The 121,913-nt window shown below is 38.8% G+C and overlaps 5 protein-coding genes and 2 long non-coding RNA genes across 8 annotated transcripts; 5 read left to right on the top strand and 2 right to left on the bottom strand.

The window, feature by feature from the left end:
• Window positions 1-2,825: 2,825 nt before the first annotated feature.
• LOC134810977 (pre-mRNA-processing-splicing factor 8) lies at window positions 2,826-30,218 on the bottom strand. The gene is made up of 28 exons (XM_063817673.1): window positions 30,107-30,218; window positions 29,054-29,928; window positions 28,676-28,900; window positions 28,422-28,543; window positions 28,074-28,269; window positions 27,485-27,718; window positions 26,272-26,406; window positions 25,960-26,169; window positions 25,581-25,738; window positions 25,223-25,440; window positions 24,831-25,069; window positions 24,531-24,687; window positions 24,108-24,331; window positions 23,729-23,967; window positions 22,743-23,552; window positions 22,245-22,473; window positions 10,823-10,957; window positions 10,429-10,603; window positions 10,113-10,249; window positions 9,770-9,984; window positions 9,367-9,633; window positions 8,669-9,205; window positions 8,304-8,517; window positions 7,856-8,016; window positions 7,479-7,668; window positions 7,053-7,333; window positions 3,487-3,689; window positions 2,826-3,260 (listed from the first exon to the last, which is right to left on the bottom strand). The coding sequence occupies exons 1-28, from the start codon at window positions 30,162-30,164 to the stop codon at window positions 3,115-3,117; spliced, it is 6,990 nt and encodes a 2,329-aa protein (XP_063673743.1). The 5' UTR covers window positions 30,165-30,218; the 3' UTR covers window positions 2,826-3,114.
• On the top strand, window positions 19,669-21,738 carry LOC134811372 (synaptic vesicle 2-related protein-like). The gene is made up of 2 exons (XM_063818165.1): window positions 19,669-20,340; window positions 20,482-21,738. Exons 1-2 carry the CDS (start codon window positions 20,300-20,302, stop codon window positions 21,497-21,499), a joined length of 1,059 nt encoding a protein of 352 aa, XP_063674235.1. The 5' UTR covers window positions 19,669-20,299; the 3' UTR covers window positions 21,500-21,738.
• Window positions 30,219-44,737: 14,519 nt separating the features above from the next.
• Window positions 44,738-47,747, top strand: LOC134811305 (uncharacterized). The gene is made up of 3 exons (XR_010159786.1): window positions 44,738-44,819; window positions 45,151-45,340; window positions 47,480-47,747. It is a non-coding gene; the product is annotated as an uncharacterized LOC134811305 (long non-coding RNA).
• An 8,044-nt stretch (window positions 47,748-55,791) lies between these two features.
• On the top strand, window positions 55,792-84,612 carry LOC134826410 (semaphorin-5B-like). 2 transcript variants are annotated; one of them, XM_063838770.1, is made up of 16 exons: window positions 55,792-55,933; window positions 56,091-56,269; window positions 60,430-60,580; window positions 60,948-61,130; window positions 61,731-61,888; window positions 63,118-63,290; window positions 63,473-63,587; window positions 79,046-79,146; window positions 80,594-80,726; window positions 80,916-80,960; window positions 81,697-81,851; window positions 81,991-82,244; window positions 82,398-82,642; window positions 82,776-82,982; window positions 83,129-83,268; window positions 83,571-84,612. In XM_063838770.1, the coding sequence occupies exons 1-16, from the start codon at window positions 55,801-55,803 to the stop codon at window positions 83,593-83,595; spliced, it is 2,397 nt and encodes a 798-aa protein (XP_063694840.1). In that variant the 5' UTR covers window positions 55,792-55,800; the 3' UTR covers window positions 83,596-84,612. The 2 variants fall into 2 exon arrangements, with proteins under 2 accessions (XP_063694840.1, XP_063694841.1); XM_063838771.1 differs by lacking the exon at window positions 83,129-83,268 and having other exon boundaries at window positions 55,793-55,933.
• Window positions 84,613-89,394: 4,782 nt separating this feature from the next.
• LOC134826866 (SCO-spondin-like) lies at window positions 89,395-102,398 on the top strand. The gene is made up of 14 exons (XM_063839369.1): window positions 89,395-89,806; window positions 90,285-90,455; window positions 90,743-90,913; window positions 95,294-95,464; window positions 95,935-96,105; window positions 98,613-98,918; window positions 99,094-99,261; window positions 99,427-99,732; window positions 99,908-100,075; window positions 100,241-100,546; window positions 100,722-100,889; window positions 101,060-101,365; window positions 101,541-101,708; window positions 102,070-102,398. The coding sequence occupies exons 1-14, from the start codon at window positions 89,407-89,409 to the stop codon at window positions 102,396-102,398; spliced, it is 3,309 nt and encodes a 1,102-aa protein (XP_063695439.1). The 5' UTR covers window positions 89,395-89,406.
• A 511-nt stretch (window positions 102,399-102,909) lies between these two features.
• On the bottom strand, window positions 102,910-109,003 carry LOC134826864 (SCO-spondin-like). Its single transcript, XM_063839368.1, has 9 exons — window positions 108,823-109,003; window positions 108,182-108,352; window positions 105,375-105,680; window positions 105,032-105,199; window positions 104,561-104,866; window positions 104,218-104,385; window positions 103,747-104,052; window positions 103,404-103,571; window positions 102,910-103,238 (listed from the first exon to the last, which is right to left on the bottom strand). Exons 1-9 carry the CDS (start codon window positions 109,001-109,003, stop codon window positions 102,910-102,912), a joined length of 2,103 nt encoding a protein of 700 aa, XP_063695438.1.
• An 8,529-nt stretch (window positions 109,004-117,532) lies between these two features.
• Window positions 117,533-118,482, top strand: LOC134826477 (uncharacterized). The gene is made up of 3 exons (XR_010161703.1): window positions 117,533-117,576; window positions 117,738-117,796; window positions 118,454-118,482. It is a non-coding gene; the product is annotated as an uncharacterized LOC134826477 (long non-coding RNA).
• Window positions 118,483-121,913: the final 3,431 nt, after the last annotated feature.

The raw sequence follows: 121,913 nt of genomic DNA, 5'->3' as shown, positions 1-121,913 counted from the left end.
ATATGGGCGATTTTGTTCTTTTTTGCGATTAATTGATACCCCTGATTCCCTGATATTCCTGTGTCATTGCCTCACTTTTATCAGTATTACTGCCAGGGCATTTCTCGACTAAGACGGTGCTACCTCGACAGTTTGTCTATTGTTTCATCAATTTTACCCAAGTCAGAATTTATGCTTCATCAGTACCTCAAAAAGTCCACTGTCAAAATCATTTTTCTACAGGACCCATTTACTTTGGAATGGACTCATTTTACAGGTGAGACATTGATGGTGTCAAGTAGTCTTTTTAAATCAGAAGTCATAATGCACCTACCCGCTTCGGTGGGTAGTTGATACACTTTTCACAAACAAGAGCCACTTTGGTCTACTAGGCTGTGAGGGACAGTGGCGTAACGTTGCCTGTTGGCGCCCCCCCCCCCCCCCCCCCCCCCCCCCTGCCGAAAAGGCGCCCCCTGTTGGCGCCCCTCCCCTTTTGGTGCCCCTCCCTTAAGTTGAACAAATTAGATGATTTTAGAGGATACACCGGTAAAATATATAAAAAAGTGTGTATCTAGAGCAAAACGCACAGTTTTGCTAGTACTTTAGTTACGTTTTCGAAATTGTCCCACATTCAAACGACTATTTGGCGCCCCCTTAAGACGGCGCCCCCCCCCTGCACAGCGGGGCCCTTTGTTACGCCACTGGTGAGGAGTCTCAGCTACATGGGTTGGGGGTACCCCCTTTTTTTCACCTATGGAAAAGTTTACTGCATAGTGAACAGAATAATTTAGCTTAATCTCTATGCTCTACATTTCTTCTATTCACTATTTCCTTTTAATTTATAACATTATCTCATCACACGTCCCACACAAACAAACTCACCTTCTTATGGCATTTTCATTAAACTTGTATAACTTTTGTCAAACATATCATATTGTTGACCATTATTAATGATCTGGCCCGGCGCGCGCTACTTCGTAGCACTTGCCATTCGAGAAGAAAGCGGCGCGCGCTACTTCGAAGAAATTTAGACGAGTAACATCCGTCAATCATATTGCAAACCTGTATTTAATCTTACTATATATATAAAGCGAGACGATCTATATAATATATATGTAGGTGATTATGTGATTTTAGAGGATACGCCGCTAAAATCTCTAAAAAAGTGTGCTTCTAGAGCAAAACTAGCAGTTTTGCACAGCTCAGCGGGGTCAGCGTTACTGGGCCGCGCTTTCACATAGCCATGTGTCTACGCGTACTGCGTGACGCGCTTGTTTCACAAGTAGATAGCGGTCGCGCGCTACTGCAAACGAGAGGGCTCTGGTTAGAGCAAGGCCGCGCTAAACCAATCATTCGCCTAATCTCTATTCGTTGTTGTTTCATGTTTATGAACATGATAGCCTGAGGCCCCCAGGTAAGGTCAGCGGGGCCCTACGTTACGCCACTTCACTAGTTCAAATGCTTTAAATGGCCTTTAAATCAGCATTTTAACAAAATAGGCACAGGAACGAGAATTTTAGTGCCCCAAAAGTGGTGTCAAAAACGCGACTTAAATTGGGCCACGCCGCGCATTTAATAAATTTTCTCGCAACTGATCTTTTTCGACAAATCGGCAAAATGCACCACTGGGCCTCACCGAGCTCATGCGAAGGATTACCTGAGGACCCCAGCACCCAGGCTTTAATGTTGTTAAACAACAGAATAGAGATTAGGCGGAATGACAGGCTGAGCGCGGCCCATACGTAAGCGAAGGATTGACATCCAACATCGTAAATCAAATGGTGGCTTTTTGTTTCAGTTAAGTTTTAAGTATACAATTTTGCTTGCAGAAAATGTCATCCCTGGCCCTTCTAGATCGTTGCTCTGCTAAGCAAAACATTACGATCTTGTTAGATCTTCGATACGAAGCAAAAATGCAATTGATAGTTCGCGCGGCGCGTCAAAGTCCTGTAACATGAACATGTGCAATTTCAATTTCATCTGTTTGGTTCACATATATGTGGCTATATAGCCATGTGCCTACGCGTACTGCGTGACGCGCTTGTTTCACGGCGGTCGCGCGCTACTGCAAGCGAAAGGGCTCTGGTTAGAGCAATCTGTTTGGGGAACGTGTTAAATTTTAATTTGCAGCTCGGTGTAAAATGATTTCGTATGATTATAGCTGCATCGCTGCTGCAACTTTGTGCATGCAGTGCACATCAATGACATATACACAATACACGGCACTTACTGGACACACGCTGCAACCCCTTTTGATCGCGCGCACGAGAGGTATGCAACGTGTAGCAAGCACCTACCTTGCCTGGCACGCCAATCTGCAATCCAAATGCTATAATTTCACTTTTCGAATTGGTGAGAGCAATAGCAAATAGACTAGGAAATATTATTAGGAAGCTAGGTAACATTGAACATTTACCAAGCGCGCCTATCCTTATGCGCGGCGCTCTTTTCTAGCTTATTGCATATCATCATCCGTGGGAGGAGCGAGCAGTTGACATACGCTGTGTGGACCAGTGTGCAGTAGTCCACGCAGCACGCTAGATTTCTCCTTTCTGCCTTTTATTTGTCCTCCCCCCGATACAATCACAGCTGTACACGAAATTTCCGACATGAGGCTGTTTAAACCTACAACTTTATGGTGATTGCAATTGTTTTTTGAAATTCTGAATGTCCCTTGCTAATCCCGTATGGCTCGTGAGTGAGGAGAATGACAGATCGTTGGCTAAAAGATCAGACAGTCCCAGCGTCCTGTCAATCACTTCAGCCGGATGGTAAAATAACAATTACTTCAGCGAATATTGCTCACCTGTTACAGTGTACGGTTCCAAGTCAAATAGAAACAAAGCTTAACTAATTGTTAGATAAAATAAAGAATAAAGATACAAGTAGTATTAAAACATAAAATGCTCGTGGTTCTGAGAGAGGCAAAAGTGCCGGTCATTTCGGGTCATTTTCATATATTGTATCGCTAGAGAAGCACAGTTTCTTTTTTGAATCAAGATGCGCAGCACCGTTTAAAAATAATCAACATTTAGCGACGCATTCATCCCCTCAAATGCAATGATCTGACAATCAATTTCTGATCGCAAGTGCAAAAGTCAATACCTTAATTAACCGAATGCATGTTATAATAAATTAAGCGAATTTGTCCTCAAAGTCTGCGTCAACAGTTTCCATGCTGGAGAAGTTGAGGAAGTGAGCGGGCCTGTGCAGTTCGTGGTAGAACTCTTTGGGTGTTGCTAATTCCAGGTCGTACTTCATAGAACTAGCGTGTCTAACACCTGTCGAGACAAAAAGTTAGATTTTGTCTTCTTGATTAGCCAAATTTTATGGAAATCCAATTTTATATTTTTAAGCAAGAATCAAATATGGCTTTAAAAATAGCGTCGAATATCATCACAATTCTCCCCATAATTTCAAATTATAGGCAAATGAGTTATTTGAAGATAAAATAAAGTGAATTAAATAATCTACTTTAAAGAATCGCTATCCCAAACAAATTCTTACCCATGAAGTTGTAGTTCCATGAACTTTCTGCCGGTACCATGAAGAAGCCAAGGAAGCGATCAGATAGCAACATCTGAACTTTCTCGTAGTGGGAAGGTAGGTAACCATGAGGGTTGTTAGAGGTATCTTTGTTCTGGCGACCCCAGTCGTATCCTGTCGGCGTCAACTTGTAGGCGGTCAGGGAGCAGGAACCCGGTGTGAAACTGGGGAGGAGAAAGATGTGATTGTGAGTTGTGACGTCATGACACGTGGTGTGACGTCATGACACGTGGTGTAAAATTATGAAATTTATAGTGGGGCCACATCATTCAATTATAGGCTAAGCAACAGCAGTAACTAAATTGCAACTTCCAATATATTCAAACTTTTAAAAGCTTCCACAGAATATTCTAATGCCGCCCATCAGGAGCAGAAATTGTAATTAATATTTAAACTATAATTCATTGAGAGATTACAGAGATTGGAAATTTACTCAGCGGGCAATTTGATAAAATTATCCTGTACTGAAGGAGGAAGGAATACATTCAGTTCCTCCTCTATCAACGTCATTAGGCTGTGCTATTTTCACCCAAAAGATGATATCACTTCAGCAAAATCACTTCCAAGACCAGCGATTGTCTGATGATTGTTTTTGTTGCCCTACATATATATAATATGGTCCTCAGGGTTCCATCCTGTTATCTCTGTCAGTAGAAGTTCCCAAAACCGGACGTGCACACTTTTGGGGAAAAACATCAAGACCTCACAAGTTATGGAGTATCCTAAGGGTTTTAACATCTCTGATACATTAACTGTCAAGTGGAGCACCTTTGACATGAACAATGGATATCTGTTCTACCTCTTCAATCAGAACATCAGCAACGAAAAGTGGAACTTCTATCTGAACAAAAATGGGTCGCTCGGAACATCCGGTATATACATAAGAGAGCTTCATCTTGCCCAAAGTGTCAAAACCTTCATGCAAGTCCAAATCTATCATGATAGGGAAACCGATGCGTTTAACATTTTGGCACCAAATTCCAGAACAATCCTCCATAATTACAGCTACAACGCAGACATGCTCCATTTCAACACTATACAGGCAGGAATGCTAAGAAATACTTCGTACGAGTACATCTCACTCTGCAAACCTAAAGATCCTACAATTGAGTTGACTGCCACTCCCCAACCGTATGTTGTAGGCACTACTGTAACCCTGGCATGTAAGATAACAGGCCCGCCATTCCTATCTGGATACTGGACAAAGAATGGAGCTGAAGTGGCGACGGGTGAGTTGATGGAACTTAAAAGAGTGCTGGACGAATCAAAATCCGATCATGAACTTCATCTGACATTGGTGTTACCCGGAATGCACCTTGATTACCTTGGTCTGTACACATGTCACGCAGCTAACTCGATAACTCCACACAAAATAACTTCTAAACACATCTACATCTCCACTTCAAAGATGCTAAAGATCACCTCTCCGGAAACAAGACACTACAAGACTCTCCCTGCAACATTTACTTGGAGAGTAGATGGATATCTGATCCAGCAATTAGAATTGACGTGCTCTACAGGGAACATCACCTCCTCCTCCTCCGCAAGCAATTCAGACACCTCCGCAGGCTATCCAACAGACAGACCACCCTCACGTGTGTTCCACGTGACCATCACGGAGGACCAGTCACAGGACACCGTGTATTGTAAGGTCACTGACAACGGAACTCTGCTCCGACGATCAGTTCTAGCGAGGTGTAAGGAAGGGAGTTTCATGGAGGAGGGGAAGTTTTGTGTCCCCTGCTCCCCGGAGGAAACATGTGGCTCAGTGCGAAACGGAACTAAAGTCCAGCAAATGTCGACGATTGGAAATGGTAAGTTTAAGTTTGAAGATTTCACATTTCATACTTAAAGAAACCCAAGTAAGCACATGATCATTCCAGCTTGTAAAAGCCCTTTTTACTTGCCTGTTGAACAGAAGATGTCACATATTTGATAATGATAACCAAGATTATATTATTTAAACACAGTAATTTCCAGGGCTGTATTACGTATTGACGATCGTGTTAGGTGTCTCGTCAGTAGCACTACTTACACTAAATGTCATATTAATGATCAGAAAAAGCACGACGGTACGAGTTGTGGTTATGAACAACGCAGTCAGGGAAAGTGAAAGTAGAAGAGAAAGTGAAACAGAAAGTAGAAGAGAAGGGGAAGTTGGACAAACAGACAACATCACGGTGACCCCAGACGAAGATTATGCAGAGAATACGGTGGTCATCGAAGAGATCTACAGCAATTTCGAGATATATGAAATGATGACCCCAGAACGTACACTGACATACGAAAACAGCGAGATCTCAGCCAAGAGAGGAAGCAAAAGAAAAACAAGAAGTAGAGCAGAAGTGGAAGTGTGAGGACCAGACTTCATCACCTGGGAGGAGTTTCATGCGAGGAATGATCGCCGAGATGATCTTTTAAGAACATTAGTTGAAGTATAAGACATGATGAGTGTGTGCGGGGGGGGGGGGGGGGGGGGGCCAATGACTACCAATGGAGACTTTTGGGGACTAATGGGGACTAAAAATCATGGGGACTAGTGGTCAACTCGTTGACGTAATTCACCATTTGTCCCCATAAGTCCCCAGAATTTTTGACAGTTATTTATGGTTTTCAAGTTAGTTTAACTAGCAGGAACCCGTCTAACCCTAAAGTGGTGTCAAGACTCAAGAGACTAAAATAATTAATATCTATTTAATTCGCGTTTTTGACACCACTTGGGGGTCCAAATTTTGGGTACTAAAATTCTTATTCCTTGGCCAATATTTTATTTTTTTATGCTGATTTGAAGGCCATAAAGGCATTTGACCCAGTCAAAAAAGTTTCAGTTGTATATCTTTTACGGTTTTTGCGGAAAGTCGCGTTAAAGTTGATGCCGTGGTGTCAGTAAAATGGCACGGATCCATCCATATATATCGTCTCGCTTTATATATAGTAAGATAACGATACGATCGAGATGTTTTGTCCAAGATAAGAGTAGGATAAATCTAAATGGGGTTAAATGGAGACTTTTGGGGACTAATGGGGACTAAAAATCATCTAAATGGGGACTAATGGAGACTTTTGGGGACTAAAAATCATGGGGACTCGGGGTAAAATCGTTGACGTAATTCCCCAAGTCCCCAAAAGTAGTCATTGCCCCCCCCCCCCCCCTGTGTGCACGTATGATAATGAAGGTTCTGACCCAAGTTTGAAATTTTATTTTACTGCTAGTTGTAATTCTTTTAATCAAGAAAGCAAACCTGTGTTACGAAAGTTAAGTGTGTTTGTAATAATCGATTTTGACAGCTTGAATTTGAATGGCGATTGTTACACTTTGTTAATTAAACAAGATTGATAGAATTAAAATTCAGCAAACAAACAGAAAAGGTCGCTTTACAACAGACACTGGGACAGACACTGTTAGATTCTTTACCGAATCCAACTAAAAGTAAACCAAAAGCCAGTTTAAAAAAGTAAATGAATTCAGTTAGAAGATAGCTATTATATAGGAACATTGTATTATCCGGACATGACCCGGACATTACCTGCAAGTGATGATGATGGTCTTCTCACCGTCCCAACTCATGTTCTCTCCCATAATCTTAGCATGCATGGTCACATCTTGTGGAGCTAGCTGGGGCAGCTCGTTAGGCTGCGTGTGTACCCATCCTAGTGGTTCCATCTCCTTCAGGTAGTCGTGGTTGGGCAGCATGTGGGGCAGGTGGACGTTCTGGTGGGTGCCCCATTGTGGGACCAGGACCACACATCTGATCTCTTTTACTTGGGGGTTGTCGGGCGGAGATACTCCATACAAATATCCACTTATCTGAAGGGATATACAAATTATATACAATGTTTCATGATATTTTGAATATTGGCCTATGGAAATTTGTGTCAATATCTGTTACGGCAATGGTTAAACACAGATTGGGTCGCGTTCCCAAATTTCTCGTTTTTTTAGTAAAACACACCTGAGTCCTAAGATCAGAGATGGTGATGAAGCGTTTCAGGATATTCTTCGGCAGGATGTAAGTGTATCCCGTTTCCTTGATATCATCAGAGGAGACGTAGATATGGTTTGTTCGGAGGTGAAGGTTTGTGGCTGAGATGGCTCGGACTCTCCATTCTGTCTTCGAAGAGAACGTTTGACGCTCGTAGTTACTGTGGATAGGAAGGGTTATCAAAAAATGGGATCAATTAATTAGAATTTGAATGTACATAGTAATATTTAAATTGGTCTGATAATTAGCCCAAAAAAAAACACTGGGGTTACCTATAAATATTCCCCCTGCGTAAGAGGCTGAAAGGAATTTAACATCAATAAATAACACTCCCAGTCTCAACCCACCTAGTGGTAGTGACGATGATCTCGTCCCCGTGGATATTAGTGGTTTTAGTGGTGGTAGCAGTCAGCTGACTCTGTTCCTTGGTCTGCTTCTCGATCTCTGCTATCTGCTGTCTCTGTTGAGACGGTGCACTGATCTCCATACCAAGGATTATATCACGCACCTGTTTGTTGTTTAACCGTTAAATTATTTGTAATACTACTAACGTAATTTAACAGACTTAGGGGGATTGATCTTGAATAGGGTTTGGTCTATGGAAGTCTATTGTTCTTTAAGTCTTGATTACGGTTGATTACGGAAGGGGGAGGGTAAAAATTGCTAAAATATTGATTACGTAATATGTGAACGACCCCTAAATGTGAACTGTATATTTTAAGATTGATAAACCCACGCTTAGAGTTAAGGTTACTCCGGTAAAAATTCTGAACAAATTATTAAAAACTCATTAACCTCTGATTGAGTCAGACTAGCTACGTTAACGTTGTTCTTCTTTCCGTAATCAGCGAGGATCAGGTCCTTGAGGGACACCTCAACCTTAATCCATTCCTCATCATTGAGGGAAGGCCAGATGTGATGGGCCTCTGTGATTGTAGTCTTGTCCGGCTTGAGCAGGATCTTTGTTCGGTCGTTGTTCACGTGTAGTGCTCGAAGTATCAGAATGAGCCTGAAATGAAAAAGTTTAAATATCGATGTTGTCCAAAATTTTGCTCTATCAACTTATCAAGAGAGTCAGAGACGTGTCGTTTTGCTGGGCGAAGTAATATGTTTTTTATCAAAACTGAAAGTAAACATGGTGGTAACTGGTAAGTTTGTACCTTGAGAAGGCGGTGTAAGATGAGATAGTTTTCAACCAGTCATCATACAAATTGAAAAGCACCATCTGAGGTTCAGTAGCCTTGAGAATGAGATCTCCAAACTTCTCCACCTTGAGACATGCCTGGAACGGTAACTGCAACTCACTGCCCTTGATCACAATATTCGGGAAATCCAAGAGATGGACCTCGAGAGGATCCAACATGCCCTTCCTGGTAACAATGATCTGTTTGGGCTGTTCCTCTACGGGCAGGGACCTGATCAAAGCCGCCACCTCCTCAGCTGTCTTCCACTTAGCCAGCTGTCCCAGACGTTTCTGTCCGGCCCACACGATGGTATGGATAATCTTGAGGAAGAGTTGACCAGTTCGAGGGTTGAAGATGAAGATGGCACCGTTAATGGGTTTGGTGGTCAGGTTACCCTCGAATGTTTTGTGGATGGTTACTCGGTAGACGTTGGTGTCGTCTACAAACCAGATGATCTGGTTACTGAATAGCTCTCCGTAGTTTTGAGAGGACAGGTAAGGCTCGGTAGGCTCACTGAGAAGAAGTGTTAATCAACTTCGTTTGTATCAGGTATTAAATTGGAATTCTATACAATGTCGATCATGCAGTGCTGAAAACTATGTCAAGAATATGCAAGTTAACTAATTGATTATTATTAACAATAATTATAATAAAAAGTAGAAAGTTATAAATACCTAGAGTATAGCTGCAGTCCCTTCCTCACCCTCTCTCTCAGCACATACAACGCAGGGTTTGCCTTCATGATCTTGGTCATAGCCTGCTGAATGAGAGGCTTGATGCCAGGGAACCAGTTACCGAAGGCACTGAACAGGTTATAAGCCAGGTCCATGCCGATGAGAAGGCCGGTGGGAGAGGGGTAGATACTCATATTGTCAGTAGTGTAGTCCAGGAACTTAGCACGAGTGTACCGCTCTACATCATGGGAGTCGTAGTCTCCCCACCTGAGGGAACATTTCATTGTAATGAGAAGGCACTAGCAACGAAGTGGGGCTAATAAATTTAAAAATGTAATCTCAGTCTAACTTATCCTCAATCTGAAAATGTTTGAAAAAAATATAGCCAAGGAATCTTTGAAACCTGAGCTGAACGTCGACCCAATATTTCTGAGTAGTTGCATTGTCCATAACATCCTTAGTGTCAGCCAGGAGGGATGGTTTGCTGATAGGCCATTTGTAGCTCGCAAACATCAGGATATCCGCACATGAGCTGTTCATCTTATAACTCTTACGAGGATGGATGGTCTCTTTCTGCACTGTTTCTATCTCCAGCGCGTCTAACTCTTGATCAAACACCTGGACGTATTACTCGTTAGTCAGAATCTCAGACAAATATAAAATATTTGAACACAAACAGTTTGGTATCGATTATGTCCATGACCCAAGCTACCGTCAGGCCACAATATAATTGACCATGAACCTACCTGACAGAGATCCATGACAACTGACTCGTGAATCTTCTGCCACAGATGAGCTCTAAAGATCTGGATGAGGGAGATCTTGAGGGTAGGGATCTTGCCGTGCATGAAAATACCAGTCAGATCCAGCTGCACTTGGAAACCTGAATGAGGGTGCCATCAAAATCTCGTCTCAGAACCGAAGAAGAAACGACGTAAAATCAAAAGCGGGAAAATTTTCTTATCAGGGGGGGGGGGGGGGGGGGCAATTTTTTACTAATAAGAGAACGGTAAACAGATCATGTCCGGTCAACAACTCCCCTGATATTAGGCTGGAACTTACCGACGTAAACGTTAGCACGATTAATAGTGGGAGACCACCACAGGGTGAACCTTCTGTTGGGGATCTGGTTAAGACCTGATCTCTGAGCGTTAGTCAGCTTCTTGTACTTCATACTCTCTTCGAATCCGGACGCTTTCTCCCAGAACAGGCCCTCCCAGGTAGGGAAGTATGTGCCCTGGAGAGGTAGGACAATTGGTGAGATTGTTTAATTTAAAATAGTTCGTTTCAGGTACAAGGATCATATTATGTAAATTCTACAGTTCTAGATAAAGGGTTATTTATCGCATTCCGAGTTATCCAATGAAAAATTATCAGTCCTGACGTGATAACGAACTTGGCTCATCAAAGATTCGTAAACCAGGAATATACCCTATTTTAAGTAAAAGAGTGTTACCTTGAAAAGCGTGTGTTCCAGAATACCTTCCACGCCACCCAGCGCCTGTATCATATCAGTTCTGTAGTTGTTCAAGTTCCACAGCTTACCATCGTGACGCTGATGTGTCCACCAGAAAGGGTTCTGTTTCAGCACCTGCAGATATGAATGTTGGTCACAGGCTTAAAAAGGGTCTTATAAAGAAGTTATGCTATTAAATACGTTTCCTCCGCGGTTCGATCCCTCTCATGCAATTATACAGGAGATGGGAGAACAGAGAACCGCGTTTGTTTTAAATTTTCTGCTCCAAAGAGAAGAGAAAATTTTTCTTCCATTTCTATTTAAATTGTTTGAGGATTTCAATAGGTAAATAACCTTTATTATTTCCGCTCTACCTTTCTCGATCTTCCAAGTGACTAAAACAAGTTATGTTACTATAGCTTAGGTATTTATAAAGATTAAAGAGACACTCATTCTTTCACTATACCGTGTCGTATCACGTTTATTTCGTCTCTCCTACTATTCCTTTTCGTTTGCGTGTGTTATTATTTAGTTTATGCATCCTTTAGCACACCTTCTAGCAACAGTTCACTGTTAGAGCCCACCCTTGGACAGTCTTGATCATTCCTGATTCACTGCTCGGACGAAGGCCATGAGGCATCCTGTTGCTCCCCGCTCTTTGGCTGATCTTGTCCTAACTCCTGACTACATCAGAACAAACAATGTTGAAACCTTCCTTCTTCTGTAGGATTCTACCTACTCAGCAGAGAGAAGAAGATCTTTCCTGTTCGGCACTGTGGACAACATGGATCGTTTAGCTGAGGCCCCTCATCTTGTCATCGATGGTACCTTTAGCACCACCATTGTATTGCAATGTCAAATTTTTATTGAATGTGAAAATTTTTGTCGCACTTTAGTTCGTGTCGCACTACAGTCCAGGTAGCGTACTGTAGTGCGACATTGTCGGCCTTGAAAATTCTCTGTCGCACTACGGTACGTGTCGCACAAGGGTACGTGTCGCACTACAGTACACTTAATTCTTGTTCATTTCAGACAGTTTTTATCTCAACACTTATTTTCTCCTCATGACCTTAGCAGTTTTCAGCTCATGATACTGAGCTTTGTGCTATTTAATCTTATTTACGTTTTACTTCTCTTTCGGACGATTAATTAACCTAGCACCTTGTATAAACATTTGGCACTCCTGGGCCTGTGAGCTTGCTCTCAAAAAAAGAAGAAAAAGGAAACTATTATAATCTGGTGGATTCGTGTAGTGTTTTTGAGTCTCATGATTTGATAGTTCTTTTATTCAAATTTCTGATTGTTTCTGAATAGACTCAGTGAAGACGGATTCTAATGGAAATAAATAGCTGAATAACGTATCGACATTTCTACGTCATACTCATATTCTGAAATAGTATCAATTCAATTATAACGATCAATATTCACATTAAAAATTTGACGACGAAATTTATTTCAAACAAAATATATAACTGTAAAATAGTTATCAACCGTAAAATAGTTTTTAACGAAATCAGAGCAAATATGAACATAAAACTGACAAAATTTATCAAATAGGGCTCATCTGAAAATTAACGAATAGCGTGACGTGTGCAAGAGATAAAAGATTAAAAGAGATAAAAGAATTAATGGACAGCAGAGGAGTGAAATTTAAACGAGAATATTACTATTTACACGTCACTCAACTAAAAACTGTGTTAGATTGTTCAACTCTGTTTTATCGTTGAGTGTTGGTTTATTTTCAACTAAAAATCGGGCTTCTTTAATCTTTCTGTTGATGAGTGATGTTCCTCTATCTACGATTTGAAGTTTGAGCTTTGGGGGGCCTTTGTGCTGAGGGTGACTTTCCCTGTAGTGCTTTGCTAGTGTCTTATCTTCGTAAGATTTTGCTGAACTGGATTTGCCGCACTACGGTAATGCTCGTCGAACCTGCACTTGATTGGTCTGTATGTTTCCCCACCATAGTTCTCGGTGCAATTGTCTACACTCTACTTCGCAAGTGATGTGGTAGACGGTATTAGTTGTGGTGCATTCTCCATCGGTTAAAGCTGTGCATGTTCTGCAGTTTGATCTTGTACAGGATTTCTTGTCAAGGGGTCTGGAGTCTGTAAGGAGATCCTTCAGTTTCCGTCCAGGTTTCTCGACAATTTTGATGGGGAGTCCACTATGTCTGACAGCATCTCTGTATTTGCGACTAGTAGTTTCGTTGACATATGGTAGTTTGAGAATCGCTCCGTCTTGGTCTATTATAGTAACATCACTTGTTTTAGTCACGTGGAAGATCTTATATAAATTGTTTGATAATTTAAATAGGTAATTAACTCTAATAAGCCACTATTATCTTCGCTAACTAACCATTATTATCTAAACAATATAAATGGAAATGGAGGAAAAATGCCCTCTGTTAGTGTTACATAACGTTTTTCAGTTAATAATTTTGGTGAACCACTGTGTTTATGTTCTCCTTTTCTGCACTTGTTTTTATTCTTAAGTGATATGAATAATTTATAGCACATATAAATTATGTGCTATATAATATATTATATTATATATGGCGCCCCCCCCCCCACCGCTGAAAAAGCGCCCCCTCCCCTTTTGGCGCCCCTCCCTAAAATTGGACAAGTTAGATGATTTTAGAGGATGCGCTGGTAAAATCTCTAAAAAATGGTGTTTCTAGAGAACTAGAGCAAAACGCCCAGTTTTGGTAGTACTGTAGTAAAGTTTTTCCAAATTGTCCCACATTCAAATGACGATTGCCCGTTACGCCACTGATCACATACATTTTACTACCACATACATTAATGTTTAAATTTCCTCGTCTGCATCTTTCTATACAGAGTTAAACTTATTCCTCGCACAACGTCTCATACTTATTCAAAAATTACTCCATTGTTTCATTTCAATTTAGGGGAATGGATGTTCATGTTACGAATGACAAGAAGTTGATTTCTTATATTATTTTGATTTTCTGATAGGATTATTTCTGTATCAGATATTTTATTCTGTATCTCCGACAAGATATATATTATAACGATCAATATTCACATTAAAAATTTGACGACGAAATTTATTTCAAACAAAATATATAACTGTAAAATAGTTATCAATCAATAGTACAGACAGATCCGTCTGAAAAAATCGATCTGCTGACACTCAAAGCTTTCAGAGGATTTTTGAGGTTTTTTAGTCCCATTAGATGCCCTTTATGGCTGACCAACTTTTCCAAACTTTTCCACTTGTCTTAAGGCCACTTTTTGCCACTTTACCACTTTTTACCACCTTTCTTGTTTGTCGAATATCTTTAGTTGTGAACATCGTAAAAGGTTGCAGATCAATCGAGTGTGTTCATATTATCAGGAAGAAAAACTTTCGTTCGAACAATTTTTACGTCAGATATTAAGTTAATTAACTAATTAGCAAAATTCTAAAAAATTTTTATTGGCTAAAAATGATCAAAATAGCTTAAAACACGGAGATAAGTAGTTTTTAGAAAAAATTTGAAAATTTTTCACTTACATTTTTTTTTCGAGACTTCAAAAATTTCGAAAATTAAAAATATTTTTCCGCCAAAAGTGGGGTTAAGATAATCACATTTGTAATAAAATATAAATAAAACATCTCTGTACCGTCAATTGTGCTAGTCTAAACCAGCCTACCTGTATTACCAGACCTCTTCTTTTCCTCGACAATCAAACCAAGTTGCTCATATCGCATTTGGTGGGTGATGTAAGTAGTAATGCGCTTAGTCAATAAAGACACCGTGATTTTTATTAAAAGGAGATGATGAAGCAAGTATTCATGACACAAAGAAGAATGGTCGGTGGGGATTGGGACCCACTTAAATCACCTTAACACAGTGCCCTCGGTAATCCATCCTGTCATTCAAATTATTTGTTATATAGTAGTGTTGAAAGTATTGAAACTTATACATAACGAGCTGTATTCAATCAGAATACGACACAATACGTGTATATTATATGGCTCTTAATGAGGTTTATGTAACGCTTTATACCGTGAGAAACCTGGTATAGAGACGTTTTAAAGTTTATCACGAAAACGTATACTTGGCCTCATTACATGGCTCATTTACAATTCGAAGAAGGCAAGAACAGATCAAGGAAACTAAGGAACAGCCAGGTCCAGAAAGCAAGTGTGAATACACCTTCCAACATCAACTGTGACTTATTTTGTATTGTTCTGCATACCGCTTCATTTGCTATGCTGGATACCTCAAATCACCCCCATATGTCAGGGTCGGCTAAACGTAAAATCAGCAAGGGTAACATACTGGCAAGGGTAAGATGTAGATACGAGTGACGGGCAAGGGGTAGTAAAGAACCGGTAATAATTAATTCAGTGAAATATTCCACGAGAGTCAGGATATTTTGGAAATTGCTAATAGAGACAGATTCTGATCAGTAAGGATTGTTAATGTTATTGAGGGTGTTGATTTGAAATCCGGACGTCGTGAGGTAAAAATACAGGTTCTTCCCGTAGGATGTTCGGGGCTATGATGATCAGCTCAGGATTAATGTGGGACAGATCGACGGGCATTGAAAAGAGCGAGTTGAAAGCTTTCTGGTCTTTTCTTGCCTTCTTTGAGCCATGAGGCCAAGTAGAGTGTAGACGTTTTCGTGATAAACTGTAAAACCTCTCCATACTGGGCCTCTCACGGGAGAAACGAGAAGTGTACGATATAGAACGTTTCATATACCTCATTAAGGGCCATAATATAATATACACGTATTGCATTGTGTCGTTTTGTGATTGAATACAGCTCGATATGTATTACTACTTACATCACCCACCAAATACGATATGAGCATCTTGGTTTGATTGTCGAGGAAAAGAAGAGGTCTGGTAATACAGGTAGGCTGGTTTAGACTAGCACAATTGACGGTACAGAGATGCCCACTGCCAGAAACCATAGCAGACTAGCAGATAATCTGCAAGGAAATTTTCGATTTCGGAGGAAATTTCTGGTGCCAAAGAGGAAATTTATAAAGTCTACGATCTGAATTTTGAAACATTTTACCATACATTTTCTGGGGTAGAGAGAATTTTCTAAAACCAATCCAAAATTGTTGACAAATGAAAGACAAGTTCAAAAGGAAATCGCGGCACGTGCAGAATCGCGATTTTCCCATTCTCCGCGACAAATCGCGATTTCTGACGTTTTTCCGAGACAAATCGCCATTTTCTCCGATCCTCTCGACAAATCCTGATTATTCCAGTTCTCTGAAGACCAAATTTTCACATTCTCCTTTAAATCCGAGGGCCAAATATCACGTTCTTTATAATTATATGGAACTAATCACAATCACAGCCTTCCAAATGTAGGTACGGACCGAACAAGTATTTTCTGCTCATAATGATCAGGGTAGCATGAAACATGAACTTGAAGTAGTTTCCAGAAAAACTTTGAAAATAATATCGATTTAGAAAATTTTCGGTCCGAGTCATTCTCGATAGCTAGGTACAAGGAGAGTGCCTCGATATGTAAGTTACTGTCCTTGTTTCTATATAAACATAACTTTTACAATAATTCTTACGTAATAATTATACTAATTTTCTATTATCACTAGAAGCCGCACAGACCTTCTATCTACACACAAACCAACTAGCAATTGTCATTTCTCTAATCCTATGAACCAGTGTATCCCTAATTCATAATTCGTGTAACAACGAGTAAGTTACAGCTTGAATCGCTGGTGTTTATTTGTCTAAGTTGCTATACAAATTGTACAAACTCAACACATAATTGACCAATATAGCTTCCAGTATGCTGTTTGATAGCAATAATATATTCAAGATTATGTTATACTAGTGTAACCAAGGCCTACGTCCGGGACTTCACTATCGGAGTTGAAATGCAAAAGTATAAACCCGCCTATTGTATTCTAAAAACCCATTACATTTATTTTGGTAGTTAAAACGGTGCAAAAGTATGAAATCACTCAGTCAAAGCATACTTCAATTCTGAGTGCCCCTCACGTATCTACTAGTAATAGTAATACTTGATACAGCATATCTGTTGAGTATGAGAGAGAGAGAGAGAGAGAGAGAGAGAGAGAGAGAGAGAGAGAGAGAGAGAGAGAGAGAGAGAGAGAGAGAGAGAGAGAGAGAGAGAGAAAGAGAAAGAGAGTAGGAGAGAGTAGGAGAGAGTTTTGTGGGCACTATACCGAAAAAAACAGCCACGTACCTCTTACCGTTTTCTAACTCAACAATGTGTCGATCGTAGGCATCTGGCATCATGAAGAAGAGTCTGTTTAGATCTTAACACTATTCCTTGGCTAACACACTAAAGATTATTAATATTGATGCTATTGTTTTTCCTGACGAGCCTGCGCTCCCTAATCTTAAACTATACTAACAATCTAGTAGTTGCCTCTACTCTGCAAGGCACATATAATAATTTGTGATAACTAAGACAGATGGTGCAAGGTGGCCATGTTTTACTTGTGGGTCATTTTGTAACTGGGTTGTAGGAGAAAGTCATTTTGTAACATACTATTTTGAAAGTTTTAATGTGGCCATTAAACATTTTCTGGGGCCTAGCTCCAAATGCTTAAGAACGGTCCTGCTTCACTCGCCGACATTGCGAAAGTGACAAATTCGCGAGCGAAGCGAGCGGGCCACAAAAAGCAGAAAATTTGTATCTGCGAGGAAATTTTTAACATTCTGGTGTGGGCAGAGATGTTTTATTTATTTAGAGAGAGAGAGAGAGAGAGAGATTTTATTACAAATGTGATTATCTTAACCCCACTGATTCATCATTGAAATCAATAAAATGACAGTACAGCAGGCTATCGTTTCGATCTTGACTGTGCCATTGGTGCAGTTTCTGTGAAAATTAGTTTATGAAACTCTTATATCGCCGCGCGATCGTATGGTTAACGTTTTTCAGTTTCAGACCTCTTCACTTAGTAATTCCTGATTACTAAAATCTGCCGAGATTTACTGAACTCCAACTACAAATATTAGCGATTTAAGTATTCTTGAAACGACAAATTCACTAAGTTTTTTTGAAAGGCATTTTTCTCCGTGTTTCATGCGATTTGATCACTTTTGGCGGAAAAAATATTTTTAATTTTCGAAATTTTTCAAGTCTCGAAAAAAAAATGTAAGTGAAAAATTTTAAAATTTTTTCTAAAAACTACTTTTCTCCGTGTTTTAAGCTATTTCAATCATTTTTAGCCAATAATTTTTTTAAAGAATTTTGCTAATTAGTTAATTGATAATTATCCAATTAACTTATTATCTGACGTAAAAATTGTTGGAACAAAAGTTTTTCTTCCTGATAATATGAACACACTCGATTGATCCGCAACCTTTTACGATGTTCACAACTAAAGATATTCGACAAACAAGAAAGGTGGTAAAAAGTGGTAAAGTGGCAAAAAGTGGCCTTAAGACAAGTGGAAAAGTTTGGAAAAGTTGGTCAGTCATAAAGGGCACCTAATGGGACTAAAAAACGTCAAAAATCCTCTGAAAGCTTTGAGTGTCAGCAGATCGATTTTTTCAGACGGATCTGTCTGTACTACAACCGTAAAATAGTTTTTAACGAAATCAGAGCAAATATGAACATGAGACTGACAAAATTTATCAAATAGGGCTCATCTGAAAATTAACGAATAGCGTGACGTGTGCAAGAGATAAAAGATTAAAAGAGATAAAAGAATTAATGGACAGCAGAGGAGTGAAATTTAAACGAGAATATTACTATTTACACGTCACTCAACTAAAAACTGTGTTAGATTGTTCAACTCTGTTTTATCGTTGAGTGTTGGTTTATTTTCAACTAAAAATCGGGCTTCTTTAATCTTTCTGTTGATGAGTGATGTTCCTCTATCTACGATTTGAAGTTTGAGCTTTGGGGGGCCTTTGTGCTGAGGGTGACTTTCCCTGTAGTGCTTTGCTAGTGGCTTATCTTCGTAAGATTTTGCTGAACTGGATTTGCCGCACTACGGTAATGCTCGTCGAACCTGCACTTGATTGGTCTGTATGTTTCCCCACCATAGTTCTCGGTGCAATTGTCTACTTCGCAAGTGATGTGGTAGACGGTATTAGTTGTGGTGCATTCTCCATCGTTAAAGCTGCGCATGTTCTGCAGTTTGATCTTGTACAGGATTTCTTGTCAAGGGGTCTGGAGTCTGTAAGGAGATCCTTCAGTTTCCGTCCAGGTTTCTCGACAATTTTGATGGGGAGTCCACTATGTCTGACAGCATCTCTGTATTTGCGACTAGTAGTTTCGTTGACATATGGTAGTTTGAGAATCGCTCCGTCTTGGTCTATTATAGTAACATCACTTGTTTTAGTCACGTGGAAGATCTTATATAAATTGTTTGATAATTTAAATAGGTAATTAACTCTAATAAGCCACTATTATCTTCGCTAACTAACCATTATTATCTAAACAATATAAATAGAAATGGAGGAAAAATGTTCTCTGTTAGTGTTACATAACGTTTTTCAGTTAATAATTTTGGTGAACCACTGTGTTTATGTTCTCCTTTTCTGCACTTGTTTTTATTCTTAAGTGATATGAATAATTTATAGCAAATTATGTGCTATATAATATATTATATTATATATGGCGCCCCCCCCCCCACCGCTGAAAAAGCGCCCCCTCCCCTTTTGGCGCCCCTCCCTAAAATTGGACAAGTTAGATTATTTTAGAGGATGCGCTGGTAAAATCTCTAAAAAATGGTGTTTCTAGAGAACTAGAGCAAAACGCCCAGTTTTGGTAGTACTGTAGTAAAGTTTTTCCAAATTGTCCCACATTCAAATGACGATTGCCCGTTACGCCACTGATCACATACATTTTACTACCACATACATTAATGTTTAAATTTCCTCGTCTGCGTCTTTCTATACAGAGTTAAACTTATTCCTCGCACAACGTCTCATACTTATTCAAAAATTACTCCATTGTTTCATTTCAATTTAGGGGAATGGATGTTCATGTTACGAATGACAAGAAGTTGATTTCTTATATTATTTTGATTTTCTGATAGGATTATTTCTGTATCAGATATTTTATTCTGTATCTCCGAGAAGATGGCTAATCCTGAATTCGAAATTGAACCTGACACTGGACATGAAAACGACTCTTTAGTCAAACGAGAAGAGTCTTGGACAAGAATAGATAAACTTCTGCTAGTATTTGGTGTCGTCATCAACTTTGGAGATGGAGTGGAAATCTATTTGCCTGGTTCGTCCAAAATACAAGAATTCCCAGATCAATAACTGGATAAGTCAACACATAGAAGCCTCAATAGTTTGAGAGACTCCTTGTCTCTCAATGGACCACTCAAATTTCTTTCATTAAAAGTTTAAAAATGTAACTCCAAAAAACGATCACTAGAAACTAGAAAGCATCATTTTTATTCAAGAGTGATATCACAACAAGTATCGTGTGAAATTGAACTTTCTCCGTGGAAGAAAGGAATACTGGACTGCATTCAGTACTTCACCATGGCAGTTGCTGTTGTCATCTCAGGAATATTGGCTCACAGGTGCGCTATCATAAGAAATTCATTAGATACAAATCGAATAAATATTAAAACAAAAAATTTACCTATTCAACTTTTTTTCAGAGTTAAAATCTATTTCAGTGCTTCAAACTAATACTTAAACTAAAATTGAATCTTCTGCAGGTTTGGGTGTAGAGTTTTGACTCTGTTTTCCCTCTATTTGAGCTCTATCAGCACAGTTGTCTGTGCTATAGTAGCTAACTACACCACACTACTCCTTTCTAGAGCCCTTATCGGGTTTTCTGTTGGACTCAATTTATCCGTCCATAGCGTCTTGATTGCTGAGCTGATTTCTAGTAAGAAAGTTCTTGACGAGATGGTGATGGCATTGTGCATATCGTACACTGTTGGAGGGATCTGGTCGGCGATTCTGGGATACCTGCTGTTAGATGTGGTAGGATGGAGGATATTCATTCTTCTGACATCATTGCCTTTCTTCATACCACCCATTTTTATGCTCCACTTTAGTTCTGCGTTGACATCAGGACCCAAAACGGGACAAAGAGTGAACGAGCAAAACCAAACAGAGAAGAAGGAAATGGTGACTGCGACTGTTCCAAATTTTGTTGCCAGAACTACAAAACTAGGATTGTTTGGCTTTGTGATCATGTTCCAGGGCTGGCTTACTATTCTTCTCGTACCCGCTTTAATCCAGGCGTTCAAGATCAAGGAAGCCGAACCAAACAGTGACTGCTCTGTGACCGTGACTCAAGGAAAGGAACTCCTGCTACTGGCTCTTGTCACCTTTGGATCTATCCCCGGACGGTTATTCATGCACTTCACGAGGAAGGAATTCAGTCATCGCAAATTTCAGGTGATAGTTGCCATACTGAACGTGGCGAGTTTTGGAGGCATGCTTGCACAGGATCATCTTGCATTAGTTGTAACAACCAATTTTATCGTCAAGTTCTTGTATGGGATCTCTGGTATGGCCTATGGTTACATTCTCCTGAACATAGATTACTTCGGAGCGGATAGATTTGCCCTGGGTTCCAGTGTTGGAGTTGCGGTGGGCTTGATGGGTGGTGCAGTTGGAACAGCTATGGTTGCTTTTGCACCGCTACTATCTGCTATCATCACTGCGTTAGTGCTCAGTGCTCTGCAGATTCTGGTGGTTCTCTCAATGACAGAGGTTCAGTAGATTTCAGGAGAGGGATATGCAATGCAGCTTTCGAAAACCTGGGGGAGATCGAAAAACCTGATGCAGGATGCTGTAATACACTCTAACAGTTTACATTCCTGTCAAGATTAATTCAGAGTCGGAGGAAACAATGCATCTTTCATAAACTCGGACGCAGTTATCTGGATAATATTTTTTGAAAAGTCAATCTGCATACGTTTGGAGTCACTGAGTTCTTAATTTGGACAAATCTTTTTATCTTTTCGGCTCACATATTTGTAGATTTTTAGAAGTTTATCTCAAAATCCTGGCTCTATAATTCTCTTTTAACCATTTAACTCAATTTGATTTATTTCATTATTTTTGTTAAAAACAAATAATATGTTAAATTGATATAGAGCACGCAACTCATAATTGTTTTCTTTTGATATATAGCAAGCAGTCATTTGAGTGTTGATATAAGTAGTAATAGCTTATTGTCTGCCAGCTATATGGACGGTTACATCAACTAGTACGAGAGGAATATATGAAAAATCGCTAGTCCAGTTCCGGTCGCTGAATTTGCGGCTGGTCTGTATACCTAGTAGATTTCCGTACCGTCTAAGCGATCTGGCTTTTAAGGATTCTCAGATCGGTAAACTTGACGATTGGTTTGACTGGATAGTTATTAAACAGATGAAGAGGTAGAAGGTTCGAAGCCAAGATGATCATTAAAATTATTTTGCTGTATTTGATGACGAGAAGATAATTTCAAAGATTTCTATACCTGGTACTGTTTGAAATCAGTCCTCACTCTCCAGCCCTTGTCATATGCTAGAGTGTGTCTGTCTTTTTGGAAGAGCGTGTTTATTCTTGGTATACCACGGTCCCACGAATCTTCCAGATCTTCAAGAGTTAGTCTTCTGTTCTGTGCTGTCGCTTCTTGTCTCTTTAGAGCGTACTCTGCCCAAACTCGCTGGGAATCAATGAACTCTGTTTCCCACGGCTGGATGTACCTGAATGAGGGGGAATACTCAACCCATGTTGTAATTTAAAATATGGAGTCATTGTTATGTGTTCAATTCCACGAGTTGTAAAAAATGTCCATTCGTGAACGCGCCATTATTTAAGTTTATAGTCCTTTGTAAGAAAATATTCTTTCGCGCGCGACCGTTTTTAGATATTGTTACACTCCATGTCCCAAAACGTGTATCTTCTCAGGAGAAAAAACTCTTTGACATACAATGTACTGTGTACAATCAGAGATAATAGCGGAGAAAGTTACCTGTACAAGTTAGGAATAAGCTGATCTTCGTCATGGCTCATACCAGATCTGAAATGTGTAATTCCCACATCTGTTTGTTTTGACCACCTCAAATCAGACTGAGGAATAAGGACGTGACCCATACTCAACATTCCCAAACCGCCCAGTTCTTTGGGTGTGTAGAAAACTACTGGGGGGAATCGACTGGGCATTTTAGAGTTCAGTCCGATCTTAATCCTGGTTTGAATCTTGTTCTCACACTTTACTAGCAAGTCTAGAAGTTCTTGAGTGTTTACAACTGATTCTCTGAAATAAGTCATGAGGCCGATAAGTGCTGTGTTCCATTTGTTGACGATCTTCGTGAATGTTGTAGAACCAGATGCCATCAGAATTTGCCTGATCCTGTTGTGGAACTTAGTCATGGACTCCGTGTCTACTCTCAAAAAACACTGAGCAGTTCTCTCCTTAGTCACTTCATTCTGTAAGTTCCAAACTCCGTCTCTGTTGGTTATCTCATCGTGAGTCACACGACATTTGGGGAGAATCCTACACTCAAATCCTGACATACTGAACAGCAGGTTAGGGTTATCCTTGCTGTACACTGATACGAAGGAGCCAGTCCAGTTTACAGTGGTAACAGAGCGGGGCAGTCTGTTCTTGATGTCCCAGAACACTGCACGTCCCAGGTTCACGTCGTGCTTCATGAGGCGCATGCGCGCGTCGCGTGGCCAACACTTCTTGTTGTTGTAGCCTACAATATTTTCATTGTTGGGGTCTGGGTGCTCGGTTAGGAAGCGTTGTATCAGATCCCTTGTTTCTTCTGCTGTGAACCTGATAAATTATTGAGTTAGTTAGCAGTCATTGCAATGTGTAACTGAGTGAACGACCGTCACACCACCGGTCAGTGATAATCATAAAAGAAATGTTGAGAAACTCAATTTGTAATTGCAGTTTCTATCTAGCGAAAGCACCAGTTTTAGCCACCAGTTTTAGCCACCCGATCCTACCTGAAGAAGATATGAACTCTGTCCACATATCTGCTGTACAATCTGATCGGGTGGGATATCTCTGTAGCGACATCAGTAAAAGTAAGGAAATCGTTAGGCATATGAGGAGGTCCGGCCATGTGGGTAGCACGATGTAGACCCAGCAGTAAGAGGTCCATAACCAGACCATAGTACTGGACAATGAAACTAGCGAACTGTAGCCCTCTGATCGTACCGTAGGAGTTGTTGTGGTTCATGTCCTGTGGAGGAGTGTGGTGTTGGTTTCTGTGTAAATGTAAGATGGTAACAGTACACGAGGGGGAAGGTTGGAAGGTCTTATCATTTTAAATTAATCGTTAGAAATGGTAATTTTTTGGATAATTTATCGAAATATACATACCTTGTAGTTGATGATAACGTTGTTCTTGGCAGTCATGTAATCAGCAATATTATGATCAACGATCAGTCTTAAAAGTCTGTTCAACAAAGTCAAATCAATCTTCTCGTAGAGTTTCTCGAACTGAGTTTCCAGCATGACATTACATTCTCCCTCACCGGTCTCCCACACGTCTTGCAGGTTGTTGATACCTTGACACCACTTGTACACCAGGAGTGGGGGCGGTTCTGCGGGGGCACAATGTGTTATACACATACAATACATACCTTGTATAAATACAAACTAGACCATACCATGACAAAGAGGAACCGGTTTAGTGTTTCAGTTGGATTGGATATTGAAATTATAATGTCTTTTCTGTAAAATGCCTCTTCTCCTTTGAAAAACGTGCTAAGAACTTGAATATTGAATTAAAGGACTACGAACCAGTATCGGCTGGCTTGATCCACTGAGGGAAGAGACGTCTCTTATCAGCCTCATACCAGAGATACTGATCTAGATACGCGTCAGTGATCTTCTCTAACGGTTCCACGTCGTATACCGGCACTAAGTGCGAGTACAGATCCATAAACTCAATTCCAACCTGCACAGATAAAGATTATATTGCATCGCGATCGGTAGAAAACTATCATTTTCAAGGGTCCGGAATATTCAACAAATTGTTTTTTCCCCCGTTTTCCAGACATAATATAAAATATGTGACAGGCACATTTTGTCCAAGCTTACCTCTTTGAAATGTCTCTGAGTGAGAAGATGACGTTTAATCCTGGACAGGGCCTCGTGAGGATTATCGTAAGCTTGTTCGATCAAACCAAGCTCTTCTCTCTGTGATTGGTTGAGTCGGGCCTTAACGCTGTAAGCTTCCTTGAGGCGCTCCAGAGCCAGGATCAGTAGTTTAGTGTCGTGTTTGTAAGAGAGTGGAGGGAAGGGGATGGGCGAGAATCTCCTGCTCTCCAGCCAATGAACTGAGGGGGTTGGACTTAAGTTTTGAATGGTACAGTTATAAAAAAATATTTGGAATTTGGAGATTGTGGTTGAAGTTTTCTCTGTATCTCATTAACACATGTTCGAAAAACTTGTATTAGAAAGGTTAGGTGACCGTTCGAAGCTTGAATTACCTGTGGTGGTGTAGATAGCGACAGCTTCCTCCGCTGAAATGTACGGTCCATCCTTCAAGTAGTTGTGCTGTCTTTCTTGCTCAGCCTTCAGGTACAACCGAGTAAGCCTACCCAGGTTCTTCTTACATACTGTCTTGTCAACTGTAGCACCTCGCTTGATACGCTCTCTGTTGTAATGAGCTGTGTTGGTCCACCAATCCGCTTTAGACTTCACGTATCTGCAGATAGAGATGGGTATAAGAATCAAGAGAATAATCTCCGGAGTAGTACTTGACAAGTAAAGAACTTCTGAACGATACAGATTGCTGATCACGAGTCATGGTGAACTGAACGAATGTTTACTGTTTAGGTCACAAACCTGAGGATCATGTTCTCTATTGGGGAGGGGAGACCTGGAACTTTCCAGGGGATATTAGCTTTCCAGCATCTCCACGCCTCACTAAGATGTTGTAGGATTGTCCTGGCTTTGTTCTGTCTTACTCCTTCTGGCATCATATCCACTATGTCGTGCATTACCTGTATTGTAGAGTGGTGATAGTCTGGACAGTCTCATTTAGGATATTTGATAAAGCAAGCGTTCATATAATAAGAAAGCAAATGGTGCTTTAATACCAATTTTAAATTAAGGTCAGGTTAATAAGATTAGACGAATCAGGAAGTTTACCATACACCAAAAAGGCAAAAGTGTAGTGTAAAATAGTGTTAAAAAGTGTAGCAGACCCCAACTAGTGACTTACAGCAGCTCTGAGTTCCAGATCGTAGTGACTCTCAACTCTCTGTTTAGTGACTGTTTTAGCGACCCCCTTGCTGTGTCGTCCCTCGAACTGTCGAGCCAGCAAGTTACCGAGCCATCGTTCCAACAGTGGGACAATACCACGCAGGAAGAAGAGCCATACTCTCCAGCCTGGAGCCCAGATTCCACATCCTGGACCCTTTCCAACTGGACCCTGATAAAAACATAGTATCATCATTTCAGTTAATTTTGTCAGTTAATTTTAGGGCCCTAGAATTGAAACCTAATCAAATTATAAGACTAGTACAAGGTTTACCGTATTGAATCTGTAGTAGATGAGATGCTTGAGATCTTTGCACATTCTTATCTGTCTCATGAGTTTGTACTTGTACCGGTACATTCCAGTTAGCTGACCGATGTGAGCAAATACGTACTGGATTCCGTCTGCAAGCTGAAATGAAGGAGAAATTTGGTAACAATGGTGACTTTTTCGTGAGAAATAATTTGTAGCTGCAGTCTGTGTGCATTTTGAATTTATCTTAGACGAATCTTGGGATATTTTATTTATATTTATAAATAACGGTTATGCTAGCTTAACATTTGATGAATAGAATCTACAAAATTAGTATCTTTTTGAGAGAATTGTGACCACCAAATAGCATCGCGATTTTTGTTTACAGAAATATTTAAGCCTTACAATTCAAAAATTTCCATTCACTATGAATTAAAATGTGTTCCAGGCCATCGCTTTGTTTTCCGCCCCGCAAAAAGAATCCTTACAAGTGAAACATAATGGAACCTTTTGTTTCCTTAATTTAAAATAAATTATCACAAGTTCGGTCATGGGATTAAAAAATCATAAACTGTCGGAAATTTTGTTCAGTCATTCTTGTCGTACAGTTGATAATACGAGTCTGAATTTGTCAAGATGTTCCGCTTCATTGCTTTTTTCGTAGTGCTTTCGCTATTTATTGTCCACGTAGATTCAAGGAGTATGCAAAAACGTAGGAATGTTAACTGGGACCTTGCTTGGGAGACGATGAGAGGAAACACAAACCTGAGACTAGCTACTACACCACATCAGATTACTGAACGAGCTGATATCAAACAACAAGCCAATAGACCAGTTCACATTAACAGGCCTTTAAACGCTAACGCCGGATTCTTTTTTCATTTGGGTGATCGCTATCCGTGGCCATGATGAGTGTGACATATTCCAGAAGATTTAGTTGCAATTTAGTTTGATCAAAGGACATATATCTAGGATAGTATCTGCTGTCTTTTAGAAGATGGTATATATTCTGCATCAGTATAGATTGTGCACATTTGTATGGTATATATTATTATATGTAAATATTCTTCTGTTATTGAAAATGTTATTCGGGTTTTTTGATACTTCATTCTATACTTGATATTCGCTTCTAATTTCTGTAATAGAAATCTAATCAGCCAAAGAATAATAATAATTACGTAATAATATTAAATGTAACTTCAAAGTGCGAAGAGCAAGCAAGAAACAAATAAATTACCTGATAAGCGTCCACATTTCCAAGCCGATACTGGACATGGGAGTCAACCACAAGTTTAGTCATCCTGAGGATCTCACGACACAGATGGAAGGCGTTACCGAACCTACTCTTCTTTCTCTCTTTGGTGGTGAGCGTCTTCACGGGCTTCAGATTGAAGTTGTAATCCAAGTGAAGGTAGTTGAGGTTCTTTCTGTGTATGAGTAGGTTTAACATGTTGTAACCTTGTCTGCACACCTGATAATTGTCGGGTTAGTATAATTGTGAAAAAAGAAAACGTGTGTGTGAAAACACGATACGACGGCCTAACCCTTAAGGCCTTAGATTCGTTGATAATTTGATGAAATGGCAAATAAATTGTAGTATTGTTATATTAATTATACCGCGATTCAATAATTAAATACAGATTTAAATTTCGAAGGGCATTAATTGAACAGCTAGAGCTCAGAGTGAAATCCTTACACTCATCTTAATAAATAAATTCCCTAATCTCTCATTGCTGTACCTGTGTTGCAGGGCAATTTCATAATATTCTAAAATGTTAATAAAGTTTACAGTACGGTAGTATAATATAATAACAAGTAGATCTCACCTGTAAGCCGGCCTCTACCCAATCAAGTTGGGTACACTGGAAGAACTTAGTTGCTTTGAAAGATTTGAAGAGATATCTCTTCTTCATGTTCTTGGGAGGTCGATGTTTGAGAGCGTTTAGAACGTAACACTTCAGTAGTTTCTGGTAACTGACACGCACTTTTACAGGTTGTCCTGCAGGGCAGTGCTCTCTGTACCTGATAATACAAGCGGTGGTCAATGATATGGTTTTAATAGCTTATTTAAAAAAGGATTAAACTTCTAATTTAAATCTTGTCTCCCGACGTGGTGAGAGCAGACACCGCAAATGAAGGTTAAATTTAACGAAAATAAAAGCAAAACAACTAACCAGCTCTTAACTAGAGGCACATCAATAGCTCGGCGAGTGAGCCCACTCCTTGAGTTGAAAGGGTGAGGTGCCCACAGTAGGGCAATACCATTAGCTGTGTTATCTGTGTACAGAGGGGTATCCTGAGGTATTTGAGTTGTCATGTTCATAAACTGTCTGATTATGTAATAACTGATTTTAAAGAAATTCAAGGACTCATTCTGCCCAAAAATACGTTACATGAAACTATTGGAAGTGAGCGTTGCTAGTCCTACCTCTAAGAAAGGAGCTACATAGGCTGGAAGAACGAACTCCTCTTCCTCCTCCCCCTCCTCTTCGTCACCTTCTCCTGGATCATTGGGTAGCGGCTCCACTGTTCTCAGTGTCCCGTGTTTAGGGGCGATGGGATTTATCAGAGGGTCAAAGTAGAATGCAGGAAGATCTGGGTCCTCTGTTTTTATGTAAACTACAGAGGGGTAGTGGTACCACGATAGATGGACCTAGTTGGGGATAATTGGTGTGAGGCGATGAATATGGAAAAAGTCTTGTTTTATTGAAGAAAAATTACAAGTGACATTTCTTCTATTATAAAAATAAAGTAAAATTGACAGAACTTTAACTTTATTAAATGAGAAATTGGAAATAGCTGCTACCTTGTAAGGTCTGCTGTTGTACAAGTAAGGGAATGCTATCCTGTACTCTGTTCTGATCTGATGTCTGATGATGATCTTGTTGATATCATTGAACTCGTTCCAATCCTCCTCTGCCTGACTGATATCACGAACCAGTGGCTCAAATTTAGGACCTCCAGGGATAGCCAAGTTGAGGGCCTTAGCAGTGAAGAAGGATTTTATGTCAAACAGATAGAAGAAGTTTTCATCCAACAAGTCAGTAATGAGTTGGTTAGCAAGGCGGTATAATGTTGACATGATGGGCAGAGCGAAATACCATTTCTTGTAAGTTGAACCATTGATGTAGTCAGTTTCAATAAGCCCTTTATTCTCATAAAACCAGTCAACAACCTCTCCATCTTCTTCTCTCTCAAGCTCCATCTGGATAGCCTCCAGAGGTTCAACATCCAACACATTGTCAGCATAATCTAGAGGAGGTTCCTCGTCATCAAAGGGAGGGAATCTCATCCTCTTAAAGTGGCGCCTGTCTCTTTTCTCTCGCCTCATCATGATCCACATAGTTCCCCACTGTGAGATGTACTGAGGTTCTACTACCCATGGGATCTCATTGACAAAGGTAATGGCTCCAGTTATGTGGTACAAAACGTTCACATCACGGATCTGCTCCCAGGGCATGGGCATGTTTTCTAGCAGTTTGTAGACAGCATGAGGCATGTATTTTAAGGCACCAAGATAAACTCGCTTGTCATGTCTGAACTTTCTGCTGGTCATGTCACCATGATCTCTAATTATCTTACGAACATGCTCTGGAGGCATGTCCTCCTTTTGAGCTTCAACAAACCCAAACTTTCGCTTCTCTGCATACTTCTTGCTTTGTAGTTGCTGCCACTTCCTGGCTGAAATTGAAGAGTGTGATTGGTGTTTGATATAAATTCTTGCTAAATGTTTATATCAATTAAGTTAGAGATAAGAAATAACACATGTGGCCATGGTTTAATTACATTTAGTATTAAGTTATACGATATATGAACAAACAATTTATCTGCTCCATTGCATTGTGTTTCATTAATTTACCTTTTTCTGTCAGCTTTTCCTCCGATAGCTCTACAAAGCCCCTTGATGTTGCAGCCATTCTGAGTCTTTATATCATAGTTTAAAGCTGTAGATATTTATTTGATAATATAGTTCAGTCAGTGTATCGAATTGTTGTAAATCAGTAGTCAATGACTAGACATGGTTATTGAAAATTACAAAGAATAAAATGGCGTCTGGGCTTGGGACCAGCTCATAGTACATTTCATTAATGCCCTCTGAAAACCATTCTGCTAGCTAAAAAATTATATTGTTTAAAGGTAAAACCTACTGAAAATTAAAATTAAGATTAAAATTGAAAACGAACTGAACTAACAAAAAGAATGCCACGTCATGCTAAAATACATATTCCGAATTTAAATTAATCCCAAATTTTTCCCAAATGTTAAAATCATGCGAAAAGGGTTTTTGACAGGCTGTGCCCTTACCATAATTAAACTGAACCATTGCCTGATACGATGTAAACATGAGTGTTGGATAAGTGAGCCGCGCAAGCGCTCGCGCATTTGTGTCGCTCTGACAAATAGCGCTTGAATAATTTATCTACCAAGACGTAAATCCCGCGTTACGTATTCAATTTTGTTAGCTTCATACAGCTTTATAAAATACTCGTGTTCATATTGGTGTAAATAAACATTAGCCTTATGGGGAGCACAGCTTGTACCCATAGGAATACCTATAACTTGTCTATAAATACAATTATTATGTTTAACATACGCATTATCAATAAGAAAATATCAACACTATAAAAAGAAAATACGCATTCTTTAAATATTCATTACATACTACAAAATTCTTTTCTTTGATATCAAAAATTCTATTTACAAATTTAGTAAGATTCTCTCTAAAGTTTAAGTTGTTTATGGGGGATTGACGTAAATAAAGTACTGAAATCAAAAGTGCAAATACTTTGTTTCCTGAAATAAAATTATTTTCAAACATAAAATCTAGAACGTCACTGTTGTTATCAATTACATAAAATACATAAAAATCATTCCTCCGATGAAAATTATTTGTATATTTAGAATAATTTTTAGCAACTTTCAGACACGTTTTCAAACATAATCCAACAGCTACAGACAACTGCTGCAAGGAACTATTTCTTCCAGATGTAATGAATCGAAATTTAATAGGGTCCTTGTGCATTTTTGTACAATCGTACAATAATATAGTGCTATGATTTGCATACAGTACACTAAAGATTCAAAATAAACACCTCTCGCATTTAACGAGTGTTCAATATACTGCACACGTTGGACATAGGCTTGATGGTATAGTGGTTAACAATTCTCAAGCAGAGGGTACATACTACATACCTTACTCGGGAATATTATAACCGGGATAAAGTGGTGGGTTTTGGAAGATTCCGCCATATTTTTCCCGGTCAAAAATTTTACCAGTCATAAAAAAACCCGCCGACTCAGATTATGGGGTTCCAAGGGGGTGGTGATCATCATATTTTACCTGAAGTCTCATATGTGCTAGAGAAGACTTTTGAAGCAGTGGATGGAGGGCTGTAACTTTATTGGCGGTTGCTACCATAATTTCGTTATAAAAATCACAATTTGGTTATAGAAATCAGATTTCAGGGTGGACCGTGATTCTCACTTCTCTTGCCCATGAATCAGTGAATCGTAGAGAAGAAAACAATTTATATATATGTTATAGAAGAAAACGAAAATAATAATAATATATAATATATATTATAATAATAATGTCTCTAAAGATTGATCGCTTCTCGTGTGCAGTGTGTAGAGTGTAGACTAAAGAAAGAGGGAGTTTTTCCCGTTAAAGTAACTTGTGGCCACATCCCGCTAGAAGTGAGTAAACTGTGCCACTATTTCATGGTCCACGGTGGATTGATTACTGGAGCAGTTGAAGATGCAAAGCCAAGACGTTCCCCAATACCAAGCGGTGGGCAGGAAGTTAAGCTCCGGCTGACCTTCAGAGCAGTAGCCCCATTAGCGGACAAAATGAAAGTCTTGTTAAGACAACAATACAACTTCGAATTTGATGGTCAGCAGCTCAGGGGGATATCAATAATGATAATGGCGGGGACATTAGCGATAATGAGAATGAGAATACGCTTTAATGAAGATTTGACTTGCTTAGATTTATTTTCCTTTATAAAATAGACGTGTCTTTTTTTTCTATTTCTGAGTAATATCAATAACTGTAAATTGAAATAACTTCTTTAACAAGTAAAAAAAACAGAAATTTCGGTTGAAAATTTGTTGACCTCTGAAAAAAAAACTTGAAAGGTCGGCCACCGGTAAATACATGACCAGGATAATTTGGCGGGTTTTTGGAAAGTCCGCCATATTTTTCCCGGTCATTAATTTTCCCAGTCATAAATTAACCCGCTATAATATTCCCGAGTAAGGTAGTCTGGTTCTGATCCAAGTGGCAACTACAGTAGGGAGTGTCACAAGAAGTCCATGATTTAGGGTTAAATAAGGGGCACTGCAAAAACATCTATTGTTTTGTAATCTATAGTACAAAAGTATACCATATTAAATGATTGTCTTCGTGTATATGCAGCATGTGAACAGATTCTCGGTCAGACAGATAGGCTCAGTTTGACACAATAGGCTCAGTTTGAAGATTGGCAGTTGGATTACATCTCATAACAGTCATCCTTTCTGAGACCAGAAAAGGGATTCTCACAAAACAACCTAATATTGTCTTGATTGTTGAGTGATCCCTTCAATGGTTTAGTCGCAGCGTTCGCTTGAAAGGACTCTCAATTAGTAGATCAATCTCAACTTAAGTTTGATGCGGTCGATTCAGGTGAATGATCGTGATTAAGGGTTTAATGAGGAAGGGCCCTGCTGTAAGATCTGAGTTCTTGAAAATTTCCCCTTTCGCGTATCCTTGATGACAAAGTCTAACGTATTCAATGCTTTACAGTTAAAAATTAGCCCAAGCGCAAGTGGAATATAAAAACCCGTTTATACATGATGAAATTAATGACGTTAAGAAGCGTTTCATAAGGAGACTTGCTGTGTTGATAGCCACCAAGACAAAGGAGGACTACAGCCAGGTGATGTGTAACATCAGGACACGCCTGAGCATGGATATAATGAGGAGTGTGCTAGTAGCAGTTAGAGGTGTACGTGGAAAGGCAAAGAAGGCATGGACTGCCCCTATATCCAATGTCTCCTTCAACCTGATACCTGAGGAGAAGAGCTACGAGGGATAGATGATATCTATTGCTCAGGATTTACGACTGTGCTCTGCCAATTGCATCACTTGATTTAATTTATTGTATATATACTGTTTGACATTTCTTATTAAGGGGGCAGGGGGGGGTCTTTATGAAATTTCTCTCGAAATTGATTTTATAGTTGTTTCTGATAGAGGGGAGTGATATCTACCAGATATTTTTGGTCCCATGGAAAAATTTTGTTCCTAGCCGAAATTATTGCCGGTCAAAGGTCAGCGCTCATGTGTAAGCGGATATGTTCTAAGGACCATTTAGAAACTTTTACTCTTTTTAGAATTTCGAGATAGGCCTTTAAAAATTTTTTATTCGATTTTGAAAATCTTGGACCTCGTTTTTTGACGATTTTTTCAGGTCCAAGATTTTCAAAATCGAATAAAAAATTTTTAAAGGCCTATCTCGAAATTCTAAAAAGAGTAAAAGTTTCTAAATGGTCCTTAGAACATATCCTGAAAGTTTCAAGGTGATTGCTCAAAAAATGTAGGAGGAGATAGATTTTTAGACTCGATTTTCAGGGCGCTCGATTGAAAATCGCTCGCGCAATACAATTACACATGAGCGCTGACCTTTGACCGGCAATAGTTTCGGCTAGGAACAAAATTTTTCCATGGGACCAAAAATATCTGGTAGATATCACTCCCCTCTATAAGAAACAACTATAAAATCAATTTCGAGAGAAATTTCATAAAGACCCCCCCTGCCCCCTTAAAAGATACTGTTTGACGAAGATAAATACCCTGCCCAATTCCCTCAGCATACCTACAATGCTGAGAGCTAGAGGTTGGATATTTTAATTTTGTCAGTTAGTTCCATTCTCCAAGAAATGTTAGTGTGTATGATGCAGCAAGTCACAATGCCATTTAAAGACTTGACCAAATAAGTTTCCAGCTCTATAATATTTCCCCATCTTTCTTACCAGCAACGTACTACCAGCAAGTTAAGCTGATATGGTCAAGTTCGGAGACAACCTGTACATTTTTTACTTTTTTAGAAGTGTGTGGTGGAGCCAGCTCAACACAGAATGAAACTTCCTGATTATATGGCTGACAAGACATTTTTCAGGACTTTCTCTGAGTAAAAGAATAAAATTAAAAGGTTGAACGGTTGAGCAGATACAGGTGGTTTTAAACAAACCCTTAAAAGGTGGAGATTTAAGGTGGAGACTGGCTCTGGTTGAAGAAACTTTTGATTAAGGTGGAAAAGGTTATTGGTAACACAAACTACATCAAATTTGCAATCTGGGTGGAGAAAGGTTTAGAGAGTTCTAGGTTAGCTAGAAAGTTGCGTCTCGGCCTTTTCTACTTCCCGTTAAATTTTGTTTTTTCCATTGACGCTCAACAGGGTGGAGATCTTTCATTAAGAAACAGTAAAAAGCCTGTCAAACATGCCTAAATTCATTGGTTTTATCACTAATTCTAATCTGCTCTGTTAACTGCTACTGTAGGGATCATAAAACTGTTATCCCCTCTGTCTTAAAGCAAAGTGTTCTAGCAAATGAAAAAACTATCAAAGTTGTGAAAAGGTGCTCAACAAGGTCGAGAAATTGTTGATTAAACATTAAAACATTAAAAAATACATTAAAACTGGCCCCACCTTGTTGAGTTGAGCTTTGGCAGTTGATTTCTGGAAGAAATAACATTGGGTGACCTTTTAGCATGTATACAACTCATCAAACTAGCCATCAACCACTCAACCGCGGTGGAGAACCTTGACTTCTGAGGTCAAATTTACGCCAAAATTTGCCAAATTTGAGTCTCCACCTATGTTGAGTGTACTTTTCAGCAAGGATGCCTTGTAATATGAGTTGGTAGATGATTTAGAATCATTGGTATTGCAAATGGACTTCCACAGTCACTCTACAGCTCCTAAACTACAGAATAACAGATTTTGAACTGCATGTTATGTTGTCTCCACCTCGGTTGAGCCGATTCTGAGGATCCTATTCTATGAAATATGATTGGTATAACCCATAATATTAAATATTAGGACTTTGGAGCAATTATTATTATCAAACATGTCAATCTTACATATGTCAACAATCCTAAAATAATTTAGAACCTAAACGTGATCCTTTGTAAGATTATATGTCCCAAAAGTCAAATTGACTTGTACTCAAGTATAAAGTCGAACAATTTACTCCAATAACCACGGTTACTAGCAAGTTCTCTCAAATGAAGAATATTTGGAGCAATTAAAAAGCATAAGAGGGTTAGTTCTAGTCACTTATATTAGCTCATGTAGTCAGTAAGCTGCTCCACCTGTGTTGAGCAGACAAACCTGCTCAACCGGCACTTTTTGAGTACCCACCTGTCTTACGTAACTTTAAATTGTGAAATTTGGAGTAAATATTGTTTTCATAAGTGATTTACAGCTCCTTTATTTTTGTAATTTTCAGGTGGCCACTGTCTCCACCAAGGTTGAGTTATTTAAATTTTGAACCCAGATATCATTATAGAAAGGTTAGGAGTATAATATCTGAAGAGCCTGTACCCCTTGGACTGTCAGAGGAATTATAATTAATTTTACCGTTTATGGCAGTGAAATGAGTGTAATTAGTGACTGATTTTATGTACAGGTTGTCTCCGAACTTGACCATATGTGTTATAGTAAAGGAATGTGTTAATTGACGATGTCAATACTTCCCAGCTCTGAGCTCGTGGCACAAGCGGCCCACTCACTAGTATTACTACGATCTTAAGAAGGGCGATAGCGAGATAACAATATTATAATATTGTGGTTCCAGTGAAAAGGGGTGGTGTGCTCACAATTATATGTTGTTATTAAATTGTAAATTTACAACAATGACCTTAACGACATTATTATATATAAATTGTTTCAAACAGTATACACATAATGTCACAATGACCCTATATAAAAATAACCCTTCAAAAACTCAATATTTTGAAAATCACCCTTGGCCTTGCAGCTCCAAGTTTAAATCTAAACTGTCTATATTGACAAAGTTCTTTCTCGCCCCTCCTCTGTCTCCCCGGAGAGAATTTACCGTCGTTCTTAAGATTTCCAAACGAAGGCGCTTCCTAATGTATCCCACTGCATCTGAGTACTTTTGTGCTTTGCCCTGTGTGGTATTCCATCTTACTAGCCAGCTTCTTTAACGACTCAATTAATTCGATTTAGATATATTAGTTCTTACTGGGCCGCGCTCAGCCTGTCATTCCGCCAAATCTTTATTCATAATGTTTATGAACATAATAGCCTGGGGTCCCCAGGTAATATGTTTATGAACATAATAGCCTGGGGTCCCCAGGTAATATTAGTTCCAGTAAAATAGTTGGAATAGGGAGTTATTGTACATTGAAGTTTTTATTTTATTTAAACCACATGAATTATTTCATTCATCATTACCAATTTGCTTTAATTGACGATGTCAATTCATCTCAGCTCGGCGCGGCACAGTAGCGCATCTCGCCGATTTAGAGATCTGTCGTTGTGAGAAGCCTTATTGAGTGCGCGGCGCGGCACAGTAACGCATCGCGCTACAACAATTTGCTTTATCCATAGCCCTTGCGCTTGCAGTGGCGCGCGCCCGCCTTCTTTACTTGTGAAACAAGCGCGCCTGCAGCGGCGGGAAAACACATGGTTAGGTGAAATTACCAATTACAATTTAAAAATAAATATGTGCGGCTCAGGTTGTTCATGTAAAACTTGCTCTAACCAGAGCCCTCTCGCTTGCAGTAGCGCGCGACCGCCGTAGGCGGCAAAAGAGGGCTCTATAGACAGCCACAAACTGGCACCACAAATCGTGGTGCCAGATTTCCTCCTATATTTCTGATGCCGCGCGCGACGTGTTAGTCATGTCTAGTTACTGCAACTGTTAGACTCGTGCATTGCATTTGCACATATATAATCAGTGCAATATTTTCTCGTTGGATAAGAGTTTTTGGAGGGAATTAATTTAATCTCTTTGTTCAATCATTTCATTTTACTGTTTCCTGATTCTTTGTTCGTTGCCATCATTCGGCAGCTGATCAGATCATTCGGCGGATGATTCAAAGGGAGACAACTTTAAAGGTGTTTGAAGGTCATCTGAAGGTCAGCTGAAGACGATTTACATAAATATTTTGAAAGCTCCTGCTAATTAAATCCTTGCGTATCACTTATATGTTTTTAATATCCCCTCTAGGTTTAAAGGTTTCTGTTGAATTGTCAGTAATCAGCAGACTTTGCTACACTTTTGTCATTTGCAATTGGACTTAAAATATGTTAAAGCTTGTCATTGTCTATAATTTTGAAATAGAGTTTTGTGGGGAACTAATTTAGTCTCTTTGGTCAAGCAACCCGGAACCCCATGAATAGTGAATACTGTTATTATCATCTCCGAGTTCACATCAGGTATGGGTTTTATTCATAATATATTGAGGCACTTATAGTATAGTTCAGTCATTTCATTTTACAACTGTTTCCTGTTTCTTTGTTCGTTGCCATCATTCGGCAGCTGATCAGATCATTCGGCGGATGTTTCTTTGTTCGTTGCTTTTATTCGGCAGCTGATCAGATTATTCGGCGGATGATTCAAAGGGAGACAACTTTAAAGGTGTTTGAAGGTCATCTGAAGGTCAGCTGAAGACGATTTACATAAATATTTTGAAAGCTCCTGCTAATTAAATCCTTGCGTATCACTTATAATATGTTTTTAATATCCCCTCTAGGGGGTCCGGACTCTAGGGCGTAAGACTCTAGGGCGTAAGACTCTAGGGTCTTAGGGTTAGGGTTAGGGTTAGGGTTTGGGTTAGGGTTAGGGTTAGGGTTAGGATAAGGGTTAGGGTTAGGGTGATGGTTAGGGTTAGGGCGCCGCCCTAAAGTCTCACGCCCTAGAGTCTTACGCCCTAGAGTCCCGGACCCCCCCTCTAGGTTTAAAGGTTTCTGTTAAATTTTCAGTAATCAGCAGACTTTGCTACAATTTTGTCATTTGCAATTGGACTTAAAAAATGTTAAAGGTTGTCATTGTCTATATTTTCGAAATAGAGTTTTGTGGGGAACTAATTTAGTCTCTTTGGTCAAGCAACCCGGAACCCCATGAATAGTGAATACTGTTATTATCATCTCCGAGTTCACAACAGGTATGGGTTTTATTCATAATATATGGAGGCACTTATAGTATAGTTCAGTCATTTCATTTTACAACTGTTTCCTGTTTCTTTGTTCGTTGCCATCATTCGGCAGCTGATCAGATCATTCGGCGGATGTGTCTTTGTTCGTTGCTTTTATTCGGCAGCTGATCAGATCATTCGGCGGATGATTCAAAGGGAGACAACTTTAAAGGTGTTTGAAGGTCATCTGAAGGTCAGCTGAAGACGATTTACATAAATATTTTGAAAGCTCCTGCTAATTAAATCCTTGCGTATCACTTATATGTTTTTAATATCCCCTCTAGGTTTAAAGGTTTCTGTTAAATTGTCAGTAATCAGCAGACTTTGCTACACTTTTGTCATTTGCAATTGGACTTAAAAAATGTTAAAGGTTGTCATTGTCTATATTTTCGAAATAGAGTTTTGTGGGGAACTAATTTAGTCTCTTTGGTCAAGCAACCCGGAACCCCATGAATAGTGAATACTGTTATTATGATCTCCGAGTTCACAACAGGTATATGTTTTAAAATTCATAATATATGGGGGGGGGGGGGGGGGGGGACCAACCATATTAAAGTATATTAAAGTATATCCCGGGTCAAAATCGGAAAAAATCCTACATTTTAATATACTTTAATATACCTACAATTAGTAGATTAGAAGATAAGCCAATTGCTAGTCCCCTGAACTCATACTTCATATAGGCCTATTTTGGCTCATAAATTGGTCAAGTATCAATATCTTTGAACAAGACTAACTTTACATGAAAGGTAAATCTAATCTATACATGAAATAAAACAACATTTATCACATATATTTTTATAATATAGGTATATTAAAGTATATTAAAGTATATCCCGGGTCAAAATTGGAAAAAAACCTACATTTTAATATACTTTAATATGGTTCAAAATTTTAATGGAGATAATATAGGTATATTAAAGTACATTAAAGTATATTAATTATTATTATTATTATTATAAAACAGGATCTTACCGACAAAAATGATTCTTAAAAATACCTTAATGCGGTAAACTGTACCCTTGAAAAAGATTTTCCCAACATCTGTTGCATGCAGCTATATCTCTAATTTCGTTCAATTCATGCAAAGTATATTAAAGTATATTAAAGTATATCCCCGGGTCAAAGTTGAGGCACTTATAGTATTAGTTACAGCCAATATAAAGTTCTTAACTAGATTATCAAGTTTTTAATCTTTCGCATAGAATTGAGAAACAAGAATGACCATCGATTTTAAAACCATTTTAATAAATTAACGGGGTTTTCATCACATCATATCAAAACAATTCAAATAATCCGCTCCTACTAAATCGCTCGTCTCAATAAAATATTGTGTGAAATAAAAAGGTCCTAATCAGGGTATGAAAATAACCTGAACCGCGGTGTATTTTTGGACGCTGATTCCAAATCACCCGGTCGATGACGTAGTAAAAATGCTTCCCTAAAGAATTAGGGGCAAAAACTGTTTCGGTCCGGTCTGAGGCTACTGTTATGATTGCGGTTAAGGTTCGACCGGGATCCTGGCTTAATCCCGATGTCGGTCAAAAATCTTCCAATTATTCGTCCCCAATTAATTCGTTATTAATTAATCAATGAAACACTGTCAGAGTTAAAAGTGCCAGTTTGTTAGGTGAGATGTGCTTGTGCTTGTAATCAATAAAGGATACCATGGGGTTGTTATAGTGTCAGAGTTGGTTTTTTGATTGAAATAAATTTTCGTGCACATACAGAATGAATGGTTAATAATTTAATATATATGTAGACCAAGGTGAAAGGTCTGTGCACGGGATGCTTCCTGGAAGAATCCAGTTCTTTTAGCGGGGCACCCTACCTAAAGCCAAATTGAGATATAATAATCATATTCCTAAGAAATAATCAGAAATCGAATACCAATCAAATAATATGATATATATGAGTAGTAACCATATTTATTATGCAAAATGCCCCAACCACATATAGTGTAAATTTATATAGAATTCAATTCCATATCATCATTAAACCTCAATAGTCAATATAATAGCCCAGGCAAAATTAAATAAGCTGGTTTGTTGGGTAAGCTGGTTTGTTGGGTAAGCTTATGCTGTGTTTGTGCTTGTACATACTATTGTAATTATAAAATAGGTATTGTAATATACCTATAAAGTAGCGGATACCAGGTTTTAGTGTCAGAGTTAAGTGCTGCAGTTTATAATTATGGTGAGACGGCTTGTAATCAGTACAGCTATAAAAGGATACAAAAGTTGTTGTGTCAGAATCTGTAAATTAACACATGCTAGTATGCTACCCTACGCAATGTCCTCATCACCTGATCCGTCAGTATAAATCTAACTGGCTCTTCATTTGACTCCGTAACCATACTCTCGTCGTACGAGTCGTCTTTGCTCATATTGTTCGGGGTAATGTAATATAAACAATAAACAATCAGGAGGGAACTTGAACTGATATAATATTTCGTAGTTTCTGGCTCTTCAGTCGTAGTTGATCATCAAGTTGATTTCTAAGTTTTCCGGCAGGATCTGCTCAGTCAACGTTTTTCGTCACCTTGAAAGCCGGCCCACTTTCACTCGCGACTGAGAAAGGAGGTGGACACAGATAGATTCAGACAAGCTGGTTCAGATGTACAGAGAGTGATTTTTCCGACAGACCTCCAGGAGATTTCGTCTCTGGGGCTCCAGCTTGTCTTTCAAATATCTTGTAACCTTGTCCCTTATCACGTTGTTCAGATATTCGGACCCGTCTGAAGTACTGCGTAGGATCGCCAACAGTCAACGTTACGCCACTGGTTTCTTCCCTTCTCGATATCACTGTCTGCACTGATTCTTGTACTTTTTATTTGTCGGAAGCCCACCTCTCTTAGATTTGAAGGTCAGGAATTTTGGCGGTTTGAGATTGCTTTGTAGGTAAGAGTCACTCTGATTACCTTACGAGACATATTTAAAAGGTACGAAATTCCGGTGACCTAAATTTGATTTGGGACCGAAAATATGGGATTTCTTACCGAAAACCATCTCATTTCATACCCCACATTCAATCATGGTATTTAGAGATTTTTTTCATTTCTTAACATTTTACAAAAAGTAAAACCCAATATTATATGAGAAAATCAATTAAATAAAATGTGAAAAATTACAAGTCAATTTCTTCTTGATCTTCTGGTTCAGGGACGTTTCTCTCTCCAGTGTAGTCCCCTAGTTGAAATACTAGTGTTCATTTGTTAGTTGAATCATATACTGATAGTTAACTATATTGATAGTAAATCGACAAAGTCATAATCTAAGAAAATACGTGAAAATATGATGTTTTTTTTGTTTTTGGAAAACCACCGTATTTAATTTCGACCTTTTAAATATTTCTCGTAATTAGGTAACCACAGTGCAACGCCTAATCGGACTCCAATAGATTCGGATAAAAAATACAAGTAATATTTTTTACGCTAAAATCGAATGTAGAACATTCTAGAAATCCAATATCAACCAACTTGCTGACATAGTACATTGTTTAAATAGTATTGAAAACCATAACCATACTATCTTTTAGATTTATGTCACTTATGATGGCTCCGGCTGAAAGTACTATGACTCATTTTATCTAGAAGATCGTAGTTTCATTGCTTCTGAAGTAGCTATCAGTTCGCTGGTCTTGAATGTTGATTGTTGGGTATAATACTCTTGTATTTTTTACAGCCATGATCTCTGAAAAATACTATGTAAGCGAACCTATACCCCAATATTTGTTAGCCAACAGTACCACAGTATTAGCTATGCCCTGCCTACTAGTTTAGCTTTATCTCATTATCTGGTACCCTGCTATACAGTATACATGTTTACATATTAATTGCGTTTAAAACCCTCCAACATCTCCCCCCCCCCCACCACCCCCTTCTCCTGAGCGAGTGATTACTAAACATGTGGATGACCCCTTATTATACAAAGGATCATAGGTCGTCAGAAATAGCATACATTGATGATTGATGTACACGCTATATAATACACATTACAGTGTAAAGTTACACTGATCCAGTTCATCTCAATTGAGTTCACAGCTGCACTTTATCAGATTATAATTTCAGTCCACTAATATTTGCTTCTCTTAAATCATCTCATTGTTTAACATTTGACCATATTTATTTTTATATATTTATTAGCATAATTTACAGCCATCTATATCTCTGAGAAACACTATCAGTGAACCTACCCCAGTAATCAGTATTGCTGTATTGGTTAGCAAACAGTAACATGTTAAGCGTGTATTATAAACCATGTCCTATTCCCCCACCCCTTTTTCCTTAGCGAGTGATAACTAAATATGTGAATGACCCCTTACAAAGGATCCTGTACGTGCAGAAATAGTATACATCGAAGTACACAATCATCTGCACACTATAAAGTTACACTCGCTACAGTTCATCTCTCGGATTATTCCAGAATTGCGCGCAAACACACGTGTTGTCTCAAACAATGAAACAGTCTGTTTCATTGACATGTAGGTCGACACTCTCTCGTTGTGTACGTTTTGAGAACTTTTGTTTAGACTTTAGGGGCCATCTACTTGGGACATCCGTCAAAATTGCAGATTTTCAGACCACCCCCGGGGAGCACCCCCTCCCCCTGTCCGGGTGTGTCCGAATTTTCAAACCCCCTCCCCCGGACGTCCGGATTTCCAGCTACTTTAAAGAGTACAAATAAAACCAACTCAAATTCATTGTTAATAAAATGTGTAGTCACTTAGAATAGACAATAATACATTTAGTGTCGAACAAGTTTAGCACAGTTACATTAAGGTACTTAAGTAGGTAGCCATCCAATGGAATAAGTTTTAAGGCAGTAGCAGAATATGCGAGTTGTGTCTCGGCTCTCATGAGCTGCTCTGGGAAACGACTTCTCGTTCAAAATACAGGGATCTAAACTTACTGAGTAATTAGTGTCAAAGAGTTGAAATAAATGCGACTTTTTCGTTAATTCTGCCAAAATTTCCGGACGTCCTGATTTTCAGAAACCACTCCCTATCACTGTCCGGATTTGTCCGAAATTCCAAAACCACCTCCCCCTCCCTTTTTGCTGGACGTCCTAAGTAGATGGCCCCTTAATATTTTATTTGATGCAGAATAGCTGACAGCAGCTACAATTGTACATTTGACTCAGTCTTTCTGTGCTTTCATATCTTAAGTCTGATATTTACTTTGCTCCTAAACCTTCTTTTAGTTCTGACAAAGCAAGATTTGCCATGATACAGCGACTTTTTATGTCGTCATCGCTGCATAATTTAGACTTTAGAGCCAAGGTACTAAGGCAGATAGCTGATATTCAGGGCTCTTTCCCCCTAGACGATTTTGGAGCCCGCTGTTTGACAATATTTACACTGACAAAAATTGGTCGACTCTTTTATCTTATTCTCTCACATTAAACAACATTAACCAGGTTTATTTTTTTTCTAGAAATGACTATAATGTGACTATTGCATTGGATAGAGTTTTCCAATGGCATTGTTTTCTACCTATCTGACCTATGTTGAGTTTCGCCAAGACTTGACGGGACCATCACATCTTTTGACCACCCCAAAGTCTCACTCGTTGCGCCAACACAGCAGAGAGTTCGTGAGGAGGGGCCTATATCCCTGATCAGCGGCTTATCCTTTCGTCCACCACAACACTAACTCACACAGTAACTGATGACAATCCTTTCCAACTAATGCTCACTGAATTTATCCTCAACGCTTCTGTTGACACAGCATGGCACCAGGTACTCTCCCTTATTTTTCCCTATTTATTTTGTTGTATTACACAAGCTGAACTGGCTCGAGAGATACCCTTGATTTTTACACGTACCTCATTATTACATCATATCAAGTTTAAGTATGTTAAATTCGATTCTAATCGAAATAAAATGGTTAACATTTGCAAGATAGTAACATTTGTTTCACTTCAGGGACGGATCCAGTGATCCACTAACTTTTCCTATCAGAGATCTAGACGGACCTGAAAATAGCACCTCCTATACTCTGGTTAGAATTATATTTAGATTAAAGATTCAATATTTAACTGACTTCTAATTTATTGTCGAGAACCATGACCATTGCACTAGAATTTAAAACTTTAGAAGATTGAATAAAGTGTACCATCCCGAAGAATTAACACTATTATTGATTTCTCATACCAAAGTGCGATAACGCGCGATTTGTGATTACACATTAGTAATACATATCGTTGTATCGTGTATTGTGTAATAGTATCGTTAGAGTTGAATCGTTGCAAATTCCGTAGTTACCGCCTAAACAGTATCAAAAGATTGATCTAGAAGCTTTGACAGAGTTTTAGCTCTTTATGTCTGCCACATTGACTTTCTGATGAATAAAGGAAAAAATCGTAAGCCTTTTACAATATCTAGCGCCAGCCGGCCGCGCGTTATTGACATTGTGTAGACCCTTTGAAATTTTTTAAAGCTTTTAAAAACGGCCATTTCTTAGGATCGATGTCCTTAAAGTTAGTTGTTCAGATCATTCAGAGGTTATCGTTTAAAGTTTAGTTCAGTCTAAAAAAGAAATCTGAAAGAAGGTAAATATCTTAAACCTCAGCTGCTTTTCCTAATATGCGAGATGAGTCTGTCCGACCAAATTTTATTTGGTTAGCCGTCAGGGCAGAAACTCAGAATCTCAACGAATCTTTATTTAGTTGCTTATCTTAAAATCTGTTTCAGGTAGGTGATAAGGTGACGTTTGCAGAGCGGCGTCTATTAAATATCATACCTTTATGTTTGAAGCTGAGACCGGCGATATTCCCAAGTAATACGGCAGATGAAGACACAAGTTTTAGTAAGGGAGGGCTCCTGCAGAGATCAATTCACGGACGCTAATGTTGCCTTGAATTATAGTATGATAACCGACAGAGTAAGTTTGTATTATATGATTAGTGTTTGTGAAGTTAAGTTGTAAATCAAGTCGGAGGTTTTGTGATGTATAAGTATAATGTCTTGATAAATGATTCAAATTTCTGATTGTCTCTAAATAGACTTAGTGAAGACAGATTCTAATAGAAATAAATAGTTGAATAACGTATCGACATAACTACGTCATACTCATATCCTCAATAAATGTAATGGATTTGTAGTGTTGTAATTAGTTTAAGCTAAGTTAAAGTATAAGTGTGCAGATGATAATATAATAGCAATATAATATTGTGCCCAGACCCTCCCAGATCTGCCTTCAGCTCCATGTCGTAGTCAGGGATTATAAGGAACTCTATCTACGTATCCCTTTTCATTCCTGACCCTGATTGTTGTACGTAGCTGTGACTTGTAATCTTCTCGATTCTCCCAGTTCAATTTCATTTGAACAGCTTCAGGTAGCATTTAAACAACAATTGTTACATGTTTAAATCTGGAAATATTCTTCGATCGTACACTTCTCTACACTGTTTTACACCATACATAAAATTAATGGAAATAATTATCGGACTTTATTATTCACGGACCTTAATACCACAGACATTATTTTCACGGACATAATTATTCACGCTGAGGTCTTCAGTGTGAAAGTAATTTCCGTGATAATTATGACCAATAAGGTAGATAACATGCTTGTCCTTGCATTTTAGAGTTCCGTCTAGCACCAGTTCTATGTTGTTGACCATGATCTTTTGAGTCCTTGTCAAAGAGGACGGGGCAAATTTTGCAGCTAGGTCCATTACACCTCTGTAATTGTCCTACATCAAGGGTTTCCAGTTGTCGATTCTTTTCTAGTGTATTACCGATTGAAGGGTGTTTCCTAGTGGCAAATACTATCCGTACATCCCCACATAACATTAACCTAGTAGCTTAATGACCAGATTAAGTTCTTAACCAACTTTGTAAGACTAATGTTATCAAGAGTGTTGTACGGAAAATACGAGGCTCTGTTGTGTCTTATCCTCAGTGTCTCTGGTTGGATTTCCTGGGTTCTCAATAGACCTCTGTATTGCTTTCGGCTCGATTTCTTCTAGTTTGTCACCGTTGTTGTTGTGTCCGCATCTGGCAAGATCCTCCTTTAGTTCGCCCAGGTCCTCTACACATGGTGGGGTTGGAAACTACATATGTATCTGATCTCAAGTAGTTCCTAGCATCTGTTTCCTTTCTAAATAGCTTGTACCAGATCTGATTTTCTGAGTCCAAGCTCAAGGTAAGGTCTAAAAAGTTAACCTTGATTCTATATGGTTCTGCCAGTTTGATTTAGCCAGTTTGTTCAACAATTCGACAAACATTGTAAATTGTCCCGCTGTCCCCATCCACACTCCAAATATGTCGTCGATGAATCTCTCCCAAAAGTTTATCAGGGTCGCACTCTTTATCTTTTTGCTAACCTTTTTGAAGAGCAACCAATGCATAGTAACGTCTGACACTTGTCTGGAGATACAGTTTCCAGTAGTAGGCATGAGGCAGGGAAAATTAGTGTGTGACTGATTTAAGCAGTTGGTCACCAGAGTTCAGTTCGAGTACTAATTTTAAGGAAATTAGTGACGTTTTATTGCTAATAAAATTGATTTGAATTCACGTATTTTTGTTGACGTTAACAAGGCTCATACTTCCCCCTCCTGTCAGCAACCGTCAGCATTTCCAAATACCATTTTCCCTCGGCTGCTGACGTCATACATGAACGCTCGCTTATGTTAGCTATACATTTTGTAACAGCAACATTTACATTGTATTATGTATTATATTGTATTATGTAATTACATTAAATGACGGGTGGGCGACAATTTACCCCCCGACAATTAACCCCCGACAATATAATTTAATACAATTAACCCTGACCCTGACCCTGACCCTGACCCCGACCCTGACCCTGACCCTGACCCTGACCCTGACCCTGACCCTGACCCTGACCCTGACCCAGGACCCTAACCCTAACCCTAACCCTGACCACTGACCACTGACTCTGACCTTGACCCTGACCCTAACCCGATCAATTGACCCAGTGTAGTTACATGGGGGTCAATTGTCGGGGGGTCAATTCACAATTGTCGCGGTACCTAAATGACATGTACTTTTTCAGGATCAAGTCAAAGTCAGGCCTGCAGCGACGAGCCCCTTTCTTTCGGATTGTGAAGTGTAATGTTAATGTTTAATGTAGCTGTTTAACGTCGAAAATTGTTAGTTTGTAATTGTTTTTGAGAAGCAAAATAATTAATCTGAGAAGTGTTTCCAGTTTTATAAAGCTCAGGCATGGGCACCGTATTGTTTATTTAGTTATATTTTATACAATATCTTTGACCTTTGTCGCATTAAGTTGTAGTACTACTACTAGTAGCGGGGTAGTACTAGTAAATACCGAATACTGTGTTTCGTTTATTCTTTAAATATATAAATATTGCATTGTGTATCTTTGTCGCATAGTACATAGTATAAGTTGATAAGTAGCGAGGTAGTAGGGTGGATGGTTTTTTAATCGTATTTATGGAATTGTTACCGTTGTAAAACTTACATTATGACAGTTCAGATGGCGAAAGTTTTATCGAAAATGGACCTGTCATTGTTCTGGAAATAACAATAATAAACAATAATATCTATGACCAATTTAACCATATTAAGAAATGTGGTCGGTGATCCAGTATTGAGCATATGTGCAACTGTGTGAGTTCAGTATTCTAATTGCCCCCTTCAAGCAGCTAAGGTGCGTCTTACTAGCAGTCATGTGACCGAGATCACGTGATAACACCTTTAACTAACTTATTGCCCTGAGGATCAATTGGTACAATGTGTATTGAGGTAAATTGGTCGGGGTATGTTTTATTATATAATATCAGTATTTACACTGAAACATTCAATAGCTTTCCTTAGCTGTTGGAACAGTGAAAGACCAAAATATTAGATGTTAACCCTGAGCAAATTGTAGCTTGTAGTTGTACATTTAATATAATCAATAATACTACATACTACCTTGTCGGACTTTATTTAAACGGACTTTAGTTCATAGTTGGATGCTATAAGCCCAAGTTTACAGTTTACACTGCACAGAATACTCTATAGTAACACGGTACACTGCACAGAATACTCTATAGTAACACGGTACACTGCACAGAATACTCTATAGTAGCACGGTACACTGCACAGAATACTCTATAGAAACACGGTACACTGCACAGAATACTCTATTGTAACACGGTACACTGCACAGAATACTCTATAGTAACACGGTACACTGCACAGAATACTCTATAGTAACACGGTACACTGCACAGAATACTCTATAGTAACACGGTACATTGCACAGAATACTCTATAGTAACACGGTACACTGCACAGAATATTCTATAGTAACACGGTACACTGCACAGAATACTCTACAGTAACACGGTACATTGCACAGAATACTCTATAGTAACACGGTACACTGCACAGAATACTCTATAGTAACACGGTACACTGCACAGAATACTCTATAGTAACACGGTACACTGCACAGAATACTCTATAGTAACACGGTACACTGCACAGAATACTCTACAGTAACACGGTACACTGCACAGAATACTCTATAGTAACACGGTACACTGCACAGAATACTCTATAGTAACACGGTACACTGCACAGAATACTCTATAGTAACACGGTACACTGCACAGAATACTCTATAGTAACACGGTACACTGCACAGAATACTCTATAGAAACACGGTACACTGCACAGAATACTCTATAGTAACACGGTACACTGCACAGAATACTCTATAGTAACACGGTACACTGCACAGAATACTCTATAGTAACACGGTACATTGCACAGAATACTCTATAGTAACACGGTACACTGCACAGAATACTCTATAGTAACACGGTACACTGCACAGAATACTCTATAGTAACACGGTACACTGCACAGAATACTCTACAGTAACACGGTACATTGCCCAGAATACTCTATAGTAACACGGTACACTGCACAGAATACTCTATAGTAACACGGTACACTGCACAGAATACTCTATAGTAACACGGTACACTGCACAGAATACTCTATAGTAACACGGTACATTGCACAGAATACTCTATAGTCTATAGTAACACGGTACACTGCACAGAATACTCTATAGTAACACGGTACACTGCACAGAATACTCTATAGTAACACGGTACATTGCACAGAATACTCTATAGTAACACGGTACACTGCACAGAATACTCTAAAGTAACACGGTACACTGCACAGAATACTCTATAGTAACACGGTACACTGCACAGAATACTCTATAGTAACACGGTACACTGCACAGAATACTCTATAGTAACACGGTACACTGCACAGAATACTCTATAGTAACACGGTACACTGCACAGAATACTCTATAGTAACACGGTACACTGCACAGAATACTCTATAGTAACACGGTACATTGCACAGAATACTCTATAGTAACACGGTACATTGCACAGAATACTCTATAGTAACACGGTACACTGCACAGAATACTCTATAGTAACACGGTACACTGCACAGAATACTCTATAGTAACACGGTACACTGCACAGAATACTCTATAGTAACACGGTACACTGCACAGAATACTCTATAGTAACACGGTACACTGCACAAAATACTCTATAGTAACACGGTACACTGCACAGAATACTCTATAGTAACACGGTACACTGCACAGAATACTCTACAGTAACACGGTACACTGCACAGAATACTCTATAGTAACACGGTACATTGCACAGAATACTCTATAGTAACACGGTACATTGCACAGAATACTCTATAGTAACACGGTACACTGCACAAAATACTCTATAGTAACACGGTACATTGCACAGAATACTCTATAGTAACACGGTACACTGCACAGAATACTCTATAGTAACACGGTACACTGCACAGAATACTCTGTAGTAACACGGTATGACGGTACACTGCACAGAATACTCTACAGTAACACGGTACATTGCACAGAATACTCTATAGAAACACGGTACACTGCACAGAATACTCTACAGTAACACGGTACACTGCACAGAATACTCTATAGTAACACGGTACACTGCACAGAATACTCTATAGTAACACGGTACATTGCACAGAATATTCTATAGTAACACGGTACACTGCACAGAATACTCTATTGTAACACGGTACACTGCACAGAATACTCTACAGTAACACGGTACACTGCACAGAATACTCTATAGTAACACGGTACACTGCACAGAATATTGTATAGTAACACGGTACACTGCACAGAATATTCTACAATAACACGGTACACTGCACAGAATACTCTATAGTAACACGGTACACTGCACAGAATACTCTATAGTAACACGGTACACTGCACAGAATACTCTATAGTAACACGGTACACTGCACAGAATACTCTATAGTAACACGGTACACTGCACAGAATATTCTATGATAACACGGTACACTGCACAGAATACTCTATAGTAACACGGTACACTGCACAGAATACTCTACAATAACACGGTACACTGCACAGAATACTCTATAGTAACACGGTACACTGCACAGAATACTCTATGATAACACGGTACACTGCACAGAATACTCTATAGTAACACGGTACACTGCACAGAATACTCTACAGTAACACGGTACACTGCACAGAATACTCTATAGTAACACGGTACACTGCACAGAATACTCTATAGTCTATAGTAACACGGTACACTGCACAGAATACTCTATAGTAACACGGTACACTGCACAGAATACTCTACAATAACACGGTACACTGCACAGAACACTGTTCGGATATATTGTACACAATATAGTCAAACTGTACGGAGATTGTACCTAATATAGTCACACTGTTCGGAGATTGTAAAACGTCTGCCCGAGAATTAGGTTTAAAATACTCTAAGGTGAACCTTTCTCCGAGATCTGGTTTTAAAACGGTACGAGATAAATTTCTGCGGTAAATTGTAAACTTGGGCTTCTAGCATCCAACTATGAACTAAAGTCCGTTTAAATAAAGTCCGACAAGGTAGTATGTAGTATTATTGATTATATTAAATGTACAACTACAAGCTACAATTTGCTCAGGGTTAACATCTAATATTTTGGTCTTTCACTGTTCCAACAGCTAAGGAAAGCTATTGAATGTTTCAGTGTAAATACTGATATTATATAATAAAACATACCCCGACCAATTTACCTCAATACACATTGTACCAATTGATCCTCAGGGCAATAAGTTAGTTAAAGGTGTTATCACGTGATCTCGGTCACATGACTGCTAGTAAGACGCACCTTAGCTGCTTGAAGGGGGCAATTAGAATACTGAACTCACACAGTTGCACATATGCTCAATACTGGATCACCGACCACATTTCTTAATATGGTTAAATTGGTCATAGATATTATTGTTTATTATTGTTATTTCCAGAACAATGACAGGTCCATTTTCGATAAAACTTTCGCCATCTGAACTGTCATAATGTAAGTTTTACAACGGTAACAATTCCATAAATACGATTAAAAAACCATCCACCCTAGCGAGGTAGTTACTGGGCCGCGCTCAGCCTGTCATTCCGCCAAATCTTTAATGTTTATGAACATAATAGCCTGGGGTCCCCAGGTTACGAGGTAGTTAATACTGTTTCGTGATGTATTTTGATCGTACAATCTTAATTATTCGTATTATTATACCGCAATTCCTGTATTTTATCGTCTAAAAGTGAACAATACCAAATTAAAATAAACAAGAGGCATTTATAGCCTTCGATAAGTATAAATAATCGCACACTATGTACGTGCACCCGGGGTTAAATACGACGCAATTGTCAGCACTGCGCGCGCGCACACGTACCATCTTATGTGTGCTGATCTGTATGTGCCTATCCTACTTGTGAAACAAGCGCGTCACGCAGTACGCGTAGGCACATGGCTATGTGAAATGTAAAACATAAATTTGAAATGCATGTGATAATATTAATTTTTTAAATTGTCAACAAGAAAGTTTTAATGCTTACATGTTACACACATTATAAGTTTACAACCTACCAGGACGCGCGCCGAGTTGCTCTAACCAGAGCCCTCTCGCTTGCAGTAGCGCGCGACCGCCTTGTGAAACAAGCGCGTCACGCAGTACGCGTATACACATGGCTATGTGAACGCGCCGAGTTGGACTCGTCGACGGTCCAATATATGGAACAGATATTTTACGAGTATCACCCGTTAATTACACACACTGCAAAAAGAAATAAAAAACACTTTACAAATGTAATGGTGGCAGTTGAGTATAGTCTGGGCAGCGCCGTTCATCAAATGCATCAACAAGCGCGCCCACAGTGGTGCGAAAGCACATGGTTAGGTGAATACACAATTAACGGGTGATACTCGTAAAATATCTGTTCGTCGACGAGTCCAACTCGGCGCGCGTCCTGGTTAGGTAGGTTGTAAAGTGTAAACCTACAAATACACAATTACAATCTGTGCAATATCGTAACATTACTTGACTTTCGCCGCTACAATGTCAAATGTATGAACTGAGAAAGACTGATCACATAGTTAATTTAAAAGGTAATTACGCAATTCAAAGCAATTAAATGACGCGGACGTCCCATAATACTTATTGAATAAATGATAATGAACCAGTATCTATATTTTGTATCACGTTCGATCGTGACCCCCTTTGTCGGTTCACTTATATAAAATACTGTAAGTATCGTGGCTACAATACATGAGCCACGCACTCGTGCGCGACAGGTCTACAACGTATTACAAGCTATATTGATTTAAACCGCAATATCGCTTGTTTGCACTCAGTTAAATTGTATGTTGTTATATATAGGAACTTAACTGTGAACAAGTTTCAATCAGTATGTACATATAAAATAAATTAAATAAAGAAATGCAATTGGCAGAGTACAATCGTAAATCTGGAGCAATAAATATCATGCCTTGGGCTAATTATATTTCGAGAAGAAAGCGGCGCGCGCTACTTCGAAGAAATTTAGACGAGAATCATCCGTCAACAGTTGTTAGCAATATTTTAATTTTTATTCAGTCAGTTGTATAGAATTTTTTCTTTTTGATATTCACGTTAAATACAGTTTGGAGGACTTCGCCGCTTCGACGCGCCGCGCAAACTACGCGCGAATCATTCTTGATTCGCATCGAAGGGACAAGATCGTTGCGATGCTTCGCAGAGCAACGATCTGGAAGGGTTGACATCGTCAATCAAAATACAGTTTGTATTATGATAACAGTTTAAACATTTTCTAATAGGCTTTTTATTTTTGTTCATAAAAAGGATTGCGTAGATCACTGCTCAGTTACAAAAATTTAGTTGGTTGGTTCTAAAGTTTTATCTGAGAGCTCAAATACCCGTTAGGTTAGTTATATTTAGAGAAAACATTTTCCCCCTAGTTGAGGAATAAAGCGAACAGTCTGCTACGACAGGTGTTTAATTTTTATCAAAAAATTGTCTTTTCTTAGTATATTATATGGTTCAATCAGCTTTTTGGAAAAATACGACGATCTGGTGGTTACACTAGATTGACATGTTTTCATGATACCGGTTCTTTGTCAACTTGATAGTATTCTTGATAACATCACATTCTCATTAGTACCTTTTCTATGTGCTTAAGACCGACGGGTCAAATTTCAGCTAACGTGCGAAAACTAGTGTGAGACTAGTAACTCGATTCCATTTGGAGACATGTCCTGAAGTCCCACAATGTGCTATTGCCCAGTGTGCTACTGTATGACTTTGTGCTGGAGCCCATCCTCAGATTATATTATCTGAAAGGTTCATCTCCTCTGGGGGCTGATTTTAGTCTTAACATCACCCTTCTTGGCTTCATTGTTTTCCACCATTGTCATGATTGTTTTGTTTTGTTTTCTTGTCAAAATCTTTCATAAGAGAACATGAGTTTTCTAGAGGCTCAGTACGCATTGCTTTTGATCCCTTATTTACACATTATCCACCTATCTGTGAAAATCATCCATTTAGTTTAAAAGGTCATCGTGAGCAAAAAAGGGAGGAAGCCATTCCTTAAGTAGTCTATTGACCTTTTTTAAAAGTTATTTGATTTACAAAATGTTGTTAACCTTTTCCTGGAACTTTAGTGAAGTCAACCTGTCCAAATCTTAATATAACAACGGTTCCTTTCCCTTGTCTTGCATCTAAAAATTATCGAAAATGCACAGCTTCAACGATCGTGTAATATCACTGTCCTAGAAATTTCATTTAAGTCATTTTCATTGTTCTCTGCTTGACTTTTCTAGGAAAATACCTCTAAAGTCTGGCCTTTCTAGGAAACTATCTGAGTCCAACCATGCTGGGAAATTAATGTTTTTGCCAATTGATGGGCTACAGCATTAGACAGAGAATGATCATCAACTTTGTTAATTGATGATAAGTGCTCACCATTGGACTGAAGTAATATTATTATATATGGACTGAGCTGACATAATATTTGGATTGTGTAAGTGGTGTTTCCAATGTGAAGTATTGTTTTTTAGTTGCTAGTGAAACCCAGCCTTTCCACAGTATGGTGGAATATTGGAGATATTATTAAATCAAAGTTCTAAACAAGGGATAGTTAAAAAACAACGCCCGAGTCTAATCTTTCCCTAAAACAAAAACTAAAAATTAAAAACTTCATTGCAATTTCCGTCAATATCTCTTGTCATAACTCAAATTACGGAGATAATGCAGGTCAAAGATATTATTCAAATAAAGATTTCTTTTACATAAATCATGCACAATCAGCGAGAAAAGATTGCTTTGGGGTCTTCCTCTTCTCCCTGGTAAGTCCAGTGTATTGATGGCAAAAATGAGGGAAGAAAACGCTGGTCCGTCAATAGGACCCCGCAAAACATGTCCTAACATTCTCCATCGACTACGGGCCACTTTTTCTGACAATGGTTCAGCATTGCAGCGTTTATACAAGTTTTTGTTGGAGATGACTCCTGGGTACTTTATATTCAAAATAGTGCGAAGATGTCTGCGGTGAACAACATCTAGTTTTTCAAGGAATATTTTGGGGACGGCCCAACAGGATCGGATGAGTTGTACATAAGAACCGATACGACTAAAGCATTATACAGTATTAGACGGAGATTGGAGATATTCTCGCTTTTAAACACTTGCTAAAAGTTATTGCTGAGGTTTTCTGAAATGTTTTGCTGAACCAAATTTAACTGAAAACAGCAAAAACCCCAACCCAATTGAATTGTGTTTGCTTGGATCTGCTTATATTTGGAAACAATTGACAGATTAAATAAGTTTGCTTTCTGTTCATATTCATTCTGTTAGAACTGTTATAATCACACTCTTATGCTTTGAATATGTGAATTGCAAAGTCATGCATAAACTTGTTGTCTGTAGTAACTAAAATATTTTCTAGAATGAGGATTAGGAAATTGCTGTTCCTGATTGTTCTGCAAGGAATCTGTATAAGAGCAAGATCTAGCAGAAGTGAAAACACCCATAATGTGCCAAAGTTTGGAAGACAATTTCTCAGTAGATACTCCCTACCAGGTAGATTCTTTACTTCTTTATAAGCTCTAGAACTAGACTTGTCTATCAATTAAAGTTTCTTTGATAGTTACTTAAAGTTTTCTTTTAAGTTTTCTGTTAGATTATATAAGTCATTGTATAAGTAAATTTAATTGTTTAAATTTTGTCTATTCCTCAGAATTAGGTGAAAGTGTGTGTACTGTTACGGAAGAAGTGGTTTCTTTGCAACAGAACTGCGTTGACTGTTTGAAAAATGTCAGCAGTGTTCTACTTACTGAAGAGGGCAGCAGAATGTACATAGGAGCTAAATCTTTGTTGCTTTCTGTGGACATGGACAAATGTGAAACAACTAGCACTGTAAGTTACAAATTATCTACATTGTGAGTCAGGCACGCTTATTATATATTTTATTATTTCATCAATCATGTAACTTCTATTCTTCCGTCAACCATATGGGACCTCAGTCCCTTACGGTGCAATTCCCAGAATTACATCATACTAGAACTCATTTTAATGTTCCTAACTCTTACAGTTGGAGTATGCATCATGATATATTACATCATGCCACAAATATAGTACACACTGGTCACACTCAACCAACTTGAATGATCGGTTTGGTTGTAAAGTTGGAGCTGATAAACAGTCTGAAATCTGTTTTGGTGAATAGGATAAGAAGCTGATAATTAGTTGTTTTTAGTACCTGGTCCCTCTTCTTATTTCCATGATGTAACCCATTTAATGTGATATCATCGGTTGTTTCTGGGAATAGGGATCGAAGGTGTTATAAAAAGAGCCATTAATGATCGATACTATACTAGTTGAGAATTCTCCTGTAAAATGTGTAGACCTACTTATTGACTTGCAAGTTTCAATTGATCAACCGATGGGCGATGATATCATATTATAATATGTTGGAAGAAATTCCTTATCTGACAAGTTGTCTTTAGGTCACCCATTCACTAAACAAGAAACTGATTAGCATTACTTCAATGCTTATCAAGGACTTGATTGGTCATAAACGGTCTAATCTGTCGTATCTTGCTTACGAGTAATGAGTTTTAACAGTTTTTAATGAGCCAGTTAAGAAGATGTTATTTAACGACACGCTTATTTCGTAAGCAAGAATGTTTGCAACAGAAAACATGCAAGATTTTTAGATCTTCTGTACAGTACACTGTTTACTTTAGATCGTCTAGCATCAAAACTCACAATGGTAACTCGCACGACTATTACTTTATGTTACAGTATTCGCATACCATGCAGGAAAAGACAGGAGCCACTACTTGAACAGTACATGTTGTGTAAGTTCACAGAGCAGCCCCCTGGATTACCACTCAGCTGTCTCATGAATATAAACACATCGCCGCCCCACACATGTTACAGCCCCACAGGGTACCTCGCTACTCTCCACCATTATTATAGGCAAGGCTAATTAGCCTGCAACTATTTCTGCAGAGAGTCCTCCACATTCCGAACATTGTACATCTAGATTCTAGACATCTACATAGAATGTATTGGAAACATGTGGGCTACTGATAAGTGGAGAGAGGCAGTGCACAGTAAGCATGTGCAGTAAATGTTACAGTATGTTAGGGGACCAATGCAGTGAAATGTTACAGCTTATTAAGACAAATAATACGTTATGTTAGGACCAGTTTAATAGGGGGGAGCTTGTTAGTGTACCTCTCAGAAAGCAGTTAGGCACTGACTTTAGTCCCTCTAATAAACCCAGACATTGACCATGTTAAACTGCAGAGAGATATTTACCAACCCTTGTTAAACCAATACCAGGTACCATCGGTAATATCACGAACAGTTACATGCATGTTTATATAACCCAGCGTGTAGAGTGTCAAGGTAACGCATACCACTGTCATCATACGTGTACCTTAATTATTTAACCATTCTTACACACAGTTCACTACTGTCATGTGCCCCTGTACTATTTAGTGTACCTCTTCACAATAGAGTATTGTATATATATACACAAATATGTACAGTACAATGACTCATGATGAAAAGTTGAGGCCCTTTACACGCTGTTCGGGACGGTTGCAACTCTCGTAAAACTCTCATAAAACGCATTGTCATTGGTTACACACACACACACACACACACTATTCAACACACTGGTTTATATACTGGCGGGTCAGCGGCTGTGGTTAACTAAGAGACAAGTTTTTGGCGCTCCATGTTGGCCTCCAGAACGGTGATTGGTGCTCCAAGTGTGTGTGTGTGTAAAGAGGGTTGTTGAGCGGGAATAAGAACAATGTCCCTCCTCATCACACATCCAGATGGTTCTTTGATAATGGTCTGCGGCCCTTTTCTCTCTGCAGATGTTGGACAGTGGCCAGGGGGCGGCGGTTTGTTTGTACATTTGTACACGTGTACATGTGAGAGTGTGTGAGTGTTAGTTACTATTCCAGGTTCCCATGTGATTGTATTGTAGGGTCCTGTGAGGTTGTACTCATTGTTACTGTGCAGTATTCACTGTTTGATTACTTGTTAACTACTAAGTTATAGACTTATACCCCACATGCAATAAGCAAAATCTACAGATCTAAATCTAATCACGATGAGACAATCACTATCTCATCTCTAATAACACTCAAACTACACACGGTCACACCTCTAATTAAAGTAAAGAACACCCCTCATAACACTCTATTTCACCTCATTACTGATAAAACAGCCCACTACAAATGTACACCAAGATTAGCTCTGTTTCTGCTGGCTCTGTGTAGGTTAAGATAAGGAGTACAAGTGTTAAGTTTCCAATGTTCATACTACTCTGCAACACAATAAAAACGTGATGAATGGGTTATATGGGCTAGGTATTACATCACACTACCGTCAAAAGTTCCTACTTTTTACTAACTCAATTGGCGAGATAAGGTTAGAGTATCACAGGAACGCCCTGTTAATGACAGATTAGTAAAATCTAAGGTTAAGATACTCCTTCAGACTTACATGCACGGAGTTTAACAATTAACGGGCTTGATAAGTCAGAACTACAGAGAGCTCTAACTTTTGAGAAACTCTTTGATTTATCTAATCATCAAATTTGAGCTTCATTTGGTCAGACTTGAAGGAAAGATTTAATTGTTGGAGTATGCTAACTCCTAATCCTTATCTTGGGTTTCAGTTCTCCAGCAAACGACACTTCTGGGTTTCATCTAAATCGAGTCATTAGGGATCGACTGATATTACCATTACTTGGGGACGAGGAAAATCATATTAGAAACTGGACGAATGAATAAATCACTTAAATTCACATTAATTAAAGTGTTCATTTGCTGAGTCAGGAGAGCTGGAGAATAATGCGATGAGTAGGGGGGTATAATGTGATTCTGTCTCTTAATACATGAAATACAATGAGCGGTCGGGTGCCAGCATTTAGTGTTTCCATGGTTACCACCTCAGCTAGAATAGATTGACGAGCTCTGCCCTCACTTGTCTCTCGTGAAGAAACAGCAAGTTAACATGGAGCTTGTTAGATAGTTGGAACGAAGTTGTTAAATTGTGTAGTCAGGCTGTTTATTGCAAAGTTCTGGCGAGGCTGTTAAAATGAAGGCTGTGCTATTTAGGGAGCACTAATGGTCTCGTTAAACTGTTGTAATATATTCCCGACTATTACTTCCTCTCTCTTTCAAGAGAGAAATCTCTCTCTCTCTCTCTCTCTCTCTCTCTCTCTCTCTCTCTCTCTCTCTCTCTCTCTCTCTCTCTCTCTCTCTCTCTCTCTCTCTCTCTCTCTCTCTCTCTCTCTCTCTCTCTCTCTTTCTGGAGACAACACCAATAATACCATGGTCCATAGTTCGTGTTTGGTTAAACTCACAAAATATAGCATGTCTGTCATGCAGTATGTGCTTTACTAAGTGAGAGGATATTATAACTACCTCTCATAACTAACAGATACAAACTTGAGCTACACCGAACATCTAACATTTTGAGTTATCAACTCTGTCAATAACTTATATAATCTAGCTGAGTTACAATGCCATCTAGCTAACTTCAGTATGCACCAATGGTAGGGTGGCTACCATATCTATTAGCAGCCTGTCGAACATAAAGAAGACTGTTTCCCCGTTTTCCGTAGAATTTCTATAAAGAAGAAGTCACAATTTTGCTGTCCGTCGAGTATGGAAATTTAGATAAACCGGTTTTTGTACAATTATTATCTTACCTTCCCGTCTCTCTGGTTTAGACTACCACGCCAACCCTCTATATCATAACCTCCTACACGTTGGCTATTGCTATATAATCACTAGCTGTCAATAATAATGACAACTTATATAAACCTGTTATAAGCTGTAAAAATCCCAATGTTAGAAGCGCTATTTGTTGAGAAAGGTCTCTCTCAAGACAGACTCTAAACAGTAATATCCACTAAACCTAGCACTTTGTCGAAAAAAAAACAGACAGAGCAGTAATACACCTCCCCAGGACCTATTTACTTAATATTACGTAATAAAATAATATTAATAACACCAACTTTTACTAAACCACCGCCTCCCCAGTTACCGTGGATGGGTGAAGCTAGCAGCATGAACTGTGAAACACAGTGGGAGTGTGGAAACTTCATCACCAGGATCCTGGATCTGGAGGGGACTAATCTGGTGGCGTGTGGTACCAACTATGGTAACCCAGAGGCTATTGTCATGAAACCTGGTAAGTGAGGGACTGTCCACTGTAACAGCCAGGGTAACAGCCAGGGTAACACTGTTACGCTGTAACAGCCAGGGTCTGAGAGGGACGGTAGGTTTAGTGTTTGTAACAGCATGTTACACCTCACTGCATGGACCTCTGATATTCTAGACAGGAGATTTATTATTATTTATACCCAGTGTTCCCTGTTCCTTTATTGGTAAATCAGAGCTCTGTACCCTCAATTATCAGCTATCTGCTACTATTTTGTTGTTTATTTACTCTCAAATGATTCCGTGTAGACCTCTGTAGGACCAGTATTTAGTATAACCTTCTAACCAAGTCACCACACTCCCCCAGCCCCCTGTTCAACACCCTCTCTCTCCTTCAGGTTTAGTAATGTTAGAGAAGATAACAGATCTACCCCGGATCTGCTCCCAGTCCCCCTATTGGAGCAGCACCTACCTCCAGAGTGACAGGAGTATATTTGTGGGAGTTAACGAGGACTCAGAAACATCTGCTATCACTAGATTCGATGTTAGCCAGTTCCTCCAGCTTAGTGCTGATAGAGCAGGTAACAGTCTTAACTACTAAACCAGTCATTAAACCAATCACTAAACCAGTGGTTATTGGTCAATCTATTTTGGTAAATGCACCATAAACGCATCTTCACTGCATATATGGTTAAATCAGCAATATTCAGTAGTGTAAATCATTTATTAAAGCATTTAACTATGTATCGCATAAGAACCTTAAATCTTATAAAAACCTTAAAGTCCTATTTAGTTGGGGTATGTAAAGCTACAACATATTATTTCATCTAGTTCTGGGGGACAGTCACACCCAGTTCAGCAGACTATTTTACTGTGCAAAAACAATTAATCTAACTAATTAACACCTTAATTAACGAGCTGCTAACTTTTCTTCAACTCAATAATTCTTAGAGACATGCAACAGTAATTTCTTAAATTTAAACACGATTTAAGATGTTTGCTGAAACCAGTTTAGATAAATATAAGATAATATCAGACGTATAGTACACGTTTGACTTGTCGCAATAAAGATGTTTGTAGCGACACTAGAATAATTAATCCTATTAATCGTAGTTAATAGGAACTCCTTATTTGGGGTTAAAATCAAGAATTGTTAAATTACAGTATCTGTCTTCCCTCAGTAACGACAAGTGAACTCTGGCTGAACAAAGCTAAGTTCGTCTCCTCGTTTGAACATGGTGACTTTGTCTACTTTGTAATGAGAGAACACAGTGATGATAAGTTCCGGGCTACGATTGGTCGAGTCTGTAAATCTGATCCGGGATACTCGGATGATCAGGTTAGTTTGAAGGTTACTTCTGTGGTTACTGTCGTTGGTAACTCAAGCGGTTTAGATTCAGTTAAAGGAGTATTCTTCTTGATATATTCTGAGAATTGTTAACTTACTCATCATAAGTTCCTCATAATTTCTTGAGGTAAGATAATTTTTCCCAAGAAACTGGTTTTATCCGGTTGTAGGAGCGGCCTTTTGTTTTGCACGTGTTGCCAGCTAACTAGCTAAGCAAAGTGTTGCTTACATCACTAACTTTAGTTCTAATTTATACTTGACTGCATCCGTTTTCATTCAACCCTGCAGTTTACCAACATCTACGAAACATAAGTAAACCGCTTGGCATAAAGAACTATAGTCATACACGCGAAACTTTTCACAAAAATTTACAGGACTTCTTAGTTTCTATTAATATGAACATTACGTTGTCCACTATTCCAGCCCCGGCCCTCTCTATAGAAACAATACCGCCCATTGTTTTTCTGAAGAACTTACCTTCTTTAGTATAGCAGTGTGGTTTTACATTGTTTGCAATGTAAAACCGCTGAGTGTTTGTTATTTTAGTCTTCTATAATGTGGAAGCACGGTGCGATGTGCGCTGCACTTTGAGAAAGTAGGAACAGCGTGTGAATAAGACAACATGGACAGCTTTATGTGAATCTCGTAAATGGTAAATTTAGATCGTTTCGAGGCGAACGGATATAATGGAAGCCGTGAGAAAATAAGAAAAGGGTGTGCCGAGTAACTTTATAATATTAGATCAAATTAGAAGCATTAGATATCATCTGGTCGTTGTGGTTGATGGTATCTTTTCTTGTGCTCTAAAAGACAAAAGAATTACAGCTGATATCAAGGAAACTTCTTCATTTTGGTTCTAACTGAGCCAGATCAATAAGTTACTGTAATATCCCTGTTGTAACATGTGATTGCTCTTCAAGCTAGATCATGTGAAATGTGGCTACTTTTGCACGCGACTGGCTAATTACTAAGCAATTTAAGAGCATTTAAATAACGATTAAGAATGAATTATTGCGTTTTGTCATCCTTGTGCAGACACAATTGGTCAACATATCTGTAAGTGTGTCACGAAATTGGAGTAAGCTTATTACTTATTAGTTATTATCTTGGGGCATTTCCCAACTCAAAAGGTTTTGAATCTGTTTTCCTGAAATGAAAAAGAAAACTTTTTCAAACTTTTTCAAACTTTAAAAACTTCAATAACGTATTATATTCCACAGAGTGAAATAGAGCGACTGTTCCTATCCTTCACCAAGACCCACATAACCTGTAAGATGAGCGTATCTCCACGACAAACCCTGGACTTCTCCGTCATCATCACTGCAACCTTCAACCCTACTACACAACAACTTTACGCAACCTTTACTCAGTATCTTGATGTAGACATTGGAGGGTAAGTTTTAAAGATAGTAATCTTACTCTTCCTGGTTATTTAATGTTATCTCGTTGAGGTCATGGTCTATTTTCACTGTCAAGTTTCTTTAGGTAGATTAAAGTTTTCAGATAAAGTAGATTAAATGTTGTGTGATTTAACCATGATCTGTTTCACACTTTATGACTGATTTAACATTTCAGGTATGCGGTATGTGGGTTTAGTCTGGAGAGTATAGACGCTAGCTTTGACGGGGATTACCTGACCTTTAACGAGGCCGGACTTGAAGTCAGCGAACCTCTTGGTGATAAAATTAACGTGAGTTTTAGTTATTTCAACCTTCTAAAGATCAATTGTTATCTCAAACCATTGTATTGAGCTGAAGAACTGGAATAGGCTCTTCCAACCGAAAGAAGAAAGTAAAAAACCAAATCAAATTTACACTCCAATTTGTCTACCTCCGTAATTCATGAGCGAATAGTAAATGTAATATCATTTTACACAAATTATGCTACTAACAACCTTTATAACAAATAATACTGCATACACCAGTACGTCATCCGTACGTCATATTATATGTAGGTGGCATCCCTCTGCGCATCAAATAATGTCCCCTAGTAAATAATGTCGCATAAAATGGGAGCTTTATCAAAATGTCAACTGGTCAGTAATAACTCTGCTAAAACTCTTTGTTTATTTAACAGATGGTAGAGTAGGAAGAGTTACATTACGGGTCACATACAATAGAAATATCGTAATGTCTGACTTGCGCCTTACCCATAATGTTTCCCTTAAAACTCAAGAAGTTTTCAAGATCTATGTTCAATATTTTGCTCCGGTAAAGGCGATGGTATCATTGAGTTAATTACCTGGTGACTGGTCCGTGCTGTGTAAGTTAGTGTAATCAGATAATCATGTTTCAAGATAATTAAGTCAACTCGAGTACACTTACTTTGCACAGAGAGTTACAAGGATAATTTACACTTCTTGTTCCTGCTGAGCTAATAAAAACTGCCAGGGACCAAACTGCTGGCACTCGTCCAGATATATTCAGACACATAACTTATCCAGTTCATTAAGATTGGACCCCTGCCAGGAACTTCAATCGTACGTGTGATTTTATGTACCTCACACCTCGTGACACAGAATCCACGTGACACAGTTAATCTGGCTAAATAGGTTAAATTTTATAGAGCTCACAATTTTAAAAGAGTTCGTTTTCCCAGACTGCTGTCCATGTGACTGTTCTTATCTCGGGACTAAAGTTTAAAAACTGGTGGTTTCCCTAAAATTATTCGGTTTTTGATGTCAAGTTTCTCAAAATTTGACCGGCTACCCTCTCTGTAATTCCAGTGCTAAGTTTAAATTCCCACGTCACTATGCCTGCATTTTTATTCGGGATATTTCATTGGTGTGATAAGAGTTCACCTTCATATCAAGGTCAACTTATGATAAACTTGAGATTTCTTGGAAAAAATAACAAAAACAGTATTTTTTTTCTCCAGAAGAAATGAAAATCTGCATAATATGACTTTCAATGGATAATACGTTTTACTTAAAATAGGACCTAGGAAGCCCACTAAAAAAGTGTTTGGTTCAAGTCTAGATACCCCAGTCTTTCAGTTTCTGGTATGCATTATATCAGAATTGCTTGTTGATAGGAGAGTCTAACAATCGGTTTGAAATTGTTTCTGGCTTATATTTGAACCGTGGTACCTTTTTGAACTATCAACATGTCTGGAATATTGGTTCTCAAACTCTTTAGACGAAATTATCCTTTTAGGTAACTTTCAACGGACCATCTACAGTGTTAAAGTTACCGTAATAACAGAGGGATGCAACAGTGTAACACGCTCATTGATATTTACATTTGGTTGCCCTATTATTATAGTAATGATAATACAGGTTGTATTGATAGAATCAGTTTGTTTTTAGCAATAGAGGGTCATGTTGTGACTTGTGTACGATAGAGGGCAATGTTTGTACAGCAGTGATTTAGTTTTATGTTTGACCAGGTCCTCCCCCCATTCATACACCTAATCAACTAGATTAGTCCTTGTTTTTGTGATATATACTGTATCACTGCTTCCAATTAATCTATACGTTATACAGAGGAGGGGGACGCTGTTGTCTTGATTACCTGGCAATGATCCTACTTTTCGTCTCGTGACTATATTTTTTTTGGTCTCAGTTTTATCCACGAATACAGCTTGAGTTACTCCAATCTCCTAATTCCTAAACTGAATAGGTACAAGTGGGTCGCAAGATACGTATAATGGGAAACACATAGGAGATAGGAAATGACCGAATAAGCCCGTTGAGAAAAGGAAATCAATTTAAAATCTAATACCAAGATACTTAGATTGGGTTACAAAAGTCTCGAGTCTTCTCTTTGGCCTCATATCAGTTAGTAAGTGTAGAGTGTTCTAAAAGACAAAGTTCTCACAACATGATCTCTGAACCGGGCCTGAAAGAAAGCACCTCATACCTGGTTCAGTGAGCTTGGTCCAGTACACACTGAGCCAGCCTAATACTGGACCAGTCAGGTAGCAGCAGGAGAGAGTATTATTAAGAGCACCGCCTCCCGCTGTAAGCCGCATCTATCCAGTACTCTTGACGCCAGATAATGTGATAGAAATTGGGAGTCACTTTAGAATGAGATCAACGTTTCATCATTGTAGGGGGTATATTACAGAATATAAGTGTTGGTGAGTAATAATACACTTAGAAAGACATTAATATTCATCAGCAGGTCACTATTGTAAGAGAGATATGCCTCTAATGAGGAGAGCCTTGAGGTTGGATGTTATCATGTTATTCGGAATATTAGTAGTCGTATTACTGACCGTGCGGTGAATAATATGCTCAAAACCAATGTTCTGTTTGACATGCAGTATTTTCTTAATTTTCCAGATATCCTGCCTCTCTTCTTCTCTAAATTGAACTCCGTTCAGCGTACAACACCTGTAGTATAAATGTGTAATACGTGTATGTCCAGGGTGTTTATCAAGTTAACCCCTGTTCTGCGCATAGTTCTCAACAATCAAGAACATAATTGTTGAATTAGGATGTTGCCTTTTCTCCCTTTGCTGGGGTATAAAAGTCATGTCAAAGTAACATATGGGAGTGTGTGACGCGCGTTTCGAGTGTGGCTACATGTCACTTGTAACTATGTTTCCTAGTCACATGTTCAGAAACTACAAATCTAATGTTTCCTTAACTCCCTGACGAGTTGTATACACCCTTCACGTGGTGTATTCTACTTGCACGTGCGACAGGACACGCACGTGCGGCTTTAACTGAGCGTAAAACTTGATTATTACTCCAAACCCCTGTAGATCTGTGTGAACAATATTGGAGTTTATATTACTTCAATATTGCTAACACTGTTATGATGAAGATTGTAGGAAATGAGGTGTAGTGCCCATGTGAACAAGTTATGAAGTTGGCTGAGAAGTGGACAATATAATTAAAACAACAGATACTCTCTTCCTAGCAGGCCAGCTGTAGGGCCGGCCCTTGTTTCCTACTTAATTGTATAATGAGACTCAGGTTTAACTGTTACCCGGACTTAGACCAACTTGTATTATAGTATACGACCCAGTGGCGACAACTCAACCATAAAACCCAATCCAGGTTTTCTTTTCCATAGAATATTAAAGATCAATAAATGTATGGGTTATGAGCGTGTGTCATTATCTCATTTTAATTAAGATATTTTAGATCTCATAGTATGCCAGTAAGTTAGAGTTCCGAGACAGTAACTTGTAACTCGTAATCTCAACATTAGCGTATAAATATTTCGCAACAATAGCTGATAGCAGTTCAATTCATTAGTTTTGCAAACTTTGCAACTAACTAATTATAGTGCTTTGTTCTATTGATCTCACTACAATTGATGTGATCATTTTTGTTAATTCAAAGACAATTGCTCCGTGCTCAGCCTACATCATCTAGTATCTACATCATCTACCTCATCTACCTCAAATAGTTCACCTCCAATACCACCAACACTATCTGCGTTCACTTCATCACTCAAGAGTCAAACTCAAAAGTTGATTAAGTTGAAAACTTAGAAATGCTAGGAAGCTGTAAACAGTGTCCTTTGTTCCGGCCGTGTTCCACACAGGTGGTAGTATGAAATGAGCAGGAGAAGCAGGAGAGATAGGAGTGTCCAGAAAGGTGATTAGAACTGGGGAGCCGGAGACAGTGGCTGGGTGTTACTGACTCACAGCAACTGTTACTGAAACTAAGCACCTGCTACTGATACTGACATAATGATAATAACTGACCATCCCTTTATTGTTACAATACTTATGATGGAGTGAGCTGTGTGCAACAAACCCTGAAAACAGTGCAGTTACCATAGACACGAGTAGTTGCCATAGAAATGGTTGCTATGGTGACACAGTGTGACACGGTTTGACTCCCATGGTAACCCTTACACGGAACAATATGTCACACTTTCTCTGCTAATTCTCCCTAACATTTACACGACATTTCACGACAACTTTCTACCAGTTCTCTTGTTATAATTAACACTAAGTAACGCCGGCTCCGCTCTGTGCCCCACTGCTCACCACGTGATTTGTAGCACGTGACCCATTAAGTGATTATCTGGTTCTACACCCACTTTCTCCTCTAATTAGCTACACTTCATAATCCAGGGGAGGTCTCTTATATCTGCTGAGATACTTGATTAAAAACACGGTGAGAGAGTGAGGGCTGGAACCACACCTAGTTTAGTGTGTAATTAGAGAGTTAAGCTCGGAACCATTGAACCAAGGCGGGACGGGATAATATCTAGATCTGTATCTCTGGGAACGGTTAGATACATTAATGTGATTAGGAAGTGGTAGGGAGTGTGTGTTTTGGTAACAGCATGTGAAATATAGTGGGACCCTGGGAAGGGGTGAAATGTGCCTGGAAATTGTTTTCACACAATAATGTTTGGTAATTAGTCATTATTATTGTGGGGGTTACTTGTATCTTGGAGGTAGCTGTGTAGTGTGTAGTACTGGGTCTAACAGACTTATTTGGTATTTAAGCAGACCTGCTGTGTAGATTTCAAATGAAGATAGCATAAACATTAGCTTATGGAGTTGAACCAAGCTTTTTATATCTAGTTTTGTAGTTCAACAATTCTACTTTCATTATTCTTCCTAAGTAAATGTAAAAACCTGATGAAGCGATTGACATAAAATAAGATTTACCTTTACCTAGGAAAATCAGTCCAAATGTTCGAGCATTTTCTAGGAATTTTCCTTGGCAGGATTCGTTGTCATTTTGTGTGTCATTACTAATTAGCATTTTTTCTACATTCCTATCATTAATTTCTTGAAACTAAGGTGATCAAGAACATAAGTTTATTAGAAATTGTCTTTAAAAAGCTAAAATATATTTATGGCATATCAACATTCAACATGGTCCTTTATGCATCATACTAATTCTAAGATAAAAATAGGGTCACCTTTTAAACAAATCAGTTGGCTCTTCAATCTTAATTATAGATACTGCTAACCGGTAGATTTATCACAAAATACAATAGAATATTATAAATTTGATTCGCCCCCCACATTGCGTAACCACAAAAGCTGCATAGCTCTTATGATAGGTCGCTTTTACAATAACTCCCTAAATGCTAACTCATTGCTCGAACCTATTAAGGCGTAATATCGCTGAGCTATACATCTCATGCTTACCTTGTATAGTTGACCACTATTTTCTGACTTCCTTAGGTCGGGTAGTGTCCAGTAAATCTAATAACCCAGGCTTATTGAAAGGGGAGAATGACATGGCCGCTTCATTAGGGTAATGTAAGTAGACAGGTCTGATTTCAAGTGAGGGTCAGATCAGAGAGTTGTACTGGTTTAGGTTTCAGCCGGACAATACATTGAGCCTGGTCTTTTGAACCATCACCAGCCCTGATCCTTACTCTCAGACAGCTAGTCAGGGTTGTTGACGGTATTTTATTAGATTTCGCTCCTGTTAACGTGCCCTCACGTCTAATTCGAGCGTTTCCCACCTTTTTAGACAGATTGTTCTGTGTCTGAGCCCGTCTGTATTATGTCTGAAAATCACCCCTGACTGAGCTGTCTCTGAATAAAAGTGCTGGGTGCGGGCCACAGAAATGCATTATCAATTTCTCTTATCTTTTTTATTAAGTCTAGATTACAAGCCAGCCTGGCCAAAGTGTTAAACACACAGCTGGTTTACTTATACGGTTCACCTCGGTGTACTAGTGGTATAACGTCTGAAGTCTGTCTGTGTACCTGTTCAACACACATGGACTTAAGGGCCCTAATCAGTCACCCTGAATGCCCTGGTCCCTGACACTGTGAACTGAGACTCACCACTCACCTCTGACTCACCACTGACTCACCATGAGGTAGCCTCGCTGCCCCACTGTCTGTCACAAGTCTGCAAACTAGGGCAGCCACTTTGACAAGCTTGCAACAACTCTCCTACAAACTCCCTCAATTCGCTGAAACACTGATTTAATAATTGGGAATAATTTAGACTGTTGAAATTCATTGGTTTCGTTTAGCTATCCCGCCTTGTGAGACATTTCAACAATTACAGAAACTCAGGTTTGAACCCAATGAGATTAACGGAAGCACCTGAGTAGGGTGGCAGCTTGATTAACACTGGCAACATGTTAATTAATGACGCGAGATTTCTCATTATCAGTAGGACTAAATCCGGGTGAAACTGCTGGGATTTTATTTAGCTGGCTAAGGACATGAGGCTCCAAGCTGACTGATTTTGTAATGTTAGCCAATCCACCCAATTCGATAAGGATATTATTTTTGGATTTTATTCTTCTGAACAAATTTCCCACATGATCTGGAAGTGATAATTTGGGGATAGTTTAAAACGCTGTTGTGTAACATTGTAACACTGTTGTGATTTAGGTTACTAAATGTTACACTGTCTAACATTCAGTGTCTCAGCTCTAAGTACCAGGACAATATAAAGAGAATCCTTATTTCTTATCCCTGTCTCAGTTTACAAATCCTGGGTTAAGACTTATCACACAGAGCCTATTAGGATTTCCAAGTACCAATTCTTTATTGGGCGCCGTATGTCTTATCTGTTCATTATCGTAATCATGATTATTAAACATTGATCGGCATATTCCAGTACAATCCAGAACCTTATCATTGTAATAGGGTTCCGGTAATATTATAATTTGTTCCCCAAAAAATGAACATGATAATATGAAGGTAGTACAGTGACCTTATGTCTGAGCGGCAACGTCTGAAATGAGGGGCAATTAATGAGGCTTTATTGGATAATTGTACAGCATTATCATATTCATCCTCCTCCTCTCATATTACAATCGTGGAACTAATAAAAGATTTCTTTACCTAGTGTAGTGGATGTACAGCTTACAAAGCACTCTTTGGATCACAGGTCTGTACTACCACTGAATTATGTGTTCCGGTCACCGACTAGAGAATCTACTGCACTTCAAACACTAACTCTAAGTGCGATAGAACGTGAATCTGTGTTCAATATCCACTTACAGTTACATCAACGGCTGGAATTATCGACATGATCGACCATATACGTGATTATGAAATATTAAGCAGCATCTCCTTGAAGCCTCCCTCAGTGTAGCCTCCTTCAGTCCCTCGGTGTAGCCTGAGGGACTGAGGGAGTGCAGCCTCCCCAGTGTAGCCTACCGCTCGATACAACATTACACTCCAACACCTATATCATCTCATTTACCGAGCCCTAATCTGGGGAACAAGAGGTGAAGTCACTCTCAATAAACACATCACTAATGAATTGTAGCTCCTTCATCTCCTCCTCCCCCCACACGCACAGGATTCTGTTTTTAGCATCTTACACTGGGTACGAGTAGGTAATCCTCTCATTTTCCAATCAGTCAGCAGCCACCTTGCAGGCCCTGTGAGCACGCATGATCTGATCAGGAACTACTCCACTGACGACATATATCGCTCACAATCCTACAGACTTGTGAATGGTAATGTGGGTTTAGTTAGTTAATCACGTTTGTGCGATTATTAACTATGATAATATGACGTACCAGATAGCCCCACATAACCCCTCATCTGCCCCCGGGACTACCTTTAGTGACGTCACACGTTTATACCCGGTGACATCACTAGTGTAATGTAAGGTGTGTGTGTTAGAATTGACTGGAAGGTAGACAGAGATTACGTGCTGTGGTGTTGAGATCCAGGTACCCACTGACTGGGGGGCACAGACTTATTAGTCCCTGGCGGCTCCACCCTACACCACAACTCACTCCACACTACCATTTTCTAACTCACAGACTTCACAACTAATCATTACTCTAATCATTACATCAGTATTTTGTAATTATTCTGAAGTGCGTGCCCCTCTGATAACCAGGCACCTCTACCTACCCACCACTGAATTGGGGTGTCCAGCCCCCACCCCATCAGTAATCACCACATTACATACTCACCAATATACAGCCCTGCTCCTCTAACCCATCACATTATTTTCTCATTACCAATCCTCCAGGCCCCCCGATTACAAGGATAATCATTCCAATACCATGTGTCCGGTGTGAAGTTTAGTAAAGTTTAGAGATAATATCACCTACTGCAGACTCAACACTCAACAGATCCGGTTAATTTCAGTTAATTTAATTTACTGAAGCGTGAACCGTGACAGTCTCTTCTGTCTCCTATCGGAAATTAAAAGAAAACCAGGAAATTGTTTGGTCTGTGCGGCTGTATGACCATGAAACGTTTTTGAAAGGATTTGGTCGGACTGTGAAGTGTGAACAGAACTTATCTGAGAGGCAGTGAATTACTATCATGCTAAACAGCCATGCCATTTAGGTAATGTTTTTGGGTACTTTGCCATAATCTTTCTAGCCTTAAAACCCATTAGCTAATAGTTCCATGGGCTTTTTATAAAAACGAGCATTAGAAGGGCTATAAAAGGGTTGATAGTTGCTCCGGAAAATTAATGGTGAATTTCAGGAATCATTTTCGGTGGCCTTGTACATAATAAGATATAAAGGATATCGCCAAATCAGGCTTTGATACTAATGCTACTGAGGGTGATTGCCACTGATTGTTGTGGTTACCATTTGATTGAGTTATCACTTCTCCAACGCAATCTTGGTAATTGTTGGGTGTCTCTTCGCGCCCTGCTCGCATCTATAAATATGTCTCTATGTCCTGTATCTAAATTTAGATGACCCACGGCAAGCTACTTCTCATCACTTGACAACACTACAACAGATAACTCTTAAAAGTAGATCTCTTTTTATAGCAGATATAATAACTATCGATAACATATTATATAACACATTTAATCCCTCGCTATTTAAACTCATAGTTCGTAACATCGTGCAGATCAGAGCTCATACAAAGATACAAGACGGGCTCTATTCACGGAGTCTATCTAGTACTAATATTCCCATGGGAGACTGCTTTATCAATATCAGTGGATATAAACCATGTCATCTGCAGTGCAGGAGTTGTACTTGATGACACTTCGACCATGAGATCACCACAGCTCAGTAACTAGCTCTTTTTTAAATGTTTTTATCTCTCTCAGAATGTTTTTGATATTTTTCCGTGCAGGTGTGTGCAGCTTATCATAGACACGCCTAGTCCACTAACTGTAAATATCGGATCTCCGAGTGGCAGGAATAGTACTCAGTGTTAGAATTGAGAGGACATTGTGTGTATTTTTAGATGTAGACTCTGAGACTCTGTGAGAGCTTGGATTTATTAAGCGCCTATTAAATAGATTGTATCGTTACCAGGTCATATATCTTCTTCCTTAATGTTTCAGATAGATCATACCTAGTTTTTGTACTCAATTCTCAAATTGAACTACAGAATTCTAGGGAATTGAAATGAAAAGTCAGAGAAACATGTCATATTATCCCTTTCACCAAAGCCTCCTAAAAAATAGAATGGTCTCCTCGCCCCTCACAGTGCAGCATGATAGGTACAAACACAGAGCTTCTACTACAGGACCTGTAAAACAGGGTGTTTCCATCACACTTCACTTTGGAGAACTTCAAAGTAGTCACATGACACTTGTCACATTCACCCTGGTGCTCAGTTCCTACATGACAAGCAAGTCCTCCTCTTCAGGTCCTCTCCTCCTCCTTTACCAAGCTGTAGTAGGTGCGAGGTCAGATCCGACCACCCCCGGTCCCAGGCCACTAACCCCCTCGTTCTCCCCACTCATTGGTTGATATCTGGTCATGTGGGGGCTTTTCTGTGTTGTGATTGGTCGAGGGGAACTCATTGTGTGTCTGTGGTGGTGAAGGTGTCTTTCTTCTATTTTAAACATTATCGAATAATAAGTGAAACTTTGAAATCGTCTTCTTAAATTCAAGCGTGTTAATTTAATAACACCATCATGAAAATGAATACCCTAGTGTAGTTTATTTAATTTTATTTCACCACAGACCGCATCGAATATTACAAAGTTTAATTTCCCAGGTTTCTATTTTATTACCGCCAAATGCCGTCACCAAACGAATGCAGGTCATATCAAATGTTGCTGAACTTAATAAATCATCTATTTCTGTTCGTGATCATGCAGGTGATCTATACACACGTTTTAGCTAGAGAGATGCAATATATCAGCCGTTTGAGTAACATGTAAAACCGTTGCTCAAATATTGTAACAAATTTCCGTGAGAGATGAAGATCTACACTCACAAGAATACACTGTCACATAATATAGAATGTAATGTCAAGTACTCAGTATTGTTTATTTTATCATACTTAGAACAACAACAAAACACCAGATCAGCAAGTCAAATTGAGCTGTTGTATTTTGTGGGAAGTAAGGTCACGTGATACAAGTTTGACCAAAATAATCGTTACTTTATATATTCTGTACATCATGTGTATAAATGTTTCTAAATAAACAACATTTTACGCGGTCATAGTGTATATAGTGTATATTATATACATTATATAATATTATATACAACACATAAATTAGCTGACCCAAGTAATGTGATACAGAACCTATCAGTTAGCTGATGAGTTCTGCAAATTGCTATAAACAATACATTGGCCGAGTGTACCAGATGTTCAATATAACCTTTACAACATATTATGTTTTAGTCAGTAATCACAGCTAGTATAATAACATCTGCGAGGGGGGGGGGGGGGGGGGGGGGGGATCTGTTACTTATGCGCATGAACTCTATTTAGCTATTGTACAGATCATTGGACACTCCCTCACCAACCTTTACAACTTGGACACATCTCCAACCAGAGCCTGACTAACATGAGTAAGAACAACATGTTATCCATAACATATTCAACACTATCCAAACATATTCAACCCTGCACCGTACCACCACTCAGCGCTGTGTATTGCACCTCACGGCCTCACCATTCACCTGTGCTAAGTGATAGCTTGGCACTTTCCCAACAGATCCTACTAGCACGTTAAAAGTGATAAGCAGAGTGAAAATAGCGGGATAAGTCAGTTCTAACGTCCTCTCGTCCTGTCACATGTAGAGTTCACAGTCAGATAGAGAGAGAGGAAAAGAGAGAGAGAGAGAGAGAGAGAGAGAGAGAGAGAGAGAGAGAGAGAGAGAGAGAGAGAGAGAGAGAGAGAGAGAGAGAGAGAGAGAGAGAGAGAGAGAGAGAGAGAGAGAGAGAGAGAGAAGAGAGAGAGAGAGAGAGAGAGAGAGTGTGTAGAGCACGTCATCTCATCTGGCTAGAGTCGGGGTTCTGCTTGTCAATTTGTAAATATATTCTATCTCAGTGTGACAGTGTGCACTGCACTGAAACATCTCTCTCTCCCCTGGCTTGTCTCCTCCCTTGTCTTGTAGGTGGATATTACTGATGTTGTCACACTTATATCCAGCTACTCTCTGATTAATGAGAGTGTATTATAAAGGAGTAAGGGGAGTGTGTTAGTGTGTTGTTGGTGAGGTTGTGGTGGGTTACCAGTTAACACTGAGATGCAGGCGCCAGGCGTCAACTACCAGCACCCTTCACAGATCAGCAACAAACTTGTGATTTATATGAGAACTTTAAATGGGTTCAGGGTTTCAGATATTTATGGTTTTGTCTTTAGTCGTAGGTCAAGTGGAAGTTTCTAACCCAACTCCTAATATAGACAAATTTGTATTATTCCACTTGCATTAAAATGCATATTATTTCGGTGTGGTTCACTCGTAACAGATCAACCGTACTGGTATCAATCACCTACCAAATTTTGACCATCGCCGGCTCCATGATTCTGTTACTATTACAAAGCAAATGGATCTCTAGAAGGTCTGACAGGATATAATACATTAATAGCCTGACAAATTTAGGAGCACAATAGCGTCCTTGTAAAACATAGTCCGGACCAGCAGAGCGTTAACCACAATTTCTCCAGTGTCCTGTGAACGGAACATGAACTCACTCCCTGCCATATTAAATCTGGCCTCGTGTCCCGTCACTCGTGATATTATATTGAGTATAATACCGTACTAATATAATACGCTCTGTAGTTAACAGAAAGAGTATATTATATAGTTTAGTGAATGAGTGTGACGTTGAAAGGCTGGAATACTTTCGTAGATTTGTCAAATTATTTGAGCTACTAAGTGAATGCTACTAAGTTAGATGTGATGCAGACATTGTTAGATGTTGTTCTCAGACCAATCATTCTTTGCGGATAAATGTAAAATGTAAATCGTGTAAAAATACGTTCATCATGCACTTTATTTTCTCGTTGGAGTTCTGCCAAGAGTCGCTAGTAATGTGTTGGTGGTCAGGACCATTGTCAGACTCTGTAGGGGACTGCTCTCGTTTATTCTCTGCTCTACACTGTTCTTTATTCTTGCTTGCTCAAGATCATGGTGCTGCTTCATGCTTGGCTGCAAAATCTCCAGCAAGTACTGAAAAAGGCGGCATTATTCATGCACAACTCATAACACAATGTCGCTACAATGACCACTAGCCTGCTCACTTATATTTGTTTACCAATAGAATTATAAACAAAACGCATCTATTTAATCATGGCATTGATCAGCGTCCATTAATTCACTAACTCTCATAATATCTTGTAATACAGACGTGTACTGTTATCTTGAGCTGTACTGAGAATAGAATACTCTAATGTTCTTAGTTCTGTTTTAGGGCAAGTGTTCCTGTAAGTGTTAAAGCCACTAAAATGAATTACTGATAGTTGGATAATATCCGGTTGGAATAGACAAGAACAAATGAAACAAGAAGTTAGGAATGTAGGCAAATTTTCGGCGTCAACGCCATCTTCAGGCTCAAAATATTTGTTATATAGTAGTGTTGAAAGTATTAAAACTATCAGTATTTCAATCATGATATACAGCGAACTACTCCATCATTTGATATTCCACTAAAATGAGATGGAATGGAAGTTTCTCTCCGCTTTCAACCAGGCTTCATTTCATCAGTACTGGCTGTGCCGCGACACTTAACCTGCTAAATCGAGAACTGTGAAACTAGAGCACAGTCTTATATATTGTATTAAACTTACTTGTATTATTACAGATATCCAGTGTCGCGTGATTAATGTAATTTCATAATGCCTTCAAGGTCGAGACAAATTATATTGATGGTTATTTTCTTGCAATCTTAGTCAGCCAAACGAAAATCCGTGAGAAACAGGTTTTACAAACTACAGTCATTACAATATGACATCATGGTCAATGATTCTGTTTCCGTCCCCAGGTCACAAAATATCTTAGGAATGCACCACGGCTATCAGGTAATCCGAACCAAGTTGCCACGATAAGTCGCTGAACATTAAACATAACATGACGGAGAAAAGAATCCACCGCCCTAACCTTCAGGTTCTAATAATTATCTAATTAACTAATAATTAAAGCTCAGTTCTGAGTCTAAAAACAGGTATATCTGTTGACGCGGACCTCTCATGTCACGAGTTACAATAACGACTCTAGTTAAATCAGACACTGTAGTTGATTGAGGCGTGAGCCAGCGCCACATATTCCCACCTTTTAGGAGAATTGGAGTTGTCAGCACTCAGCTGTTGAGGTGTTTTGGTGACCTGATCGTTAGGTCAGACGTTTGGCAGGTGGTTAAGACTTAGAAGCGTGGTCAAAACCGGCCCACTCGTGTTGAGGTGTGTTGCTGGGAAAAACTGAGGAGGTGGTAGTTTTTTAGAATTGGGATGACCGCAGTGTGCAGGTCTACATCTTCAATAAAGACTGTCAAGTCTGTAGAGGCGCGTAGAGCTTCAGTCTATAGCAGGGGTACCAATATACAACTGCTAACTGCCGAGAAACGGGCACTTTGGGGTTTTCTTTTGAAATGGACCGAATTGTTTCGCTTTTCAGTACTATCTCTGTTTCCTACCCCTCATAGAAAACAAAACCCACGTACGTCCGCTGTATAATCATTCTCAGACATTCATGATTTCCGTTACATAATGAATTTATGACCTGTAAATAGTGGAGTTAAGACTAAACGGATAGGTGTGGACTGTGGGGGATTACGTACGAGAATCCACCAGTGTGATCAGCTTCAAGTTACAAGTTGACTCTTTCTGTACCTGGTACCTTAACGTGTAGGATGTTAAATTAGAGATATCATCTTCTGAGCAATGTTGGTAATAGTGACTTAATATCTAGATGATATGATCAGTCTTATTATATCATGTTTAGTGTCGTATCTTGATACACCACATGTGTAATGTTGTACTAGTTACTGGAATATGGTGATCATATTATAAGTGGACAGTACTTATATTACTTGGCCCGCGAGCTTGAAACATATTGCGTAATACATGCTAGTGATAGATCAGATGGATATCGATTAATAATATCTGCTCCATAAAAATAATAGTATGCATATTGAATCGCATAATTTGTGACATTATTATTATTATTCCTGATATGGGGTGGAAACACTTACAAACCTTCTCTGTCAAGTCTATTTTTAGAACAACTCGGTCGACGGATTGAGCTTGATAACCACAGTAACATGTTAGCTTCCATTGTAAGTTGAAGATCGTGGTGGATTTCATTGTTTCTTAACGTTTGCCCATGCAGAACACGGTTAATGAATTTTAAGTGACAGCCACAAATTGGGAACCATGGTCCAAGTCTCAAAACAACTATCATGAATTAGACTGGAGAATTTTAAACAAATTTAGATCTGAACGAGTTTTGAGTATATTTAGTTGCTGTGGTGACGGTATATAAGATAACCAGTGAAATGAACCGGTAATTAGTCACTTAATATTCAGTACCTACGACAGTAAACTTGACAAATTAAATCATGAGGAAGTCCTGTCCTTGTCGAGTGTGAACTTCAAATCTAATCACAGTATTATTAGCAAGCAGTGGGATGAGCAAGCCTCCTTTTAAAACCTTTGCTTATTCGCCGGAAGTGCCAAAAGCTTTAAAGTTTTCTCTCCTCATTTGTCTTTATGTTGGGATGAACAACAATAATCTGTAAGATAAGTTTGCAAATTTTTGCCGCGAAATTGAATAAACTTTGTAACCTTTCGGCCGCTTCAAGTTGAATGACATATGTTTAAAAGTAAATGTAGCCAAACAACTCATTCTTTAACGCCCAATTCCGTTTTTCGTTTTAATAAATAAATCATAGAAAAGTATAAATAAAGAAAAGTGTCAACAAGTTTTCTGGTCCATTCGTTTTTTCTTTTCAACAAATGAATATTGAATACTACGAATAAAGTAAAGTATTTACAAGTTTTCTGGTGTGAATGAAACCTTTTGAGAGATTAAATAAATAGAAGTATTAACCAGTTTTCTATTTCAGTGTGTAGATTACAGAACTCACCACGACGCTAGAAGTCTCTACACAACTAGTACCATAGTCACTCAGACTACTCCCTTCCCCATCTACTACGAGCTTAAGAAGTCAGTACCAGAGCAATTATTTATTTTAAAATTAATTTTAATTAATTTCACTATTTTCTAGAGGCAAAAGAGACTTAGGATTTGTTCTTAATATCGGCATAATGGTTAATTAGGTACGATGGCCATCCCTAATTACCTTTTATCCCCTAATGCTGTTTTAGGGTAACAGCAAATCTAGACAAATCAATTAGCAAACTTGTACTAGCAGTACATTTATCTGCTTTAACAGCGTTACCAAGTAAAGTGTACTAGTTATAAAGTAAAGTGTACACTGGTTACTAGCAGTACATTTATCTGCTTTCACAGCGTTACCAAGTAAAGTGTACTAGCAGTACATTTATCTGCTTTAACAGCGTTACCAAGTAAAGTGTACTAGTTATAAAGTAAAGTGTACACTGGCTAGGAAGTACGGTTTGTATTGACCGAAAGAGAGTTGAAGGTCTTCTTTAAACCACTCTGTACACATGCCAACACACCATGTGTAAACTAATGTAGCTAATATTGTGTGGCAGTTCCTACCTATTGAGAACCTATTGAGTTGATGAAAGGAAATATGCAACTTCATCCCCAGTTTAGGGGTGTTGTGGTTCGTGTGGGAATGGAGAAAGTGCTTTTCTTGTCGTCACTTTAGAAAGAGATGATTGATATTGAACCTCTGGCCTTGTTCTTCGCTCTGAAAATGACAACCTCTCCTCATTTTTATGCGTATTTTATCACCATTTTTCTCCGTAGTAGTCTTCTCAGGAGCCATTATACATTACAACAATGTGATTATAGTTAAATCTATTTTAAATCATTAGTATTTAGTACAATTTCATTAGTAAAAGTAGCAAATCTCAGTTTAATGGACACTAAAAATAGTTATTTCTATTATTACACCACATGAAAATATTATTAGTAACATTAGCATTAGCTAAAACTCGTTAAAATTAGCACACTCTTATATTGAGTTGAGCGGTAGTACTATTAAAGCCCTACTTTTTGGCGGGAAACCCCCCTCCTTAAAACTGCACCTTATACAGAGTGTTGTCTATGCACAGGAAACTAATTCTGCCCTAAATGGCCCTGTAACGGTCTAAAACGGTGTAACTGTTAGCAGTAATGGCCTGTTATCTACAAATCTGTGGTTCCCATTGGTTCAGGGTAGAAGGGCAGGACATAACGTGCAGTTTAATTCAGCGATTTTAAGATATGATATTATAATACTGATCTGAGAACTATCTTGAATAGTAATTAGTGTCATTCATTTGGCAATGAAATTATGCTGAGGCATATTTAGTACCTGATTTATTACCTGAAATAGTAATCTATGCGCTATAATTAGAGAAATTATACCGTATCCATGGTCAATTGATTTCTAATAATCGTAATTATGCAGGTAATTATGCTTGTAATTATGCTTGTAATTATGTAATAGCTAAGTATTTAAATACCAATCATTCCCCAGATTTATGACGGTGTTATCTGAAACAGTAGGACAACACACAATGCTCTATGTCGGAACTAACACCGGAACAGTCGAGAAAGTTGTTATTGCCCCGGATAACAAACTTGTCCTAACTACTGAATTCGTTATTGCAGTAAGTTATTCGGTATTTTACTGTATTTTGTAGCTTTCTTTCTTTGCACACAAAATGTTAAACTTCTCGTCGGTGTGAAGGTGTTAAACTTTCCGTGTTCCAATCTGTTCCAATTCTTCTTAATCGTTATTTGCCATGGTTATCAATCTCACAGTTACACAAATAGAAATGAAACCTTTCAACTTTCAGGAACCCCATGTACGAGTGATGTCGATGCAGTTTGCTAACTCCGGAGTAAGTTATATAATTTGTAAGACCATTATTCTGCATAATGATCTTAAATTATATTACCTCGCATGAAAGTATTACTTGATGTAATTTGAGCTGGTTCACTCGAAGACACTTTCCAGTTGCCTTGCAGTCGAGTTATTCAATCAATTGTTCGACGTGTAGATTGCTCAAGAAAGTGACCTATTCATGTTTCTAATGATTCTATAAGAGGGTTCCAAAGAACTATTTGCGCTTACAATGAGGAATTAAAATGCTCTAATTTCTTTGGGTCTCAAAGAGTAATAATGTAAATTATCTCGATATAATCAAATTGAAACTTATCAACCGGGACACAAATAGGGCTATATTAATCGATATGATCTATTCATGAAGTCCTCTTATTATATGACTATGACTGGTCGGTTTCGAAACATAAAAACCCGAAATTGAATTAGGAGCAGTGACTTTTGCGATGCAGATACGGAAGGCGCAATAACATTGATGATGATTGTTACTGCGCAAAAAAGAGCCGCGCATGATATGCATGCATATATATAATATATGCATGCATGCAACGCGCGCGCGCGCGAATAGTTATCTAGCTAGGGCTGGGTAACGTACGGTGTCCGTTATCTGGACGGACATGCTCTAATCGTTCGGGCCTTCAAAAAGTAAGTATCTTGCTCATCCAGCCAAATTTTAAGGGCTAAGTTGCGTATTTTTCAGTAATCCCTTTTGGCTAAACCAAACTTCACTTCAGAATCGTGATCTAGTGGTATCCACAGAGAACTCAGTCTCCAAGTTTCCAGTGTCCAGATGTAAGGCACATCTCGAGTTGGACACTTGTATAACGATACAAGATCCCCACTGTTGCTGGTGCCAGACCTCTCACTCTTGCTCTCATATAAATGACTGGTTAGTTGTGTCATTTAATAGTAGTGTTACAAGTTATGGCAACAAAAGCTCTGTGAGACAGATTAACTAGTTCTTCATTATCACTTTTACTATCGATAAAAACTCCAGTAATTTGATTTCTAACACTCCCACCCCACAGTGATCAATGTGTAAACGACCCAGTTTCCGGGAGCGTACCGACAGCGTTTGGTCGACTAACCGACTATATCTGGGAGAAGGAGGGGCCTTGTGTGGCTGTTTGTGATGAGTACGAGGAGGCCTGTAATAGAGGAGAGAAAATTATCAAGTTCATGCAGGTTTACCCTAAGATATTGGAGATGAGAAGCGAAAGGGAGAACTGTACTTATACTGGTGTTTGGAAGAGGACTGGGCCTATCAGCGATAATGTTACTGGTATGTATACTGTATAGTGTATACTTCTAAAGAGATTCTTCAAATTACACTCGTCGAACTTACATACTGGTAAGATATTAAGCACGGAACATAATCAATTCATATGTTCTTTAACCATGATCCTTTGTATATTCTAAATTACTTTAACTACAGATGTTGAGAATATCACCACGAAAGAGGCCCGTTTCGGAACACTGTCCGACGATGGTGGACTCTACAAGATATTGGCTCTGGTGTTCGGATCTCTCTTCATCGTTTCCATTTTTATAATCGTTTTCCTTATGTTCTACAAAGGTCGAAGTACAACTAAGAGTAAGAATGAATCTAAAAAGAGGAAATCATTCGCTGATAGAACAAACTCTACTAATATCATATCCGATAAGCCTATAAGTTATATGGTAAGCAGTAATTTGTTTCTAATCTACTTTTCAATAACAATAATTTATCTCAAAAACAGATCGGCTGCATATTTTATCCAGGCTGCAAATAATTTTGAAGTTAAGTCTAATTCTCAATCCAAATTCTCTTCAGACGAGTCCTAAAAAGATTGACAACACCCCGATGATGCCAATAAACAACAATATGAACAACAGCATGATAATGCCACAAGATCTGGACAAGTTAAACAACTCTCCCTACCGTAGTCACATGACTCAAGAAGATGAGAGGTTGTTACAGGTTAACATAGCCTCCAGAGATCCTACCGAGAATATGTACAGCGATGTCCACGGGGCACAGGTAACTTTGTAACAATGTGTGCTGTGTTATCCTTCGTTCAGCTGAAGTGCAATTCCTTGCGTGTTTGAAATTCTTTTTTACCAATCACCTACAATCTGTTTTGAATCACAAAAAAAAACTCTTGATTATCTTGTGTTGGTTTTCAGACATTGCCAAGGAATTTTGGCAACAACCCATCAGTGGACAGGAGAAATCCCAACTTACCAAATTATAGTATGACGCTTCAGCGTCAAAACAACCAAAATAGATTCAACTATAACAACCCACCACAGCAGGAGTATCCAAGGTAAATAAAGTGCAAATAAGTATTGGTATTAAATAAATAAGTATTAGTATTAAATAAATAAGTATTAGTATTAAATAAATAAGTATTAGTATTAAATATAACAGATAATATTTAGATCAGGGAGAGGTTGACAGGGACTAAATTAGTGTCCATCTGATCTTCTTACTGTTCAGATTATGTTCTGTGTTGTTAACTTCTTGTAAACAATGTGCCTTTTCGCCTTCTTTGTTATTAGATATTTTTATTGTCCAAACTATCGTTACAATGAACAATTCTGAGTTATTAAATATTTTGTATTTCAGGTTTGCACCTAACATACTATCCTGAATCAGCAACCATCCCGCCTAACGGCCCATCAGAACGTTCCAGATTTACTAATTTAAGTTTGAGAAATGTATGCAAGACAGAATGTCGCAAATTCGAGCTGAAAAGTGTCGTGTGTTTCGAAGTTTTAAGGTGAAAGAAATCAATGTCTTCGTCCTCAAGCGATCGTATCGCAAGGAACGTAAATCGAAGACAAGAGACTGATTAAATAAACTTTGTTGTAACATTTGTAAATAATTATTCTATTTCACGGAAAATATTATATCTGCTAGATTTGTTATTTTTATGCTATTTTGAAGACAGCTACTATACCACATAGGTTTGAATGGTGTGATTGAAGAGCGTTATTTTTCTGTGCTATCGTGTTTTTACTAACTTATGACGCAGTAGTCATATATATTTTTGTATCCATAAATGTTTTTTGTTACATAATCGTTGACGGTTTAGGTTTATGTAATATGTAACTTTATTTCTCGGGGTAGTGCCGATTTAAGAATTTACCGGTTTTAATGTCACAACGGAGGTTTGATACTTCAGCGTGGTTTGATGTTGTATGATAAGAAATATCTGCTCGAAGAACTTTCATGGTAAACTTAATCTTTAATTTGATGTAGGTTTTCCCAGTGTGGTTGGTTATCCGAACTCGTAACTTTCTTTGTATTTGTTAATTCTTTACCGTTGACCCCAACTGGAGGTCCTTAATATCCTTTTGTAGATTCCCTTACTAGGCTAATATCATTTAGGTGTTAAAGAGTCTTGAAATCGATTTAAACTTCTGTCAAAAGTATGGGCCTGACGAGTGACGGGTAACAAGATGAAAAGCTGGTCGAAAAACTGGCTTAGTAACTGCAATATCCTAGATCTAATTCACAATTCTAATCCAGAGCCATACCCATAGGCAGTTCAATAGTATGAATCGATTTCGAAGACAACAATTAAAGTAAATCTGATAATCTTGGTACGGTTTGTGGAATTGATATTGTGATTGAACTACAAATTTTTACTGCTATTTAAACGCAACTGTTTGTTTTTACTGTGTCGAAGGTATTACCTGGGGAATCCTCATACGTTATAGACCCGCCGCGCGCGAGTGCGCGGCTGTATCGTAGTCACGATACACTTAGTGAAACGACAATGGGGGTCACGACGTGATACAAGGGAACCCAGGCTATTACGTTCATAGAAACAGATTGAAGCTGCGGCGAAATTACAGGGTCAGCGCCGCCAGTAATTTGCTGTACAAGTTCTGATGAATCTTCACAACCAAAGCATTTGTGGAAGATGAAAAAGTAAAGTAAAGTAGAGTAAAGTAAAGTAAAATTTATGACATCACATCATCACACATGTCTACTAAATATCATCGCACTATGTGAAAAATATCAATAAATATTTCCCCACCAACATTAATTATTTATCAAATACGATATTTAAAAACAATTTTATCAAAAACATTATCCTATTTTAAAAACTTTCCAGTGGAATAAAGATTTATAAAGTTTTGTCGGCACTATACCGAAAAAACCCGTCCCGAAACTCTTACCGATCGGAAATTTCCCGCACACACACTATTTATTGAGATTATCATTTAAGATATCGGCCCGAAAGCAACCCTAAGCGATTTCTAGAGAGTGTAATCGATGTAATAAACCTAAATTGTAAATTGATAAAAATTCGTAAGCCGCGAATAAATTGGAAAAGCGAGCGACCTAATCCTATTTCATTCTCAGTATCATTTTGCATCATTTTGCATTCGGCCGCCGCAGCTTCTATTTGTGTGATCATGAACAGTGAACACTGTCAGCCTGAGGTCCCCAGGTAATCCAGAGACGGTAACTGTTACATAAACTGGACCTGGCCTGGGTTTATTGCAGATTATGAGGATGCCAAGTGCCAACCCAATCTGTTAATATGTCCATACGGCATACATGTATCTAATTCTATGTAGTATGTACCTTGTAGGTTTACAACCTACCAGGACGCGCGCCGAGTTGGACTCGTCGACGGTCCAATATATGGAACAGATATTTTACGAGTATCACCCGTTATTTAACACATGGCATGATCGCTTTCTTGATCTTCGTCTTCTTCGTTCACTTCTTCGGAGTTATTATTTACCTCCACATATTGTAAAAGTTTACACTGAAATGCAGGACCTGACATTTTATAATTTTAAAAACACCAAAAAAAGATGAAAACATTTGGATTTTTGATGGTTTTGAATGCCTTCGAACGTTCATTTTAATGTCCCTTCATAATTATAAATTATAAATTATGTGCGTTCATAATTATGTCCGTTGATCATTTAATGTCCGGTAAAATAAGGTCCGATAAGGTATATCGCTAACTAGCGAGTTCACCCTGCATTATAAGAGTAAGAAATTGTAACTTTCAATGATAACCTTTGTCATACGTTGTATGACCCGCCGCGCATGAGTGCGCGACTCCCCCTGTATCACCGAAACTCTACAGTGAAGCGACCGTGGGGGTCACCACGTGATACTGATACAAGATAACCTTAGAACTTGTAGCGCGATGCGTTACTGTGCCGCGCCACGCACTCAATAAGGCTTCTCACAGGCTAGATCGGCAAAATGCGCTACTGTGCCGCGCCGAGCTGCCATGAATTGACATCGTCAATTAACCTTAGAACGTTGGAAAGGCTATCTTGAGTAGTCTACACTCAACATGGGCATATGTTTATTGGGAAATAAAACAAGGTACGGCAAAAGTTGCTTTGTTTAAACTTAAAGTGGGGACTAGAGACGAGTTGTCTCGTTATGATCACCATTGGATAACGGCTATTTGTTTTGTATATACATCTCACGGCTTAACTACCCTCCCTCCGCTATAATTATATATTGTTCATTGTATATTATAACACTTGTAATCATAGTGCTGGCAAGTACGACCATGCCCTCATACCACCTATACTACCTTATCGGACATAATTGTCACGGACAAGTTTTTCACGGACCAAAATTTTCACGGACATAATTATTCACGCTCATGACCGCCCAAAAATGTCCGAAACATTGTGAAAATGTTTGGCGATTTTTTAATAAGTGTTTTACTCTTTTTCTGAACTCTAGAATGTGACTGTGGAGTGATCATATTTGTCTTAGTATACTATTACTAATAAACTAATATAGTAATCGGCCACACACATATCTACGCATATGTAGGGACAGTGACACATGACACACTAAAATTAATGGAAATATCAGCATGAAATTAATGTCCGTGTTAATTATGACCGATAAGGCATAATTATACCCCCTATTATAATACTAGTATACCCCTTTACTGTTTTTTCAGGCATTTATAAGACTCATCAGAAGTCGTTCAGCAGGTTTATTTCAAGTTCAACATATTCTAATTCAATGTCAAAGATGACAGGAATACTGATAGTTGGATAATATCTGCCTATCCGGTTGGAAGAGACAACTACAAGGACAAATGAAACAGGAAGTGAGGAAGTTAGGACTGTAGGCAAATTTTCGGCGTCCACGCCATCTTCAGGCTCAAATTATTTGTTATATAGTTATGTTAGAAGTATTAAAATGACAGGAATAAGAAATAGTTATGTGGAGGTTTTTAAGAAATGTGTGCAAAATACGCACCAGCACTGTTATACGAAATTCGGTAAAAACCCAAAATCGCCATATTCAGGTGCCTTGGCCAAAACCATGTTAAAATTGAGCTAGAAATCTGAAATATTTATCATTCGCCCATGGTTGTATTGTCTGTAGATTGTAACTCTAACCAGTTTTGAGATCTGGCAGTCACCGCGGATATACCTTATCGGACCTTATTTGGACGGACATTACTTGAACGCTGGAGGCCCTAGCGTTCATCTTAATGTCCGTTCAAATAAAGTCAGTTCAATTAATGTCCGTCCAAGTTAAAGTCCGTTGAAATTTTTTCAAAAATTTTTCCATTTCCAACTTTTTACCCAGAATATGACAACTATGATAACTTTATTGTGCCGGGAAGACCAAGGAAAGGTTTTCCTTGGTCTGCCGGAGGCACAGAAAACTCTACTAGTAGTAGTATATGATGTTTTCAAGGGTCACTTGGCGGAAAAAGTCAACGAAATCATGGCACTCAACAACATAGTTCATGAGCTAGTCCCCGCAAACATGACAAACTTGTTCCAGCCTCTAGATATTACGGTAAATCGTGTTGCCAAGGACATTGTCCGACGTTTTTATAGTTTATATTTCTGAGGGGAGGTAATGAAACAGTGCTAGGAAAGCTCCACGTGATGTTAAGGTTAACCTAAAGTTGTCTAAGATAAAACCACTTCACGCCGAATGGCTTGTAAAAGTTGACACTGAAATGCATGATGCAGGACCGGGGTAGTTTGATAAAAAAAGGTTTCCACAAAGCTAGAAATCACTGATGCTTGTTTAAGCATGGACTATTTCATGCACGAAAACCCATTTAATGAAGATGATATGTGATATTAGACACTGATCATGTACACATATTTTAACATTTTTACTGCTTAATGACTGCTATTTTTACTTACTGTATAAAAAATGGATAAAAAATCATTTGCTGAAATTAAAAAACGTCAAAAATTGTAAAAAATTCGGATTTTTGATGGTTTTGAATGCCTTCGAGCGTTCATATTAATGTCCATTCAGAATTATGTCCGTTCATGTAATGTCCGTCCAAATAAGGTCCGATAAGGTACACGGTGTGTCTGAGATTAGTCGTCGTTTATACGGTATGTTACACTTACATATTATACTGTAAAGTCGTTACGGTGTGTTACACTTACTTGACTTAAGGCGGGAAGTGTTCCCGAGATCCATTGACAACAGTTCTCTACAGCTTTCTGTCTACATCAGTCTAGCTATCTCATCGACTGACTTCAGCCCAGTATCTGCTTTTAGGTTATCTAGTAATACTAATATCAATTTAGGTCGAACATCTTTTCATACAAAAACTCAAAACTTTGAAACCGTATGGTATTAATTCATGTGATCCTTTTGGTATGCCATTTTTATTTGAAAATAAAACTTTTGAAATTGATAATGGTCCTTAAATTATTTCATCTTTTATGCAGAGACTAGTATTTTTCTTCTAGTTGGGGCCTCACAACCCCCCATACCCGAGTGCTTTCCATTTCATTTTTGAGCGTTTCACTTTTAATTTCCTTAACCTAAAACCCTTTAATTTTAAAAATTCTTTTTTTGATATAAATTAAATTGGAGTATTAACCCTTATCTTTATTAGGTACTGAAGATGTCCGAAAATGTTATAAAGATTTTGTTGGAAATGTTTTACTCATTCGTTGTCTGACTGTGGGAACTACTGATTTTTAAGTAAGGTCGCCCCCTGTTAGTATGCCTATGACTCGGCTTTCAGAAGATTAGTTTGTTTAGTGTCAGCTCTGGATGTCTGTTCATCGTACAACTACAGACTGTGGTTGCTGACATGGTCTCGATATTGATTGATGTTAAGGGCCATTCTTAACATTCGCGCATAGCAACCATCAACCATTTTCTCAAACCTTTTCGCCAAAGTCTCCAAGAACCGTACAAAAGCACCGATTCGACAATTAGTGCTGTAAAAACTCTGATCTTGATAGACTTCCTAAGCTTAGGTGAAGGAGTACACTGCTTCTCGTGTATAGTATTAAAGTCACGTGAAGCGTGATTACGCTTTGTGAAGCAGTTCCTTTTCTTAAACCAATGCATTGTGTACACTTGCATAGCTGCACACTCTTCCATGATGGGTTAATATTAGCTAGTTAAAATGCACATACCATTTATTTGTATCATTATTCTCTGAACCTTTGATAAAATGCGAACTCTTGTGCTAGCCGCAGCTACTCTTTTCATTTTGACAGTTGTGGATGCAAAATGCAAAATGCAACATGTTAAGCCGTTTAATAGATGCCTTGCCAGTGGCTTCAAATCTGAAATAGAAGACTGTGTGGCTACAGGAGAGGGCAAATTGAGGAAATGGCAGACGAAGAGGTGTGCGCAGGTGGAGGAGATCTTGAAGAAATGTGACTACACTTGTAAAACAGTTGAAGGTGGATGGAGTGACTTTGGAGAGTGGTCTGTCTGTTCTGCTGAATGTGGAGGAGGTTCTCAAAGCAGGAGTAAGACCTGTACAAACCCCAGTCCTGATAACGGAGGGAAAGAATGCGAGGGGGAAGATGAGGAATCGAGGACTTGCAACCCTGATCCCTGCCCAGGTCTGTCATAGTACTTTAGTTTTAGGTAACCAGCCATATTTTAAGGTAGCTCGAGCAGTTGGCGCTAGCATATTAAATGCACATACTGATTATAATAGGACGTTTCGAAAAAATACTAAGTGAATAAATCAAAAGGATGTGTTTTTTACACGTTGAGTATTATGACTGTTATGGTACAGAACAATGTTTGTAAATCAAAATGAAAAACAGGAAAACCCCGATTTACCGCGGAGTTTGGGGGAAAGGAAACAACCGCGGCAAATCGGGGTTTGCGGTAAATCGGAGTATTTTGTTCACGTTAAGCCCTATTTACTTTTAGGGGAAGAAATATCCGCGGTAAATCGGGGTTTGCGGTAAATTGGGGCGCAGTAAATCGGAGTTTTACTGTACTTAACTTAAACCCACGATTATTTTTTTCCAATTGCCGTACAGCAAATAACAGTGGCTTCTAAATTCACAAACAATGATATGTTAACAGTTAACGGTGGATGGACTGACTTTGGAGAGTGGTCGGTCTGTTCTGCTAAATGTGGAGGAGGTTCTCAAAGCAGGAGTAAGACCTGTACAAACCCAAGTCCAGCGAACGGAGGACAAGAATGCGAGGGGGAAAATGAGAAGTCGAGGACTTGCAACCCTAAACCCTGTCCAGGTCAGAGTACTCTTCATGTAACCAGCCATATTTTAAGGTAGTTTGAGTAGTTGGCGGTAGCATATTAGATGAATTTGCAGTAAATCAGAGTTTTTTTCACGTTAAGCCCTATAAGTATTTAGGGGAAACAGATATCCGCGGTAAATCGGGGTTTACGGTAAATTGGGGCGCAGTAAATCGGGGTTTTACTGTACTTAAAGTTAACGTAAACCCACGATTTATTTTTTTCCTTGCCGTACAACAAATAACAGTGGCTTTTAAATTCACAAATAAGGATATGTTAACAGTTGACGGTGGATGGAGTGACTTTGGAGAGTGGTCGGTCTGTTCTGCTAAATGTGGAGGAGGTTCTCAAAGCAGGAGTAAGACCTGTACAAACCCAAGGCCAGCGAACAGAGGACAAAAATGCGAGGGGGAAAATGAGGAGTCGAGGACTTGCAACCCTGAACCCTGTCCAGGTCAGAGTACTTTTCATGTAACCAGCCATATATTTTAAGGTAGTTTGAGTAGTTGGCGGTAGGATATTATAGATGCACATACTGATTATGAAGACGTTTCCAAAAAATATTAAGTGAATAAATCAAAAGGATGTGTTTTTTACACGTTGAATATTATGACTTTTATGGTGCAGAACAATGTTTGTAAATAAAAATAAAAAACAGCAAAACCCCGATTTACCGCGGAGTTTGGTGGAAAGGAAACAACCATGGCAAATCGGGGTTTGCAGTAAATCGGAGTTTTATGTTCACGTTAATCCCTATAATTAGTATTTAGGGGAAAGAAATATCCGCGGTAAATCGGGGTTTGCGGTAAATTGGGATATCAATTATCAACCAATATCGAAAAGCACTACCAAGCTTGAGCGAGCATGCTGTCTCTTTTCACACAAAAACTCAGTTGCAGTCTTGAACGGTGCGAGAGTCTTGGTAATGTCTTTAGCTAAGTCAGTCTCTCCTGCATCCAGTTTTAGATTGCCTAGCTCCAAGTCATCTAAAATTCCGTGCACTACATCAGTTATCCGGTCATATCTCTCCAACATATACTGCACAGCCAGCTCCAACGGGTTTCGTAGTCTCGTTGCAGTTTGAGTTCCTTTCCGTGCTTCAACAAACAACACTAACTACGTCTGACCATACAACCTCTAAGTTACCTACTAGATCCGATTTAATGCAACATTTCAATTTTCACTGCCACAAATTCATTCACACATACCATCACACTGAAAATTATGCTAGCATTAGCACTGGGTTTTAAGTTTAACTTTACAAACTGAGAAATAGATTCGAAAAATATGTTAAATGTTGGCCATTTTACCATAATAAAAATTTGTTGATTATCGCGATAATTCTCGAAAATTTTCGCGATAATCAATAATAATTTTTGGGGAATTATCGCCGATAATACCGGTTGGCAACCCTAATCTTGATAGCTTTGAGCAACTAAAGTTCGTGGCTTTCAAGTGTCACCATACTATAACTACACTAGTGAATTTTATAAATTCATAAGGTAAAACCTACAGGAGGACATGACAATTAGGGTTAAGTTTGACCCAATTTCCCGAGCTTACCAGGTTCTACCATGTGTCAGGAGCCGATGGGACGCTTAATGTAAATGGTCCACCCCGGGTTTGACCAGGCGGAATTTGAATCCACCGCTGTAGTATCGGTTGTTATCTATCATACGTTCAATAATCACTGTTCTAACAGTCACCTGTTACTCTGGTCGGCACCTCTGCTGCATCTGCATGAGATCTGCAAATGAGAAACTGAGAGGGTGCACGTGAAGTCGTGAACGCTAACAGGGTGCATGTCAGCACATGACCCATGAAGCAAAGTCTTAGTTGCCTGTTTAAATTCCTTCCTCATTTATCGTTTTAGTTGAAAATTCCATCAATCTTCAGTCAGAACTTTAAACCAGGGGAAGCGATCCATATTTGGCATCCGTACGGCAAATATAAAGTGGTGTAAAGCGTTTATACATACGTTCGTCGTTCATCCAGTTATATTATATTTATTCTGTTACACACAATTTTAAGCCTATTTGTTAACAATAGCCTCGTGATGCTAAGGAGAATATTTCCACTTATGTTAAAATAGCTGAGACCTATCGACGGGGCATGATTTACATTTTCTTATTGTCCTGCTGGTTTGTTGACCAGCCTCATAGAGCTAGCTCTGTGAGGCTGGTCACCATACCAACAATTTATTGCATATTTTTTACACGCTAACCTAACCATCTGATGGTCATATTGATTATCATGACATAAATGTTATTCATAATGAATCTGGTTACTACATTAAAACCCCAATTTAACGTGGAATTTGGACGTGTCACAGTTCAAATTTAAGTGAGCCACCCTGTCAGGCTGTCAATAGCTGTCTAGGAGCTAGTCGGCTCGTAAATGTAAAAACCTCCGGATATGACCGGTGCCGGGGTTTCTCATAATGATCATAGTTCCATACCTTTGTACCTATTCCCACGATGGAAATCCTATTTTGATTCACGGCCGTGATGAATGGATTTCCAGTAGATTTCATTCGAAGTCGAATCACTTCGGGCTTATCTTGATAGCTTTGAGCTATAATTGTAAACCAATTGCTCCTCTTCTCACTAACTATCGGACGATTTACGTACTAAAGTTCGATAACGAAAGTTCGTGGTTTTCGAATGTCACTATACTACTATACTAATGAACGTTACAAGTGATCCTGGTGGAACCTACTGCAGGTGGGCATGACAAGGATTAAGTTTGACCCATTTCCCCGAGCTAACTGTCAATAAACTTAATAACCACTTTTGCTTGAGCGAGCATGCTGTCTCTTTTACACAAAAACTCAGTTACAGTCTTGACTGGTGCGAGAGTCTTGGTAATGTCTTTAGCTAAATCAGTCTCTCCTACATCCAGTTTTAGATTGCTTAGCTCCAAATTCTAAATATATTTGCCTAAATTTGTTTGCGCTTACGCGCCAAAGCCTGAATTTCTCCGCGTCAAATTGCGCATTTTCCTTTAAATCTGAGGACCAAATTTGCGTATTTTCCTTCAAATCTGTGGGCCAAATATCACGTTTTTTATAATTAGTATGTGAAACCAATCAGTATCACATCCACATCCTTCCGAATGTAGGTACGGACTTCAAAATACCGAAAAATATATTTTCGGCTCAGAATGATCAGGGTAGCACTAGCAATAGCATGAAACATGAACAAAAGTAGTTTCCAGAAAAACTTTGCAAAATTTTGACTTAGAAAATTTTCGGTCCAAGTCATTCTCGATACGTACCTCTGAAAGCAGAGCTCCCGCTTCCGAGCTCGTATTGCGAAGGGGAGGCCTGCCTTAACCGAGATCGCATTACAAAGGGGAACCCTCGAGTCCAAAACCATATATCAAACTTCGAAAACCGAAAAAAATATTTTTGGCTTATAATGATCATAAAAGCATGAAACATGAACAAAAGTAGTTTTCAAGAAAACTTTCAAAATTTTCGGGAACAAATTTTTTCCCATCAATTTTTAGAAACCTAAATTAAAAAGTTGGCCCTTTTTGGCCCCTTGCCCAGATTCCATGGGGGGATGGCCCCTGCCCCCCCCCCGCTTCCTACACCTTTGCTTAGAGCTGTCATTGATTGAATTCAAGTTTAAGCGTCTAGTCGGTTAGCTTATAGTTATAATGACATATATGACATTCAAGTCATTTTAAAGCAATTTGCCCTGAAGTATGATAATTATAACCAGTTTTATCGTGTTCAGCGTCCTCGAAAACATAGGGTTACATGATTTTCACTTCGATTTTCATTAACAAATAATCCTTCTATTTTAAAATCTATGGCCCAGCTGCATGCGCATGCAGCTGGGCCATAGATTTTAAAATAGAAGGATTATTTGTTAATGAAAAAAATTTGCATGCTGGGTTTCAGAAGATGATACCAGATCAATATGCTGCGATAATTGCGCAGCTCCTATAATTGGATCCAATTACACGCGATACACTATATTATTCCATATAAGGCCTGATCAAGTAGCTTGAGCTCGGAGAACAAGCTCTGGTGACGTCATAATCATGTGACCTCAGGCTCATAATCACGTGACCTCAGACCCAATAAATTGGGTTCTGGCCTGATCACTGGTCAGCCCCCTGTCACCCGATCTTGAGGTGACGTACGACACCTCGTTGACCCAATCAATGTCTGGAAGGCTGCAAATTTTCACACGCCAAACTCACAAGATTCTTAAAGAGTTGTGCGAGATGACGAACCATAGAGGCCGCAGAATTATGAGGAATACCAGATCCTGGTGGAACCTAAGCGATCCATGATATCACGACATGCCCTACTTTGCGGGGTCGTCCTCTCAGTCTCTTTCAAAAATTTGGCCGTTTCCAATCCAGTAAGAAATTGGGAAACCGTGTCTCTGGCATTCTGACAACATGTCCGTACCACCTTAGTCTAGCCGAACCGATGAAAGTTTCAATAGACTTAATGCCAGAAGAACTTCTTCTTTTGACACACGGGAGAACCACTTTATCTTCAAGATTCTTCTCAGGGAGGTCAGATGGAAGACCTCAAACCGTTTCATCTGCTTCCTTGTTGTGTTCTAGACTTCAGCTCCATATATCAGAATAGTAGTAACAGCAGCCTTGTAGATACGGATCTTGGTGGGCGTTCTTATAGTTCGACTGTTCGACCGAAGAAATATACGCAGTAAATCGGGGTTTGCGGTAAATTGGGGCGCAGTAAATTGGGGTTTTACTGTACTTAACGTAAACTCACGATTTACTTTTTTCCTTGCCGTACAACAAATAACAGTGGCTTTTTAATTCTAAAACAAGGATATGTTAACAGTTGACGGTGGATGGACTGACTTTGGAGAGTGGTCGGTCTGTTCTGCTGATTGTGGAGGAGGTTCTCAAAGCAGGAGTAAGACCTGTACAAACCCAAGTCCAGCGAACGGAGGACAAGAGTGCGAGGGGGAAGATGAGGAGTCGAGGACTTGCAACCCTGAACTCTGTCCAGGTCAGAGTACTTTTTATGTAACCAGCCATATATTTTAAAATAGTTTGAGTAGTAGGCGGTGGCATATTAGATGCACAAACTGATTATGAGGACGTTTCGAAACAATATTAAGAGAATAAATCAAAAGGATGTGTTTTTAAACGTTAGGTATTATGTCTTTTATGGTACAAAACGATGTTTGTAAATCAAAATAAAAACAGCAAAACCCCGATTTACCGCGGAGTTTGGGGAAAGGAAACAACCACAGCAAATCGGGGTTTGCGGTAAATCGGAGTATTTTGTTCACGTGTTAAGCCCTATTTAGGGGAAAGAAATATCCGCGGTAAATCGGGGTTTGCGGTAAATTGGGGCGCAGTAAATCGGAGTTTTACTGTACTTAACGTAAACCCGCGATTTACTTTTTTGATTTTTCCTTGCCGTACAACAAATAACAGTGGCTTTTAAATTCACAAATAAGGATATGTTAGCAGTTGACGGTGGATGGAGTGACTTTGGAGAGTGGTCGGTCTGTTCTGCTGATTGTGGAGGAGGTTCTCAAAGCAGGAGTAAGACCTGTACAAACCCAAGTCCAGCGAACGGAGGACAAGAATGCGAGGGGGAAAATGAGGAGACGAGGACTTGCAACCCTGAACCCTGCCATGGTGAGATTGCTTTTTATGTAACCAGCCATATTTTAAGGCAGCTTGAGCAGTTGAAGGTAGCATATTAAATGCATATACTGATTATGAAGACCTTTTGAAAAAAAAAATTAGTGAACAAATCAAAAGGATGTGTTTTTTACACGATGGGTATTATAATGAATTTTATGGTACAAAACAATGTTTGTGAATCAAAATAAAAAACTTTCAAATTAACATTAAATTAATAAATCAAGTGGAATAAGTTATTTTACATTTGAGGTTATTAATGAACTGTTAAAAACGTTGTCGGACAGGAATTAAACATATAATAATTTATTTATTTTTATTTATTATCAAACATGTCAATCTTACAAATGTCAACAATCCTAAAATAATTTAGAACCTAAACGTGATCCTTTGTAAGATTATATGTCCCAAAAGTCAAATTGACTTGTACTCAAGTATAAAGTCGAACAATTTACTCCAATAACCACGGTTACTAGCAAGTTCTCTCAAATGAAGAATATCATCATACGACTCCAGCAAGATGAAACGCTTCCAGAGGTCAACCTTCAGGTGGTGTAGGAGGTTACGTCTGTGATCCCCGAGTCTACCAACTTCACTACACATCTTGACAGCAAAGCACAGCGCAGCTTGAGCTGGTGATCTTTCATCGCTTCTCAGTATGTGTCCTAGCATCTTCCACCTAGATAACTCAGCACGCTCAGACATAGGGGTAGAGTTACTCTGTTTGTATAGGGTATCTTTGGACATCATACTGCGTGGCCAGCTGACATTCATGATCTTTCTGAGGTGGTTACGGTGACATGCATCTAGTTTGTCCAAATACGATTTAGGCATTCCCCAGCAACTAGAGTTATACATGAGGATAGATACTACTTGGGCCTCATAGACCTTCAGCTTCTTCTGTAGGGGGATCTTACTCTGGCACCAGACCTTCTTGAAGTTCTGGAAAGCTACATTGGCTAACATGATTCTTCTGGTGACATCTTTCCTACTTTCTAGCAGAGAACCCAACAACTTGCTACTGCACCATTCTTCATTCATTCTAAGGGGTTATAATAAATAAATAAAAAAAAATATTGTTCTCATCTCTCTCTCTCTCTCTCTCTCTCTCTCTCTCTCTCTCTCTCTCTCTCTCTCTCTCTCTCTCTCTCTCTCTCTCTCTCTCTCTCTCTCTCTCTCTCTCTCTCTCTCTCTCTCTCTCTCTCTCTCTCTCTCTCTCTCTCTCTCTCTCTCTCTCTCTCTCTCTCTCTCTCTCTCTCTCTCTCTCTCTCTCTCTCTCTGTCTCTCTCTGTCTCTATCTCTCTGTCTCTGTCTCTCTGTCTCTATCTCTCTGTCTCTCTGTCTCTATCTCTCTGTCTCTCTGTCTCTCTGTCTCTCTCTCTGTCTCTCTGTCTCTCTCTCTCTCTCTCTCTCTCTCTCTCTCTCTCTCTCTCTCTCTCTCTCTCTCTCTCTCTCTCTCTCTCTCTCTCTCTCTCTCTCTCTCTCTTTCTCTTTCTCTCTCTCTCTCTCTCTCTCTCTCTCTCTCTCTCTCTCTCTCTCTCTCTCTCTCTCTCTCTCTCTCTCTCTCTCTCTCTCTCTCTCTCTCTCTCTCTCTCTCTCTCTCTCTCTCTCTCTCTCTCTCGTGCCAATGTTAATAGCTGACTCTGTGGTATTCCTGTGTTCATTTAATGACACAGATTCCCGCTCCTGTTATACCACTAGCTTTGGAGTCGTCAGTGAAGATCTGCTAGGTGTTTGGTGTGATATCTTCAATCTTACTATATATAAAGCGAGACGATATATATATATGGGTATATGGATCCGTGCCATTTTACTGACACCACGGCATTAACTTTAACGCGACTTTCCGCAAAAACCGTAAAAGATATACAACTGAAACTTTTTTGACTGGGTCAAATGCTTTTATGCTTTTCAAATCAGCATGAAAAAATAAAAAATTGGCCAAGGAATAGGAGTTTTAGAGCCCAAAATTTGGACCCCTAAGTGGTGTCAAAAACGCGAATTAAATAGGTAATAATTATTTTAGTCTCTTGAGTCTTGACACCATTGTAGGGTTATACGGGTTCCTGCTAGTATAGCTAATGGCAGATTTTCTGTCCTGAATAATTATCTGATAAGAAGACATGTACCGAATATTTTCATATTCCTTACAGGTCTTCTTGGGGGATTTTGATGAAAGAAGGGGTCTGCTAATTATTTTACGGATTCAGTCTCAGGTAGAAGGTATGAGTTCATAATAAGATAATGACACCATACTACTTAAGCTTGAATAAATTATCGGAAAGATTTGATCGGGGTGGTGGCATACTGAACATTCGGTTGAAGCATGATCCTCCGACTCGGTGTCTGGCGCCTCAGAGAAAGGTATCAGCTCGAAGTGTTATCGTACAAAGTTATAAATTGGACCGTCGCACATGCCAGCACTATGTAACTATGATAATTTAACTGCTAGAGTGCTACTGTTACTTCTGTTTCTTTTATTGAATTAATTCATCTCGCAGGGTTCAGTCTGGTAGATGAAAATGGTGAAGCCGTCGGCGCTGGAGTTCTAGGGTTATTGCTTAGCAATGGAGGAACAGTTTGTGACGATGATTTCACTGATAACTCAGCTGATGCTATTTGTAAAGAAATGGGATACTTCGGTCAAATGAGCTGGTCATTCGGTTCCAAGTGGGCCATTCAAGCGGGGTTCGAAATAACTCTCGACAACGTTGTCTGTAGCAGTGGTGATTGGAGCTCATGCTCGTTTGCATTCGTTGACGATTGTACTCACGGAGAAGATGTGTTTCTACAATGTGAAGGAGTTGGTGAGTCTATTTTAGTTTCTTGATCATGAACACTTGTTCCCGTTTCATTCTAAGATTTGGTTCAAATTTGCCGGAATCGCTAAGACAAGTCAGGATTCCAAAGATTTGGTTACTGGAGGTCCATGAGTTTTTCATTCATGTATAACAAGAAAATAATAACATCTTTTAAATCTAGTTGCCGGTGGATACACAGACCCAGATTGGTCTGAATGTTCAGCTTTTTGTGGAGAAGGTGAACAAAGCAGAACAAGGACTTGCACTAACCCTGCTCCGGCTAACGGTGGTGCAGATTGTGTTGGGGAAGCGGTTCAGACTCAACCTTGCAAACTCAATGAATGTCCAGGTTAAAGTACCTTTCACACATAAATATAAGTTTCTTTTAGTTTTTAAACTTAAAGACTAAACTTAAAAGCTATTTCAGTTGCTTAAGAAAGTTGATTTTGATTATTGCATGTTGTTAGAATTATTTTTATAAATTCATTTAAAGTAACACTAATCAAACTTTCAGAGTTAAGTCTGGTAGATGAACATGGTGAAGCCGTCGGTGCTGGAGTTCTAGGGTTGCTGCTCAGCAATGGAGGAACAGTTTGTGACGATGATTTCACTGATAACTCAGCTGATGCTATTTGTAAAGAAATGGGATACTTCGGTCAAATGAGCTGGTCATTCGGTTCCAAGTGGGCCATTCAAGCGGGGTTCGAAATAACTCTCGACAACGTTGTCTGTAGCAGTGGTGATTGGAGCTCATGCTCGTTTGCATTCGTTGACGATTGTACTCACGGAGAAGATGTGTTTCTACAATGTGAAGGAGTTGGTGAGTCTATTTTAGTTTCTTGATCATGAATACTTGTTCCCGTTTCATTCTAAGATTTGGTTCAAATTTGCCGGAATCGCTAAGACAAGTCAGGATTCCAAAGATTTGGTTACTGGAGGTCCATGAGTTTTTCATTCATGTATAACAAGAAAATAATAACATCTTTTAAATCTAGTTGCCGGTGGATACACAGACCCAGATTGGTCTGAATGTTCAGCTTTTTGTGGAGAAGGTGAACAAAGCAGAACAAGGACTTGCACTAACCCTGCTCCGGCTAACGGTGGTGCAGATTGTGTTGGGGAAGCGGTTCAGACTCAACCTTGCAAACTCAATGAATGTCCAGGTTAAAGTACCTTTCACACATAAATATAAGTTTCTTTTAGTTTTTAAACTTAAAGACTAAACTTAAAAGCTATTTCAGTTGCTTAAGAAAGTTGATCTTGATTATTGCATGTTGTTAGAATTATTTTTATAAATTCATTTAAAGTAACACTAATCAAACTTTCAGAGTTAAGTCTGGTAGATGAACATGGTGAAGCCGTCGGTGCTGGAGTTCTAGGGTTGCTGCTCAGCAATGGAGGAACAGTTTGTGACGATGATTTCACTGATAACTCAGCTGATGCTATTTGTAAAGAAATGGGATACTTCGGTCAAATGAGCTGGTCATTCGGTTCCAAGTGGGCCATTCAAGCGGGGTTCGAAATAACTCTCGACAACGTTGTCTGTAGCAGTGGTGATTGGAGCTCATGCTCGTTTGCATTCGTTGACGATTGTACTCACGGAGAAGATGTGTTTCTACAATGTGAAGGAGTTGGTGAGTCTATTTTAGTTTCTTAATCATGAATACATGTTCCCGTTTCATTCTAAGATTTGGTTCAAATTTGCCGGAATCGCTAAGACAAGTCAGGATTCCAAAGATTTGGTTACTGGAGGTCCATGAGTTTTTCATTCATGTATAACAAGAAAATAATAACATCTTTTAAATCTAGTTGCCGGTGGATACACAGACCCAGATTGGTCTGAATGTTCAGCGTTTTGTGGAGAAGGTGAACAAAGCAGAACAAGGACTTGCACTAACCCTGCTCCAGCTAACGGTGGTGCAGATTGTGTTGGTGAAGCGGTTCAGACTCAACCTTGCAAACTCAATGAATGTCCAGGTTAAAGTACCTTTCACACATAAATATAAGTTTCTTTTAGTTTTTAAACTTAAAGACTAAAGTACAGTTACAGACTATTTCAGTTGCTTAAGAAAGTTGATCTTGATTATTGCATGTTGTTAGAATTATTTTTATAAATTCATTTAAAGTAACACTAATCAAACTTTCAGAGTTAAGTCTGGTAGATGAAAATGGTGAAGCCGTCGGTGCTGGAGTTCTAGGATTGCTGCTCAGCAATGGAGGAACAGTTTGTGACGATGATTTCACTGATAACTCAGCTGATGCTATTTGTAAAGAAATGGGATACTTCGGTCAAATGAGCTGGTCATTCGGTTCCAAGTGGGCCATTCAAGCGGGGTTCGAAATAACTCTCGACAACGTTGTCTGTAGCAGTGGTGATTGGAGCTCATGCTCGTTTGCATTCGCTGACGATTGTACTCACGGAGAAGATGTGTTTCTACAATGTGAAGGAGTTGGTGAGTCTGTTTTAGTTTCTTGATCATGAATACATGTTCCCGTTTCATTCTAAGATTTGGTTCAAATTTGCCGGAATCGCTAAGACAAGTCAGGATTCCAAAGATTTGGTTACTGGAGGTCCATGAGTTTTTCATTCATGTATAACAAGAAAATAATAACATCTTTTAAATCTAGTTGCCGGTGGATACACAGACCCAGATTGGTCTGAATGTTCAGCTTTTTGTGGAGAAGGTGAACAAAGCAGAACAAGGACTTGCACTAACCCTGCTCCGGCTAACGGTGGTGCAGATTGTGTTGGGGAAGCGGTTCAGACTCAACCTTGCAAACTCAATGAATGTCCAGGTTAAAGTACCTTTCACACATAAATATAAGTTTCTTTTAGTTTTTAAACTTAAAGACTAAACAGGGGAGATACACCAAAAACGTTTTTTAATTCTCCAAATTTTAAAAATTTTCGAAAAAGAAAAATATTTTTTTTCTCGATAAGGGAATATTTTTAGAAAATTTTGAAGGTGTGCAATCTTATTCTTTTTATCTATTAAACCATAATATAAAATAAAATCGATGTTCGGAGCAAAAACGTTTTTGGTGTATCTCCCCTTAAAAGCTATTTCAGTTGCTTAAGAAAGTTGATCTTGATTATTGCATGTTGTTAGAATTATTTTTATAAATTCATTTAAAGTAACACTAATCAAACTTGCAGAGTTAAGTCTGGTAGATGAAAATGGTGAAGCCGTCGGTGCTGGAGTTCTAGGGTTGCTGCTCAGCAATGGAGGAACAGTTTGTGACGATGATTTCACTGATAACTCAGCTGATGCTATTTGTAAAGAAATGGGATACTTCGGTCAAATGAGCTGGTCATTCGGTTCCAAGTGGGCCATTCAAGCGGGGTTCGAAATAACTCTCGACAACGTTGTCTGTAGCAGTGGTGATTGGAGCTCATGCTCGTTTGCATTCGTTGACGATTGTACTCACGGAGAAGATGTGTTTCTACAATGTGAAGGAGTTGGTGAGTCTATTTTAGTTTCTTGATTTTTTTTATCTCAACACTTATTTTACTTCGGACATTCCAACAGCCACATTGTTACACAAGTGTGTAACCAGCCAATTACAGGAAGCCGAAGGATTCAATTATACATTAGGCCAGTGACGGTTAAGGTAGTGTGTACCATACTTTCTTCGTCCGAGACTTTGCTGCAATGGGCAGCTCCTCATTTAACCCTCACACCCGATTTCTCGAGTATTTGGCTGAGTGGACCGGGGGGCTGCATAGACCACTCAGGATCCTTAGCTGAGCGTCGACGACGCTCACCCCACGGCTAGTGACAGAGTCGGGAATCGAACCTGGTACCTCAAACAATGCCAGGCAGATTAACCAACTGAGCCACTAACTAGATTTAAAAGATGTTATTATTTTCTTGTTATACATGAATGAAAAACTCATGGACCTCCAGTAACCAAATCTTTGGAATCCTGACTTGTCTTAGCGATTCCGGCAAATTTGAACCAAATCTTAGAATGAAACGGGAACATGTATTCATGATCAAGAAACTAAAACAGACTCACCAACTCCTTCACATTGTAGAAACACATCTTCTCCGTGAGTACAATCGTCAGCGAATGCAAACGAGCATGAGCTCCAATCACCACTGCTACAGACAACGTTGTCGAGAGTTATTTCGAACCCCGCTTGAATGGCCCACTTGGAACCGAATGACCAGCTCATTTGACCGAAGTATCCCATTTCTTTACAAATAGCATCAGCTGAGTTATCAGTGAAATCATCGTCACAAACTGTTCCTCCATTGCTGAGCAGCAATCCTAGAACTCCAGCACCGACGGCTTCACCATTTTCATCTACCAGACTTAACTCTGAAAGTTTGATTAGTGTTACTTTAAATGAATTTATAAAAATAATTCTAACAACATGCAATAATCAAGATCAACTTTCTTAAGCAACTGAAATAGCTTTTAAGTTTAGTCTTTAAGTTTAAAAACTAAAAGAAACTTATATTTATGTGTGAAAGGTACTTTAACCTGGACATTCATTGAGTTTGCAAGGTTGAGTCTGAACCGCTTCACCAACACAATCTGCACCACCGTTAGCTGGAGCAGGGTTAGTGCAAGTCCTTGTTCTGCTTTGTTCACCTTCTCCACAAAACGCTGAACATTCAGACCAATCTGGGTCTGTGTATCCACCGGCAACTAGATTTAAAAGATGTTATTATTTTCTTGTTATACATGAATGAAAAACTCATGGACCTCCAGTAACCAAATCTTTGGAATCCTGACTTGTCTTAGCGATTCCGGCAAATTTGAACCAAATCTTAGAATGAAACGGGAACATGTATTCATGATTAAGAAACTAAAATAGACTCACCAACTCCTTCACATTGTAGAAACACATCTTCTCCGTGAGTACAATCGTCAACGAATGCAAACGAGCATGAGCTCCAATCACCACTGCTACAGACAACGTTGTCGAGAGTTATTTCGAACCCCGCTTGAATGGCCCACTTGGAACCGAATGACCAGCTCATTTGACCGAAGTATCCCATTTCTTTACAAATAGCATCAGCTGAGTTATCAGTGAAATCATCGTCACAAACTGTTCCTCCATTGCTGAGCAGCAACCCTAGAACTCCAGCACCGACGGCTTCACCATGTTCATCTACCAGACTTAACTCTGAAAGTTTGATTAGTGTTACTTTAAATGAATTTATAAAAATAATTCTAACAACATGCAATAATCAAGATCAACTTTCTTAAGCAACTGAAATAGCTTTTAAGTTTAGTCTTTAAGTTTAAAAACTAAAAGAAACTTATATTTATGTGTGAAAGGTACTTTAACCTGGACATTCATTGAGTTTGCAAGGTTGAGTCTGAACCGCTTCCCCAACACAATCTGCACCACCGTTAGCCGGAGCAGGGTTAGTGCAAGTCCTTGTTCTGCTTTGTTCACCTTCTCCACAAAAAGCTGAACATTCAGACCAATCTGGGTCTGTGTATCCACCGGCAACTAGATTTAAAAGATGTTATTATTTTCTTGTTATACATGAATGAAAAACTCATGGACCTCCAGTAACCAAATCTTTGGAATCCTGACTTGTCTTAGCGATTCCGGCAAATTTGAACCAAATCTTAGAATGAAACGGGAACAAGTATTCATGATCAAGAAACTAAAATAGACTCACCAACTCCTTCACATTGTAGAAACACATCTTCTCCGTGAGTACAATCGTCAACGAATGCAAACGAGCATGAGCTCCAATCACCACTGCTACAGACAACGTTGTCGAGAGTTATTTCGAACCCCGCTTGAATGGCCCACTTGGAACCGAATGACCAGCTCATTTGACCGAAGTATCCCATTTCTTTACAAATAGCATCAGCTGAGTTATCAGTGAAATCATCGTCACAAACTGTTCCTCCATTGCTGAGCAGCAACCCTAGAACTCCAGCACCGACGGCTTCACCATGTTCATCTACCAGACTTAACTCTGAAAGTTTGATTAGTGTTACTTTAAATGAATTTATAAAAATAATTCTAACAACATGCAATAATCAAAATCAACTTTCTTAAGCAACTGAAATAGCTTTTAAGTTTAGTCTTTAAGTTTAAAAACTAAAAGAAACTTATATTTATGTGTGAAAGGTACTTTAACCTGGACATTCATTGAGTTTGCAAGGTTGAGTCTGAACCGCTTCCCCAACACAATCTGCACCACCGTTAGCCGGAGCAGGGTTAGTGCAAGTCCTTGTTCTGCTTTGTTCACCTTCTCCACAAAAAGCTGAACATTCAGACCAATCTGGGTCTGTGTATCCACCGGCAACTAGATTTAAAAGATGTTATTATTTTCTTGTTATACATGAATGAAAAACTCATGGACCTCCAGTAACCAAATCTTTGGAATCCTGACTTGTCTTAGCGATTCCGGCAAATTTGAACCAAATCTTAGAATGAAACGGGAACAAGTGTTCATGATCAAGAAACTAAAATAGACTCACCAACTCCTTCACATTGTAGAAACACATCTTCTCCGTGAGTACAATCGTCAACGAATGCAAACGAGCATGAGCTCCAATCACCACTGCTACAGACAACGTTGTCGAGAGTTATTTCGAACCCCGCTTGAATGGCCCACTTGGAACCGAATGACCAGCTCATTTGACCGAAGTATCCCATTTCTTTACAAATAGCATCAGCTGAGTTATCAGTGAAATCATCGTCACAAACTGTTCCTCCATTGCTAAGCAATAACCCTAGAACTCCAGCGCCGACGGCTTCACCATTTTCATCTACCAGACTGAACCCTGCGAGATGAATTAATTCAATAAAAGAAACAGAAGTAACAGTAGCACTCTAGCAGTTAAATTATCATAGTTACATAGTGCTGGCATGTGCGACGGTCCAATTTATAACTTTGTACGATAACACTTCGAGCTGATACCTTTCTCTGAGGCGCCAGACACCGAGTCGGAGGATCATGCTTCAACCGAATGTTCAGTATGCCACCACCCCGATCAAATCTTTCCGATAATTTATTCAAGCTTAAGTAGTATGGTGTCATTATCTTATTATGAACTCATACCTTCTACCTGAGACTGAATCCGTAAAATAATTAGCAGACCCCTTCTTTCATCAAAATCCCCCAAGAAGACCTGTAAGGAATATGAAAATATTCGGTACATGTCTTCTTATCAGATAATTATTCAGGACAGAAAATCTGCCATTAGCTATACTAGCAGGAACCCGTATAACCCTACAATGGTGTCAAGACTCAAGAGACTAAAATAATTATTACCTATTTAATTCGCGTTTTTGACACCACTTAGGGGTCCAAATTTTGGGCTCTAAAACTCCTATTCCTTGGCCAATTTTTTATTTTTTCATGCTGATTTGAAAAGCATAAAAGCATTTGACCCAGTCAAAAAAGTTTCAGTTGTATATCTTTTACGGTTTTTGCGGAAAGTCGCGTTAAAGTTAATGCCGTGGTGTCAGTAAAATGGCACGGATCCATATACCCATATATATATATCGTCTCGCTTTATATATAGTAAGATTGAAGATATCACACCAAACACCTAGCAGATCTTCACTGACGACTCCAAAGCTAGTGGTATAACAGGAGCGGGAATCTGTGTCATTAAATGAACACAGGAATACCACAGAGTCAGCTATTAACATTGGCACGAGAGAGAGAGAGAGAGAGAGAGAGAGAGAGAGAGAGAGAGAGAGAGAGAGAGAGAGAGAGAGAGAGAGAGAGAGAGAGAGAGAGAGAGAGAGAGAGAGAGAGAGAGAGAGAGAGAGAAAGAGAAAGAGAGAGAGAGAGAGAGAGAGAGAGAGAGAGAGAGAGAGAGAGAGAGAGAGAGAGAGAGAGAGAGAGAGAGAGAGAGAGAGAGAGAGAGAGAGAGACAGAGAGACAGAGAGAGAGACAGAGAGACAGAGAGACAGAGAGATAGAGACAGAGAGACAGAGAGATAGAGACAGAGAGACAGAGACAGAGAGATAGAGACAGAGAGAGACAGAGAGAGAGAGAGAGAGAGAGAGAGAGAGAGAGAGAGAGAGAGAGAGAGAGAGAGAGAGAGAGAGAGAGAGAGAGAGAGAGAGAGAGAGAGAGAGAGAGAGAGAGAGAGAGAGAGAGAGAGAGAGAGAGAGAGAGAGAGAGAGAGAGAGAGAGAGAGAGAGAGAGAGAGAGAGAGAGAGAGAGAGAGAGAGAGAGATGAGAACAATATTTTTTTTTATTTATTTATTATAACCCCTTAGAATGAATGAAGAATGGTGCAGTAGCAAGTTGTTGGGTTCTCTGCTAGAAAGTAGGAAAGATGTCACCAGAAGAATCATGTTAGCCAATGTAGCTTTCCAGAACTTCAAGAAGGTCTGGTGCCAGAGTAAGATCCCCCTACAGAAGAAGCTGAAGGTCTATGAGGCCCAAGTAGTATCTATCCTCATGTATAACTCTAGTTGCTGGGGAATGCCTAAATCGTATTTGGACAAACTAGATGCATGTCACCGTAACCACCTCAGAAAGATCATGAATGTCAGCTGGCCACGCAGTATGATGTCCAAAGATACCCTATACAAACAGAGTAACTCTACCCCTATGTCTGAGCGTGCTGAGTTATCTAGGTGGAAGATGCTAGGACACATACTGAGAAGCGATGAAAGATCACCAGCTCAAGCTGCGCTGTGCTTTGCTGTCAAGATGTGTAGTGAAGTTGGTAGACTCGGGGATCACAGACGTAACCTCCTACACCACCTGAAGGTTGACCTCTGGAAGCGTTTCATCTTGCTGGAGTCGTATGATGATATTCTTCATTTGAGAGAACTTGCTAGTAACCGTGGTTATTGGAGTAAATTGTTCGACTTTATACTTGAGTACAAGTCAATTTGACTTTTGGGACATATAATCTTACAAAGGATCACGTTTAGGTTCTAAATTATTTTAGGATTGTTGACATTTGTAAGATTGACATGTTTGATAATAAATAAAAATAAATAAATTATTATATGTTTAATTCCTGTCCGACAACGTTTTTAACAGTTCATTAATAACCTCAAATGTAAAATAACTTATTCCACTTGATTTATTAATTTAATGTTAATTTGAAAGTTTTTTATTTTGATTCACAAACATTGTTTTGTACCATAAAATTCATTATAATACCCATCGTGTAAAAAACACATCCTTTTGATTTGTTCACTAATTTTTTTTTTCAAAAGGTCTTCATAATCAGTATATGCATTTAATATGCTACCTTCAACTGCTCAAGCTGCCTTAAAATATGGCTGGTTACATAAAAAGCAATCTCACCATGGCAGGGTTCAGGGTTGCAAGTCCTCGTCTCCTCATTTTCCCCCTCGCATTCTTGTCCTCCGTTCGCTGGACTTGGGTTTGTACAGGTCTTACTCCTGCTTTGAGAACCTCCTCCACAATCAGCAGAACAGACCGACCACTCTCCAAAGTCACTCCATCCACCGTCAACTGCTAACATATCCTTATTTGTGAATTTAAAAGCCACTGTTATTTGTTGTACGGCAAGGAAAAATCAAAAAAGTAAATCGCGGGTTTACGTTAAGTACAGTAAAACTCCGATTTACTGCGCCCCAATTTACCGCAAACCCCGATTTACCGCGGATATTTCTTTCCCCTAAATAGGGCTTAACACGTGAACAAAATACTCCGATTTACCGCAAACCCCGATTTGCTGTGGTTGTTTCCTTTCCCCAAACTCCGCGGTAAATCGGGGTTTTGCTGTTTTTATTTTGATTTACAAACATCGTTTTGTACCATAAAAGACATAATACCTAACGTTTAAAAACACATCCTTTTGATTTATTCTCTTAATATTGTTTCGAAACGTCCTCATAATCAGTTTGTGCATCTAATATGCCACCGCCTACTACTCAAACTATTTTAAAATATATGGCTGGTTACATAAAAAGTACTCTGACCTGGACAGAGTTCAGGGTTGCAAGTCCTCGACTCCTCATCTTCCCCCTCGCACTCTTGTCCTCCGTTCGCTGGACTTGGGTTTGTACAGGTCTTACTCCTGCTTTGAGAACCTCCTCCACAATCAGCAGAACAGACCGACCACTCTCCAAAGTCAGTCCATCCACCGTCAACTGTTAACATATCCTTGTTTTAGAATTAAAAAGCCACTGTTATTTGTTGTACGGCAAGGAAAAAAGTAAATCGTGAGTTTACGTTAAGTACAGTAAAAGAAAGCATTCCCCGATTTTATTTGTCGATGCACGACGACACAGTTGATAGTGCCGAACGTACCATTCTTTAAATAATAATTTTATGCAAATTTATATGAAACTGGATAATTGCTTTTTACAGGAATCATTACTCAAATGCATACCCTGATTTGGAATTTGGAATCAATTTCAAAAATCCCGATGCATGCACGACCGACAGCCTATTTACAACTTTTAATAACCTTTACAACGTTTTATAACCAATATATAATAATAGCGAGCATTATATTTCTATAACAGAAATAACATTCAATTAGGGGGTGCACCATAAAAATATACTTGCTCGGATTTTAAAAATTTTTGTACCATTGTTTTCTAGAGACTGTGTGAATTTTCACAATACCAAATTTGTCATACCTTTTTGGAAAAATCAGAGAGTTTCGTCTAGGTGCCATATTTGATGGTGCGCGGCTTTTGGAGCAAAATTAGCTGTAAAAGTCGCGTAATTTGACCAAATTTGACCAAATTCGTTGATTTTTGTCGTATTATTTGGATTTATCTTCAGTTCCTTGAATGAGATCATTCTGAAAATTGGCGACGACCTACCAATAGGACTTTCACAACTGTCCGAAAAATTTGGTGGATATCGGAGTTGATATAGTGATCAAAATGGGGCAAAATACGCTGCTTTTAGCTGTAACATAATGTCTGATGGTTGGATATGCTTTAAACTTTTCGGACACTTTCCTTGTAAGTCTATAAGTAAGCTTACCAATTTTTGTTGGAATCGGAGGTCGGGAAGGATACTTAATATCTATTTGTTTGAAGAAAATTGTGCTGGCCGAAATTAGCGCTAAAAAACCATCCTACAGTCGGCACGCGCGGCTCACTGTCGATGGCGCACTACCTAATTCAATTTACTAATTTAATACGTATGAAATAGTTTTAGAACTTGCTTCATTTGCACTAAATTGACATGTTTCGACCAAAATTGAACGGGGAATTGTTTAAGATAACTTTTAAAACAAAACCTATTTGCTCTATTTTAATTGACGATGTCAATTCATCTCAGCTCGGCGCGGCACAGTAGCGCATCTCGCCGATCTAAAGTATTGCATCGCTCTACAAGCTCTATTGTGCTTTTCACAGAAAAATAAAACAAATTTTAACGGCCAGGTAGCGCAGTTGGTTAAAACGCCAGCTTTGCAATCGTGAGGTTGCGGGTTTGAATCCCACTGTCTGCCTGAGTATAGAATTGGTGATAAATAATAAAATTGTCTTTTCTCTCAAAAATTGTTTTTTAAACTCTCCAGGTGCCAGGGAAGCATTTTTAAAACTTTGCACTTTGTACGTTATGCGCAGCTAGGGGTAAATGTAATTTGGAATCAGCGTCACGTCCAAAATACTTGTATCACGTTGCGACCCCCACGGTCGTTTCACTATGTGTAGCGTCTTCGACGCTACAGGGGGAGCCGCGCACTTCGTGCGCGGCGGGTCATACAACGTATGACAAGGTATCAGGTATGAAATTAATTTATAATTCGATGTATTTTGTTGTCATACGTTGTATGACCCGCCGCGCACGAAGTGCGCGGCTCCCCCTGTAGCGTCGAAGACGCTACAGGGTGAAACATAGTGAAACGACCGTGGGGGTCGCAACGTGATACAACCTATCCCTATATGGATTATAGGATTTAAATGTACTAAGACGCGCGGTTTAATATTTGAACGCGCGGTCTAATATTTTCAAACGCATATTTTATAAATATTTCTTTTAGCGTGATGCACTGTTGACGGATGTTACTCGTTTAATTTTTTTCGAAGGCTAGCACGTCCCGCTTTTATCTCAAAATGTGGGGCCGAAGCATGTGCTACAAAGTAGCGCCCGTGGCACGCCGGACTAGCCTGAGGTCCCTAAACGGGTGATACTCGTAAAATATCTGTTCCATATATTCAATATTCAATATTGGAAGCTACCAGGACCGTCGACGAGTCCAACTCGGCGCGCGTCCTGGTAGGTTCCGGTTGTAAACCTACAAGAGGTCCCCAGGTAAGGATATGTAAAATTTAATAATTTGTAATAACTTGATCTCTAGCTGGCCCTGAATGCACTGCGCACCCATGCAGGTCCAATAAATTGTTACACAATTCTTGTGAAGAGGCCCTGATGAGGGTATCAGTTGTATCACGTTGCGACCCCCACGGTCGTTTCACGGTCGTTTCACTATGCTCCCCCTGTAGCGTCTTCGACGCTACAGGGGGAGCCGCGCACTTCGTGCGCGGCGGGTCATACAACGTATGACAAGGGATAGGTACGCCTTGTAATATAACACAAATGTTATGTTATTATATATGCACATTGCACATATAATTCAATTATTCATTGCACATATAATATAATTCAACAACAAATCTTTGCACACACACGCCGCGCATTCCGCGTCAATAAAAATAGGTTGATCGGAATGGTGTGTTTTATGTGGATGAGATGGTGTGTTTATATATAGTTTGAAATTAAATAAGGAAATGAGGTTGATACCAAGGCTCATGTTTTAGATTTGGATATATTTATAGAAGAGGGGCACTTTATATTTAGAGTTTATGATAAACGGGACGATGTTCCGTTCAAAATCGTTCAGTATTCTCCTAATTGTAGTAACATGTCTAGAGATGTACTCATTGGAGTATTTGGTTCTCAACTCGTTAGATTTTTTAGGATTTGAAATAATTTTAATGGTTTTAAAATACGGGTTGAGATAATGCTTAACTCTTTCGTTAATTTAGGATTTAAAAAGAAATTATTAAGTAGTAAATACCGACATATGTCGCAGAAGCATGGCTTTAAAGATAAATTTACTATGATTGATACACTGGACTACTTGCTTGACGATTATATTACTGCTGGTACTTTCGTTTTGACAAGTCCGGTGTAACGTTACACTGGTGTTGTATTACATCATGCTAGATGCTGGGGTGAAGAGTTGTATTGTCATTCTTATTTGGCCCGTTTCACTCTGTTATGTTTATGCCCTACATTTTGTACCTTATATCAGTAGTGGGCATTGGTTTGGTTGTACGCTATTTCAGTTGTTTTAGTTTCTATAAAGTTATAGCTAAAGTCTCATTTTTAAAAACTTTTTACTTAACTTTAAATTATTTTTATTAGGAAAAAGCTTGAGGGAAGATGACAGTTGCATGCATAAAACGAGGGGGGGGGGGGGGGGGGGGGTTCACCCTGATTTTTTTGTGAAACTTGTTTTCGAGATAGCAGTTGACCAACAAATTGACCAAACTTTTGAGGGGGTCCCGGACCCCAACCGCCAAACGGTGCCCGCGGGGCAGCCACGCCCATATTTTGTCCAAATTAGGCCCAATTTAACCAAACACCCTGAACATGCTCAAAACCCAGATTTTAGTTGCTTTACTTGTAGCTAGTGGTCCCCTGAACTCGTATATGAATTTTCATCAAAATTGGACAAAAAATGGCTGAGTTATGAGCCAAAAACCATATGACCATATTTGGGCAAACGCACCAATTTTGATCGATTTTGGCCCAGAAATTGGTCAAATATCAATATTTTTGAATGAAACCAACTTTATATGAAAGGTAAGCCTATACTACACATTCTCTATGAATATCAGCTCAATCTCTACCTAACTGTGGATTCTGTGTTCAAATAATCACAAAAAATGAACAAAATTGCCCATATCTCAGTTCGCGATATTTGCAAAACTGACTTCGCTCAAAACAATAGAACTCAATAGGGTTTCAATATTTTTACATGAAATTTTTAGAATCAACGTAGAATCGCATCCCGACCTTAAGTTTTGGGACAGAATTTTGAGTTCTCTCTCTCTCTCTCTCTGTTCTGGTCAACGGTTTCAGGCCTCCTACTATAAGAGGGAAGCCTTCTCGCCGTGCCCACAGAATGCAACTCCTGCTAGCTGCACGCCAGGACTCCCAAAGTATATACGAAATCATAAAATAATAAATATCAATGCAACAGACCCCTGGAGTCTTGAAGCTGTCACTAGCTGTCTCAGAGCAAACCCACTTCCGTTGTAGTACTTCTGCGGGCAGACAAGGGACTTCCGAGCAAGGTCAAAGCCTGGGAGATATGTCTCTATGCGGAGATGGGCCTAGGTTGAGTTCCTAGTATGGAATTTAGCGAAAGTTCCTGGTGAAGAATCCTAGGAGGTTACCCAAAAGGGTTTTCCCTATCCAGTCTTGTCGACTGTTCCACAAATTTGAAGATATGATTGTAGTTCACTGTTGTTAAGGTAGAGTTTACCAATTATCCTCATTCTGAACGTCATAATCTGGATGCACTTGCAGAGGAGGTGCTGGGATGTTTCTGCTTCTCCTGAAAAGTGTTCACAATCTTGTGTCTCGAAGTTGACGTTGTTTGCCACGTTCTGAAAATAAACTAGTGGGCTGTGACCTATCCTGAAAACGACCATGTTAGCCATCTGATGTGAGTTCCAGAAAAATAAAAGTTCTTGTATTTATATTTGTGTCCGAGGAACATCTCAAGTGGAATGATCCTTTGTCACTGAGTGTGGTGTATTTGTGAGGAAGGGTTCTGGTCCTATGGGGATGCTGTTGGATTGAACGTCCCTTGCGAATTCGTTCACTAGGTCTTTTCCGTATACTCCTTCATGTCCTGGAACAAAATTCTACTCGATGAAAAAACCTAGCGAGTTGAGTTGGTCTGAGATGTTCAGAACGAACCTGGAGTTAAAATTGGTGCTGTTAAGGGCTTTAAATGCAGCCTGGGAATCTGAGAGGAATTTTATGATTGATTGAGATCCTAAGTTATCATTAGTCCAGATACTTGCCATGTATAACGCAAATAGCGGGTACGATTTCCTCAATAACCTGAAGAAGAAATATCTGTCCTGAATTGATACCATGTAACGTCGAGCTTAAAAAAGAATCAAAAGTTCGAGTAAATCGTTAAACGTTGTATGTCCTATTTGCATCCCCTAAGCATTGCATTGATGTTTATTCCTGGTCCGGTTAGCTTTGCGTCTCAGAACTAAAGAGGTCCACTATGCTTTAGTGAGCTATGCTGTCCACCAGGGTACTGTAGATCTAAGGGTTCCCCGTGTAATGGGGCAGGCTGTGATAAAGCATCTCTGCAGGATGTCCGAGATGAACTGTTTCGAGCGTTGAGATCTTCCGCTGTAGAACTGAATAGAACCAGTAAGGGTGTCAGTTAAACTCTGCTGCTACTAGATGATTGTAGAGCGTCCAGTCACACTTCAATAAAGAGTGTGGCAAAGCTAACCCGGTCCCCTGAAAAGTGGTTACCGGAGGAAGAAGTGCCAGGAATTCTCGTTATCAGTGTGTCCTCGTAGTCAGAGTTGAAATCCCTAATTCTGTCTTATCACGAGCCTGTGTCTAGCGTGTGTCAACCCTTACGCATTAGCTGTCTTAACTGAAAAGACCTGAAAAGTGGTTACTGGAGGGAGAAGTGCCAAGACTACTCATTATCAGTGTGTCCTTGTAGTCAGGATGAGCGAATTGGAATCCCTAGCTCTGTGGTGGGTGACTTCGATGGGACCTGAAAGCTGAAAGAGAATTTCCTGGTGATTTAATAGCTCTTAGAGCTAGGTATCTGTGTCTAACGTATCGTCAATTGTGTGTGTACTATCTTGTAACCTGATATCTGAAAGAGAAATTTCCTGGTGCTTGGTAGCTGTTAGTGTTGACTTCCTGGTTCCTCTGGGAGCTTTGAGTTGGCAAGTCCCAACCTTAGTACTCAACAAGAGAGCACACCACCTGTTAGTGCCAACCAGGCCACACCACGTGGAGGTTCGGAGAGTTTTTCGTGACCCAGAATTTTGAGTTAGGCCTTTTAAAACATTTGGCGGCCAAATTCTGAAATTTGCCGGGCATTTTTCAGAATTCGGCAGCCAAATCAGGGTGATATTATAGTGCTCTCCCTGCCCATCTCCTTGTGACATTCCTTCCCCTTCAGCCTATTCTACTCACTCTATTGCCTCATCTTCTGGACGTCATTATATTTAGTTAAGTTGAGGATTCTCAACACCCACTTTCAAGTAGAGTACTCTTGACCCACCTAGTCCACATGTCTTCGCAAACTTAAAGTACGGTATTTGTAATAGTCTTAACCTACAGTTCCACGGCTCAGTTTTGCAACCAGATTTGCTCACATTTTTCTCACATTTTTGCGACCGGAAATGAAATTCAAAAATATTTCTCCGCACAGAGAAACATTTTTGATATGACCCAAAACTCCGTGAAAGCAGTTTTAACCTGGGCGCTCGCGTGGGACATTTCATTATAATGCGCCCACGTGCGCGTGCAAATCTGCGTGCAAATACCAACCGTAGAAACGTACATTGTAAACAAAACTTTTCAAAACTCATTGCGCAGAGTTTTGTGTTAAATCTGGTCGCAAAACTGAGCCGTGGAACTGGGCTGTCAGTTCCAAATACTTGCTAAAGATGGTTCCTCTCTCTTGTTGTATCACACTCCGGTCTTTGGACTCCAATGTTAACCTTGCAGCAGCTGTGTTAGCCCAATATACTCTAGAAGTATGATCACACTTATTTTAATGAATTACAAGAGACCCATAATTGATACAATCAGATACTCGTCAACTCAGCAGCAGTTTCCGTCCGTGTGATGTGTTGTCTTTCTCCTTTCTGTGTCCCTGTCGTTTTGTTTTGTGAATATTTTGGTTAAAAAAAAAAACATGTAATAGTGTTTTAAGCAAATATTTCAATTGAACGTAACTTAATAGTTAACAATAAAAAACACAAATACTATTTTAAATATTTAATTAATATCGATTACCAAACATTAATTATTCTCTAATGACCAACTTATATGTGTTAAACAATCCATGGCCTATCTAAAATTCGATAATGAACTTCATATTATTAGTGCTGCGTGCTGATAAATATTCTGGGAATCAATCCACCCAATCGTGGCAATAACATATCTTTGTGCTCGGCCGGTTTTAGGTTTGAGTTTGTGCTCCAAAAGTGGTAAATCGGGTGCTAGTAAAGCTCTTACAGGCAACTGGCTCCTTTTGCCAACTGCTTTTGGTTTAAGCGCTTACTCACATTTGGAACTGGCACGGGTATAATTATGATATCCTACAAAGTCAGCATGCTAAATTATCTCGCAAAGTTGTTTATCTTAATAATATTGAGAGTTTATGGTTTAGGCGCGGCGCACCGCTTATAGCTTTTTCATTTTCGGCGCTGTGTTGCTACACGCTGTATAGCATGTGGGTCAAGCGCTGTGCCGCGCCTAAGCAGCAAAAGAGTTATAAATAAATTCTTTTAACACACTTTGTTCTGCCAATCAGTTCTGACTGTTGATATTCTTTAAATTTGATAAAATTTATTTTTGTATCTCAAAAATGATGTAAAGTTTTTAATATGACGTAGAATTAAAGCTATTTCCGTACAGTATGCTCGTTTGAGTCTTCATCAAAATTCTCTCGAAATTGACTTTATAGTTGTTTCTGGTAGAAGGGAATAATATCTACCAGCTGCTTTTGGTCCCATGGAAAAATATCGTTCCTAGCCGAAATTATTGCCGGTCTAAGGTCAGCTCTTATGTGTAATTGTATTGCGCGAGCAATTTTCAATTGCAAATTCTGAAAATCGAGTCTAAAAATCTATCTTCTCCTACATTTTTTGAGCAATCACCCTGAAACTTTCAGGATATTGATTCAGGATATTGATTGCTCAAAAAATGTAGGAGAAGATAGATTTTTAGACTCAATTTTCAGGATTTGCGATTGAAAATCGCTCGCGCAATACAATTACGCACAAGCGCTGACCTTAGACTGGCGATAATTTCGGCTAGGAACGATATTTTTCCATGGGACCAAAAGCAGCTGGTAGATATCATTCCCTTCTACCAGAAACAACTATAAAGTCAATTTCGAGAGAATTTTGATCATGAAGACCCCCCCGGCCCCCTCAACAAAGACACATACTCTGCCCACAATAAGGGGTTATAATTGTTTCAATTTTGTAACTATATAGAATTATTATATTATTATTATTCTGCAGTAAACTGTAAACTATAGTTATGAATAGTATTGAATATTCATGTAAATTTATTAAATTTATTAACAATACCAAGGTTCGAATGATCTTGAATTAAATTTTGACTGTGGATTATTCTATTAAGTTAATTCAATTTGGAATTTAAAAACGACACTAGAGTCTACCAGAGAGATGTTTGGAAATGTTTGTGTTTATCTCTTATGTCAAAGTCACTTTGTTTTCAGTATTTTATTTACGCGAGGGTTTCCCGAGTTCGTGTTGTATCATCGCAGCTGGGTTCATCTGAGACTCCAGAATTCTGTAGAAAAATGTTTTGTTTTGCTGTTCTATAAAATTAGAGAACATTTTCGATTAAAAAAGTTAGCAGACTTTGAATTAGCTAAGTTCAACCGAGTAATTATTCTAACGTAACATTTTTCATAGCCAAGGATTGTCCATCTTAGCTGAGTGAGTATTTGTTTTCTGTTTTTAAATTATCGCTATTATGCTGTTCTTGTGTGACATTTACTCATGCTAAAATGACATGCTTGTTGACGTTACTTGAATTATTGGTCGATGTAAAGTAGGCGTACGTTTATGTTTGTTGTTACTGAACCATATCTTTTCAGGTGCAAGACATTACTGATAACAGATAAGCTTCTACTATGAGAACCCTTACTTTATTGAGGTAATTATCACATCTTACAATACTCATTTCAATAATTATTGTGAAACGTGATTATCTTAGATCAAAAGTCTTTTCTGTGCATTTTAAGAGAACTAACTTAACTGTGGCACAAATAAAATACCTGGTGACTTATTTACAAAACCGGCGGCGTATTTTCCAATATTCCCCTGAGGATAGAAATAGGATATCCTTTCGGCTCAGAAACTGGGAATTTTTCATCTCTGCGAGAATTTCCATCTTGAACATCACTTTTTGATGATAATGACTAAACTTTAAATGTATAAGTGATGGAAATAAAATATGCTCTAACAAAAAATTGGCCTAGGAATAAAAACTTTAGGACCCAAAACTTGGACCACTATACTAAGTGGCACGTAAAAATCACAAAATAAATAATTTTTTTGGTCTCTTGGCACAACTTCCTGCTAGTACCTTGAAAACGGAAACCCGTTCTCGGTCATGTACACTTGACACTAATACTACGTGGCAATCAATGATCTCATCCTCAACAGAATGTTACAATTCAATTACATGTTCATTACAGTTCATGAATTAGCTCTAGCTCCATGAATTGGATAATATCCGGAATTTGATCATTAGAATATGATGTGATGTAACTCATATAACTGTTATAATGATAACTGATATTATTTTCAGAAATGTCTACAGACCTCTCGTATTGAGGTGAGTCCTGATTCTATAATAAACAAGCTTATTTAATTAGCCGTTACTACAGCACGACAAAGAATTTGCTCACCGATTCCAGGGCTTATAGCCCATAGCTGCCTCATTAACTGTATGAAATCAAATTGTGTTACCGTATAATATACGTGACTATTAAATGATGATCGTGTCCCATCTTACGTTTTGTACGTGATAAATACGACTTAAAAATGCGTATTTTTCGCATACAGTTAGATTATAGATATACTGTGTCTCTCTATTACACTGGGTATATCGATGTAATAGCCTCTTCTTTTCCCCCAAACTTAAAGTTAATTAGTTCGTTTTGTGCAAGAAATTTGATTTATCATAGCTCATATTTCTCATTTGCTGGTGATTTGAGTACATATTTCAAATGCCATCTTAACACGTGCAATGTGCATTTAAGGCCCTAATGAGACACTTGACAGGCTATTGAAGAGACTGCAGAAACCTGGGATTGGGGTCATGGATTATATTACAAGGATGACAAATTAATAGAAGTTTTATATTACAATCGTAATTATATTATTAAAAAACAATATAATATTTGTATACGAAATGAAATAAAATGAAATAAAGCATTTTTATCCCGCTTATATCAACAATCCAAATAAAAAATAAAGATTGCCGATGTCAAAGCGGCTGGCCTCGCGATATAATCCAAAACTAGATACTCAATATATGAATATACTAGTAAAAAATATAAAAATCAAAAGTACTTATTTGACATTTTGAAAAAAATTTATCACACGGTAAAAACTTATGGACGTATATCACTCATTATTATGTATCACTCTCTAACATCTTGTCCTCACTACAAATATTACCACTTCTGATATAATTAGTGTGTTTTTTGTGTCTTCTTTGGCTATCTGTTTCATTTCCAAGACCAACCGCTGATGGATAGCTCGATCTTCAGGTGATCGATCTGGAGATATGAAAACAGTTTTGTGATCTTCACACAGTCTCAATTTTTTGGCATTTACTAATATCTGATGAACGGTACTAGAACTACCTAGCGAAACTTTGACTGGTCTCGTCTTGTCGGCTGATTTCCTCCCAACCCAGATAGCTGAAAAACGTGGTTTTTCATCAATCTGCTGAAAAATCACGTCAACTTTATCGCACAGTTTCTCTTCTTCAGTCTCCTTCAAACCAAAGATGAGCACATTCCTACTGCGATCCTCTATATGTATAATATAATGAGAAGTTCAGTAATATTCGTTAATTTCATATTATATATTTCTAATTTCTATACCGTGCACCTTTCGTTTCCCCCGATTGGCCCGGTATATACTGTACTTATAAAGTTCTAAAATTCTCGAACGAACCTATAGCTATCGTTCTAGAACGTTTTATTGGTGACCAAAAAACCAAGAAATCACATTTCTTAATAAGTTCCAGAATAAACCTGTTGTTCTAGAACTAATTTCTGCGGCACTACTCAGGACAGTTAATCTAATAATACTCCGGTCTCCCACGAAATACCCGGTTTTTGTTTGTACCCGCGACCGATAGATCTCTGACGGGAATGAGGTTTAGGATTAGATTTCTAATGAGATTGGAGGACTACACCGTGGTCGTCAGACAACCGAAATAATAATAAAAAACAGCGGTTAATATTCCAGAAACGTAGCTGTGTTCCCCACTTCTAGATCAAGGTAGCATGGTAGATACAGGTTAGCGGGCGTTTTGTATTTATACAAAACGCCCGCTGACCTTTATCTACATGTTAGCATATAACTACAAACTATAACTACAACTTGTTAGCATATAACTACAAACTATAACTACAACTTGTTAGCATATAACTACAAACTATAACTACAACTTGTTAGCATATAACTACAAACTATAACTACAACTTGTTAGCATATAACTACAAACTATACCTACAACATGTTAGCATATAACTACAAACTATAACTACAACTTGTTAGCATATAACTACAAACTATAACTACAACGGGGGGGAGCCAAGTGGATATTTGTAGATATTTGGATAATGTCATCCACTTTTTTCGTGAATTATCCATTACAATAATCTACAAATATCTACATTTATCTACAAAAAATGTATATCTCAAATATGTGCCCAGAAATTCTACTGAATTTTTGGAGATAAATGTATAAATTTGTAGAATTTGTAGAATTTTCGTGAATTATCCATTGACAATAATCTACAAATATCTACATTTATCTACAAAAAATGTAATCTCAAATATGTGCCCAGAAATTCTACTGAATTTTTGGAGATAAATGTATAAATTTGTAGAATGTCATCCACTTTGTTCGTGGATTATCCATTCTACATTAATCTACAAATGTCTACAAATATCCACTTGCCCCCCCCCCCCCCTACCACTTGTTAGCATATAACTACACAAACTATTCTGATTATATCTTATGAACTATGCATGCGGTACATTTACACAGAAAGTGTGATGTTCAATGTACATAGTGCATATCTTGGTACATCACACTTTGCAATATTGCGAGGGTATTTAGGGAAAGTCAAGGTGGTGTTCCACTGAAAGGTGTTGATATAGGTACCACTATTAGGTGACACATTAGACCTTTTGTTTATAAACAATTTAACCTAAATTGTGTGTATAAACCATCTCTAGTGTAACTAAACACGTTCTGGACAACTAGTGGGCTGTGTACTGCAGTGTACAGTGTGCACAACCTTTCATGTGGGCGTGGAGGATTGCTTGATCAACATTTGTTAAAGCTTTGTTCCTGTTTAAAGGTTGTGCTCACTGTACACAGCCCGGTTTGTTCCAGTGTAAAGCGTATTGTTCTACGTAACATCCAATAAATAATATTACCAAATAATAAATAAATAAATAAAACAAAGGTTATCATTAGGCACTTTAATTAAGGGGGGGGGGGGGGGGGGGGGGGGGCCAATGGATATTTTTTGTGAAACTTGATTTCGAGATAGTAGTTGACCAACAAACTAAGACCAGTGACCGAACTTTTGAGGGGGTCCGGACCCCAACCGCCAAACGGTGCGCGCAGGGCAGCCACGCCCAAATTTGGTCCAAATCAGCCCAATTTAGCCAAATACCCTGAACATGCCCAAAACCCAAGGTTTATGGTGCTCTACTTGTAGCTAGTGGTCTCCTGAACTCGTATATGAAATTTCATCAAGATTGGACAAAAAATGACTGAGTTATGAGCCAAAAACCATATGCCCATATTTGGGTATACGCACCAAATTTGGTAGATTTCGGCCCATAAATTGGTCAAATATCAATATTTTTGAATGAAACTTACTTTATATGAAAGGTAAGCCTAAACTACATATTATCTGTAAGTTATAGCTTTATATCTGTTTAAATGTGGATACTAAGGCGAAAAAAACCACAAAAAATGAACTAAATTGCCCATATCTCGGTTCGCGATA

The sequence above is a fragment of the Bolinopsis microptera genome, chromosome 2, assembly GCF_026151205.1.
Source record: "Bolinopsis microptera isolate Bmic1 chromosome 2, MBARI_Bmic_1.0, whole genome shotgun sequence".
Lineage (NCBI taxonomy): Eukaryota > Metazoa > Ctenophora > Tentaculata > Lobata > Bolinopsidae > Bolinopsis > Bolinopsis microptera.
Note: the sequence above shows the minus strand (reverse complement) of the source record. Positions and strands in the feature narration are given on the sequence as shown.

What these genes read in the sequence shown, in the direction of transcription:
- LOC134826866 (XM_063839369.1), top strand. Translation starts at nt 89,407, where the DNA reads ATGCGAACTCTTGTGCTAGCCGCAGCTACTCTTTTCATTTTGACAGTT. An exon ending in CAACCCTGATCCCTGCCCAG is followed by an intron (nt 89,807 to 90,284) that starts GTCTGTCATAGT and finishes ATATGTTAACAG; the next exon opens with TTAACGGTGGATGGACTGAC. An exon ending in TCTACAATGTGAAGGAGTTG is followed by an intron (nt 98,919 to 99,093) that starts GTGAGTCTATTT and finishes TTTTAAATCTAG; the next exon opens with TTGCCGGTGGATACACAGAC.
- LOC134826410 (XM_063838770.1), top strand. Translation starts at nt 55,801, where the DNA reads ATGAGGATTAGGAAATTGCTGTTCCTGATTGTTCTGCAAGGAATCTGT. An exon ending in CAGTAGATACTCCCTACCAG is followed by an intron (nt 55,934 to 56,090) that starts GTAGATTCTTTA and finishes TCTATTCCTCAG; the next exon opens with AATTAGGTGAAAGTGTGTGT. An exon ending in TGCTCTCATATAAATGACTG is followed by an intron (nt 81,852 to 81,990) that starts GTTAGTTGTGTC and finishes CCCACCCCACAG; the next exon opens with TGATCAATGTGTAAACGACC.
- LOC134810977 (XM_063817673.1), bottom strand. Translation starts at nt 30,164, where the DNA reads ATGGCTGCAACATCAAGGGGCTTTGTAGAGCTATCGGAGGAAAAGCTG. An exon ending in GGACTGCAGCTATACTCTAG is followed by an intron (nt 9,206 to 9,366) that starts GTATTTATAACT and finishes ACTTCTTCTCAG; the next exon opens with TGAGCCTACCGAGCCTTACC. An exon ending in ATCATCGTCACTACCACTAG is followed by an intron (nt 7,669 to 7,855) that starts GTGGGTTGAGAC and finishes TCCTATCCACAG; the next exon opens with TAACTACGAGCGTCAAACGT.
- LOC134826864 (XM_063839368.1), bottom strand. Translation starts at nt 109,003, where the DNA reads ATGTTAACAGTTGACGGTGGATGGACTGACTTTGGAGAGTGGTCGGTC. An exon ending in CAACCCTGAACCCTGCCATG is followed by an intron (nt 105,681 to 108,181) that starts GTGAGATTGCTT and finishes TTCATCTCGCAG; the next exon opens with GGTTCAGTCTGGTAGATGAA. An exon ending in CAAACTCAATGAATGTCCAG is followed by an intron (nt 104,053 to 104,217) that starts GTTAAAGTACCT and finishes TCAAACTTTCAG; the next exon opens with AGTTAAGTCTGGTAGATGAA.
- LOC134811372 (XM_063818165.1), top strand. Translation starts at nt 20,300, where the DNA reads ATGGCAGTTGCTGTTGTCATCTCAGGAATATTGGCTCACAG. An exon ending in TCAGGAATATTGGCTCACAG is followed by an intron (nt 20,341 to 20,481) that starts GTGCGCTATCAT and finishes AATCTTCTGCAG; the next exon opens with GTTTGGGTGTAGAGTTTTGA.